Source organism: Heloderma suspectum, chromosome 2, assembly GCF_057233095.1.
Source record: "Heloderma suspectum isolate Gila_16-S chromosome 2, 16-S_ref, whole genome shotgun sequence".
Taxonomy (NCBI): Eukaryota; Metazoa; Chordata; class Lepidosauria; order Squamata; family Helodermatidae; genus Heloderma; species Heloderma suspectum.
The window spans coordinates 339,216,008-339,348,024 of NC_139459.1; the positions used below are offsets into that span (position 1 = coordinate 339,216,008).

General features: G+C 46.4%; 2 protein-coding genes across 2 annotated transcripts; one reads left to right on the forward strand and one right to left on the reverse strand.

Annotated features, from left to right (window-relative positions):
- The first annotated feature begins 34,593 nt into the window (after nt 1-34,593).
- Nucleotides 34,594-107,435, forward strand: GABBR1 (gamma-aminobutyric acid type B receptor subunit 1). Its single transcript, XM_084829846.1, has 22 exons — nt 34,594-34,741; nt 38,919-39,122; nt 41,777-41,965; nt 45,274-45,306; nt 58,712-58,872; nt 64,404-64,538; nt 65,018-65,188; nt 69,344-69,445; nt 76,340-76,405; nt 78,986-79,177; nt 80,707-80,949; nt 82,863-82,926; nt 83,323-83,400; nt 84,657-84,807; nt 85,769-85,901; nt 93,141-93,257; nt 97,035-97,142; nt 101,970-102,063; nt 103,132-103,259; nt 104,084-104,212; nt 104,410-104,553; nt 105,443-107,435. The coding sequence occupies exons 1-22, from the start codon at nt 34,594-34,596 to the stop codon at nt 105,680-105,682; spliced, it is 3,030 nt and encodes a 1,009-aa protein (XP_084685972.1). The 3' UTR covers nt 105,683-107,435.
- A 1,542-nt stretch (nt 107,436-108,977) lies between these two features.
- Nucleotides 108,978-117,800, reverse strand: RNF225 (ring finger protein 225). The gene is made up of 3 exons (XM_084832525.1): nt 117,726-117,800; nt 116,384-116,566; nt 108,978-112,062 (listed from the first exon to the last, which is right to left on the reverse strand). Exon 3 carries the CDS (start codon nt 111,929-111,931, stop codon nt 111,245-111,247), a length of 687 nt encoding a protein of 228 aa, XP_084688651.1. The 5' UTR covers nt 111,932-112,062; nt 116,384-116,566; nt 117,726-117,800; the 3' UTR covers nt 108,978-111,244.
- Between the last annotated feature and the right edge of the window lie 14,217 nt (nt 117,801-132,017).

Here is a 132,017-nt window from a genome sequence, read left to right on the forward strand (position 1 = left end):
AAAGAAGGCAATTTATCAAGGCAAAGAATATGGCAAAACAAATGAACTTACAATATTACTTAAAATATCCTGCTACACTTTGTATTGTGTCTGAAGGGCAGATGAAGAGGTTTTTAAATCATGAAATGGCAAGGCTTGGCTCAGCGTAAAAATGCGTGAGAATTCTGTTACAACTCCATGAACTGGAATCTTTAAACAAGCTTTGTTAACTGTTTGTGCTTAGTCTATATGACTCAGGCTAATTCAGAAGATAAATTATTATATATTTTTGGTTTATTCTCTTTTCTCTTTTATTTTTTCTTGCTTTTCTTTATATTTTTTATTTTAAAATAGATAATATATCTAGTATAAAATTTAGTACTGATGGTTGAAGGTTTATATTAAATTTTATTATTATATAATATATATATATTTCTTTTTTATTATTATTATTATCATTATTATCATCATCACTACTACTACTACTACTACTATAGGCTTTTAGGAATGAATTGTAGACTTGTTTCCTTGATATAAGATTGATGATATGATATAGAAATGTAAGTTGTTTATTAAACTGTAAGATTGTTAAGTTTATAGATATAGTTTTTAAAATAGAATGGCATTGGAGGCCGGGGGTGTTGGAGTTTAAACTTAATTTTTTAAGGGGGAGGGAGAGGGAGAGGGGGAAGGAAGGGGAGGGGAGGGATTTTTAAAAAAATTTCTTCACTTCCTTTCCTCCTCCCTTTCCCCCCTTTTCTCTTTTTTCTTTCTCTCTTTTTTCTTCTCTCTTTGTTATTGTGCTGTCCTTATCACAATATTGTATTGTTGGGAAATTGAAGTATTGATTAGGTTGGTGGTGATTTTGGTATTGTTCATTTCATTTATAAATATATATATATATATATATATATTAAAAAACACAAACATTTACACATGCAAACTTATATGCATATATGCAGATTTAGAAATCATGATTATATTTTAAATAGAAATACAGTACATCTCTCCATAGTGTGAAGACTGTGACCAGGTGACCTGTGGGCCCTGCACAGACTGCTGTTCAGGTGCTGTTGATGGGCAGCTTCAAGGCCCAGCTCTTCCTTCTGATGGTTCTTTATCTTTATGCTGGACTTGAACTAGACAGCCCTTCAAAATAGAGGACAGTCCTCTGGCAGCCCTTCAAAGAGAGGACTGTCCTCTGTAAAAAAGGACACATGGCCACCTAACAAGTCAAGCCTTTCACCTCTCCTTCCTCCTGGACACACAAGGGGAGGAAATCTAAAGCTTAAAGTCATGGTTTCTGAGAAACCACAGTTTCCTGTTTGATCTTGAGTTGATATCCTGGTTTGTTGACTAACTATGGTTTGTGCAAACCATTGTGTTCTCTACTCAGACAAAATGGGAAACTCGTTTGTTCCAAATCACAACCGATTGTTTTACATTTCTTCCCCTCATGTGCAAAGGATGAAGAGGATGGGGGGGGGGGTACAATTCTAAGGTTCACTATGGCTTGTGCACATAATGGCAAACCATGTTTTGTCATTCTGTCTTAATTGGCTCAGAGTCTTATAACTGAAAATGGATACATATGTAAAGCAAACTTAGCTCAAACTATGATAGTGGGCAAGCCAAAGGAGCATCCATTTCATACGGTTTTTCAGCCTGTGATCCCAGCTCCACCAGGACTTTGGTGTAATAGTTTAGAGCAGCCTTCCCCAACATGGTAACTTCCTAATGTGTGGGAACTACAGCTACATAAGAATATAAGAGCCATGCCAGATCAGACCAAGGGTGCTTCCAGACAGAGGGCTTCTAGTGCCAGAACCAGAAAGCATTGTGCAGCTATTCCACTTTGTTTGCTTTAATGGATTTTCCGTAGTAAGAAAAAAGACTGGAAAAATGGTGGAAACAAACAGGAGGGTTACACATTGGAAGACGTCATAATCTGGATCCCTCATAAAATTCTGTGAGTGAGGCAAGGTGATGAAAGCCTCATGTGGAAGCACCCCAAAGCCTTTTCTAGTTCATCATTCTGTTCAAACAGTGGTCAACCAGATGCCCTGGGTAAGCCCACATCAGGACATGAGCACAAAAGCACCCCCCCAGTCATATTCCCCAGCAACCGGTGTTACTGCCTCTGATACTGGAGGTAGCATATAGCCATCATGACTAGTAACCACTGATTATCCTCCATGACTTTGTCTTTAAAACCATTTTAAAACCCTTTAAAAACCATCCCATTTGGCAGCCATCACTATACCTTGTGGCAGTGAATTCCATAATGTAACCATGTGCTGTATGAAGCCCTAACTTCTTTTTATCTGTTTTGACTCTCCCACCATTCAGCTTCATGGGATGACCCCAAGTTCTAGTATGATGATAGACAGAGAAAAATGTCTCCCTATCCACTTTCTCCACACCTTGAATAATTTTATACACTTCTATCAGGTCCCCCATTACTCGTCTTTTCCCTAAGTCAAGAAGCCCTAAATGCTGTAACTTTTCCCCATAGGGGAGTTGCCCCATCACCCTGATCACTCTAATTGCTCTTATTCTGCACCTTTTCCAGCTGTACAATATCGTTTTTGAGTGCCAGTGACCAGAACTGGACTTCCATAATCTGCAGCCAGCATGGCCAATGGAATATGGGTGTCGTAGTCCAACATATCTGGTGGGCACCAGGTTGGGGAAGGCTGGTTAAGAGTGCCAGACTAGGACTGGGGAGACCTGCGGGGTGTCTCCACAACAACAGAAGGAGAAGTGAATGGTGGCTTACCCAGATTTTTCAAGGCACTGGCTTTGGTCTGCCCAGGGTTCCACGAATGAGTGCACCGCACCATTCTAAGTTGCTTCACTAGAACATACTTCCAGGTGGGGGGTGGGGTTGGTGTGAATGTCATCAGACTGGCAGGGGCTGCTCAACCAATAAGAGAAGCTCCCCCCCCCCCGCTCCGGGCTCTACCCCCCTGTCTCCTTCCCCTGAAGCTCCCATAATGCAAAGCAGCGAAGCTTTGCATTAATTACTTCTGTAAAGCAACAAAGGAAGTAGTAAAGAAATGCAGCATCAATATTTAGGGAACAAGCCTCATTGACCGCAATGGGAGTTACTTCTGAGAAGACACCTGCTTTCCCAACCTATGCCCGATTCTGCCTTTTAAAAAATTTATTTTCCTTTAAAACTGTGTTAGCAAGCGCTACCCCCCATCTCACTATCTCAGTATCTCACTGTCGAGCAGTTGCCAGCAATTCCTATATCCCCTAACTCGCTATCTCATTATCGCACTATTTATTTATTTATTTATTTATTTTATTTCTATACCGCCCAATAGCCGAAGCTCTCTGGGCGGTTCACAAAAATTAAAACCAAACACACAATAAAACTATTTAAAATATATAGAATATTAAAACCACAATATAACAATACAACCATAATAAAATCTAGCAGCAGTGCAGGAGTTTAAAATACAGATTTAAAACAGCAAAGATACAAATTTAGAAAGCTAAAATGCCTGGGAAAATAAAAAGGTCTTCACCTGGCGCCGAAAGGAATAGAATCATAGAATAGTAGGGTTGGAAGGGGCCTACAAGGCCATCGAGTCCAACCCCCTGCTCAATGCAGGAATCCAAGTCAGAGCATCCCTGACAAATGGCTGTCCAGCCTCGTCTTGAAGGCCTCCAGTGTGGGAGAGCCCACCACCTCCCCAGGTAATTGGTTCCATTGTCGTATTGCTCTTACAGTCAGGAAGTTTTTCCTGATGTTCAGCCGGAATCTGGCTTCCTGTCACTTGAGCCCATTATTCCGTGTCCTGCACTCTGGGATGATCAAGAAGAGATCCTGGCCTTCTTCTCTGTGACAACCTTTCAAGTACTTGAAGAGTGCTATCATCTCTCCCCTCAGTCTTCTCTTCTCAAGGCTAAACATGCCCAGTTCTTTCAGTCTCTCTTCATAGGGCTTTGTTTCCAGTCCCCTGATCATCTTTGTTGCCCTCCTCTGAACCCTCTCCAGTTTGTCTGCATCCTTCTTCAAGTGTGGTGCCCAGAACTGGACACAGTACTCCAGATGAGGCCTAACCAGTGCTGAGTAGAGGGGAACTAGTACTTCCCGGGATTTGGAAGCGATGCTTCTATGAATGCAGCCCAAACTAGCATTTGCCTTTTTTGCAGCCACATCCCATTGTTGGCTCATATTCAGCTTGTGATCGACAACAATTCCAAGATCCTTCTCGCTTGTAGTGTGGTTGAGCCACGTATCCCCCATCTTGTAACTGTGCATGTGGTTTCTTTTTCCTAGGTGCAGAACTTGGCATTTGTCCCTATTAAATGTCATTCTGTTGTTTTCTGCCCAGCGCTCCAGTCTATCCAGATCACTTTGAATTTTGTTTCTGTCTTCCAAAGTATTAGCTATCCCTCCCAATTTTGTGTCATCTGCAAATTTGATCAGCATTCCCTGCACCTCCTCCTCCAAGTCATTAATAAAAATGTTGAAGAGCCCTGGGCCCAGGGCTGAGCCCTGCGGTACCCCACTCGTTACCTCTCCCCAGTTTGAGAAGGTCCCATTGATAAGCACTCTTTGAGTCCGATTCTGTAGCCAACTGGGGATCCATCGGATCGTTGTTTCATCTAGCCCACTTTGAGCTAGTTTGCTCATCAGGATATCATGGGGCACTTTGTCGAAAGCTTTGCTGAAGTCGAGGTATATGATGTCTACAGCATTCCCACGGTCTACAAGGGAGGTTACTTGATCAAAAAATGAGATCAGATTTGTCTGTCAGGACTTGTTTTTGACAAATCCATGTTGGCTTCGAGTAATCACGGCATTGTTGTCAAGGTGCTTCCAGATGGATTGCTTTATCATCTGCTCCAGAATTCTCCCAGGGATTGATGTCAGACTGACTGGTCTGTAGTTCCCAGGTTCCTCCTTTTTACCCTTTTTGAAGATAGGGACAACATTAGCCCTCCAGTCCTCTGGCACTTCCCCCGTCCTCCATGATTTCTCAAAGAGAATAGACAGCGGTTCTGAGAGTTCTTCTGCCAGTTCCTTTATGACTCTAGGATGCAGTTCATCTGGCCCTGGAGATTTGAACTCATTCAAAGTAATGAGGTGTTCCTTGACCATATGCCTGTCGATCTCAAGCTGCAATCCTGCCCCTTCAGCCTGTACTTCGCCTTTGCCAGTGGGGTCATAGACCCTCTTTTGGGAGAAGACTGAGCCAAAGTAGGAATTGAGCACCTCTGCCTTTTCTTTGTCATCTGTTATCATTTTGCCATCCTTATTTAATAGCTGAACAACCATTTCTTTCCTCTGCCTTTTACTATGCACGTAGCTGAAGAACGCCTTTTTGTTGTTTTTAACATCCCTTGCTAACCTCAGCTCATTCTCAGCTTTAGCCTTCCTGACGCCATCCCTGCAATTCTGTGCTATCTGCCTGTACTCTTCCTTTGTTACTTGGCCTTCTTTCCACTTCCTATATGTGTCCTTTTTTGTTTTCAGGTCATCCCTAAGCTTTTTGTGAAGCCACATTGGCTTCTTCTGTTGTCTTCCACTTTTTCTTCTTGTTGGAATTGCTTGTGATTGTGCATTGAGAATTTCCTTTTTTAAAAGCTCCCACCCATCTTGGACTCCTTTTCTCTCTAGCATTGCTTGCCATGGGACCTTACTGATCATTGTTCTGAGTTTATGAAAATCAGCTTTCCTAAAATCCAAGGTACGCGTTTGACTACACTCAGCTTTTGCTTCCCTTAGAACCAAGAACTCAAGTACAACATGGTCGCTTTCCCCCAGAGTTCCTGTAACTGCTACTTTATCCACTAAGTCATCTCTGTTGGTTAGGATCAAGTCAAGGATAGCCGATCCTCTAGTTCCTTCCTCTACTTTCTGTAGGAGGAAGTTATCCGCCACACAAGTCAGGAATTTCCTGGAGGGGCCATGTTTTGCAGAATTTGTCTCCCAACAAATATCGGGGAAATTGAAGTCCCCAGTACAATGTAGGCGCCAGGTGAACCTCACTAGGGAGCTCATTCCAGAGCCGGGGTGCCACAGCAGAAAAAGCCCTCCTCCTAGTAGCCACCCGCCTCACTTCCTTTGGCAGGGGCTCACGGAGAAGGGCCGCTGATGATGATCTTAAGGCAATTAATTAATTATTATTGAGCAATAGTGAGATAGTAGTGAGATAGTGACTTAGGGGGTATAGGAATTGCTGGCAAATGCATGACAGTGAGATAGGAGGTGTAGGTACTGCTGAGAAAAGTGCTATTTCGCTTTAATTCTTTACTTCTTAAAAGAAGTTAGAGGCTGCTCAGAGCACACCTATACTTTCTGGGGATGGCTACTAGAGTTTAGTTGCAGGCAAGGTGAAGTAAATGCCATGAGGTAGCTCAGAACTCTGATGGCCAGCTGTGAAATGGTGGAAACACTGGGGAAACACCCCTTGACTGGGTCACAGCCAGATGAAAGACTCTCCTGGGCAGGGAAATCAGGCCAGAGTAAATGTGGAGGGTGCTGCATGCCACAACCAAAGTGCAGTCAAGCCTAATTAAGGAAAATAATCGGACTAAAAGTAGTCTCAGAAGAACCATTTTTTTGGCACAAAACTCCAAGGTGGCCATGACGTCATGTGCCCGGAATGACCTCCAAACACAGCAACCTCGCAGTAAATTGCTTGTGGAGACATCCCCCTGGTTTCAAATCCCTATTTAGCTCACTGCCTGAACTTGGACTAGTCATCATTTTTTCATTCATTTCATTCATTTATTATATTTCTATACAGCCCCGTAACCTAAGCTCTCTGGGTAGTTTACAAAAATTAAAAACCATTAAAATACTTTATATAAAATATAAAACCATTCATGTAATAACATAGAACAAATAACATACCACAACAACAACATATACCTAAAACCATCTCAGCCTATCCTACCTTGCCAGATTGTTGTATAAATAAAACGGGGAAGAAAGCCATCTTTGCTGCCCTGAGATCCTTGAAGGAAGTGTGGGATAGAAATTTAATGGATAACCTCTCTGACTGCATTTCATCTAGGTCTTGGGCAAGAGTTTTTCTCAGCACTGAGCTGGAAACTGGATCTGGGACCTTTTGATATGAAAAGGGTGTGTTCGCAGTAGAGGCTGGTGGCTCTGATGTGTGTGTGTGGGGGGGAGATTCAGTGAGAGCCAGTCAGAACTCTAAAGGAGCTACCCAAGGTGCTTCCACACCTCAGATAGCTCCTTTAGGGTTTTGACTGAAACCTGGACCAGATTCACCGCCCAACCGACATCAGAGCCACCAGCCTCCACTGTGAACTGTGGCTTCTCCTTGTTCTGGTAAAGGAGTTATAAAGTATTAACTTTAAAGTATTAACAGCCATTTCCAGCTGAAACTTGTGGGAATTCAAAAGTGCTTATTTTCTTTCACCAGATTATGCCCTGAATTTTGAGTTTAGTCATCATTTTGGAATATTGATGGTTATATTTTAGATACTTTTGTTGTTCCCCTTCATGGATCACTGCCTTGTTGTGGCGAAGGGGCTTGCGTAACTCAGTGAAGCCATAAGCTATGCCGTGCAGGGCCACCCAAGACGGACAGGTCATGGCAGAGAGTTCTGACAAAATGTGGTCCACTGGAGAAGGAAATGGCAACCCACTCCAGTATTCTTGCCAAGAAAACCCCATGGAACGTATCACAAGGCTAAAAGAGATGACACCGGAAGATGAGCCCCTCAGGTCGGAAGGTGTCCAATATGCTACTGGGGAAGAGCAGAGGGTATTTCCAAGTAGCGCCAGAAAGAGTGAAGCGGCTGGGCCAAAGCCGAAAGGACACTCAGCTGTGGATGTGTCTGGTGGTGAAAAGAAAATCCGATGCTGTAAAGAACAATATTGTTTAGGAACCTGGAATGTCAGATCAATGAATCAAGGTAAGCTGGAGGTGGTCAAACATGAGATGGCAAGATTGAACATCGACATCTTGGGAATCAGCGAACTAAAATGGACAGGCATGGGCGAATTTAATTCAGGTGACCATCATATCTACTATTGTGGGCAAGAATCCCTTAGAAGAAATGGAGTAGCACTCATAGTCAACAAAAGGGTGGGAAAAGCAGTACTGGGGTACAATCTTAAAAATGATAGAATGATCTCAGTACGAATCCAAGGCAAACCATTCAACATTACAGTAATTCAAGTCTATGCCCCAACCACTGAGGCCGAAGAAGCTGAGGTTGATCGGTTCTATGAAGACCTACAACACCTTCTAGAACTAACACCAAAAGAAGATGTCCTCTTCATCATAGGGGATTGGAATGCTAAAGTAGGAAGTCAAGAAATCACCAGGATAACAGGCAGGCATGGCCTTGGTGTACAAAATGAAGCAGGACAAAAGCTAATAGAGTTTTGCCAAGAGAACATGCTGATCATAGCAAACACTCTTTTCCAACAGCACAAGAGGCGACTCTACACATGGACGTCACCAGATGGTCAATATCGAAATCAGATTGATTATGTCCTTTGCAACCAAAGATGGAGAAGCTCCATACAGTCAGTAAAAACAAGACCTGGAGCTGACTGTGGCTCAGATCATGAGCTGCTTCTTGCAAAATTTCGGCTTAAATTGAAGAACGTCGGGAAAACCACTAAACCGTTCAGGTATGACCTAAATCATATCCCTGATGAATATACAGTGGAGGTGAGGAATAGATTTCAGGGATTAGACCTGATAGACAGAGTGCCTGAGGAACTATGGACGGAGGTCCGTAACATTGTTCAGGAGGCAGCAACTCAATCCATCCCAAAGAAAAAGAAATGCAAGAAAGCCAAGTGGCTGTCTGATGAGGCTTTACAAGTAGCTGAGGAAAGAAGGGAAGCGAAAAGCAAGGGAGAAAGGGGAAGATATACCCAACTGAATGCAGAGTTCCAGAGAATAGCAAGGAGAGACAAGAAGGCCTTCTTAAATGAACAATGCAAAGAAATCGAGGAAAACAACAGAATGGGAAAGACTAGAGATCTCTTCAAGAAAAGTGGAGATCTCAAGGGAACGTTTTGTGCAAAGACGGGCATGATAAAGGACAAAGAAGGCAGGGACCTAACAGAAGCAGATGAGATTAAGAAGAGGTGGCAAGAATACACAGAAGAACTATACAGGAAAGATCTGAATGTCCCTGATAGCCATGATAGTGCGGTCACTGAACTTGAGCCGGACATCCTAGAGAGTGAAGTCAAGTGGGCCTTAGGAAGCATTAGTAACAACAAAGCTAGCGGAGATGACAGTATTCCAGCCGAGCTATTTAAAATCCTAAAAGATGATGCTGTTAAAGTGCTGCATTCAATATGCCAACAAATCTGGAACACTCAACAGTGGCCACAAGACTGGAAAAGGTCAGTTTACATTCCAATTCCAAAGAAGGGCAACGCCAAAGAGTGTTCAAACTACCGCACAATTGCGCTCATTTCACATGCCAGCAAGGTGATGCTCAAAATCCTACAAGCTAGGCTTCAGCAGTATGCGAACCGAGAACTACCGGAAGTACAAGCTGGGTTTCGAAGAGGCAGAGGAACTAGAGATCAAATCGCCAACATTCGCTGCATCATGGAGAAAGCAAGAGAATTCCAGAAAAACGTCTATTTCTGCTTCATTGACTACACTAAAGCCTTTGATTGTGTGGATCACAACAAACTGTGGCAAATTCTGAAAGTGATGGGAGTACCAGACCACCTTACCTGTCTCCTGAGAAACCTGTACGAGGGTCAAGAAGCAACAGTAAGAACCAGACATGGAACAACCGATTGGTTCAAAATTGGGAAAGGAGTACGACAAGGCTGCATATTGTCACCCTGCTTATTTAACTTATATGCAGAGTACATCATGAGAAATGCCGGGTTGGATGAATCAGAGGTCGGAATTAAGATTGCTGGGAGAATTATCAACAACCTCCGATATGCAGACGATACCACCCTAATGGCAGAAAGCGAAGAGGATCTCAAGAGCCTCTTGTTGAGGGTGAAAGAGGAGAGTGCAAAAGCTGGTTTGAAACTCAACATTAAAAAAACTAAGATCATGGCATCTGGCCCCATCACTTCCTGGCATATAGAAGGGGAAGAAATGGAAGCAGTGACAGATTTTACTTTCTTGGGCTCCAAGATCACCGCAGACGGTGACTGTAGCCATGAAATTAAAAGACGCTTGCTCCTTGGGAGGAAAGCTATGGCCAACCTAGACAGCATAGTAAGAAGCAGAGACATCACCTTGCCGACAAAGGTCCGTCTAATCAAAGCTATGGTTTTGCCAGTAGTAATGTATGGCTGTGAGAGCTGGACTATAAGGAAGGCTGAGCGCCGAAGAATTGATGCTTTCGAACTGTGGTGCTGGAGAAGACTCTTACGAGTCCCCTGGACTGCAAGGAGGTCAAATCAGTCCATCCTAAAGGAAATCAACCCTGAGTGCTCATTGGAAGGACAGATAATGAAGCTGAAGCTTCAATATTTTGGCCACCTAATGCGAAGAGAAAACTCCCTGGAAAAGACCCTGATGCTGGGAAAGACTGAAGGCAAAAGGAGAAGGGGACGGCAGAGGATGAGATGGCTAGATAGCATCATGGATGCAATGAATATGAACTTGAGCACGCTCCGGGAGAGAGCGCAGGACAGGAAGGCCTGGCGTGCTATGGTCCATGGGGTCACGAAGAGTCGGACACGACTGAACGACTGAACAACAACAACAACAACAACTTTTGTTGTTGTTTTTTAGTCATTAAGTCATGTCCGACTCCTCGTGACCCCATGGACCACAGCACGCCAGGCCCTCCTGTCCTCCACTCTCTCCCGGAGTGTGCCCAAGTTCATATTCACTGCATCGGTGATGCTATCTAGCCATCTCATCCTCTGCCATCCCCTTCTCCTTTTGCCTTCAATCTTTCCCAGCATCAGGGACTTTTCCAGGGAGTTTTCTCTTTGCATTAGGTGGGCAAAATATTTGATCTTCAGCTTCAGTATCTGTCCTTCCAATGAGCAGTCAGGGTTGATTTCCTTTAGGATTGACTGATTTGACCTCTTTGCAGTCCATCGGACTCGTAAGAGTCTTCTACAGCACCACAGTTCGAAAGCATCAATTCTTCGGCGCTCAGCCTTTCTTATAGTCCAGTTCTCACAGCCATACGTTGCTACTGGGAAAACCATAGCTTTGATTATACGAACGTTTGTCGGCAAGGTGATGTCTCTGCTTCTTACTAAGGTGGCAGTTTTGCCATCTGTGTCAATAAAGCTCCAGATTGCCCACATTCAACTGCTCTTTATCCCTGAATTCCAGAAGATGCAATTTAGTGTGCAATCCTATGCATGTTTACTCAGAAATAACTCCTACTATGTTCAGTAGAGCTTACTGCTAGGTTAAGTGTGGGTAGGATTGCAGTCTAAGGCTGCCACCGTATACACATTTACCTGGCAGTAAGCCCCATTGAACTTAATGGGACTTACTTCTGAGTAGACATGCATAGGATTGCAGTGTAAGAGACTTTTAAGATATTCTTTATTAGTTTTTTAAAAAATCATCCTGCTTCACCTTGAATAAAAGTATTTTAATTATGATTACTATATTGCACTTGCTTGTTTTCAGTATTTTAAAAGCATTCTAGAAGTTCAATTATTTTGTTGTTTATTCGGTCAGTCGCTTCCGACTCTTCGTGACTTCATGGACCAGCCCACGCCAGAGCTTCCTGTCGGCCGTCGCCACCCCCAGCTCCCCCAAGGTCGAGTCCGTCACCTCCAGAATATCATCCATCCATCTTGCCCTTGGTCGGCCCCTCTTCCTTTTGCCTTCCACTTTCCCTAGCATCAGCATCTTCTCCAGGGTATCCTGTCTTCTCATTATGTGGCCAAAGTACTTCAGTTTTGCCTTTAAGATCATTCCCATTGCTCAAATAACAGGGTGTCCCTTCTCAGATCCAGCTAGGAAGATGCACATGACTGGAGCAGGAGTCCATAGGAGATTCCAGGCAGAGGGCCTCCAGTGCTACCAACATTGGTGTGGCCATTCTGCCTTTTCCTCCTTAATGGATGTTTTTTGTGGAAAGAAAAAGGACGGAAGCAGCAGTGGGAAAACGTGGGAGGGTTACAAGTGGAAGATAACAAAGTCTGCCCCCCCCCCCGAAAAAAATCAGCTTTGAGGCAGGCCAGTTGCACAATAAAGGCTTGTTCGGAAGCACCCCATGTGTGTATCACTTGCTGGATCACAAACCATGAGCATAAATCAGAAGGTGCATCCAAATGTCTGTCAGACTGCACATCTGGTCTGAGTGCAGATGCTGTCTGTTCTCACTGTATTACTTTCAAGGGGATTGTATCCACATCCGGGGCTAGGCATCGTTGGGCACTTGCTGGGGGCCTGCATCCCAGCAGGGTACCCCTGGCAACAGCCCCCTGGACTTGCTCCTCCTCTTCACCATGGCAACCTGCTTTTTCTCCTGCCTCTCACTCTGGCCCAGGCAACAGTGGTGGTGAGAAGGAGGGGCAGGAGATGCCTCTGCCTGCTCACCCCCTGACTCTCTGCCTGTCAAGCAAGCAAGTGGTAGCAACGAGGAGAACGAGGAGGAGGAGGAGGAGGAGGAGCAAGAGCTGCTGGTGACAGTGGCAATGAGAGGGTTGACTCACTGAGGGAGGGGGCCCATTGCAGAGCCTTTGCCCAAGGGCCCTCAAAACCTGGAGCTGGCAGTGTCCACGTCTACATTCTTGCACAGCTAGTCAAGGTTTAAATACCCTTTTAAATCACAACTAGACTTGGATTGAGGCAAACCTCCTTCATTCCTCCCTTCGTCCCTTCCGGAACCCTGGGCATTCTGGGGACGCTCTACCTAACTTACAATGGGTGCTGTGATTACTGTGCCTAGACTCCAGGGTCTGACTGGGGGCAGTGCAGTCACAGCATTCATCATCAGGGTTGAGGGGTGAGGCCGTGAGGGCACATATGAGTAGGGCCGGCCCTACCATTAGACAGCCACCGGCAGTGAAGTGTTGGGAGGCAGAGCTGCATGTGCCATGTGGCCTGCCCTGCTGCCCTCAGGTGCTGTGGAGGATACTGGCCCATTGCCAGTGTGGAAGTAAGATTCAGCTGCCAGTCTGGCTGGCTTCTGTATGTGGTATAGCAGGGAGGAGGGATCCTGTCCTTCCTCCTCAGGCGGCAAAATGTCTTGGGCCAGCCCTGCGTTCAAGTTCAAGTTACTCTCCCTCCAATAGTGTTGCTCTCCTAGCTGGGGCAGGAGGGCAAAACTGGACTGACACAAGCATTTAACTATGGCCTGGACCAGCAATCGGCCCACTACAAGTGCTGAAAAACCAGGCATGCCTGTTAAAACCTAGCCATGTGCAGCAATCCTACCCCATGACCACTGGAGGGGAGCAGAAGCAAGGAATAAGAAAAGCAACGATACGATTAATAGGAACATCCACTAGAAGGCAACAATTCTCTTCTCCTTGCTCTCTCCGATTCCACGTGCTCCCATGCCTTTTAATTTCCAGACTGTGCTCAATAGCAAAATAATAATGTATCTGCGTCATGCTTGTTTCTTCTCATGCCTCTCTGTTGTTTCATTGAATGTAATATCTTTAGAAGCAATGACGCGACTGGGGAGAGAGCAGTCTTCATTCCTGGCCACGGACAAGAGTCTGAATTCACCCTGGGTTCGCCTAACACAGATAGTGTATGTGGTCCTAGCCCTCTCTGTTTGCATCACCTCTGTCCTTGCGCTGTCAGTCAACTGCCATATAAATAGTCTCTGCCTGTGCTCTTAGAAGCAGCTGTGCACAGCCTTGGTTTGGAGTTAGCATGTGGGAGCAAACTGCAGCGCCATCTTCTTCCCAATGCTTGGAGAGAGTGAGAGAAGCTATTCCGTCGTAACACACACAGGGAATCTGGAAGGCCATGTTCTCCAAGTGCCTCCTGTTGATTTAGCCCTGGAATGTATTCACCACACTCTCCAACAATTCACAGAGGGAAATAGGGACACACTTGTAACAGTCCTGTTATCAAATCAAAGATCACTGCCTGAGGCCTTCCCTAGTCATCATGATACTGTAATGCAGGCATAAGCAACAAGGGGCACAGGTATGCCCTTGAAAACATTTCTTGGCATCCACAGAAGTGCTCCATTCCTCCCACTTTAAAAAAAACTTATAACATTTCCTTACTGGCAGCTGGGATCGCTTCAAAGCAAAATGAGGGCCTCCAGCTGCTGCCATCTTCATTTCCTATGGATCTCTCTTTGCCGCATATGGGGCTCAGAGAGATTGTCAGGGAACTAAGATGGTGGGTGGCAGCTTTTCTCTGCAGCATGCCCAACCACCAAGAAAAAAAGGGAGAAAAGAAAAAAGGGACTCTTGTCACTTCTGACTGATAAGCCATGCCTCCCATGGCACCCATTTTGTGATGGTGCCCAGGACAGTTTCTCAAATTGCCAAATGTGCCCTCAGGCCCAAAAATGTTTCCTACCCCTGTTGTAATGAGATTGGGGGTTGAGATGGATGACCTCTAGTTCTCTCCAACTCATTGGTTCTATAGTTGTAAGGTTGGAGACTGGACAACAGAAGGAGTGTTAAGTGGTCGGACCTGCCAAACAGGTTTGGCTTGTCAAGTAAAACAGTGGCCAAATACCCTTCATTTTGCTAAGGAGATTTCTTTATGGAGTTGGACTGCTCCGGAAGGAGAGGGCCTTTTGGGAGCCAGAGCTTCACTTCCCGGTCCCTGCACAGGAGGTGATGTCATCGAGTCTTCTGCAAGAAACAGCAAGTTTAGCTTTTGAGGCAGATGGAGCAGCAGCTGGGGTGAGAAACTCAGGCAAGATCAGGTTGGAGGTGAGAGAACTTAGTGCAGCTTTCCCCAACCTGGTGCCCTCCAAATGTGTTGGCTAGGGGATGCTGGGAGTTGTAGTCCAACACATCTGGAGGGCACCAGGTTGGGGAAGTCTGGCTTTGTTGGAGCCCAAGAGGCTCCAACGGAAGCACCTTGGATAGATCCTTTAGCGTTCTGACTGGTTCTTACTGAAACCCGGAACGGATTCACTGCCCCACTGACATCAGAGCCTCCAGCCTCCAATGCATAAATGCATTATCACAAAAATGCTATTAGCACCTCATTCCAAGGAAACAGCGCTTCTGGGTAACACTTGCACCCCTACAGTTCTCTTGCACTCCCCCCCTGCCCCCGACTCCGGAGAATTGGGGCATGAGGGTGTTACAGTACACTGCTGAAAGTTCTGCTCCACCTGTGTAGTCACTCAGTATATGGAAGCCCAGCCTCTTTTACAGCCCAATCCTTTCTCTGGTTTGTTTACTCAGAAGCAAGCCCCATTGAGTTCAGTGGGACTTACTGGCAAATAATTGTGGCTCGGATTGCAGCCTGCAATGGTCAGTCCTTGTGGACAGCACTTTTTTCTTACTCTGCTTCATGGGCCAAACAAATGACATGCAAATATGTATATTAAAACCCCAACATCTACTTCTTTTAGGAAAAAGCAGCTTTTGGGAGGGGGCCGTTTTCAGTGAACTTGCAGGGAGGTATAGGTACTGCATTTTTCTACTGCAACTCTACCCCCATAAGTGATCCCCCACCCCGCTTTTCTGCTGAAATTCTGCTCCCTTCTTTATGTTATCAAGAGAGCAAGGAATATATAGGTATGAAGAGTTGACTGATAATAACAGATGATTAGCACACAGAAATATTAAGAGAAAAATGAATGGTGTGTAAGCTCTCCTTGGCTTGATACTTCCCATTTAGACTGTATTTGGGCTTAGGGTGGCCATTTATGAATCATCAAAAGAGAGGGAATGCATCACCCCAAAGAAGAGGACAGTGATTTGCATAACATTTGAATGTGCTAACTGATATGCATACATGCAAATTTAGACATTGTTATTATACTTTATAATAACATGGGGCCGCGGTGGCTTAGTGGTTAAGACGCTGAACTGCAGACTGGAAGGTCGGCAGGTCAGCAGTTCGAGACCCGAGTGCTGCGTGACGGAATGAGCTCCCGTCTTCAGTCCCAGCTTCTGCCAACCTAGCAGTTCGAAAGCAAGAAACTGCAAGTAGATAAATAGGTACTGCTTCGGCGGGAAAGGTAACAGCGTTCCGTGCACCTCGGTGTTCAGTCATGCCGGCCACATGACCACGGAAGCGTCTTCGTACAGCGCTGGCTCTTCGGCTTAGAAATGGAGATGAGCACCACACCCTAGAGTCGGACACAACTGGTTGGGGACACCTTTACCTTTTTTTTTAAAATTATACTTTAAATAGAAATACTGTGGAAGACTCTGACCTGTGTACCTCCTGTTCAGCCTGTTCTCCAAGTGGTGTTGGTGGGCAACTTCAAGGCCCCGACACTCTCTTCTTAGGGTTCTTTATCTTTGGACAGGACACCCTTTCAAATAGAAGACACCTTCAAATAGAGGACGGTGCTCTGTAAAAGAGGACACCTGACCACCCTACCATCCTGCTTTGAAAGTCTAACCACGTTTGAGAAAATGTGCGCTGGTGAAAGCATACATGTTTTGTCAAAGATGTATTCATTTCTCTTTGCAAATTTGAACAAGTACAAGAATATATGGTGAAATGAGCTTGAAGTGATGGAGGTAACAGACAGGATCCAGAAAAATACAAGCAGAATTTGCCTTCCTGCTGCAGCCCCTTCTAGCCCCCCAGCCCCCAAAGCTGGGATATAGCCGAGGGGACTGCAGATAGAGGAGGGAATAGATGGGAATCGGAGAGGTCCACTTCTGGAGGCTGGAAATGCCTTCTGCTTTCGCACAGGGCTCTTTGGATCTCGCCCAGTATCCCTGTGCACGTATGGCAATATCTCTGGAAATCTGTATACTGAGTTTCATTGAAGACAGATATAAGAGGAAACTGCTTCACAATGATATTGAGATGGTACAGTATCCTACACATCAAATCTGGCCCTCTGGGGTTCCCAATCCGGCCAACTGGTGTTCCCCCAAAGGTCCTGCCCCTTTCTTCCAACCCCACCCACTTTCCCCCAAACATCCAATAGATTGGTGGTTTCCTGGCTTTCATGCAGTTTTCCCCCATTCTAAAAGGTTGAAATGCCTCCCCTAAGGCTTAGTTACTGGCAGGAAGAGCTTCACCCTACAATATGCTGGCATTTTTGGTTTTATGCCCCTGTCCCTTTTGCCTTTGGCTTCACCCACCACTGGAAGGTGGACCTTGAGAACTTCTCCAAAATGGAATTCAGCCCTCAGGCTGAAAGAGATTCTACACTCCTGCCATACATAGTAGGTATGTTATATAGGAATTATAATTCCAAGTGCTGGAAATGTAAACAAAAAAAACACATGCATACACAAGATTTATTTCATTTATGATGGAGATGCCCAACTGGGGACATCTCTGTCATAAGTACTAGGGGAAAGTAAATAATTGTAATAATTCTTGGATATGACTTACAGTTAGAGTGTCTGTTTTTTTAATGTACAATAAAGACAGTGTTTATGTTCTAGAGACAAAGAATTGGTCTCTTTTATGGTAACAGCTGCCATGATTGTGTGTGCCAGACATTGGAGACAATAATTTTTTTTTAGCTGTTCTGGGGTGGATAAATAAAGCATGGGATGATGTCCGCATGGTAAAATTAACAAATCATTATTCGAGTAGATGAAAAAGAGTTATATAGACTTGGCCATTCTTTTTTATTTTTGATAATATTTACCAGCTGTATGCTATTGTTGTATACAATTTCAATATGCTATGACATTAACATGAAAGGAAGTTGAAAATTATTGTTAATTTTAAAAAGCAAGGACGGACGGACGGATGGACAGAAGGAAGGAAGGAAGGAAGGAAGGAAGGAAGGAAGGAAGGAAATAATCTTCCAATGCTACCTTTTGCAAAAAGAAGTAGCTGGTGAGGTTTTCCTATACATGTCAGTATGTGATATGTCATTGAGCCATGTGTCAGCTGTCAAAAGGTTAACTCTTTTAGAAAGATGCCAACCCAGTAAATGTGGGATGTTGCCCATATTATAAGGAGGGTTGTGTGCAGAGCTGGCATCAAGGGTACGTCTGGTTGGGCACCTGACAAGGGCGCACACTCCAGCAGGGGCCCACTGACAAGAGCCCCCTGGACTTGCTCCTCCTCACCATGGCAACCTGCTTGTTCCCTTGCCTCTCGCTCTGGCCCAAAAAACGGAAGTAGTGAGAAGAGGGAGCAGTAGATGCCCCTGCCTACTTGCTCTTTGGCTCCCTGCCTGTCAAGCAAGCAAGAAGTAGCAGTGAGGAGAAAGAGGAGGAGGAGTAATGGCAGTTGGAGACAATGGCGATGAGAAGGTAGACTCACTGAGGGAGGGGGCCCATTGAGGATGCCTTGCTCAAGAGCCCTCAAAAACCTGAAGGTGGCACTTGCTGTGTGTATCTTGTCCTTCCACCATCTCACTGGATATGCACAAACTTTGATATCGGGCACAATGGTCTGCATCCAGATAAATTGTTATTGTTTTCACACAGCAATGCCTTAGCACTTAAGGTTGTGGAAACAGTACCACACCTTTCATTGTACACATAAGGCTCCATGCCCAATCCACAGCATCATCAGTTTAAAAGGTAACTGCTGAGGAACATTCCTGCCTGAGACCTTGGGAAAGCTATTAGCAGCCAGAGTTGAAAATGCTGGGCTAGACAGACTAATGCAGGAGTAGGCAACCCAGTGCCCCTCCTTGTTTTGGAATACAACTCCCATAATTCCTAACCATTGGCTGGGGCTGATGGGAGTCATAGTCCAAAACATCTGGAGTGCGCCAGGTTGCCTACCCCTCTGTAGGGAGAGTGCCAACAAATCAGTCTGGGAGTTCTCCTATGGAGGCGAAGGTGGTGTCAGTAGCCAGGAGTTCTTTTGCTGGTTTGACAGATACAGCCTGATCTAGAGAAGGCAGACCAAGCCTCAGTGACACCTGCATTGGCTACATCCATGCTAGATTGCTGTAATGCGCTCTATGTGGGACTGCCCTTGAAGGTGGTTCGGAAACTGCAGTTGGTGCACAATGTGGTGTGAGACATTTAGATCATATTACACAAATTCTATATCATTCTCATTGGCTGCCTATTTGTTTCTGGGCCCAGTTTAAGGTGCTTGTTTTGACCTTTAAAGCCCAAAATGGTTTGGGACCAGGTTATCTGAGGGACTGGTCTTCCTGCACACATATGAGCCAGCAGGAGTGTTAAGATCAGGGTCTGAGGCCCTGCTTTCTGGCCCGCCAGTAAGAGCAGTGAAATTGGCAGGTACCAGAGACAAGGCCTTCTCACGGATGGCCCCACACTATTGGAACTCCCTCTCCATGGAGGGACATTTGGTTTTGTCACTGCTGGTTTTTAATTGAACTCTGAAGGAGTTTCAGTCCACATTTGATTAATATACTGTGCTTGGAATTTCTTTCTTTAAAGCTGTTGCTTGTTTTAATTAACAGTCATCATAATTTGTTGTATTTATTGGATAGTGCTGATGGTATTTTTGTAATGTTTTGTAGGTATCTCAAGTCTTTTTCTGTAAGACACCTTGTGGGGACATTGTGCTCTGAAAAGTGGGTTTGAAATTCGTGAATTAAATAACGTGGGAACCTTAGACCAATTGGGGTTCCCAGTCACAAGGAACAGCCCCACATATGCTACAGCTGCATTTGTGTAGGGCAGCCTTCCCCAGCATGGCCAATGGCTGGGAATTATGGGAGTTGGAGTCCAACACATCTGGAAGAGTACCAGGTTGGGGAAGGCTGCCTTGTTCCTTATACTCCTAGTATAAGGGAGATGCATATGTTTCTAGGCCTGAAAGCGGATGAGCGGTAAAATCTCAAGAGGGCTGGGGAGGCTTAGCAAGATACTCAGTGGCCAGAGGATAAGGCTCCAGTGCTGTGCATAGGTCTGTTTTCTCATCTTCAAATTAATTTACCTTATATCGAGTCATGCCATTGGTGCATCTAGCTCAGTAGGGCCTGTTCTGATTGGCAGTGGTGCATTATTATCTTGGACAGAGATCCTTGAGAGCCAGACCCACTGCTTGAGCTTCCTTTCCCTGAATATATACCAGGGATGAAAACCTGGGGGAACCTGTGGCATGCAGTGCATATGCTGTGGGCCTTCGGAACTAGCAGGAGGAGAATCAATTACACAAACTGGCCAATGTATGCAAATGTGCTTCATTTGCATAATTCAAGCTGTCTCCTTCACATATCCTCTTCACATTGTGCAAAATGTGGATTACCTTGGTGTAGAATTATATATATATAATAATATATGTATTAATATATGTAATAATAACGTGTGTGTGTGTGTGTGTGTGTGTGTGTGTAACAACAGAGTATTTTTTAAAATATATTTTTGAGCTAAACGTTTTGGCTTCCGCCCTCGTCTGTAGCTGTGCTGTTAAACGGATACCAGGAGTGGCAGTTTGGAATGCCTGGAGATGAAAATTCCTTAGAAGAAAAAACAGAGGAATGAGTGGCATAATGCCTATGAATTGTCCTCCAGATCAGGGCCGTTGTGACTAAGAGTTCCGAGTCTGTAGATCCAGAAGTTTTCCTTTTTGTCAAACGCATTGGTGTCTTCTGTTTGTTCTGTTGGAAGCAAGTGTAAATCAGAGAGACAGAGTTCACACAGCTCATTACGCCCACTACTTCTGTGGTAGACAATGAAATGCAGACAGACATGACTGTACTGCAATATATATACAATCACTCTCTTCCTGTCCTCAGATGCTGCTTCTCCTAGTGCTGAGCTTGCTGGGAATACCACAGCCTGGGGATGGGACGTTCCACCTGAACATCACGGAAGGTAAGACTCTCCCTTCCCCTCCTTGCCTCCACACATCTGGCCTTCGAGCTCCTGGTCTGGACCTCTCAATTTCCTGCAGCCGATACATAAATGAAGATTACCTGAAAGGTTGCGCCTCCTACCTAGCATAAGATAGGTTTTCCAGTGTACATCGCACATTGAATGCCTGTTCGAAGAAGCATTCATATTATGGGTCTCTGTCTCTGACATTATTAATCATTCGTTGTTATTTATTAAGCACTGCAGCCAAAAAATTGGCTGGCTAGTCCCAGTCCATGTGTGAAATTGCCTCAGATTCCTTTCGCCTGTGCCAGGTTAGGCAACCTGGTGCCCCTGGACTACAGCTCCCATCAGCCCTAGTCATCATGGGCAGTGGTCAGACCAGGGATGATGGGAGTTGCTGGCCAAAACATGTGGTAAGCTTCAGGTTGCCTACCTGTGCCCTATGCCTTTTCCTCAAGGCTCCTTCACTCACCCAAACCTTTCTCCAAGTCCAGAGCCTGGTATGAGGGCCTCTGGCAAAGGGCTATCCAGTACCTTCCCAGTCCAATGCAGCCTCCCTCACCCCAACAGGATAACTGCAGGTGGCACTGCAGCAAGCAACAGAAGCCCTGCTGTGATCTCAGGTGGACACCTGTGAGCTGCTCACCATTTTGACCTTCCCACAGTGCCCCAACATAGTGTCACTCTGGAGCACCGTGGGAATGTGAAAATGGTGGCTTCCTACTTTTCTGCTGCTGCCATGCTGTAAATTTGAGCCAAACTGTTGGTGCAATAGTGAATGGGAGGACCCTACTCAAGTGCTGCCTTACCATGCCAAGTGCTGCCATCCATCCTGCTTCCATGAAGTTCCTGTTTCTCTGTCCACTGTCTGCTCTGTTCGTTCATCTCTGTATACACTGCAGCATAATTTTCTTACCTTTCTAGGACCTCTTCCCCATCTCCCGTCTACTTCCTCCCTGCCCCAAGCCACACCTGTCCCTAAGGCCTATGTGTAGTTTACCCCAGCCAAACTGACAACTTTCTTTTCCATCAGTTTCTGAGCTACAAACATCTTAACAGCTTTGTTCCCTGAGTAGCTGGAACATTCATGAACATTTCGTGCCATCACAGCAGCTTATCCAGTCAGTGCCATAGTCTTTTTTTTTCTTAGAGCTCCATTGACAAATCAACAAATGGCTTACATACAAACTAAGAAGGCTGCACATTAATTGTTGGCCTTTATAGCATTGCATGGGTCCAGTAATAGATACCCTCTTGATCTACACATAACCATAAGAGTTCAGATGACTGCCATGGTGACAGCACAATCCTATACATGTTTACTTGGAAGTAAGGCTCACTATGTTCAATGGTCTGTACTCACTTGTAAGTCTGTATAGGAGTACAACCTGATCTATCTAGCTGGTGTTACAGTAAAAATGAAAGGCAAATTATTTCCCATCTTTGACCACCCATCAGATTGGAGCCGTATAGACTGGGCCCCACTTTAGTTGCCTTACATCACAAGCCTACACATGTCTACTCAGAAGTAAGTCTCATTACATATCCTCATGGAGGATAAGGCTGCACTCCTAGACCCTCTTACTAGGGAGTAAACCCCCCTGAACTCAGTGGGACTTACTTATCAGTAGACATGTATGGGATTGAAGCACGATAAAGGATTTTCATCACAGTACATGTGTTAATAGGCTTTCCTGATGCCAAGACGTTTGTGTTGCCAGCCACAACTGCACTGTGAATGAGCACTGTTAAAAATGTAACTGTCACTATCACTTTCTGCATTTCCTTTCCTTCTGACCTCACTGTTTCCAATTCTTCCTCCCATACTGCATATAAACCTGACGCTCTCCATAGTACTGCATGCACGGTGGTGTAGTGGAGCTAGGGGATGCAGGGATGACCCATTTTTATTAGCAGGGACACTGACATCATCTGCCACCCCCCCCCCCAGGGTTCCCTGCTTCCTCTGAGCTTAGCTGCAGTCCTCACAGTAGCTGGGGGTGGGGATGAATTTTCCCAGCAACAAAATATTGTCCCTTGTTGTAATATTGTTTTGGGTGGCTTGGTCTTGAATGGGCAATTAACAAAATCCCTTTACAAAAATCCTGCTCCTGGTGGAGAAGAAAAGTGCTCAGACTGGTTTGTTGATATGGATCAACATAGCTGCCTGAATTTTTGGACTCCCTTTGGGTGCGTGGCTATGGAGACTGTCTTGAGGAGCACCTGCACTTCAAAATGTACCACTACACCACTGTCCATGCATCCAATGAAGTGGGCTACAACCAGTGAAAGTTTATGCCAGAATAATGGCACAATCCTATGCATGTTTAGACAGAAAAAAGTTCTACAACTCCCAGCGTGCTCTAGCCAGCCATGCTGGTTCGGGCACACTGGGAGTTGGACAACTTTTTTCTCTCTAAACACGCATAGGGTGGCATCCTAAATGTGTTAGTATTTAAAGAGTCACAAGGCTCTTTGTTGTTTATATTGCCTCCAGTATCAGAGGCAGTATGCCTATGAATACCAGTTCCTAGGGTACATGAGCAGGAGGGTGCTATTGCATCTTTGTCCTGCTTGTGGGCTTCCCAAGAGGCATGTGGTTGGCCATGCTGGCAAACAGAATACTGGACTAGTTCGGCTTTGGGTTTGATCCAGCATAGCTCTCCTTATGTTCTTATTATAAGTGGGTATAGGATTCCAATGTAAGTTTCTATGCAAGTTACTTCTCCTCTAAGACAATAGTTATTTTGTTATGGGGTCTGTAGTTATTTAGTCTGCTGTTGGTTTTGACACATGCATGCACATAACACCACGTGTTGCTTCTGTATTCCTTTTCATGACCAGAAATTGGAGCATTTTTGGACTGAAGTTGCTGATGAGGGAAGTTGGCTAGTCTAGGCGGTGATTATATTTAGAATGGGTTTTTCATGTGGGTTTATCTTTTCAACATCTGATGTGTTTATGATGGAAAGCAAGTTTGTAAAAACCTGCTGCTGAATACTCTTTTAGTCGCCATATACAAGAATATTTATGAGAACTGAGCAATGAGGGAAACCGCCTAGTGCTGCAGCTGTTACTGTTACCCACTTCTGAAATGGTGTGGAGAAGAAGGTTGGGTAGCTGTTGTGTAGCAGAGAAACCTAGGTTCAAATTCTACCTCAGGCGTGAACTGAAACACACACATGAGTTAAGCACCTGTGTGAGTTTAGCAACAAAGTTAAAAAGCCAGGGCAGTCAACCCTTCCCCATCTTCCGCTAGTTAAGAACTCAGTTTTTCAGGTAAACAGCCAAAAAATAACAATAAAAAACAGCTGTGAAGGTAGACAGCCAGCAGGACTATGGGAGTTATCCAGTTTATTACACTGACTATCACATTTATGACTGTCTGCCTGCTGGACAGAAGTTTGAGGTGGGATAGTGGGGTTGGCATAATTAGTTTCTGGCCCTCAGACAACAAATTTGTTCCCTTGGAGCCAAGGTTGCTGACTTCGAGAAGCTGAGAGACGCACAGAGGTTTGTGGATGAGGCCTTTGGGGATGTGACAGCAGTGTCCAGGGTGGACAGGTGCCTAACCATGCCTACCCTTGACGGCATCCGTGAGAGCGCTCCAGTCCCAGGGTGATGCTTGCTGTGTAGTCATGGAGAAGGAGGATCTTGGAGAAGGAGGGAAATGATTACTTAGAAGGGACCCATTCTTTGGGGAATGAATAAGTATCCTCTCGCTCCAGGGATATGCCTCCAGGGAACTCGTGGTAGCGGGAGATTTGATCATTAGAGGCATAGTCAGCTTTGTTTGTGACAGGTGTGTAGACCGCATGGTGAATTGCCTGCCTGGTGCAAAGGTTGTGGATATCACACGTCATCTAGATGGCCTGGTAGATAGTGCTGGTGTGTGGAGTCAGTAGTTGTGCATGTTAGCACCAAACCACACTTAGGTTGCTAAGCAGAGGTTGAACGCCAAGACCACCAAGGTAGGCTTCCTAGGAAATGCTGCCTGTTTCACATACAGAGCCAGCTAGACAGGAGAAGCTGAGGGGTCTCAATGCATGGGTGAGATGACTGTAGGGAGGAGGAGTTTAAATTTGTTAGGCACTGAGGAATGTTTTGGGACAAACTGGGCCTATGCAAGAGGTTGGACTCCATTTGAACCAGGATAGAACCAGACTGCTGGCGCTTAAGATAAAAAACAGTGACAGACAAGTTTTTAAACTGTACCCTGGGGGAAGGCCAGTTCGGTTCAGGTTGAAACATACTTAAGGGATGTGTCAGATTTATCTCTTTCTGGCTTAGCTCATTGGCAAAGAATAGGATCTGTTTTTCACCTGCTCTGGAATCCTCCTGTTGCAATCTTTTCTTGAGGCTTTTCAAGTTTCTCTGCCTTTTCTACCTTGTCAACTTAACAGCATGATCAAATAAACAGCAAAGGATTTCATTGGGGGAAAATTTCAAGTAGTGTGAGAAACCCCCCTCCAAACTTGACTTTCATTAGCTGAAATTTTGTTTGGAGAGGGAAAGAAGTCCATTTCATTTTTTTCAAACAGCCAATTTGCTTATGAATATACATCTCTTAAAAGTCAATCTTTTCAAAGTTTAAAGATTTAGAGTTTATTTTTAGCTCTAGTAATCAACGGGCGTTTAAAAAAGAAAAGAAAAAAGAAAGCTGAGACACACAGTCAGAGCCTGACAAGACACAAATGAGCTAAACTGGAGCACTTTATTTATTTATTTAAAATATTTTTAGGCCGCCCTTCATCCTCATGGATACCAGGGTGGTGTACAATAGGGACAACTTTATTTATTTATTTATTTATTTACTCACTCACTCACTCACTCACTTTAAAAGCTTATATCCCACCTGTTTCCCTGAAAGTGAACTCAAGGGGGCAGACAAAATTGGCAAAATTTAAAACAATCATCCCTATTTAAAGCAAGATTTAATAATCAAAATTTAAAATAAAATAACCGAAATACATCAAATTAAGCACCCAATAAGACAATACAGCAAAACTTTCATAATAAAACTGTTTAGAGGAAGTTAAAACTATAGAGCAGACTAATTATAACCACATGTAAAATGCCTGGGCAAGTAAAAAGTTTTGAATTGATGCTAAAGGGATTGTAATATTGGCACCAGCTGTACCTCTATGGAGAGGATGTTCCACAACCAGGGTGTCACTGCAGAAAAGGCTCTCTCCCTTGTTGCCATGTAACATACTTCTAATGAGTGTACACAGAGAAGAGCCTCAACTGAAAGTTGTTGTACTATATAGTATAAATGATCTCTACAAATGATCTATAATCTATAAAAGGTTGGGTTACAGTACCCTCTAGAGTTGCACCAAGATATAGAACCCGGAGAGCAGATGAAGAAGTGGGGCAATGCAGATAAGGCCTGGCTTAGTTTTCACAGGCTCCCATTCAGTTCTGTGGAATTGAATTTGTTTCTTCAGTCTCGACTAGCACATAGTTTTAAGGAAGCAGATCTAAAGGCATATGCTCTGAGAACTTTGCTGAAGCTGAGCAGGTCTGTTTCTGCTCAGTGCCTGGATGAGAGTCTGCCTGTGAACCTAATGTATTCTGCTTGAGTGTCTTGGAGAAAAGGTTGGCTAGATAAATTTAGCCCTCAGTGTCCTGAAGTGCAGTAGTGGGCAGGATGTAGATCTCCAGATGTTTGGGACTTCAACTCCCAGCATTTCTGACCATTGGCCATGCTGGCAGGGGCTTCTGGGAGTTGAAGTCCCAAACATCTGGAGATCTACATCCTGCCCAACCCTGTTTAAGTGTTTTTTTTTCATTTTCCCCCATAGAAGGGTGTGGTTGCAATTAATTTTAAAGGGTGGGGGAGCAAAACACTATCCACTATCCACAACCTTGTGGCTCTCCTGGGCAGTAAGTGACCCTGCATCCACTGACAAGAACCCCATGGGGTGAAGGCCTGGCCAATCATAATGGCAGGCACTTCACTGGTAACAATAGTGATAATAAGCATTTGATCCAACCCCATCAACTTCACCAGGAGTAAATGCAAGCACTCTGCCTTCCTTGGGACCCTGACCTAGCAAACATATTGGGGAGCTTTGCACTGTGAGGATGCTGAACTGTCTTGCCCCTTTCAGTTTCCTGGCAACTCAAGATTGCAATGGCTGATCACTCTTGCTCTCTTCTCAAGTCCAAGTCAGAGCCAAATACTGATTGCTGAGCTGACCCACATAAGAACTGGAGTCCTGCTTGAAATGCTGCCCTGTTCAGAGGTAAAGGCAGGAAGGGGTGACAGGAAAGAGAGGCAACTTGCTAGGTATGTGGCTCGAGTTGTACAAAACCACCTCCTCCTCTGGTGCCAGATTTAATGCCATGGCAAATGTACATCTGGGATCACCAGTGGGGAAAAAGTAGGAGGAGAAGGTTGTCCAGAGGAGAAGCAGTGAGTGGGGGAAGGGTTAAGTACCCTATCTACCACTTCTCTAGTTTAAGATCATACCCTCTCGCAGCTGTTGATTAGGTGCACAGTAGAGATTTGAGTTCCCAGACCTAGGCCTGGTGCCGATCATCTGGTTCAGCCCCAAGTTCCTTTTTTTTATTTGGCCAAGGGAAAAAATAAAGAAAAAAGCTTGAAGTTTGTTGATCTGCAGGTTGAAACGAGGCTGGGGCTAAGCTGGTGTGATACCCCTGATTTATTCTTCTCACTCAGTCCAAAGCGCCAGTTTGTTCTTTAATCATACTGAGAGATTGGATTTGATAAGGTCATATGTTCGCCTCAGATTCCACATGGTACCAATTTAAGGTTTGGTTCAGGAGGCCAGATGGAGTCAAAAGCTTTTCAGAACTCAATGAAGTGGGCAACAATAGCAGAAATCTGTGCTTCCTCTTTTACATTTTTTTGGTGTGCGAATAAATGTCTTTAATGAATACGAAAAAAATGTGGTTGGTGGTTTGCTGCTTCTTTGTCTGGAAATGAAACTGACTTGAATGCCTGTTAATTACATGGCAATTTTCTTTGTTGAGGAGGCTGCTGAGCACTTTGCCTTCATTACGGCTAACATAATTATCAGATGCTGGGGACAAACAATCAGGGACAGCGATCTCCATCATGCCCTATTTTTTAGCTTCCCAGGGGCATTTGGCTGCCCACCATTGTGAACAAAATGCTAAGAGTAGATGGGCCTGTAATCTGATCCAGCACAGCAGTCCTTATGTTCTTAATGTTACGACCTGTGGAGAATGTATATCTTTATTTTGCTAAATTTCTAGGTCATCCCAACCCTAGGGCTTTTAATAAGACCAAAGGATTCAATTAAATAATTTAAAAAGTGCCAGTCACCCTGATCCACTCAGCGACCATACATCTGATTAAGCTGATTTCCACACATATATCCTACCCAAACTGGATGAGGAATGGAACTAGGGGACCATGTGTCCTACTTTACAGAGGACGGTCCTGTATTGGAAGGGCTGTCAGTCCTCTGTTTGAAAGTGTCCTATATTTGAAGAGCTGTCCAGTCCAAGTCCAGTTTAAGGATTAAAAATAAAGAACCATGAGAAGGGAGAGCAGGAAGGGACCTGGAAGTTGCCCATCAACAGTTCGCTGCCTGGACAGCAGACTGAGCAGGCTCACAGGTCAGCTGGTCAGTCGCATAAATGGCCAGCTTGAATGGAAGGTGCAGAAGGCTGCCATGTGCATGATCCCCCAGCCCAAAACATCAGCTGGGGATGGGAGCCACAGGGAGCCATGGTCAAATACTCTTACTAGTGCCAAGCACCTGCTCAGGATGCAGAGCAGGGGGGTGGCTCACTACTGCACCGCTGATCAGCTCTACCGCACAGCTCACTACCGCACAGCTGATCAGCATGTGCATGTGGAGCTGGGCTGAGCCCAATAAATCACATAGCCCTTAACATGATAGAGGTACCATTAAAATGATCCCAGATCCCTGCCTGTTCCAAGACAGCCAAGAGAAGAAGATCATAAGATAGTCCTGGAAAATGGTCCAGCTCAGACTTTGGTGACGTTTCAGGAAAGATAACTTCCATCGCTGTGGTATGAGCTTAATGCACAATTAATACATGGTCAAGAGGGAGGACACAGCTGATCTTGGAAGTTTGTGATGGAACACAGGGGAAGAGGCAGCCTTTAGGGCATGATCTGGAGTTACCTGCCAAAGGGTAAAAATCCAGTGTATGTCCCATTTATAGGAGACCCATTGAAATGAATGGGACTTAAGTTAGTCATGACTAACTTAAGTCCCATTTATTTCAATGGGTCTATTCCAAGTAGGACTTATGTTGGGTTTTACCCAATGCTACCTTGCTCCAGCTAACTTGGTTTCAGTCTGGTCAGTGTTTGGATGAGAGACTCAGTTGGAACTCTATGTACATCACTTTGATTTCCATGATGGCTTGAAGAAAGGCAGGATATTGATGATATGATGATGATGATGAAGAAGAAGAAGAAGAATATCAATATCTTGTCTTTCTTCAAGCCATCATGGAAATCAAGATGATGTAATAATAATGATGGTGATGATGATGTATTTATTCTTTATATAGTGCCTAAAAACCTCTGGGGCCTGGATCCAAACTTTTTGGGGCTTCATAGGTCAAAATTAGGGCAATCTGTATCCAACTGAGAAAATTCTGGGGATGTTTCCTGAAGAAAGAAGAGGCATATGTTTTCTAAATTTTGCTAGAAATCAGGTTAGAATATTCATAATCCAGGTGGCACTTCTGGCAATTTTTCTATGGCTAATGTTTTCTCAAGTTGAATAAAATTCAGGGGGAGAGAAATAGGCTTCAGAGATGGTTACTGCACTGGCTGCTCCAACTGGTCCACTGGTCCCTGCCCACCCCCACCATTTAGCTTAAGGGTGCAAACCTATGCATATTTAAACAAAAAAAAGTCCTACAATTCCCAGCATTCCCCGCCAACCATGCTGGCTGGGGAATGCTGGGAGCTGTAGGACCTTCTTCTGTCTAAACATGCATAGGATTGCATCCTAAGTAGCTCTAGGGTAGGGATGGACAAATCTATAAATTTTGGTTTCTCTGTTTCTCATTTTTCCAACCTTACCTTCAGTTCATTCCAAACTTTGGGGAGTTTTTAAAAAAATGTATGAATATTTGTGTGTATTTTTGTGTGCATTTCTCTTGATACATGCACGTCTGTATGAAAGTTTGCCTAATATACCCATTTTTTGCCAGCTATTTTCCTAATATAACGCATGTTTAGGATTATTTTCACTAACATAACCATTTTTGTGTGCATTTCCCCCTAACAGACATGCTGTTGTACACATTTTGTGATTGGAGAGCTCTACTGCAAAATTCAGAGAAGCATACATTTCGAAGGATAATTGAGTTTTGGTTCACGTATTCGTTTGAAAGTGTGAGACAAATTCTTGCCCCAATCCTACTGTAGGGCAGCCCTTTTCCCAGTAGCCCCTCACGATTATTTTGTGCCCCTTCCTAAGGTCACATGAGGCCGGCCAGCTCAGTTCCCAGCTCTGACAAGACCTGAAGTCAGGAACGGCTTCCCAGGAATACCACCAACTACCGCTTTTGCCTGCCCAGATGAATTCCAAGATGCCATAATATGGTGACAAATCACCATCTGCTAATCGCCACGCTGCCACTCAAGGCACAGCTTCACAGGCCAGTTGAACAGTTGGCAGTCCTATTAAGAAAGCGTTTCTACATAAATCCCAGCACATTGTGAGCACAAGAATAAATCTCTCTGGGAGGTATTGATGGTAATCAGTAGCTCATTGTTCCTCCCAAATCATTCCTTTTAATTTATATAATGTGCCCATGAAAAAAGTCAGTCCCCGATAGATATTTTCGCAATTATATGTTTTACAATAATTGCTTGATTTGCATGCATGGTTCAGGTTTCCTCCTGCGTTTACATTATGATTAGCACACCTGTTTCCTTCTCCTTTAAGTCTGGCTCAAAGCACAAAGGAAAACTAGATGTGGGGAAGGAAGGCACAGAGAAGAATTCCCATCTCCCTTAGCACCCATCCAAGAGAGGCCTACTTCATGTTTTAAACCAACCGTGGCTATGCTGGCTGAGGATGATCGGGGTTGTAGTCCATCATATTTGGAAGGCACAAGGTTGGGGAAGGCTTCATGGCAGCAGACTGGTGGCATGCTTTGCAGCGGTCAGTTCCATAGGCTTCACAGGAATGTATATGGGATGACACAGAGCAAGATTCATTCTGTTATGCATCCATGTGCGTGCGCAGGCACACATCACCTCTCCTTCCTTCTTGCATTCTGTCATGTGGCTCCCAGAGCCTGGAATCTTCTTTACCACTCTGTTCATTAACTCACCTCCTTCAAGTCATTCCATATTACTATTACTCATTGCCAACCCGCCTGCCAAGACCTCAGCCAAGCTCAGTGATACAATTAGGCAATTTTAGACTCTGGACTTAAGACTCTTATTGGTTGGGGGTGGTGTGGGGGGCTCTTTAGATGGTAATCAGTGGAGGCTGGTGGCTCTGATTTCAATGGAGCTGTGGAGCTGTTCTGGGTTTCAGTCAGAACTAGCCAGAACTCTAAAGGAGCTATCCAAAGTGGGCTCTGCACCTTGGATAGCTCCTTTAGAGTTCTGGCCGGTTCTGACTAAAATCCAGAATGGATTCACAGCCCCACCGAAAAAGAGGCCAGCAGCCTCCACTGATAGTAATGTATGTTATTTTACTGTTTTCAAAATATGGCAAGCGATACCTGCTACAATTGTAGGCCCTCCTGCTCATTCTGCTGAGTGGGGCACATTTGCTCCAGATTCCTCCCCTGGTGGCATCACTGACCAAACATCAGCCATTTTGAGAAAATAACTCCTTTCTCTTCCACAGTACAACAAAAACTGCTTCTAGCTGATTGGACAAGGTTTCCATGACGTGAGGAAACTGCTCCAGTACCAAAGTCTTCATAACCCTGGAAAAATAGGCCCCTGTAACATGCCCACAATGTTTTCATAAGTCCCTAACCCTACAGACATAAGTCCCTAACCCTACAGACCTTAGGAGGTGAGTCATGAAACCTTTCTTTCAAATATGATTGGTTCAGTGAAGGCTGGTGGCTCCAATGTCAGTGGGGTGGTGAATTCACTTCAGGTTTCAGTCAGAACAAGTCAGAACTCTGAAGGATTCACCACCCCACTGACATTGGAGCCACGAGGGTCCACTGGATTAGTTAAGTACTCTTGCTGAGGGAAGAGAAATGACTCCTTGCCAATGAAAAGGCATGAACAGAAGAATTGTATCACTCATGCCAGTTTTTGGAGATATGGTGAGAATCAACTAATATCTCCGGAGGGTCCCCATGAGAAGCCAAAAAAGAAGACTTCTGGATAACTCACCATCTACATTGGCTTAAACCTTTGAAACTACCTCAGTAACTTGGCTTCTTCTGTTTTGAATTCACTATCCCCTGTTTTAATAAATTTGCTTTATTAGGTTAACAGCATCACCGTGTCCAGTGATTAATTACAGCTCTGCTTCCCTCCTGCCTGATAATAATACCTGCTTCTGTAACAAAACGTTTCATACCATCCTACTTGCAGGCTCCCCCACCCCCACCCCAGTTCATTGCAAATCCTTGCCTGGCCTCTTCCCTCTCCTGCAAAGTTAACAATCCTCCAAAATAACAAAAAAACAAAACAAAACCCACCCTTCTGGACAGAGAAAATGTGCAGTCTTAGTAGCACTGAGGGTGGTGCACTTTGGACTCTCGTCTCTTATCCTCACAGTAAGGTAGCTACGACCAGGGTTTTCCAAATCTCCAGCAGCTGAGCACCTTTTTTTTTTGCTGAATAAAAATTGGAGCCACCCTTTCTCTCCAACCCCTGAAATAGATTTACTTGTAATGTAAAAAAAATAACACGCTCGGTCTTTCTGCATGAACCGCAGAATATGGAACTACCATGAGCAGATGCAGTCACAGGGCTGTCCCTAGCATTAGATAGAGTGAGGTGGCTGCCTCAGGCAGCCGGTGCTGTGGGACAGGAAGCAGCAGCAGGGCCTTGGAGGACTATGCTCTGTGCCCATAAAACTGCCCAAAGCTAGCCTGCTGCTCTCAGGTGCAGAGGCCTGAACGTCCCTCACCAGTGTTGAAGTAAGGTTCAGGTGCCATCTTGTTCTTCACCTCAGGCAGCAAAATGTCTCGGGCTGACCCTGGACAGTCTGCTACTGAAACCCAGTTTTCTGGGGCACCATAGCAGGACAGGGTTGTTGCTTCCATGTAGGGATATATGAGAAATCTATTTCAGTTCATTTTTGTTCAGGATTTACCCCTTTCGCACCTTCTGGACTGAACACAGACTCAGATGCAATCTGCGGGCCACATTTCTGAGCTTCCAGTGTGACCAGACAAATGCATTTGATGGCATGCATACATTTGAAAAATGTGCATGAAAATGCAAACTTTTGAAAATTGCACACAAATACACTTTGATCAATGAGAGAATAATGTATGTTTCAAAGATGCGCACAATTGATGCGCACATTTGGAAAAATACGCACGAAAATATGCACAGATTTTCACGCGAAAAGGAAAAAAGAAACCCCGTAATCTGATATGGACTTGAGTCAGAATGAGCTTCAAGATGGAATTCAGAGAACTCCGGTGAGCTTGAATTTTGCTGATTCACACATCCCTACTTCCACGCCCTGCTTGTGGACTTCCCAGAAGCATCTGGTTCTCCACTATGGACACCAGGATGCCGGTCTGAATGAGTCTTTTGTTCTGACCCAGCAGGGCTCCTCTTGCATTCTCTGTTTTGAATGGGACTCCTGAACTTGGGAGTGGTAAGCCCAGAGCAGTGACTTGTGCAAAGACAGACAAGCCCAGAGCAGTGACTTGTGCAAAGATAGACCAGGCAGCTTCATTAGAATGGCAGGGAATATTGCTGCAGCTTTGCATCAGGATTACTCACCATCAGGTGAGGTCACCCACTTTGGAGAGGGGCTGTGGGCTCACAGGGAGCCTTTACTTGTATTCTGTTTAATTTCTCATGGCACGTGAGCTGTTCTTTCATGGCATGCTCCAACTAATGATGCCCGGGTTTTGTGAACTCTGTCCCATGTGTGTTTTGTGGATTGTGCAGTGTCATTCATTCTGGCGTCCGCTCACAATTTCAATTTTTTCCCGTTATGCGGAAAAATACACAGATAATTCCTCAAGAGGGTTTGCAATAATTTACATAATTTGCGTTAGTACATAACAGTTAGCGTATTGTCCCCATTCCATTCAACTTTTTCCTGCATATATTTTCCAGGATGGTATAGTCTCAGCAGAAACCTGCGTATTTCCGTACGAATAAATTTGTGTACATTTCGGGAAAGTAAAAAAGAGATCCAAAAGTCCACAGACTCCATGCAGCCTCAGGGGGCCAGTCCACAGCAGATTCTGCAGGTCAGATTCTTAGAAATCCAAACGCATTTTAGCCCATCTTGAATTTCTCCAGCATCCCTAGCTCCAATGCATAGTTGGCAAACTACTGCTTTTAAGGCAGAGAGGGAATGATGGGCGTAGCAGGGTTGCCCAGGTGATGCCACAGCTGAGTAAGGATTTGATCCCAGGTCTTCCCAGTTCAAATAAGACATTCTATCCACTACACCAGGGATAGGCAACATGATGCCGATGGGCACCAGTGTGGCCCGTGGGCATCACTTTTTTTTGGTGCCTGCCAAGGTGCCCTACTTTTCTCACTTAAATTTTTTTTGGCAATTTCTTACTGGCAGCTAGGATTGCTTCAGAACAAAGTGAGGGCCTCCAGCTGCTGCCATCTTAATTTTCCATGAATGCCTCTGAGCCACACGTGGGGCTCAGCAACATTCTTAGGAAATGAAGACGGTGGGTGGCTACAGGCCAAGGATTTCTTCCACAGTGTGCCCAACCACCAAGAGAAGAAGGGGAAAAAGAAAAAGACACTCCTGTCACATCTATCTGGTAAGCCGGTAAGCCAAAGAGATGGGGGATGAGTTGGCTGGCGGAGGTGGGGACGGGGTGGTGAGAAAAAGGATTGGCCTTCTGTGAAATAGGTTTCTGCTGATGCTGAAAACTGTGGCTTCAATGAGTTACTTAGTGTGTTGCGGCTCAGACCCCCACCTCTGCTGCGTGTACTCAGACTCTGGGGCAGGTTACTTGTCCTTCGTGACTAGCCATGCCTCCCATGGCAGCCATTTCATGGTGGTGCCCTGGACGGTTTCTCAAATTACCAAATGTGCCCATAGGCCTAAATAAGGTTTCCTACCCTACAACTATACCATCCTTATCTCTTCTCCCATGTCATATCCTCTTTCTTCTGTTCCCATCAAATGCAATGCAAATGCACTCCTGCTTTCATGATGCCTCCCTCTCCCTACCCTTCTCTCTATATGGAGCATATATAATAATTTGTTATATTTATCCAGTAGCAACTTGTGGGCATCTATGCATGTGGGGAGCTACCATCTGTCTGGTGCATCTGCCCATGTGGTGAGGAGAACTGCACCACACCTTTGCTTCCCTAGATCCCTAATTGGTTGGGAGCGTATGATAAAATTCTCTCCAGGTGGGCCGACGCTATGGATGAACAGCACCCTGTGTGGTTGCACACTCAGCGTGGCAATTTAACTTTTGGGAAATGGTCCTCCAGACTGACCATCTGTTGATGACGTTTGGTGACCTACATGGAGTATCTACATAAAAGAGGCTATGTGACCCATGAGCCAAGATCCCAAAAGCTCCTTTGCCACATATACATACTTGTTTACACTTTCCTGAATTACCTAGAGGAGTGGTGGACTCCCCCTTGCTGGAGGGCTTCAAGTTGAGGCTGGACAGCTATCTGTTGGGGATGCTCTGGTTCTGGGTTTCCTGCATCAAGCAAGAGGGCGGGGGGCACATTGGACTAGACACAGTGGGGGCTGGTGGCTCCAATTTCAGGGGGGCTGTAAATCCATTCTGGGTTTCAGTCAGAACCAGGCAGAACTCTAAAACATCTATCCAAGGTGCTAAGCCTAATTTGAAGGTAGGCTTCAGCACCCTGGATAGCCCCTTTAGAGTTCTACATGGTTCTGACTGAAACCCAGAATGGATTCACAGCCCCACCAAAATCAGAGCCTCCACTGATCAGATGGCCTACAAAGACCCCTCCACATCTTTGATTCTATGAATTAGCCCATTGTTTTGCTTCTGGTGACAACCTTTCCTCCTAGGGTGGCTACTAAGAAGGGGGTCTTTTCTGTTGTGGCATCCCAATTGTGGTACGAGCTCCCCAGAGAGGCTTGCCTGGAGCCTACGTTGTGCTATTTTCAGCACCAGGTGAAGACCGTTTTTTAAAATTTTCCCAGGCATTCTAGTCTTTCAGTTCTGTTGTTTTAGATCTGATACTGTACTTTAAATCTTTGCACTGGTACAAGTTTTGTTTTGCTTTTTATCTTGATTTTATACCCTAGGTTTAAACTGTTAAACTTTGATATTATTTTTTATCGTATTGTATTTTATAGCTTTAACTATTACATTACTATACAGTGGTATAGTAATGTAATAAAAAATAAATAAAAAAAATAGGACAGATGCCATTCCCAAAATGCTCCTAGATTTCAGAACTGGCTTGTCAGATGGTGGGGTAGAGGAGCAGGAGGTTGCTTTCAGAAGGAGGGGCTTTGAAAGTCACTTCACCCATGAAATCCCTTAAATGAGGGGTGTTAAACCTCTCCCAGCCTGAGAGCCGAATTCAGTTTTGGAGAAGTGCTCAGGGGCCGCATTCCAGGGGTGGGTGGGGCAGAAAGCAAATAGGGAGTGCCCCAAATCCCTCAAACCCCAGCATATTGTAGCTTAAAGCTCTTATGGCCAATAAGAGCTTTAGGAGAGGCATTTCATCCTTTTAGAATGGGGAAAAACTGCACAAAAGCCGGGAAGCCGCCAAATGATGGGTGGTCAGGGGGAAATAGTGTGGGGCCACGGGAAGGGGCATGGCCATCTGGGGAACCTCAGAGGGCCAGATTTGGCCCACAGCCTGAGGTGCTTTTAATTCTACCATTAACAAGAGCTTTGAGAGCCAGTATGGTGCAGTGGCTGGAGCAGCATTCCTTGACCTTGTTCCCTCCAGATGTGTTGGAGTGCAACTCCCATCATCCCCATTGGCCATGCTGGCTGGGAATGGTAGGAGTTGTAGTCCAACACATCTAGAGGGCAGCAGGTTGGAAAAACCTGTTTTTACAGTGTTGGACTAGGACTGGGGAGACTCGAGTTCAAATTCCTCCTTAGCTATGGAGCTCACTGGGTTACCTTGGGCAACCCTTATGAAAAATGTACTATATATTTTACAGTCAGGTGAGATCATTATTAGGATCAACCAAACTGTCACCAAATAGTGAGAACTATTCATCAGGCTAGATGTTGAATAAAGCAGAGTTGGGGTAGAGGGAATTGGGGAGGGGGGCAAAAACCTGGCATGAAGTTGAAGCTGCAGACTCTGCGTGTAGTCTCAGCACACTTCCAGACCAGGCTTTTATTGTGCGTTCGACCTGCCTCAAACACAGAATTTTCACAGCAGGCAAACATCATCTTCTCCTGTTTGTAACCTTCCTGTGTTTTCCCACTACGTTTTCCATCTTTGTTTCTTTCCACAAAAAATCTGCTAAGGAGGGAAAGACGGAATAGCTGCACAATGCCTTTGGACTGGTAGCATTTAGGAGCCCTCTGTCTGGAAGTAGTCTCCATCTTAGGATGGGGTGTGGGAAGAGATAGATTTAGGGCGCAATCCTATGCATGATTAGGCAGAAAAAAGTGCTACAATTCCCAGCATTTCCCGGTCAGGATGCTGGGAGCTGTAGGACTTTTTCTGTTTAAACATGCATAGGATTGTACCCTTAATTAGATTAGCCTCTACTAGGTGCTATGTAGGTTTCAGGTTGCACTTAGGGATGACTCAAGGACTGCTGGGACAAAGAAATGTGCAATGGTTGATCCCTCGTTTTTGAAAACATAGAATCACTTTATCGTGTTCATGCTGATGGCAGCTCACAGGGTAATAGCTAAAAGTTGGAAAACTGCAGATCTTCTAACACTGAAGTCTTCATACATGGAGCTGTGGCAAATAGCCATAGAAGAAAAATTGATGTACCAGCAGAAATTAGCTAAAGGCAATATCAACATATCTGATTTTTAAAAATGAAATATGGCATTATTTTATTTTATATATAAATTAGGGACATATGCTGCAATATTTCTCAAAGCCTTTCCTTGGAGAACAGAAAAGAGAATAAATATTATTTGTTAATATGAAGAACTATAAAGAAAAACTCCAAGCACTCAATGAATTCCATCTATATTTTTATAAAGTAAAGGGGGGAACATTAAGGTTGCAATCCTATACATAGTTTCCTCGAGAGTAAATCCCACTAAATTCAATGGGGCTTTCTTCTACATAGACATGTATAAGATTGCGCTGTAAATGTACTACCCTCTCAATAACTGGATTTAAATTTGATGTATTGCCTTTGCATTAGGAAAATTAATAAAACATTGTAATAAACATGTGTATATGTATATGTATATGTATATGTATATGTATATATGCATGCCATTACCTATTTTACAGCTCTTAAGACTGCCCTTTGATATGGGGAGATTAGTTGACCTGAAATGCATCAGGGACCTTCTTGGATTATTTTAGATTATGTGGACATATATTAAAGGAGTATTTATTTATTTTACCAGTCCTTCTCCACACATACACACACTTTTATTTAACTTCACAAAAGCCTTGTGAAGTAGCGTAGGCTGAAAGAGAAAGGGAGCAATCGGCTTTAGGTCACCTTGGGTGCAATCCTATGCATGTTTAGGCAGAAAAAAGTCCTACAACTCCCAGCATTCCCCAACTAGCATGGGAGCTGTAGGGCTTTTTTCTGTCTAAACAAGCATAGGATGGCGCTTCAGTAAGTTTTGTGGCCGAATGTGGATTTGAACCCAAGTCTCTCTAGTCAAAATCCAAAACCCAAACCACTGCAACATACTAGCTCTCATGATGTCAGCCGCTTTTAAATTAGTTTTTTCAAGGCACTGTTGTTTCTGACATGCACTGTTCTACACCTTTCCTTTATCTTGCCTCCCTCTCCTTCTCGCCCTCCCGATCCAGGCTGCAAGCTCATCTTCCCTCCTTGGGATGGTGGCATCCGCTACCGAGGCTTGACCCGGGAACAGGTGAAGACCGCCCACTTCCTGCCCTTTGACTATGAGATCGAATACGTCTGCCGCCCTGAACGTGAGATTGTGGGGCCCAAAGTGCGCAAGTGCCTGCCCAACGGCACCTGGACGGACAGTGATGTGGAGAGCCGCTGCTGTGAGTCCCATGGGTGTGGGATAGAGGAGGCATTATGTTGCAGCTCACTTGTGCACCTGTGAAGGCAGTGAGGTGGGCGAGTGCACAAGAGAAGGCCTTTTCTGCAGTGGCCCTATACCTCTGGAATAACTTGCCATCGGGTCCGCCAGGCCCTGTCATTGAGGGCTTTTAAGAAGGCCCTGACTTGTTTACTCTGGCCTTCCTCTGATCATGTTCTATCAGACTGGGTTATAGCTGCAGTTGTGTTGTAGGTTCTGTCTTATGCTGGTGTTTGCTGTTTTGTAGAACTTTTGCTGCTTTGGGTTGGACTCGTTGGTCTTATAGGTCCCGTCCAACCCTGCTGTTCTGATTCTATGACCTCATCGGTGTTTTATGATTAATTTTATTATAATCATGTTATTGTTGTACTCCATCTTGGGAGGGCTCCTGACCTGAAAGACAGCCTGTAAATATTTTAAATACATTAAACAAACAAACAAACAAACTCCCACACGTTGGACCAAAAGAAGCTCGTGGGTGAGAAGGACCTCAGGGTGCAAGCAAGGACAGTGCTTTAGGGGGACTGTATCGCACAAGGTGCTAAAGAGATCTCATGTCTGGCTCCACGGTGACTAGATGGGGTGGGACTGACAGCTTGGAAAAACATCTTATGACATTAGGAGCTTAGGTTGCCCTCTGCTTTGGACAGAACAAGTGTGCCTTTAGTAGAGGTGTGCTCGACCCCCAGATTCAACTCGGACCTCGATTCGGTGCTTCGGAAAACAGCTCAGTTCTGCTGAGACTGATTTGGAGGCTGTCCACTTTGACTTGGATATCGAACCTGAGCTGAGATTCAGAAATCTAATGCTTCGTTCCTCCACTTGACTATCATGGGAAATTAAAAAACCAGCTATAACATTTTTTCTCTTTGTCAGAATTGGATGATATTTATAGGAGGGGATTTTGCCTGCCACATATCAGAAAAATGGGTGCAGGGGTTTCTGTACTACACACCTTTATATTTTGATTTTTTTAAAATCAGGGAGCCAGTGTAGTGTAGTGGTGAGAGTGACAGACTGGGAGCCGGGAGATCCGGGTTCTAGTCCCCACTTGGCCATGGAAGCTCACTGGGTGACTTTGGGCCAGTCACAGACTCTCAGCCCAACCTACCTCACAGGGTTGTTGTTGTGAGGATACAACGGTGAGGAGGAGGATAATGTAAGCCGCCTTGAGTTCCTTGCAAGAGGGAGAAAGGCGGGGTATAAATGCAATAAATAAATAAATAAATAAATAAAGGGAACTGCAAATAAAATTTTTATTTTTTGGCAGAATTACATGAAACTCGCAGGGATAGTTGCCCTTTCTTAGGGGTCAAGTCTGCCAAGTTTCTGATGAATATGACAGGGGGGTTTGTGCAAGAGGGTATTTTAAAGAGGCCATGCCTATACCCTTAGGTTCTTTGCAAACCAGTGTTCTGAAAATGACAGGCAGCCATGCGGTGTCCCTAAGTAAGAAGCCTGCAAAGTTTCAGAAGGATAGGTGCAGTGACTCATGCGGAGGGGAGCCCTTGGTTTTTTGGAGATGGGGAAGTTCCCTTTTGGAGATGGGGAAGTTCGCTTCCTGTTCCCTTTCTGCCTGGTTCTGGGAGCAATTTGTATGAAAATGTCACACACCATAGAGATGGCCCCAGGCAACAAAGTTTCAGAAGGATAGCTGGAGGGACTAGGGAGTTATGATGATTGAAAACCAGTTTAAGTCTTTTTTTTCAGAATGAAGCATGGAAGAAGGTGCTAGAAGAACAGCCATCTCATGGTCCCATTCTTGCCCTCCCCAAAAGCACAGTGATTACAGCCCCTGGTAAAATGTGCCCTAGGATAGAAGGTGGACCTGTCAGTCATTCAATTGCACTCCTTCCCTCCCCCACTCCTCCCACTCATCAGTGTTAGAGAAACTGAACTGAAAGATGCTGTTTGGAACTGACACAGAATATCTGAATTTCCGTGCATGAAATGGTAATGGAGCTTCATTCTGGCCTGGCTTCAGTTCTGGTGGCTTCGGAGGGAAGCCTGCTTCACCTCAAGAAGCACCAGAAATGGTCCAGATGGTTCAATTCTGCTCGGACTTCATCCAAATCCAATCTACATCATCCTTTTAATGATTTTTAGCTGCTGTTTTTATCTGCTCACTCTGCTGGGTTTTGTAAAAAAAATCCTTGTGGCCTTATTATTGCTTTTTAAGTCATTTGTATTATATCATAGTTTATTGTGAGGGCACTCACATCAAGAGATGGAGGCATAACTCTTATGAACCAAAGGTGAGGAACGTTTTTTGGCCTGAGGGCTAGTTTCCTGGAGCCTGCATGCTAGCATTGGATGTGGCCACTCCACTCATACCCCCCCATTCATTCATGCTCACAGCCAAAGCCAAGGGGCATACCTTGGGGGCCACTGCTTCAAGGCACTTCAGGTTATGCTGGTGGGGATGATGGGAGTTGTAGTCCATCCCAACTGGGGGGCACGGAGTTGGGAAAGGCTGGGCTACAAGCAGAGGGCAGGAATGCTGCAGAAATTACCTGCAGAGCAAAATAGCTCTAGATGTCATAAATTACAGTGCCAAGCATGCAGCAGTATTGGGTTATATTTCTGAAATGAATGCCTCTCTCCTTCCCCTTGCAGTACGCACCTGTCCCAAGATGCACCTGAGCCTGGAGAATGGGCAAGTACATGTCCGGGCAATTGAGCGGGTGCCTGTTGAGGGCACCTGGGTGGAGTATCGCTGCAACCCTGGCTTTCACCTAGTGGGTAGCCCCCGTAGCAACTGCACCAAGGTGGGCCGCTGGAGCTCTGCCAAGCCTGTCTGCGAATGTAAGTCACAAGGCAGGAATGCAGAGGTGGGGAAGCCGGATGGAGGGCTATATTAGGAGTGGAAAGTTCTCACTCAGGGTGGTGGGATCTTTTTTGAGAAGTAGAGGTGCAGATCGGTGACTTCAGCAGAGGATTGCAGGAGAAAGCTCATATTTCTGCACCTTGGATAGCTCCGTTAGAGTTCTGACTGGTTCTGACTGAAACCCAGAGCAGATTCACTACCCCACGGACACCGGAGCCACCAGCCTCCATGGGGTATAGGGATTTAGATTGACATCGCAACCATCATATGTGATGCTCTTTTGCCTGTTCTAGCTTTTCTCTGTCTCTGTCTTCCTTCTGCTGAGAGTGTAAAGAGCAAAGGGGCATTTCTATTGTGGGTGGGTGGGAGGGAAGCCTCGTCCTTTTTCCACTCTGTAGTTCCCTGGATTGTGCGAAGAAGCTAGTGGGCAAAGTGTGTAGGAGTAACACAGGGGCAACAACAGCCAGGCTCAAAGCTAGTATAGTGTTGTGCCATCAGTGGCGGAATGCCCATGGATCAGAGGGGTATGGCATGTGGAGTGATTGTGTCCTCCCCTGTGCCGCCCACGTCTCACCCACAACTCTGCCCCATTTTAGCTGATGTATTGGCTGGCATATCTGCCATGGCATCAGCCTGTCTGGCATTCTGTTAGCATAGTGGGCCCAGCTTCTTCTGCATCCTAGATCCCACCCACCCACACCAGCCAGGAGAACTGTGAACTTGGGTATAGGATTGCGTCCTTATATATTTAAATAGTTTAGATCCTGCCATTTTCAGAGCATCAATTCAAAGTGGTTTCCATAAGAGCACATCACAAAATAAGTAAAAGGGCGGGGGGAGATACAATATAAAATTACAACTGAATCAATTGACATCAAATAAAACATCAGTGATGGAGGTAAACATCACTAAAATAACAAAGCTGAGAGAACAATCAATTAAAAGTCTTCAGGAACAGTTATGTCTTTCCCAGACATCTGAAACATAAAGAAGGGTGGGGAACCTTTTTTTGGCTGAGGGCAACACGCAAACACAGAGATTCCGCCCAGCACTGCAATTAATCTTGCAAAAAGCCTTCCTTTGGCTTCAGTGGAAGGTTTTATTGCAAGCCTAATTGCAGCATGTGGGATGTGTGATTTTTTTTGGGGGGGTTGCAGCACACAGGGAAAGGAGCATTAACTGTTCCCTCCCCAGTTGCGACCCCACATGAATCTCCCTCCCCCATGCTGCAGTTAGCCTTGAAAAAAGCCTTCCCATTGATGTCAGTGGAAAGTGTTTTTTTAAAACCTGATTATTGTGGGGTGAGGAGGAGAGCAAAGCCACGGGTCAGATAGGAAGGCATCATGGGCCACATCCAGTCCATGGGACAGAAATTCCCCAGCCCTGGAATACAACGTTGTGCCTGATGGACCTCTGTGGTAGGGCATTCCACAGAGTAGGCATCACTGCTGAAAAGGCCCTGCTCCTAATGGCGACCTGCCAAATCTCATTCAGTGGGGATACCTAGAAAAGCCTCAGGTGTTGAATGGAGCTTGTAGGGAGGAACACATGGAAGAAAGTAGTCCTTAATGCACCAGAGCCAAAATAGCTTCCAAAAAATAAGCAAGCGTCAACCTAACTTGCAGTCTAACTAATAAAATTTTTCCCTTACCAATTGAAATAGGGCCTTGACTGATGAACCCAGTAAAGTTCATAGGAATGCGACCCTGGAGCTATGTGACCCTGTTGATTCTCCTGGACCTCTCAGTGGCTTTCGATACCATCAACCATGGTATCCTTCTGGATAGGTTGCCTGGGTTGGGAGTTGGAGGCACTGCACCACGGTGGCTCCACTCCTACTTGGATGGCCGATTCCAGAAGGTGGTGCTGGGAGATTATTGCTCTGCGCCATGGCAACTACGCCATGCGGTTCCACAGGGCTCTATTTTATCCCCCATACTGTTTTACATCTACATGAAACCGCTGGGAGAGGTTATCCGGAGGTGTGGGCTGAGGTGCCATCAATATGCAGATGACACCCAGCTCTACCTCTCTTTCTCATCAAACCCAGGTGAGGCAGTGGCTGTTCTGAATCAGTGCCTGGGCACGGTAATGGACTGGATGAGGGCCTATAAACTGAAACTCAATCCAGACAAGACGGAGGTACTGTCTGCCTGGCTAGGTGATATTAAACCTGTTTTGGAGGGGGTTGCACTCCCTCTAAAGGATCAGGTTCATAGTTTGGGGGTGCTCTTGGACCCAGAACTGTCACTTGAGGCACAGGTGAACTCAGTGGCACGGAGCACTTTTTATCAGCTTAGGCTGGTATATCAACTATGCCCTTATCTGGACAGAGATAGCCTAGCTACAGTGATCCATGCTCTGATTACTTCTTGTCTGGATTACTGCAATGCATTATACATGGGACTGCCTTTGAAAACGGTCCGGAATCTTCAGCTAGTCCAAAACAGCAAGACTGTTAACAGGGACTGGCCAATGAGCTTATATAATGCCAGTACTTTTCCAGCTGCACTGGCTGCCAGTCCATTTCCAGGCCTGGTTCAAAGTGCTGGTATTAACATTCAAAGCCCTTAACGGCTTGGGGCCAGGTTATCTGAAGGATTGCCTCCTCCCATATGTGCCTGCCCAGACCTTAAGATCATCCTCAGCGGTCCTTCTCCGTGAGCCCCTGCCAAAGGAAGTGAGGCGGGTGGCTATTTGGAGGAGGGCCTTTTCTGCTGTGGCACCCCAGCTGTGGAATGAGCTCCCTAGCGAGGTTCGCCTGGCACCAACATTGTATTCCTTCTGGCACCAGGTGAAGACCTTTTCATTTTCCCAGGCATTTTAGCTTTCTAGTCTTTTAGCTTTGCTGTTTTAAATCTGTATTTTAAATCTCTGCATTGCTGCTAGGTTTTATTCTGGTTTTATTGTTATATTCTGGTTTTAATGCTTTTATATTTTACATTGATTACCTTGTACTTTTGGGGTTTAATTTTTGTAAACCGCTCAGAGAGCTTTGGCTATTGGGCAGTACAGAAATAAATAAATACATACATACACACATTTCAGAGGATACTCTACTGATAAAATCAATTAAGGCTTGTGGTCCTAGAGGTTTTTAATCAAATTAGTGGTTGCGTTAACAGAACTATGAGGTATTCCCCCCCACCCCTACCCCCTGCAATTAGATCTGGCATAGAAAAGAGCATGTCCTTGTAGCACACAATATTCTGTTTGGGGGAGGTGAGAATATCTGCCCCCATCTTTCTTGGGTCTTATCACTTTCTCTCCCTGCTCCCTCCTGTAGTGTGGCGTCCTCCCATTTCCAGGTCCGGGTCAGGTGAGTTGCTTTCTAATTGTTCTTCATCCTGGCTCTCCCATGTCTGCTAATCTGTCTCACCGCCATCCCTCCACCTTGCTAAAACTTGGGCTTGTCTCTTGTATAGTCTTCTTTGTGACACATGCAGGGCGGTGGGGTCTCCCATCCAGCCAATCAGCTCCAGCTGATCCTAAGGGACCCGATAGCTGACAGGATGTTGATCCTTTCTGGGATCCTGACCCCAGTAGCTGGACTCATTCTCTGGCTCAAGGCTCTACCAGCATGTGAAAAATACTTGTGTGAGCATCACGAGAGAACATACAGATCTGACATTCCTCTCTAATCCCAGACTGGCTTATATGCCGAGGCTAGAATGACATGCAGCTCATAGCCTTTCTGGGGCCAGGCTGGACTGGCAGATTAGTACAGTGGCAGAGGTGACAGTCAAGATGGAGGTGTGGGCAGGTAGGCATCCTAGGAAGAAGAAGATGGGAGCTACAACTTGCTTCTCTTTTTCTAGGGTTAAGGTTGGCCACTGTTCCAGTTAACATTCACAGAAGAAAATAGAGTCAGTGGGGAAAAAATGTGATTAATAGCCTGCCTCTTAATAAGGAATTGATCACACCCAAAAGAATCTGCTTAATGTCAAAACTCCAGATATGTGCTTGTGTGTTTGTTTGTGTTTGTGTGTGTTTGTGTGTGTGTAGGCAGGGAAGAATTATTGAAGGAAGTGTAAATTATCACATCCACCCAGAAGAATCAGGCAGTAAAGCTTTTCCTGGACTTCTCCACTTCAGGTTGTGAGTGCAAGGGATGCATTTTGAATGCTCTTTCACGGGTTGGGCATACAACCCTTGTGCATAGAAATACACTATGTCAGGAAGAATACTAGGCTAAATCCTTCTCCTTGATATGCTACTTTTCTACATGCAGGGAGGTGTGTGTGTATGTGTGTGTGTGTGTGAGAGAGAGAGAGAGAGAGAGAGAGAGAGAGAGAGAGAAGCAGTATCAGATATATAACATCATACATGCCATTGGCTATGGTGTCTGAGGATGATGGGAGTTGTAGTCTAACACATCTGGAAGGCACTGGGTTGGGGAAGACTTGTCCTGATAATCTTCATTCCAGTCTAGAACTAGACTAAACTCTATGTACAGTTGGGCCACTGAGTCTGTTGTTGAATGAGAGGGCTCAGTCCAGGAACATGAAAAACACAGTGGACATTACCTCTTCTGAGCACACACAGTGCCTTTCCCTCACAGCTGAGTAAATAACCATCAGTCCTCAGATGTCAAGGATGCTGGGTTTAGGGTTTAAGGAGCATGACCTCCATTTGATCTATAAACTTCCTCCAAGGAGCTGAGGGGTCTCTCCCGCCTGTTTTATCCCCACAACAATCCTGTGAGGCACACTTGGCTGAAAGAGAGTGACTGACGCAGAGTCACCTAGTTAGGTTCACGGCTGAGTGGGGATTTGAATCCGGGTCTCCCCATTCCCAGTCCAACATTCTAACCAATGCACTACACTAGCTCTTGTACATACACACACAAGCCTTGGCATCTCTTTTTAAATTATGCGTAGCTGTTCATAACGTTCTGGCTCTCCTTATTTTTAAATGTATTTGGGGGGTGGGTGAACGGGCAGAATCAATTTCCTGCTGTTACTCAAGTTGTAAATAGCACAATGGATAAAACCTTTATTTCTGTGCCCCCCACCTCCACCCCATATTCAAGTAACGTTTCTATACCCACCTGGTCTCTTTGGGTTGCAGCATTCACAGGAAGAGTCACCCACATTCTTTCTATGTACGTTTGATGCATCTCAACTGTTGCTTTTCAAGGGCAGTGTCCATTTTTCTAAATGTGGGACACACCTGCCCAGAATTCTTGATCAGTGGTGTTTTTTGGTGCAGCATCACTTATGTGGTCAGAGCCTCCATCAGGTCCCATTTGCATGCACACTTTGTCTCTCAGTCAAGTCGGCACCTTGTTGCAGGGATGCCACTCCCTCTGTTTTTCCCTCTGGGTCATTTTTTATGCTGTCAAGAAGAGTGAGATCAGCTCTTTGCTCAACCCACAGATTGGAAGCTCTTTGGTTTGGGCCTCGGATGTTGTACTGTTTGTGTATCTCCCCTCTGTTGCCAGGAACTGGCTTGGGAGACAACAAATTGCACTTCTTCTCACTGTGAGTCATCGCCTGGATGGCCTTGGGAAGACTGGGGACATAGGTATCTGCCTTATACCAGGTCAGACTATTTGTCATCCAGCTCAGTTTTGTCTACCCTGACTGGTAGAGGCTCTCCAGTAGGGCCGGCATTAAAGGTAGGCATGGTCAGGCACCTGCCAAGGGCCCACACCCCAGCAGGGGCCCACTGGCAAGAGTCCCCTCGACTTGCTCCTCCTCTTCATCACTGCAACCTGCTTGTTCCCCTGCCTCTCGCTCTGGCCCAGACAACGGAGATGGTGAGAAGGAGGAGCGGCAGATGCCACGGCTTACTTGCTCCCTAAGCAAGCAAGTGGCAGTAATGATGAGAAAGAGGAGGAGGAGCAAGAGTGCCTGATGACAATGGCAGTGAGAAGGCAGACCCCCTGACAGAGGGGGCCCATGGAGGGTGTCTTGCTCAAGGGCTCTCAAAAACCTGGAGCTGCTCTTCCAGGCCCCATGCAGAGTTTCTTCCTGTCACCTGCTACCTAATACTTCTAACTCTGGGGTCGGCAACACATGGCCTATGGGCTACATGTGCCCACCTGCCTTCTTTGAGGCCCCCACTGCCCCCCCACCAGAATTTGGCAACATGATGGCAGTGGCAAAAAACAGCATTTTGCTGCTGAAATGTGGAAGTGCAGCAGCAGCTCCCCCAAAAGTGCACAGTGCACTAGGTTTTCAAGCAAAATCACACTCCTGGAAGCCTCCCAGGAGCCCAATTTTACTTGAAAACAAGGTGCATGTCTTGTTTTCAAGGGAAATTGCAGCTTTTTTGGCTGCTACCATGCTGCTGAATTTTGGTGGCAAAATCAGCAGTGTGGCAGTAAGGAAGGGTATGGCCCCCGGCAGGTTCAGAGACCAGAAATTGGCCCCTGGACCTGCTGAACATGCCCACTTTTGTTCTCACTGGAGATGCCAATGACTGAACCTGGGGCCTTCCTTCCTTCTGCATGCAAAGCAGGTGCTCTTCACCGAGCTATGGGCCCTCCTGCGAGATTGCTGTCCACCAGCATCTTAGTAAGGATCTCTTAATCAGATCCACAGGGAGGGTGCCCAAGCGTTGCCTTCTCACACCCCACTGCCCCTAGGGCTAATCAAGCTCTTTTGGGTTGGAGTGATTTCTAATCTTCTTCCCCTCCAACTCTGTTGCTTCCTGCCATCCTGTCAGGCAACCTTGGGAAGCTCTGAATCTGAGATCTGGGATTCTGTCCACAAGTTCGGAACTAGAAGTCATCGTACTGAAGTGCAGGCCTGTATATGTTCTGCACAAGCAGAGGACAAAACACACATATACACTATAGGACAGTCTTCCCCAACCTAGCTACGTTGGTTGCGGGATGCTGGGAGCACATCTGGGGGGCACCAGATTGGGGAAGGCTGCCATAGGATGTGCTAATGGATGTGGAATTCAGCTTCTTGAGAGTCTCAGTTTTGTTGTTGTTTTAACGCAAGGCTGTGGCCTTTATGGCTGTGAAGATAGATACAAAAGTGTGTCAACAAGGTCTAGTGAAATGGACATCAGCATCAACCTCGTGAGGACCACTGGTGCATCTAGCTCAGTATTGCCTACACACTGACCGGCAACAGCTCTCCGGGGTTTCAGACAGGTGTCTTTCCCAGTCATACCTGGAGATGCTGGAAATTGAACCTGGGATTTGATGTGGAAAGCATATACTCTACCACTGAACTACAGCCCTCGTCTTACAGCCCGTAATATTCTCTTCCATACAGAGATAAGGACCAGTATCTATATTTATATTTTATAGGTTCTAGCTTTGGCCTTTGGTTCATACTATTGATTGCTTCTACCATGCATCAGACAGATTCTTTTTATCCTGTCTCATTTGTTCCATCAACTGCTCTTCAAGATAAACCCTCTTTTCTTCCTGTTCACTCCTTCCTTCCTTCCTTCCTTCCTTTCTTTGTCTTTCTTTCTTTCTTTCTTTCTTTCTTTCTTTCTTTTTCTTTCTTTCTTTCTTTCTTTCTTTGAATCTGGAGATGCTTGAATCCTCCTACAATAAAGAATGTTGCATGGAGAAAATCCAGTAACTTCCCCAGCCAGTAATACTCTCTTCTATACAGCGATTAGGGCCAGTTTCTACATTCATGTTTTATAGGTTCTAGCTTTGGCCTTTAGTTCATATTATTCCAATTGCTTCTACCATGCATCAGACAGATTCTTTTTATCCTGTCTCATTTGTTCCATCAACTGCTCTTTGAGATAAACCCTCTTTTCTTCCTGTTCACTTCTTTCTTTCTTTCTTTCTTTCTTTCTTTCTTTCTTTCTTTCTTTTCTTTCTTTCTTTCTTTGAATCTGGAGATGCTTGAATCCTCCTGCAATAAAGAATGTTGCATGGAGAAAATCCAGTAACTTCCCCAGCCAGTAATACTCTCTTCTATGCAGCGATTAGGGCCAGTTTCTACATTCATATTTTATAGGTTCTAGCTTTGGCCTTTGGTTCATACTATTGATTGCTTCTACCATGCATCAGACAGATTCTTTTTATCCTGTCTCATTTGTTCCATCAACTGTTCTTTGAGATAAAGCCTTTTTTCCTGTTCAGATCTCTCCTTCCTTCCTTCCTTCCTTCCTTCCTTCCTTCCTTCCTTCCATCTTTCCTTCCTCTTTCTTTCTTTCTTTCTTTCTTTGAATCTAGGGGCACTTGAATCCTCCTGCCATAAAGAATGTTGAATGGGGAAAAGCCAGTAAGCCAAAACAACAAGAAACATTTGCATTTATATAGAAAAGTTCATGTGTTCAGAGTGCTTCTTGTAAGACAGGCTAGTATTTTTTATTCCCATCTTGCAGATGGTGAGACTGAGGCTCAGAGGATAAGGGCTTGCCTGAGCCACCTGCGGAGTTAATGGGGAAGGCGAAAGTCTAACCAGGGACTTACTGGCTTATAGTTTAAGAAACAAATCAAGCAAATATTTGCTCCTAGTCATGCACCCTCCACCAAGAGGGTGACCCATCAATAGGTAAACAGTGCTGTAGGCTGGTCACAAATTGAATGCTGCCATGTGCGGCGTAACCAATTCCAGCCACATAGGGCAAAGCAATCATATAGAGAGAGATAGTCACCTATCCACATTGTACGTCTGTTTTCAAATGTTAACGATCACTTGGGAAATGGAGGGTGAAGGCTGTGTGCCAGTCTGGATTATTTTAGCTCTATACTTTCCACAGTACAAAAGGTTTCAACATGACTTTCAGGATTACATGCAGCCCCTCCACTAGCCTACTGGGTTGAGGCCAATAAGAGGAAGTTTCTAATTGTTCCACATCCACACTGCTCACAATGTTCCACATCCACACTGCCAGAAATCTAGTTTCCCTGTTCTGTTTAAAATAATAAATACCCCCAGGAAATACCTTTTTCCCCGCAGAAGAGCTCTGGAAATTTTAACAAAGCAGGAGGAACAAAGCAGAAAGGAACTAAATAGGATCCCTCAGGGGCGAGGTAGGGGTATTGTTAGGGCCCTGATGGTCTGGAATTCCTGAACTTAAATGCAAGTATATGAGGAAGAGTTATCAATGCTAGATGTCCACTACAGGTATCTGTAGTATAAGTGGGTTGCATTGTACTGCATTACTCTCAAGCCTTTAGTTCTCCATCCATTGCGTTAGCATAGAAAGGGGAAACATAACTGGGAGGTATGGCTGCTTCTTGCAAAATTTCGGCTTAAATTGAAGAACGTAGGGAAAACCACTAAACCATTCAGGTATGACCTAAATCATATCCCTTATGAATATACAGTGGAGGTGAGGAATAGATTTCAGGGATTAGACCTGATAGACAGAGTGCCTGAGGAACTATGGACGGAGGTCCGTAACATTGTTCAGGAGGCAGCAACTCAATCCATCCCAAAGAAAAAGAAATGCAAGAAAGCCAAGTGGCTGTCTGATGAGGCTTTACAAGTAGCTGAGGAAAGAAGGGAAGCGAAAAGCAAGGGAGAAAGGGGAAGATATATCCAACTGAATGCAGAGTTCCAGAGAATCGCAAGGAGAGACAAGAAGGCCTTCTTAAATGAACAATGCAAAGAAATCGAGGAAAACAACAGAATGGGAAAGACTAGAGATCTCTTCAAGAAAATTGGAGATCTCAAGGGAACGTTTTGTGCAAAGACGGGCATGATAAAGGACAAAGAAGGCAGGGACCTAACAGAAGCAGATGAGATTAAGAAGAGGTGGAAAGAATACACAGAAGAACTACACAGGAAAAATCTTAATGTCCCTGATAGCCATGATAGTGCGGTCACTGAACTTGAGCCGGACATCCTTGAGAGTGAAGTCAAGTGGGCCTTAGGAAGCATTAGTAACAACAAAGCTAGCGGAGATGACAGTCTTCCAGCTGAGATATTTAAAATCCTAAAAGATGATGCTGTTAAAGTACTGCATTCAATATGCCAACAAATTTGGAACACTCAACAATGGCCGCAAGACTGGAACAGGTCAGTTTACATCCCAGTTCCAAAGAAGGGCAATGCCAAAGAGTGTTCAAACTACCGCACAATTGCGCTCATTTCACATGCCAGCAAGGTGATGCTCAAAATCCTACAAGCTAGGCTTCAGCAGTATGCGAACCGAGAACTACCGGAAGTACAAGCGGGGTTTCAAAGAGGCAGAGGAACTAGAGATCAAATCGCCAACATTCGCTGCATCATGGAGAAAGCAAGAGAATTCCAGAAAAATGTCTATTTCTGCTTCATTGACTACGCTAAAGCCTTTGATTGTGTGGATCACAACAAACTGTGGCAAATTCTTAAAGTGATGGGAGTACCAGACCACCTTACCTGTCTCCTGAGAAACCTGTACGAGGGTCAAGAAGCAACAGTAAGAACCAGACATGGAACAACTGAGTGGTTCAAAATTGGGAAAGGAGTACGACAAGGCTGCATATTGTCACCCTGCTTATTTAACTTATATGCAGAGTACATCATGAGAAATGCCGGGTTGGATGAATCAGAGGTCGGAATTAAGATTGCTGGGAGAATTATCAACAACCTCCGATATGCAGACGATACCACCCTAATGGCAGAAAGCGAAGAGGATCTAAAGAGCCTCTTGTTGAGGGTGAAAGAGGAGAGTGCAAAAGATGGTTTGAAACTCAACATTAAGAAAACTAAGATCATGGCATCTGGCCCTATCACTTCCTGGCATATAGAAGGGGAAGAAATGGAAGCAGTGACAGATTTTACTTTCTTGGGCTCCAAGATCATCGCAGACAGTGACTGTAGCCATGAAATTAAAAGACGCTTGCTCCTTGGGAGGAAAGCTATGGCAAACCTAGACAGCATAGTAAGAAGCAGAGACATCACCTTGCCGACAAAGGTCCGTCTAATCAAAGCTATGGTTTTCCCAGTAGTAATGTATGGCTGTGAGAACTGGACTATAAGGAAGGCTGAGCGCCGAAGAATTGATGCTTTCGAACTGTGGTGCTGGAGAAGACTCTTACGAATTCCCTGGACTGCAAGGAGGTCAAATCAGTCCATCCTAAAGGAAATCAACCCTGAGTGCTCATTGGAAGGACAGATACTGAAGCTGAAGCTCCAATATTTTGGCCACCTAATGCGAAGAGAAAACTCCCTGGAAAAGACCCTGATGCTGGGAAAGACTGAAGGCAAAAGGAGAAGGGGACGGCAGAGGATGAGATGGCTAGATAGCATCACCGATGCAATGAATATGAACTTGAGCACACTCCGGGAGAGAGCGCAGGACAGGAAGGCCTGGCGTGCTATGGTCCATGGGTTCACGAAGAGTCGGACACGACTGAACGACTGAACAACAACAACAACAACAACAAATGCAGTTGAAACCACAGGTATAAAAAGATCTTTTACGAAAAGGAAGTGGATGACTTGGGCTGTAGAAGACTGGGTTCAAATCCCCATTCAGCCATGCAGCTCAGTGGGTGTCTTTGAGGAAGGCACTATCTCTCAGCTCATTCTACCTCATCGTTAAGATAAATCGGGACAATTACATATATATGCCATTCTGGGCTCCTTAGGGGAAGAATCAGCAACAAATGTAATAAATACACAGTGCATTTTTCCATTTAGCCTTTACAACACTTCTTGTATGCACCATCACGGAGGGAAAATAAGCCACCCCGAAACCCTGGAACAAGCCACCCTAGAACACGGTGACTTATTTTCCCTCCATGACCATGCGAACCCTGTCTTTGAGTTTTTCTAATAATTGGCCTCCCCACCATTGATATAACTAGCAAACATTACAACTGGGGTGGGCAGAAGGTAGATCTCCAGATGTTTTGGACTTCAACTCCCAGAAGCCCCTGCCAGCATGGCTATTGGTCGGGAATACTGGGAGTCAAAGTCCAAAACAACTGGAGATCTACTTTCTGCCCACCTCTGCATTTTAACGAACAAACTCCACTAGGCAGCTACAGCAGCGTTTACCCTCACAGGAGCCATACTTTTCAGGGTGAGGTAGACCTTCCCTAAAGAGACACAAATCATTGCTAGAGAAGATTTTAGCTGCCTTCTTGCCCCCTTCCTACAGTTTCTAGTGCATGCCTTAACTAGGCCAGAAAGCAACCAGATGACCTCCTGTTCCCCATCAGCATGTGCCCATCCACTTAGTGACATCAGAGTGCTGAAACTAACCACTGAGGTAAGCTCTTGTTTTTCATGGGCTATTTGCCTCTCTTGAATCCTTCCCTTGAGATGTTAAAGCACATCATGGGTCACAAGACTGCTTTTTGCTGGGATTTGTCATCATCAGTTAGGAATGAGTAAGCACCCCTTTGTTTTATTGTACTTGTTGTGGACTGGGCTGAACAGTTGCCTCTCCTCTCCCAATATGCACTGGCACACACCATAGGAGTCTTTTGAAGGGCACAATTTTGAGAAACCGGGGCTTCCTAAGGGGTGGCAACCCAAACACCATACCTTTAAATTACCCAGTTGCTGCTGGAGATTACGTAGCTGCTCCTTCCACCCATTCCCTCTCCAGTTCTTTTGGGCCTGTAGTTTAGTACCCACTCCTCACCTACCATGATGAGCAAGATGGGCTACATAGTGGGAGGGAGGGGAAATGGACCTCAGAACCAGAGGGAACAAGCAGGAGGAGCTGTGGGTGCCTCATTTACCACAGTGTTTGGGCATTTAAAAGCATACCCCTGGTGTCTAGGTTGCAAGATGGCAACCCTAAAGGTAAGAAAGAATTGGGTATAAGTGGGAGGTCCCACTTGCTTCATCTGCTTCCACCACCAGCAGCTTGAGGCCTATTGGAGAAGGGATGGAAGGGGGCAAGGCAACAGCCTTCCTCAAACAGCTGTCCTCCAGATGTTTTGGACCATCACTCCCATCAGCCCTAGCCAGTATGGCCAATGGTCAGAGATTATGGGAGGCGTAGTTCAGTAACATCTGGAGGGCACTTGGTCGGGGAAGGCTGGAGTAGAATAGCCTAGGCCAGGGATGGGCAACTTGTGGCCCTCTAGATGTTTTGCCTACAACTCCCATCATCCCTCACCAGTGGCTATGCTGGCTAGGGCTGATGGGAGTTCTAGGCCAAAAGGTGCCCACTCCTGAACTAGGCCATGCAATTGTTTCTGGGCCCAAATCTGGAGACAGTCGGAGTGTGTTGTTGGTTGCCTAGCAGCCATCACGTTGCATCTCCTTTCTGCCCCAAAAACCTGCCCTCAGAATGGCCTGTTGCTGAGGACTCAGATGCCTCCTTTTGAATGATAGGGGTGGTAGCATGGCACACTGTAGTTTCTGGCCTGGGGTGTTTAGGTAAGTATTCTAGAGGGACATCTTAAAGCATTATACTAGGCCCCCAAATGTCCATTGGTAGCTGCCATGCTTGTACCTATCTAGTTGGAACAGTAGGGCCACTGTGGCTTAGTGGTTAAGACGCTGAACTGCAGACTGGAAGGTCGGCAGGTCAGCAGTTCGAGACCCGAGTGCTGTGTGACGGAGTGAGCTCCCGTCTTCAGTCCCAGCTCCTGCCAACCTAGCAGTTCGAAAGCAAGAAATTGCAAGTAGATAAATAGGTACCGCCTCGGCGGGAAAGGTAACAGCGTTCCGTGCGCCTCGGTGTTCAGTCATGCCGGCCACATGACCACGGAAGCATCTTCGGACAGCGCTGGCTCTTCAGCTTAGAAACGGGGATGAGCACCACACCCTAGAGTCGGACACGACTGGTTGGGGACACCTTTACCTTTTTTAGTTGGAACAGTATACCCGTTATCTGCTTCTCCTATGTGTATGTGAGAGAAGCATGCTACTGTGTCATTCTGGGAGGATGACCTATTCACAGCTTTGGTAGGAGAGTGCTGTCTAATAGGGTGGATAATATGAGCTACTGTTCCCCACTTCTCAAGAGACAGGAGGAGGATCTTATCCTTTCAAGCCAGAAGCCCGTGAGAGTCCAAACCCCTAGTTTCCATATCAAGCTCTGGAAGATGAGTAGGGCCTTGAGGGTTGTAGCAGGTGGATTTGAGGGACCAAAATTGCTGGGCTGCTAATTTCTGCCTCCACATTTCTTTTTCTTTTGCTTGCCCTTCACTCTCACTGAGCCTCAGTTTCCTTGCAGGGGTGAATGCTAGAGAGTGGCTGGTGAAAGTGCATTGATCTGCAGGGAAGCTCTTTATTCCTTTCTTTGTTTCCGTTCCTTTCCCAGCCACCTCCGCATGTGTCTGTGCCAGGAAAATGTCAGCAACCAGCAGGGAGGGGAGCTAGTGACATACACCACCTCCTCCCCATTTCCCAGAGCTGGGAAAAGAGCCGAGGACTTCACAGTGCCCCCCCCCCCAGCACATGTACCATCATTCTAATCAGCTGGGCTCCCCTTCTAGCAAATCCAGGAATCCTGGCTCCCAGTACTTCTGTTCTAGGCCAGAAATCCACACATAGACACACTCTCTCTCCCAGAACAGGGAACAGAACTGATGTACTTCAAAGTCACTGCATTTAGCTCATGTTCATATTGGCCTCCTTTATCTGCTTCTAAAATCATGTAAGAGAAGAGTTTCTTCTGGTCAGCTAGAAGTTAGAGGCATGAGGTACACACTAGATCAGGGGAGGGCAACTTGTGGCCCTCCAGCTGTTTTAGCCTACACCGCCCATCAGCCCTAGCCAGCATAGCCGATGGTGAGGGGTCAGGGGGAGTTGTAGGCCAAAACACATGGAGGTCACAAGTTGCCCATCCATGCCCTAGCAGGAGCTCCCTCTGCATACAGGGTTGGGATACCTTTGTCCCTGTTGTGATGAGTGTGAACCCCTAGCCTTTGTTAGCCATTTCCATTGCTGCTTTGTCTCAGCGCTCTCCGTTCCTCTCAGAAGGTGGCCATGCTTTTCCCTCAGTGTCAATGTTTTGATAAGTCCCATCTGTCTTTTCTCCCCATACCTGCTCTGCACTCTTGTCTCCCTCCTTCTTCCATCTGTCTTCCTGTACTGCATGCCTCCATAAAGCTTCTCCCATCTCCCCATCTCTGATTCTCCTCTTGCTTTGCCTCCCTTCATCAGCCTTTTCTTCACCCTTCCTTCTCACCTCACTTCCATCACTCTCCCCACTCTGCATCCCCACATTAGCTCCCTTTCAGTTTCTCCTCATCTGTCTCCATCAGCCCACCCAGCTCTGTCTCTGTTTCTCTATCTTTCCCCATGCTTGCTGCCTCCACCACCCCATTCCCCCAGGCTTCACCACTAGCTTTCTCCATCCTTCCTTCCCTCCATCCCTATTTCTCTTTTCTCTATCCTTCCTTCTCTGCCCATGCCTCTGTCTCTTGAGTTCTTTCTCCATCCTGTAGGCCTTTTCCACAGGCCTCCATTTATCTCCCACCCACTAGCTCTTTACACTAACCTTTTCTCCAACCCCCAGGTCTTCTAATTTCCCACCCTTTAATATTCCACTCCCTCTTTGATCACTCGCCCACCTTTCTCTACCTTTCTTATCATCTGCTTCTTTCTCTCCATCCTTCCCTGACTTTTCATCCTCCAGGCCTCTATCACCTCTTCTCCCATGCCTCCGTCTTATACCAGCCATTTCCCTCTGTTTCTGCCTGCCTGCCTCTCCTACCCCTCCATCTCTTCCCCTTTCTGCTGACTCTATCTTACCCCATCGCCTCATCCCCTGTCTTTCTTCCTCGCAATATCTGATCCCTCCATCCTTTCTCCATTTCTCATTACGATGTGGTCTCTTCCCATCCATCCACCCCTCTTTTCTCCATCATCACTGGCTCTTCACCCCTAATCTCCTCCTTCCACATACATCCTTCCATTCCCCTCCCCACTTAAGTCCAATCTCTCTGTTCCTCCTTCTCCATACATCTCCCAAGTTCTCCATCACTGCTTTCCCTCCCTCTTTCTCCGTCATCCCTGGTTGTCTCCCACTTGTCCCGCTCTTCCCTTTTCTCGTCCACCCATGCACATTGCTTAGTCTCTTTCCCACCCCACCGTCCTTCTCCGTTCTGTTCCCCATCCCCTCCTTTGTCTTCCTCTTCTCCACATCTCCTCGGTTCTCCACCACCCTGGCCTCTCATTACTCCATCATCCCCAGCTGCCTCCACACCTCCATTCCCCATCCCTCCGTCTTCCTTTGCCTCCGCCCTTTCCCATTCTCCATCACCTCCTTGCTCTGTCGTGCTCCGAGTTTCTGTCCAATCTCCATCGGCTCCCTCCCTCCCGCTGCCCCCTCCATCATCCCGGGAGGCGCCCCTCTTCCCTGGCCTTCCCCATCCCTCCCTCCCCGCACCTTCTCCACAGGGTTCCATTTCTCCCCTTTCCCCATCCCTCCCTCCCGCCTTTCCCCATCATCGCCTCCATCGCCTTCCTTGTCCGTCCCCACCTCCCTCCGTCCCTCCCGCCGCCCCGAGGTGGCGCGGCGGTGGGCTCATTGCGATTCCCCCCGCGCCCTGGACGACGGCGTTCCGCGCCGGCTCCGCGCTGACATCAGCTCCCCCCCGCTCCCCCCCGCTCCTCCTTTTGGCTGGCTGGCTCGCCCGCCCGCTCGCTCGCTCGCTCGCTCACTGCAGCACCGACGCCGGGCAGCGCCATGGCGGAGCCGGCGCTGGCGCCCTCGCCGTCGCCACCGCTCAGTGCCGCCGCCGCGCGCCCCCGCCGCCGCCTGCGCCGCCCCTGACCTGCGGCCGGCCACCGCCATGGCCTTGCCCGGCCCGCGCCCCGCCGGGGGTCCCCAGGCGGCCTTGCTGGTGCTCACGGGCTGGCTCTTGCTCTCTCCCCCGCTGGGCGCAGGCAAGAAGAGGCTGCACATCGGGGCGCTCTTCCCCATGACCGGCGGCTGGCCGGGGGGCCAAGCCTGCCTGCCCTCCGCCCAGATGGCCCTGGAGGACGTCAACAGCCGCAGGGACATCCTGCCCGACTACGAGCTGCGCCTCGACCACCGCGACAGCGAGGTGAGAGGATCCCCGCCTTCCCTCCACTTCTCCGCTGCCGGCCCGGCCCGGCCCGGCCCGGCCCGCCCAGGTGGGGACGGGTGGGCGAACGGGGTGGGGAGGCAGAGGCTCCAAGCTCTTCCACCGCCCTTGTTGGCACTGGGGGCTGTGAAGGTTGGGGGGAACACGGGGGGGCATCATCTGCGGCGTTTTGGTGCGAAGTTGGGCTGAGCTGAGCCCAGCCGGGTGGATGCTGAGTCCCGTGGCCAAGTACAGCAAAGTGAGCCCTGGGCGCAGCAGGACGGCCGGACCCGCAGGAACGTTTTGGATGTTGCTGGTGTACATCCAGCCCCCAATACAGGGACGCAACATCAGTGGATGTAGAGGCCAGCCTGCTCAGAGAGAAAGCTGTCAAAGGGGGGGGGGGTGTTGATCCTTTCAACTAGGATGCCCATGGGAGGAGGAGAGATGGAGAGATGGAAAGATGCAGAGGGAAGGGGGACTTTGGCAGAGTGTGGGGGGGCACGGCGGGGTGAAGGGTCACTTGTCAAGGTAACATGGATGCAAGACATCATCTGTGAGGGGTGAGGAAAATGCTTGAGCTAGGTTAATGGCAAAGGGCTCCAAGCTGAAAGGCAGTGGGGGAGCTTAAAGGTCCCTCCCCTGTCACCTTGCTGGCGTTTTGGACCAGAGCATCCCTTGGCAGAGCCCTTTGCAACCCCATTGCTTGTCAGGACAGCAAGACAGTATCCAAGAGGTTTGGGGAAATGGCTAATGCCAAAGGGCTACAAGGTGAATGGGGGGTGGGGAGCTTGGTGTGGTGCCACATAGACTCCTGAGGGGACTTTGGGAAAGAATGTGAGAGGCAGAGGCAAAGGGCTCTGATGGGATGCTCTGGCCCAGCATAGCAGCAAGGTGAAAGGGAGGGGGAAAGGGTCACGTGAAGGATGCAAGGGAAGCAGTAACAGTGGTGGATATGGTGGGAGAAGAGTTTGGGGAGCATAATCAGAAATGGACCTGTTAGGAAGGGGCGTGCAGGGACACTGCTGGGGTGGGCGTGTGAGAGGAAGAATCACATTGAGGCTTCCAGATGCACAAGGGAGTGACACACACAAGGGTGGACGGGCAGAGGGACACTTGTGGAGATGTGCTGGTTATGGGAACACATGTGAGGAGGAGGAGCCAGGGCAGGGGGAGTATTTAGGATCAGTCCTCAATTAAGAGAATGGAAGAATGTGCATGCAAGGATAGTAGCTGGAGTGGTGCTATATGGGGTTGGGGAGTATAGTTTTTGAGACCACTACTAAGACTGTGGATGCTAATAGGATTTAAAGACCTGTAGGCCCTATTATCTGTTGGCAATGTGGAAGTGAGTGATACTACAGACTGGGAGTGAGTGATACTATGGCAGTTTTAGTGGGAAGCTTGTCTCTAGGGCTGGGGGTCCTAAATGAGAGGACATGATGCCTAGGGGTGAGATGAGGTGGCATCACTGGTGATGAAACATGAGGTGGATGGTCACCACTAGCACCACCAGCCTGTGTGGGCAGCCATTGCTGGAGCCATGAACTGGACTGAAGATTGTTTCTAGGCTTGTAGACTTGGGTGGCCATTGATGAAAGTTCCAGTTCCCTAAGAGGGAAAACCAGAGAGTCTCAGCCCTTATGATGGCAGCTCTTTCTCTCCTCAGGGTACCTTTTGAGCAAGTCACCGACTCCTTGGGCAAGAAAGCCTCTTGGATATGTGTGGGGCAGGGGCTGAAGCACAGCCCATATGAGATGTAGTTAGAGGGGTGTGCAAAATGAGAAGGTAATGCAGCATCAGAAGCAAGCTGTACAGGGCCTCTAACCTGGCCAGGTCCTGCTGAAACTGAGAACATGTTCTAGAGTGCAAATATGTCCAACTGCAAATACAGTTGCACAACAGTGAGCCCCTAAGCCAGATCTGAGCCTTCAGAACTGGTCAAGCTTGTCACTCCCCAATTGTTTTATTTGTTAATTTATATACAGTGATATTCTAAATTGTGGCCCACACAAGAGGAACTGTGTTATTTAGGTTAAAAAGTAATGGGGCAGCAGGGGGAATGTAAAATAACGAGTAAAAAAAGTGACCAAAGTTCTGTCAAACCATTTTACAGATGAACGGTGTGGCATTTGTACAGCCAAATTTTGTCACACGCTATTTCATCCTTTTTGCATTTTCCCCTTGCATACTCATGCCTTCTAATTCATCCTGCCTGTTGTGCATTTGTGCGTGCTTTTGTATCATCTCTTACAACATCTTTTGTGCCTTTTTCATGCACTAAACCTGTTTGCCTTCCAATATATGTATTCCTACCTGTTGACAACTCATCCAGTCTACTGAGCTCTCCTTCAGCCCTTCACACCTCTGTTTTTATGTTCATCGGGATAGTTCCAGACTCAAGAGTATCAGCTGACTCCATGTTGTGGCCAAGCATCAAAATGTGCCAGGGGTCTTGATGCTTTCCCCTCTCGGTCGCGTGTGCCTGTGGATTGGTTACATTGCCCTGGACATGTTCTGGAGTAAAGGTGGCCCCCAGGCTATACGCATGCATGATTTCCAAGAATAACCATATTTCAGTACACTCGAGTTGTGGCCCATGTTTTGCTGCAACAGCCTGCTCCACAGCCCCTTGTACTGATTCTGACATATCAAATCCGGTTCCATGCCCAGTCCTTCACATCTCCACTCCCACAAACACACATGCCCTCCCACTCTCTGTCTGGCTGTCCCCACACTCAACAGTACAGGCCTTCCATATTCCCAGCTCCCCAGGGCTGTATGCATCAACCCTCACCAGTGCCTGTATCCAAACCATCACAGCAGCATCCTCATCCTTCTGTTTATCCACAAAACGAAGTCTGTCGTTTCCCCATCTGTCCTGCCCTGTTCTCAGCCATGATTTCCATAAACATGTAATGTATTTCTGTCCAACTCCACACAGCCTTTAGCAGGGATAGACTGTAGTTCAGTATGACAGAGCACCTACTTTGCATGCAGAAAGTCCCAGGTTCAATCCCCGGCATCTCCAGATAGACCTGGAAAAACTCCTGCCTGAAACCCTGGATATCCATTGCTGCCAGTCAGTGTCAACAGTACTGGGCTAGATGGACCTATGGTCTGACTCAGTATGTGCCTGTATTTTACCTTTTCCTGATTGCATCCACGCATCCACTCCTCTGTCCCTCAACCTGTCTGTTCATCTGTCCCTTCTCCCACACATGCATACCCCCCCGCCTGCCATGCTTATTCTTTTTTCCCTCTCCCCCTCTTGCTGCCACCCTGTGCTTCCCAGTCAACCCCCCCACCCCGCGTTCCCTTTGTTCCCTCCCTATTGAAGCCCCTGACAGGTTGCCGTGGCAGCGCCTGCCGATGGGGTTGCTATGGAAACTGATCCTCTTTCCTGGGGCTGCGATGCCCTGAATAATTCATCATCCCCTTGCGGTGGCGGCGGCGCACAGCCAGGAGCAGGGTGGGGTGGGGGTGGAGAAGTACCCGGTGGGATGGCTAGCACATTTGTCCAGAGAGAGACACAGCAGGGCCGGAGTCAGACGGGAGTGTGGAGGTGGGGAACAGCTACACAGAGAGGCAGAAAGGCATTTGTTGCATCTTCAGTACCTTGGAAGGGGTGGAGGGTAAATTGTCCACTGTATTGGCACCAGCACCCCCTTGCACTGTTTGGAGAGCCATCAGATCACCTGTTCTATGCTCAGGGCTGCCTTCTGCTTTATCCTCTGTACCATTCCTCCCCAACCTGGCACAGTCCAGATGTGTTGGACTATAACTCCCATCATCCCCACCTAGCACAGACCATGGCAGATGGGGTGGTGGGAGTCGTAGCCCAAAGGTTCTGGAGGGCGCTGTGTTGGGGAACTCTGCCCTGCAGTATCATCCTCAGAATGGGGTTATTAGACCACAGGGGAGGTTCATCTCCCCTTCTGCCTTGCTGGTGGGGGAGTGCGTGCATGAGCATTCAGGCTGGCCAAATACTGGGGAAAAGAGTGCTGGGCTAGGCTGACACCTTTGGTCATCCTTAACGACCCCCTGTGTTTGCTCTTTCCCAAGTTTCTTTCTGCCTACTGGCAACAAAGAAGGTGACCGAAGCAGCCTAACAGGAGACCTAAGAGAGGAGGAGCCAAATCCATCAAAGCCCCAGGTGCCCAGCTCCTGTTCAGGCCTTGTCCAAGATCCAGCTTTATCTTTTCTTTTGTAAAGAGCATTCCAAGGGATCATTCTGCCCCCCCCCCCAAATCCTAGCTCTACACCCCTGTTGCTCAGGGCAGAACAGGTTGGCTTGTCTATAGACTGGTGTTTTTGAAAGAGCCTCCCCCACTCCTTCACATCAGATCCAAGGACTGTGGTCCACTAATATTGGCCTCATTCCTCAGGCAACTGGGGCCTCTCCAGGTACATGATTTTGTGTGTTTTTTATGGGGTAGAGTAGTGGTCCATTTGAGAGTAGGAAGCTCATCTGCACTTGGCTCTTGCTGCTCATCTCATCAGCCTTAGGCAGGAAACACAGGAAACTCCCTCATCCAGAGTCAGACCCGTGGTCCATCTAGCTCAGGACTGTCTTCATTGACTGTCAGTGGTTGTCCAGAGTTTCGAAGAGGAGTCTTTTCCAGCCCTATCTGGAGATGCTGGGGGTTGAACCTGGGTCACAAAGAAGAAAAATGGGTTCTCAGTGTGCAAAAATCAATTTATGATAGGTAGCCCAACATGTTTCAGCCTTTTTCTTATTTTTAGGCCTCCTTCAGGGAGTAGAGAAAAAAGTCTGCAGAATTTTTTCACAGCAAAAGATTGTCTCTGTGTCAATCTACTGGTGACTCAGAAGACTGACACAGGAGACAAACTTTTGCTGTGAAAAATTCTGCAGACCTTTTTCTCTACCCCTGAAGAAGGCCTAAAAATAAGAAAATAAATAAGAAAAAGGCTGAAACGCTTTGGGCTTCCTATCATAGATTTATTTTTGCATCCTGAGAACCCATTTCTCTTCTTTGTGATCTACTTTCGATGCTCACCTCCTTCTGTTTCCCAGATTGAACCTGGGACCTTGTGCATGCAGAGTCTGTGCTCCACCACTGAGCGACAGCCCTTCATGCCTTTTCCCTCTCTGTTCACCAGCTACCTCCTTCAGACCCATTTTACCAGCAAAGCCTCTTTCACCCCACCGTACATCATCCTGCCTGAATGTCCATGGCTATCTGATTCTTCCCCATCCCATCTCCACTATTAATTTGTCAAGCACTAGCCTTTCATGCCTGCTCCTATCCACTTCCTAGTTTGCAGGTCCTTTGGGCAGGGACCACATCTCTGTACAGTGATGTACATCGCTGTGTTATGTACATTGCCTAGTGTACAATTTGGCTGGAAAATAAATGGCTGATTGGGAGCAGCTGCCTCAACCCCATTTCCCCTTGACTGCTGGTTTTGCTTTGAATTCTGAATTCAGCCAGGAGCATGTGCAGGTTAGGGACACAGTGCCATCTTTGTGACGGGATTTGTCTTCTCTCCATCACACCCACTCACAGTGTGAACCTGGTGTGGCCACCAAATTCCTCTACGAGCTTCTCTACAATGATCCCATCAAGATCATCCTTATGCCGGGCTGCAGCAGCGTTTCCACCCTGGTGGCTGAGGCTGCACGCATGTGGAATCTCATTGTGGTGAGCGCCTTTTACATCATGTGTTTGCTGTGCATAGTGATGGTGGGCATTATAGGGCAATTTGGTCTTAAATTGAACCAGGGTTCAGCCCAGCAACCTCTTTTGCAGCCCTGAAATATCTGAAGATAGTGCCTCTGAGCATGTGCAGAGTACATTTCTCTCAACACTGAGTTAACATGGTCCCCTGTCTCCCCACACATCTGAAATTGGGGGATAGGGTTTTCAAATAAACCTTCCAGAAAACCACAGTGTCTCAACTGCAGCATCTCTAGAAATCAGGGTGGGGGTGGGGAGGTGGAGCAGGCTCTTATATTTAAGGGTGGGAGCAGAATGTCTTTAGTGTCGCCGATCCAGATTTGTGAGCGTGTGTGAATGAATAGTGGGTGAGGAGCAGGTGGGAAATCTTGATCCCAAGGTCACCATTGGCGTCTCAGCCTTTTTCTTGCTCAGCCATGCCTCTGTTTTCTGCTTCCTTCCAGCTGTCCTACGGCTCCAGCTCTCCGGCGCTGTCCAACCGCCAGCGTTTCCCTACCTTCTTCCGCACACACCCTTCGGCCACACTGCACAACCCCACCCGTGTGCAGCTGTTCAAGAAGTGGAGCTGGACCAAGATTGCCACCATACAGCAGACCACAGAGGTGTTCACCTCGGTATGGAGCCCCAACCCTGAGCTGAAAGCACAACCATAATGTTTCAGACATTCTGTAACTTCCAGCAGGTCCCAGAGCACTGACCCCCAGACCCAACTCTGACTATAAGTGAGGGTGCCAGTCCTAACTCAGGAGCGGTTCACAAAGCTGAAAAATTGTCCTTGCAGTCTTTGTCTATAAAAGCCAGCCCCCAAAGTTCCATTGATTCTAATGCTGAACAAGGACAGGGCTGCTTTCCAAGGGGTTCCCATTAAGCTCTATGGTACCACAAAAATGGGCTGCAGTCTGTGACACAGTTAACAAACCAATCTACCTTATATTGTTGGTCCAGCTCACCCCAAGAGCTTATTTTGACTGGCAGTGGTTCTCCATGGTTTCAGGCAGAGGTTTTCCCCATCACCTGCTACCTGATGGTTTTAAGTGAAGATGCCGGGGATTGAACCTGGGACCTTCTGCATGTTCTGCCTCTGAGCAGCGGCCCTTCTCTTATACAGAGGGCTAAACCTGCCCCATGCCCCAGATATTGGAGTCCCGAAGCAGACATGGGCACCTTGTGGCCCTCCAGATGTGGTTGGCCTACAACTCCCATCATCCTTCACCATTGGCTATGCTGAAAGGGCTGACGAGAGTTGTTGGCCAAAACATCTGAAAGACCACAAGTTGTCCATCTCTGCCCCAAGGGAAGGAAACAGGTTTAGTCCTGACAGCTATACTGCCTTTGAGTGCAAACTGTAACTTTTTTTCCTATATAAGTGAATGGATGCTATTCATTCCTTTGGGGAAAGTAAAGTACGGTCCTTGGAGACATAGCTGCAGTGAAAGTAAAATCTTCCTTTCACCCGCTGGAAGTGTTGGGTGGACAGAGAGACACCTGATGCACATACAGTGGTTTATGAAATATACTAGCTCCCCCTCCATAAACACCCCAGCCTCTATAAAAAATGGCATTCTGCTAGTCACTAGTAAAGATTAACATTATCACTTCATTTCAGGGCATGCTTTCATGGTCATTTGGTTGAGTAGCTGATTTAAGCCCCTTCTCCAAATAACAGAATCTGCTCGGAACATGATGTCTGGCATAGCCTTCAACTTCCTGAGAATCTCAATACTGAACTGTTTCACAAAAGAGAAAAACAAAACAAAAGTATAATATCTCAAGTTGCTAGACCTCATGTTTCAGAGAAAAAGTTGCAATGGGCAAGCGGTGTTTCCTAAAGTCTGAGAAGAGAAAGGTGACCTTGAAGGAACTTCTAGTGGACAGGAAAGGGTTTACCAGTATGCATTTGCTCCCATTCCCTGCTCTACTCCTTACTGTTGTCCCTGTCCCTTTTCTTACTCTAATTCAACGTGCTGATATCTCCTCTCCTTCCTTGCTCTTTATCACCTGAATCCATATCAGAATGTTTCAAACCTGTGTGAGCCCAAATCTGTCTCACTGAATAAATTATGAATGCTAATTGATTCCATTTGTGTGCACTCTTTTGATTTGGAGATTTGAGTTTTCCCAGTATGTACATAGTTTTAAGACATTATTTGTCTACCTGAACAGATTCTGTGAATCTCCAAACTTCAGTAGGCTATCAAAGTATCCCTCTTTCACAGCATCAAGACCCTATCCCAGAAACTGAACTCACAACCTTAAGGTTAACCTTGTTCTCCATGATCAACCTAACCCTAAAACGCAATCCAAATTTAATGCCCTCTGTATAATCTTAATCCTCATTTGGGGACATGACATTACCTTCAGCTTTAACAATCGCCCCTTTGTCCTACACACAGGTGGACAACTTAAAATCCATGGGTTGTCCATGGTGCCTGAGCCTTCAGAATACTTGTTAGAATCTTGGAGTTTTCAGCTTTCTTTCGAAATAAGTTTCTAGTCCTTATCATGACTATGATATAACTGAAAATATTATACTTGATGAGTACGAACAATCATTACTGATTATATTTATTATGCGGACTGCCAATGTATATGGTGCTTTTGTCTCTGCCCCAGGGAACGTATAATCTGAACTTAGATAGCTGAGGGGAGAAGGAAGGGATGGGATAGAGAAGGTAATGGTAACAAGATAACGGGAGAAGGGAACAGAAGAAGAGGCACCAATGTCTCTAGACTGTGCTGACAGAAAGTATATTTCTGGCCCCTTTTTTCCTACTGAATCTTAATAAATGTCATGTAAGATCTCAACTGAACGCTATTTCTCTCGAAGACGCCCTAAGAAGAATTACTGCTTCAAGTTTCAGACAAGGAAAATTGCACGAAGGGCTCCGAGAAAGAAGTGGAGCATTCCCACCAGCTGTGTTCCAGTGTCCATCACATTTATGCAAATGTTACGCAAATGATGCAATTTTTGTCTGAACTGTGACAGGCAAATGGGCTGGAGCCTTTCTTGCCTCATTGTGGTACATTTCCCCTGGCTCCCTTAGAGCTGAGCAATTCTCCTTCTGCTGAAGCCTGTTCTCAGTCCTCAACCAGCGCTAATTAGAAAATTTGTGTGGCCACAGTTGATAAATGCAGAGTATAGCTGCTGACAGAAACATGTCATGGTTCTTGCTGAATTGTGAGAATCTTAATTTTATTTATATACTTATGTGTGTACGTCTGTGTGTGTGTGTGTGCGCGCGCGCGCATGCACAACATAGGGTTAGGCACCTTTAGTTCCAAAGTAACTAAAGGTGCCTAACCATTCATGTTAAAAAAAACAGTTGAAAAACTGGCCATTTTATTTTGCAGGAGAAGCGGCTGCAGGACTCCAATCTGAACATACTTGTTAACCTGGATTGGGACCCTTTGGCCATTGGTTTCAATGGACTTGTAACTAATGACCTTAAGGGTGCTTACGTTTGTGTTAGGTTATGACCCAGTGTGAGGGAGGGACGGCTGGGCACGACTTGAACCTCAGTAAGGGGAAATGGCATCTTCACATTCAACTTTTCCTCCATAGACTCCTATCTCTCTTTCATTGGATCATTACAGAACTTCTTCCTCCTTGAGCTCCTGCTTCCTCTGTCTTTTATAGGTAGCTCCCCAGCCATGCTTGTTTCCTGATTTGTTCATGAGTAGGCCTTTGCCTAACAAGCAGGCTATTACTCAGGGGAGTAAATAGCACCATTAGGAGCGAAAATTGCTGCTTCTTTTTTGCGGGGGGGGGGGGGAGAAGGGATTCTTAGTAAGAAAGCAGCGCAGGAAAGAAAGGGTTAAAAACCCTCCCGCCCCACGGAAGCCCTGACTGGATTGGGGGGTGAGGTTGCTGTTTCTAAAAAAAAAAATGTGAGAGCGACAGAGAAGCCACTTGTAAGCAAGTGCTTCAAAAGGTGTGCTTAACATAACATGTAGTTTGATGGTAAGATAAACCAAATTCTGTGACCCAATCGTCATCTATATTTTGCTTATTTTGAACAGTTTAGGGCACAATCCTATGGAGCCTCTGGGCTCGGAGGCTTACGGCTATCCAATGCAGAGCGGGAGGAGCAGTGGAGGTGATTTTTACCTCCGCACTCCTCCCACTGTGCATGTTAGCTAGATGGGCTTTTCCGCCCATTTACCTGGGGCTCTGTGGAGCAGGAGGGAACGAGGTTGGGGAGGCCTGGGCTTACTTTGTGAGCCAGCCTCCCCAGTTCCCTCCACCCCCACTGGCATGCCCCTTTCCATCCTTTCTGCAGTTACAGTGCCGTTCTCCCTGCACCGGCTGCAAGAAGGAGAGGGAGGGGTCAGGGAGCTCACATTCTGAGGTCAGAGTGCTGCCTCCAACCTCAGATCCAGGAATATGGCCCCCCAGACTCTGTCTAGGGGCCATAAGATTCCTTCTTTGGTTTGATTTTGCTTCCCACAGCAAGAGGCAAGGGGTTATGCAGAGCCCTTTCCAGTAAAACAAAAAGTTTCTGAGATTTTACCAGGTATTCCCCAACAGCCATAGTGGCTAGAAGCTTGATAAAAATGTAAAACCTGAGCTTCTCAAGAAACTGTGTTTTCTTCTGGATACCAAATGCTATGCTTTTGCAGTGAGGTTGTAGAAGCACAGAATACATGCATTACTGGATGTTTTAAAACCCTTAACTATCCCCTTAATTCAGTAGTACTCTTTAAGCTGAAGCATTGCCCCCAAGCCCTATTTCTTTGTTGTCACAATGCCTCCTTCTGTATTCCCACAGACTTTGGATGATCTAGAGGAGCGTGTCAAAGAAGCTGGCATTGAGATCACTTTCCGCCAGAGCTTCTTCTCTGACCCCGCTGTGCCTGTCAAGAATCTCAAGGTGACAGAAGTGTGCTTGGCTGTGAATGGTTGAGGGTTGTGTGCGCCACCTGCAGCTTTAGGTGTAACATCCCGTAGAGACCGTCTTCTCCCTTGTGATGATTACAGTCTCTAGGACCTACCTTCCAAGTTATACTATCTCTGCATCAGGTTCAGAAGCAAGGGCACAAAAAGAGGTGTTTGTGTGCTGACCCCTCCCAATTGCATAGGAAGCTACTTTATATACCAAGTCAGACAATTTGCCATCTAGCCCACTACGTCTTCCTCAACTGGCAGCAGCTCTCAATGTCCCCAGTAGAATCTTTCCCATTACCTGGAGATGCCAGGGATTGAACTTGGGACTTTCCACATATGAAGCATGAGCTCTGCCCAGCTCTAAATTGAGTCCTGGCTCTTTGCTAAGTAAATACAGGGATGTGTACTGTAGTGTAGTAAATTTGGCAGGAAAATGGTCAAGCAGCGTTTTACCAGACACAGGGTTTTTTCCAGAGCAAGGTCTGAGCTGCAGTCAAGGTCAAAAGCCAGGAGAACAATCAAGTAAAATCTCTTTGGGATGGCATGATGTCTTGGAGGTTCCTTGGAGAGTCTTTATGTTGTCGTTGTTGTTATTGTAATATTAAACATATGCATTGCTTTCCACTGCAGGAAGCAGCCCTGAAGCAACTTACACACACAAATGCAAAAATCCATAATTAATATAACAGAAAAAAGCAACCAATATAAACCGTCGTCAGCACATTAATACAAATAAAAATAAGCAACATAAAAACATAATCTAAAAACAATACAATATGAAAAGTGTTCATCCACAATACACAATATCATCCCTCCCGCCCACTCACAGCCTAGAATGAACACCACAAAGTAGCCCACAACAGCTGGCCCATAACTAATGTCCAAATGGCTAGGAAAATCAGAAAAGGCATTTCACTCCCATAATACACTTTTCTTTTTTTGGAATTCAAAACATGGCTGCCTGTATGATATGCTAATGGAAAACATTTGCGTAGTGCAGAAAAGATGACCATGTCAGCTTAGCCCTCTCCTTCCTCTGGCATTCCAGGGGTTACTTGAAAAAACAGATTGAAGGGTGTCTAGTTACTCCAGCTACTTTATCAGGAATAAATCCCCCCTAAAATACAAACAGAAATCATAGTTACCACCACTTACTGGGTAAAAGAGCAGTGAAGCTCATGCATTATGCCAGAGGGCTAGTTACTTTGGTTGAGAGATCTAAAGTCAGGGCCAGAAATATTGGAACAAGGATAACTGTTTTGGCAGTTGGCCTCTGTACACCACCACACTGAAGTTGAAAGGAAACACACCCAGATGGGAGCGAAGTCAGGACTTTCAGCTGTAATTCAAGGGTTTGACAAAGGTGGGGCACTAACCATTCAGGAAGTACAGCCAGTGGCATACACACACACCCATCGTTGGTGGCTCATAAGTAATGGAACGAATGGCTGACAAGCAGCTGCATGGCCAGGTGTGGCCTGTTTCCTGGGTACCCCATGACCAATCAAGCAGATAAAAGGCCTGGAGGTGGTTCTGAGTGTTACATTTGCATTTGGTAGCTGTTCACTGGAACTCCCAACATGAGGTCCAAAGAGGTGTCCATGCGAGTGAAGGAGGCCATCATTAGGCTGAGGAAACAAAATAAACCCATCAGAGAAATAGCAAAAACAGTGGGAGTGGCCAATACAACAGTTTGGGACATCCTGAAAAAGAAGGAATTAACTGGCAAGCTCAGCAACAGCAAAAGGCCTGGCAGACCATGGAAGACAACTAAAGTGGATGACCGCAGAATTCTGCTCATGGTGAAGAGGAACCCTTTCACAACATCTAGCCAAGCCAAGAATGCTCTTGAGGAGGTAGGCATGTTATTGTCAACATCTACAGTCAAGAGATGGCTTTATGAATGTAAATACGGAGGCTTCACAGCAACGTGCAAACCACTGGTAACACTCAAGAAGAGACAGGCCAGATTAGCCTTTGCAAGCAAACACCTAAAAAAGCCTGCCCAGTTCTGGAATAAGATTCTTTGGACTGATGAAACCAAGATTAATTTGTACCAGAATGATGGGAAGAGAAAAGTATGGAGAAGGAAAGGAACAGCTCATGACCCAAAGCATACCACATCATCTGCCAAACATGGTGGAGGCAGTGTTATGGCATGGGCATGTATGGCTGCCAATGGAACCGGGTCACTGGTGTTTATTGATGACCTGACTGCTGATAGAAGCAGCAGGATGAATTCTGAAGTATATAGGGCTATACTTTCTGCTCAGATTCAGCCGAATGCTGCCAAACTGATAGGACGCCGCTTCATATTGCAGATGGATAATGACCCAAAACACAGCAAAAGCTACCCAAGAGTTTCTGAATGCAACGAAGTGGGATGTTCTTCAATGGCCAAGTCAGTCACATGATCTCAACCCAATAGAGCATGCTTTTCACTTACTGAAGACAAGACTGAAGGCAGAACGACCCACAAACAAGCAGCAGCTGAAGGCAGCTGCAGTAAAGGCCTGGCAAAGCATCTCGAGGGGGGAAACGCAGCATTTGGTCATGTCCATGGGTTCCAGACTTCAGGCAGTCATTGACTGCAAAGGATTTTGATCCAGGTATTAAAGGTGATCCTTCAGTTTGAAATGATGTTGGTTTGTTCCATTACTTATGGGCCACCAACGATGGGTGTGTGTGCATGCCACTGACTGTACTTCCTGAATGGTTATTGCCCCACCTTTGTCAAACCCTTGAATTACAGCTGAAAGTCCTGACTTCGCTCCCATCTGGGTGTGTTTCCTTTCAACTTCAATGTGGTGGTGTACAGAGGTCAACTGCCAAAACGGGTATCCTTGTTCCAATATTTCTGGCTCTGACTGTATCTGGGATTCTGAGTGAAACTCTGCCAGCTTCCGATCTCTAACCACTCAAGCCCCCTAGAGGGTTAGCGTATGCTTTCTTAGTAACTTGGCTGTGAGGGGCAAGGTGAGATCTGGGGTGAGATAAGTTTAATTAGAATTCATAGATCAGAACACACAGGTTTATTTAAGCAATTAACATACACGGAGTACACACAAATGCAGTGAAGGAAATAAAAAGGACAAAATCGCTCTGGCTTCTAGATGATATCATAGGCAGGGAGACCGAAGCTTACCCAGCTACAGATGCATAGTAAAAGGCAGCAGTTTTTAGTCAAACAGTGAAGTCTGTCTCTGCTGCCTTGGCAGAAGATACAGCGTGGAATCCAGAGGTTGTCGTTTCTGCTGACTTCAGACTCCTAATAAAAGGCTATGTATTCATAGGAAACGCAGCTGTGAAACTGATGCGAGGGCCCATAGAAATGGAGACAAGCTGGCCCATTCATCTACAGCCTTACAGAGGCTTATATGTAACTCTGATGACATAGCACATAATAGTTCTAACTCTCTGCAATAGCTGGTCCTTGGAGTTCAGAGTTTAGCCACTCGAGGCTGGGGATGTGTTGGTGAAGTTTTGCAAGAGTTTTTCCGTTTCTCTGAGCTTTTGAGGCATTTCTAAATATGGTGCATATGTATATGTAGAGGACAGCTGCCCACAAATGTGTCAAGCCCCCTTTGTGAGATATTTGCATGAAGGGGGTATCACACAGAAGGGGCAACAGGACTGCACCTCTGGCCCCATCCCTAATGACATGCGACTCTCCAGGCCTGCCTCCCGCCATCCACACACTGGGGATGGATGTCTGTAGAGGGGAAGCCAATCCATTTAGGCTTCTCTGCAATCAGCAACCTCCATCATGCAGGGTTCCTAATTGGCGTAGGCTTCCCCTATGCAGGCATCCACGTGCAACACTTGGATGATGTGGGTGAGGTGGTGGGCCAGGGAAAACCCGGTGTTGAGGCAGTGCTAGCAGCACTACCCCTGCACATGTCACATGTGTGGTGTTGCATGAGCAGCTTAAGGCTTTAGGGGCTTTGTGTGGGTCTGTTGAAGTTTTGTCCCTGTGGCCCAGTTTATATGTTGCCATCTGACAGCACAACCTAGCATGTTTGCTTGAAAGTAAGCTCCAATTCAAAGGGCAGATTTTAACTCCTAAAGCTCTAAAAGTCTGGGGCCAGGTTCTTTGAAGGGCCACCTGTACCCACATGACTGACTGCGCCCATGACTTGAGATTGGTGTCAGAGGCTTTGTTCACTGGCCCCCCATAAGATCAATTTGATGGGCAAGGCTTTCTCAATAGTGGTCTCTAATCTGTGGAGCTCCCTCCCAAGAAATGCACAGCTGGCCCCTTCACTCATGTTGTTCAAGAAGGCTTTGGAGACCTATTTATGCCAAGTGATGCAATTGTATTGTACATGCAGCTGATTCATTTCTTGTGCTGCTGGCTGAATCATATTTTAAAGTATTGTTTATCTTTGGATTTTTGGAATTTTAAAGTCTTCGTATGATGTATCATTGGGATTTCATGTTTATATTGTTGTCCGTGGCCTTGAGGGGACTTTCTCCAGGAAGGTGGCCTATAAATATGTAAGGTAAACAAACAAATAATTCAGTGGGGCTTACTCCCAAGTGAGTGTGCATAGGATTGCCTCCTTAATGAGGGATCAGCTGTGATCCATTGCCCTACATCCTGGCGGCCTCTGCTAACCCCTGTAAAAGGGAGCCAGGCTCCACCTCTGTCTGCAGCCAGTATCCAAGCAGCAGCGGATGGAGAAGTCAGCTTTCAGCACTTGCCTGGTCTGTCTTGCCCTGTGTTCCCAGCCAGGAAAGATCGGCAGGTGCCACTGCCACACACCCGCTGCGGGCCTTGCTGTCTGCTGAGAAAAAGAGGCAGCCGCTGAAATTCAGTGCCTGGCTTGTTCTGGTGGCAGCTGCCGTGCCCTGAACTGACAGATGGGCAGATCCCCGTCCTCCTGACAGCTTCTGCTCCAGGGAGAGCTGATGCCACCAGAATGAATGAGCCAGATACTGCAGCTACATACATACATACATACATACATACATACATACATATATATATATATATATATGCAGGGCACATTTGCAACAAGTGTCCAGCAGCAGCACTCAGAATACAACTCGCTTTCATCCATGTGAGAGTATCTGCATTCATTCCTGCGGGCCAAAATAAGAGCTTCATGCGGGGACGTCGTCCAGGTGGTGCAAAACCTGCCTCTCGCTGCAGGCGCTGTGCCATCGGCTCCCCACTGATCAGGACCCTGTGGGTCTGGGGCACATAGGCGTTGTGCCCCTCTCCCCACAGGGGAACAGCCATAGCAGCTGGCATTTTCTATGTTAATAATCGCAACATCAGAAAACCAGGCTCGGCATGGTTTATTAATCATTAATAGAACAGCATTACAGATTCATCGGCACTAGCGCTGCAAAAAAAAAACAAGAGGCAGTGTGCATATCTCCCCAAGTGCCTCGTCTCCTTCAGGCGTGCAGAATTCATAGCTGGGCTCTTCTGACAACAATATGTGCCAATCTGATTAGCTGCAGGTTCAGGACAAACAAAAGCAAGTACTTCTTTAGCACAATTAGGAATTCACTACCACAGTATATGTTGACTGACACCACTAGCTTAGGTGGCTTTTTAAAAGGTTCAGACAAATTCAAATTAGGCACAATATCTAAATGGAATTTCCGTAATTGGAGGGAGTATACCTCGATCTGACTGGAACATGGAATGGGCATCACATTCAGGATCTGCTTGTGAGCTTCCAGAGGTATCCAAGAATTGCCTCCGTTGGAAACATAATGCTGGTTCAGATTGACCCTTTGTCTGATTGAACAAGGCAGTTCTTGCATCCTCCTGAACCTGGTGCCCTCCAGATGGGTTGGACTACAATTCCCATTGTCCTTAGCTAGCATGGCCATTGATCCAGCAAGGCAATTCTTGTAGCCTTCCTCAATTCTTTTAGCCTTCCCTGTGCTGGCTGGGAATTATGGGACTTGTACCCCAACCCAACTGGAGGACACCAGGCTGCATGGTTTTGTTTCTGCAATCTATGAGAAATTCCTTTGCCATATTTTTTCCCACTTGTTAGGTCATTACATTGCTGTGGTGTCAAGGAATCAATATATTAGCAGGTGTTTATGTTTATCAGTGTATGGATCAACATAATGGAAGAGAAGCAAGGAATTCTGGGAGCCACGTTAAGTATAGCCTGTTCTCCCTAGAAACACATTTCTATTTACACATTCAGGCCAATAGAAAGCAGAAAACATGTTGTCAATGGAACAGCTTTGTAACCATTTATGCATTTAGATACATTCCAGGTTTATAGCATGCAGGTGTGATACCTCCTGCCCCCAGTATGTATGGAAACAGATTGATAGTAGCATGGCTTGCATGTAAGAAACCTGACTATAAGTACACTCAAGCATGTATGCTTGTGGTATACCCTAGGAAACATCTCTTATTTTTTTTTGGTAGATGGGTAGTGATTTAAGTTTTGCAGCTGGGTTATGGGATGGTCACTCACTGATGTTTCATGTAATCTAAGCCGGCAAGTGTGTGCATTTGGGAATGTGTGGGAGAGAACAGATGTGGGGATACATGCCCATGCACTTTTCAGGGGGTTGGGAGGGAGAGCATTTGTGTGTTTTCACTGTATGTGGTACAGAAGTGAGTCTGATTAAGCAGCTCTCTAGCCTCTATATGGTAGTAATGATATTGATATATATATATATATATATATATATATATATATATATATATATATATATGGGACAGTAAGAGGAAGAGGACAGTAAGAGGCTATAAATTTAAACAGGTGTGCATTTCAGAAACGTGTGTATGTGCGCTCGGTAAACTACATGCTCACACATCTGTGATTAATATTTGATTGTACTTGTCTCTGTGGGAATGTCTTCTGGCCATCTGATCCCATTTCCCTCCCTACAGCGCCAGGATGCGCGCATCATCGTTGGGCTCTTTTATGAGACTGAGGCACGAAAGGTCTTCTGTGAGGTGGGTGCTCAGAGGTGGAGTTTCCTCTGGGAGTACCAGAGACTGCAGGGAGAGTGCTGTCTTAATTCCATCCCATCAGTGGCCCTAGAGGGCATGGCAGGCATGATGATGCTACTAGAATGGCTCCCCTGCTGGCAAGTCCTTCTCTAGGGTTGCCATCCATACCTAGCTCAGTTGTCCTCTAGCACTTAGTACGTGTCAGAGGCCCCTAGTCCTCACACACACACACACACACACACACACAGAGCAGCGTGAAAGCCCATTTCCCAGTGGTGTGATCCCACACTGCTGGGATCGGTGTGTGTGTGTGTGTGTGTGAGAATGAAACTGCCTTGTGGGTGGGGCCGATAGTGCAGTCCTTTCCTACTTGGTAATCCTCCCCACAGGGTGCAAATCAAATGAGAAAGAGAGATGATTGGCCCTGTCCACATGGTTATTTAATGCTCATACATTCAGCAAAAGTGTGGGGTCTTACGATCATGAAAGGGCCTCCACACTACATTGTGTTTGTGGGAGGGGGGCTTATGTCAGAGAAGGTAAGCAATGGACAGAGGTTGAATCAGTGGAGGCTGGTGGCTCTGATTTCGGTGGGGCTTTGAATCCACTCTGAGTTTTGGTCAGAACCAGCCAGAACTGTAAAGAGGCTATCCAAGGTATTAAACCTACTTTAGGGGTGAGGTGCAGTACTTTGGATAGCTCTTTCAGAGTTCTGGCTAGTTCTGACCGAAATCCAGAATGTATTCACAGCCCCACTGAAATCAGAGCCACCAACCTCCACTGGGTTGAATGTATGAACAGAGGCGATGGTGTTATGAAGAATATAAATGTGTATTGAGAAGGGGGAGAGATAGCTAGGGAGCAGGGATAGTAGATAAGGTGTGGACAGGGAAGTCAGATAGATGGGTGAGTTTGCATGAAATAATGTATAAATGGAAGCGTGTGTACAGTGTGCAAGGATGGCCTTCTGTGGAGTAGAGGAAGGCAGAGGGGATCACAGATTTTTCATTTAAAGTCGGAGTGGGAGACAAAAGCTCACAAAAGGAGCAAGTGTACAACCAGTGTGGCATGGAAAAGGTTAAGCCTCAAGGGCCTAACTATGCCCTGCATGCAAATGTACAGTCAGGGCCAGAAATATTGGAACAAGGATAACTGTTTTGGCAGTTGGCCTCTGTACACCACCGCATAGAAGTTGACAGGAAACATGCCCAGATGGGAGCGAAGTCAGGACTTGCAGCTGTAATTCAAGGGGTTTGACAAAAGTGGGGCACTAACCATTCAGGAAGTACAGCCAGTGGCATACACACACACCCATCGTTGGTGGCTCATAAGTAATGGAACGAATGGCTGACAAGGAGCTGCATGGCCAGGTGGGGCCTGTTTCCTGGGTACCCCATGACCAATCAAGCAGATAAAAGGCCTGGAGGTGGTTCTGAGTGTTACATTTGCATTTGGTAGCTGTTCACTGGAACCCCCAACATGAGGTCCAAAGAGGTGTCCATGTGAGTGAAGGAGGCCATCATTAGGCTGAAGAAACAACATAAACCCATCAGAGAGATAGCAAAAACTGTGGGAGTGGCCAACACAACAGTTTGGGACATCCTGAAAAAGAAGGAATTAACTGGCAAGCTCAGCAACAGCAAAAGGCCTGGCAGACCATGGAAGACAACTAAAGTGGATGACCGCAGAATTCTGCTCATGGTGAAGAGGAACCCTTTCACAACATCTAGCCAGGTCAAGAACACTCTTGAGGAGGTAGGCATGTCATTGTCAACATCTACAGTCAAGCATGCTTTTCATGCTTTTCACTTACTGAAGACAAGACTGAAGGCAGAAAGACCCACAAACAAGCAGCAGCTGAAGGCAGCTGCAGTGAAGGCCTGGCAAAGCATCTCAAGGGAGGAAACTCAGCTTTGGGTCATGTCCATGGTTCCAGACTTCAGGCAGTCATTGACTGCAAAGGATTTTGATCCAGGTATTAAAGGCAATCCTTCAGTTTGAAATTATGTTGGTTTGTTCCATTACTTATGAGCCACCAACGACGGGTGTGTGTGTATGCCACTGGCTGTACTTCCTGAGTGGTTAATTTCCCACTTTTGTCAACCCCCTTGAATTACAGCTGAAAGTCCTGACTTCGCTCCCATCTGGGTGTGTTTCCTTTCAACTTCAATGTGGTGGTGTACGGAGGCCACCTGCCAAAACAGTTATCCTTGTTCCAATATTTCTGGCCCTGACTGTAGGTAACAAAACCCTGCAGAGAGAGAGAGAATGATGACAAACAGGTTTGGGAAGGGGCAATTTGGACAGTGGGGAGTGGGGGGGGTGTGTCCAAAAACATCACTGAAATAAATGGAAGTTTGGTGATTTATATAGCTAGAGAAGTATATGTGTACTGGGGTCTGAGGGGAGTAACAGACTAGTATATGCTAAGGAACAACATGTGGGATGGGAGACCAGATATGCAGTAGAAGAATCTATAGCTGAACAGAGTATGAATCTAAGGACAGAGAGGCAGGCACACCAGCTGGCTTGCCCTATTTGTTGGTTAACCTTCTTTTTCCTCTTTTCTGGCACTGGGGACAGGTATACAAGGAGCGCTTGTTTGGGAAGAAATACGTGTGGTTCCTGATTGGCTGGTATGCTGATAACTGGTTCCGCATCAAGGATGCGAATATTAACTGCACGGAGGAGGAGATGAGGGAGGCAGTGGAGGGGCACATCACCACGGAGATTGTCATGTTGAATCCAGAGAACACCCGGAGCATCTCCAATATGGTGAGGAAGAGCCACAAAGGGCAAAGGACTTAGGAACACTGGACAGAGAGAGAGCTTGTCAGGCCTTGCAGACCTGTCTGGAAGTCATACTCTCTGGTTTGGAAACCTTCACGCTCCAGGCTGGTTGTACTTGCTTGGCGATAACGGAAATGCACTCTGCTTGTGTATTGTTGCGTTTCCCTAGGGCAAAAGGGGCCACTGCATGGTCATTTGGGAAGCCGCTTTCTCTTAATATTTGCACCAGCTGCACTGGTTGCCCTGTTGCCTCCCAGCCCGATTCAAGTTGCTGGTTTTAACCTTGTATGACCTGGGGCCTTCATACCCCTCCGTATGAGCCCACTCACCAGTTGAGGTCTAGCCAGCAGGCCATATTGCCCGTGCCATCTTTGCAGCAAGTTTGGACTGTGATGGCCAGGAATTGCACTATTACAGTAATTACACTTGTGGATCCAAATGTAGTCACACTTAGAGTAGACCAAATGAAATGAGTGGGACGTCCGTTTCTCATGATTGATTTCAATAGGTCTACTCAAAGTATGACTAAGTCTAGATCCAACACATACACACCTTGTCATACTTATGGAACCTCCTTCCTAAGAGTTGAGAAAACCTACCTCTCTGATAGCATTTTAAGGAGGTGCAAAAGACACCTTTTCTGTCAGGATTTGGGTTGACTAGTTATTTATGAATTTATTCAGCTTCATTCAAAAGGGGGTTTCAGGGCAGTATGCACACAAATCAAACATTCAGTACAATAAAAGAGGCATAAAAACTATTTCAGTCTGCTAAAATTTAAATTTAAAATGCTTGGGCAAATGAAAAGGCTTTAACGGAGTGCTGAAAGGAGTACCAAGTTGGTGGCTGGCATACATCCTGTGGGAGGGTATTCCAGATATTGAACATCCAAATATTGACAGTGTTGTTTTCTGTGGCTCTTTTTATGCATTTGTTTATGTTATGTTAATACTGTATTGTTGGCTTTTAAGTAGTATTTTTGTTGTAATGTAGACCTCTTTGAACCTCTTAGAAAAATGTTATATAAATATGTTAATTAACAAAAATTCAGGTTTATTAAATATAAAGACAACAAAAATTAAAGAACACCAACAACAAAACACCTTACTTCTGAAGGAATTTCGTATTGCAGATCTTTTTCCTTTTTTTAAAATGTAAACTTTGGTTTACATTTACCGGGAGAGTGCGCAGGACAGGAAGGCCTGGCGTGCTATGGTCCATGGGGTCACGAAGAGTCGGACACGACTGAATGACTGAACAACAAAACTTTGGTTCCTAGGCATTCAGTTTTATAACGGAATACAATACATCTTTCAGATGAACTTATTCTCACAGTTTGATAGTAAGGTTTTTGTGTCCTGTTGTTTATCTGAGAATGTTACTGTTGCTCCATAAACGCAGAAAAATAAAATCCTAATTTGAAAACACTGATAAAGAAGAATACATTCTCTATCAGCCTTACTAATAATTTCTGCGTAAGGACAGAATTCTACTTTTTCTTTTCCCTGCTCCAGACATCACAAGAGTTCATTGATAAGCTGACGAAGCGAGTGGAAAAGACCCCAGAAGAGACAGGGGGCTTCCAGGAGGCCCCACTAGCCTATGATGCCATCTGGGCGCTGGCTCTCGCACTCAATAAGACCTCCGCTGAGCTGGTGAAGAAGGGGCTGAGGCTTGAAGACTTCAATTACAACAACCGGACCATTACAGACGAAATCTACCGGGCGCTCAATTCTTCGGCCTTTGAGGGAGTCTCGGTGAGTGGCCCTGAGTTTAGTCTCCTGAGCATATTCTGTAGTATACAAGTTACCCGCCGTTTAGCTGCAGGCGGGTCTGTTAATATTCTGTGCCAAAGAGCCTACTTCTGTAAAGTATGTAATTATGCAAAACATGCTTATTTTGCTTCAAATGGATGATTTTGCATTCCCATTCCAAACCTGCTATTTGGACTTTTGCAGACCATGTGGTGGGGGGAGGGCGGGGGGAGCTTTCAAGAAGCACCACTGTTGTGGCAGGAAAGGAGAGATGGGCAAACAAATATCAGAATAAGCTAGATGGGAAGGAAAGGGTTATAGGAGGCCATAGATGAGCGCAAGGATGGGGCCTAGCACCTCTGCAGACACTCCCCAAGACGACATGGGAACTGATCTAAGTCAGAAGGGGAGGGGGAAGTGGAAGGAGCTTGTCAAGGCGTCAAGGTTGCAGGAGGGGGCGCCCTGCGAGGATATCCGTGGCACAGAGGGTGAAGCCCAGCTGTGGTCTAATCAGTTGGATGATAGCCTGGCTGGGCTGTCCCCTGAACCCTTGAGAACACAGGCTCCTGATGAAGAGGGGTAGGGGGTAGGAATAAGAGACCCCAGAGTCAGATGAAAAGGGAGGAGCAACACAGGGTAGATGTGAGGATGAGATGGCTAGATAGCATCACGGATGCAATGAATATGAACTTGAGCACGCTCCGGGAGAGAGTGCAGGACAGGAAGGCCTGGCGTGCTATGGTCCATGGGGTCACGAAGAGTCGGACACGACTGAACGACTGAACAACAACAACAACACAGGGTAATGAGGCGGGCCAAGAGACTTGCAGCAAGGAAGGTGACCCCGTGGAAAGACCCACCTTGAGGGCGGGGCTTGGTGGGTCACTCAGTCTGAGAAGTGGGGTCTGTAGCAGTTTAGTAGCAAGTCTCATGCATGGTGTTTTAAGAGCGGAGGACAGGAAGGCCTGGCGTGCTATGGTCCATGGGGTCACGAAGAAGAGTAACAACAACAAAATTACCTGAAGTCTCCTTTATTATGCAAAGCCTGCTAGAAAAGCTTCTTGTCAATTGCTGCATAAGGATACTGAGTGTAGCCTGAAACAAGGCCTGTTTGTTTGTATTTTGCATAATAAAAGTTATGCTAACAAAAGCTTGACTAACATAATAAAAGCTTGACTAACAAAGGAAACCAGGGGCTGGGCACCTGACAATGAGGGATAACTATTCCAAGCAGGGCACAAAAACTGTACTTGTTCTGCCTATGGCCACAGGATCTTTTGGCTGCGATTGCTTGTACATTTTCAGATGTGTCCTCATAACAATGATGGCTAGAACTTTGAATGCCTTAAAAAAAAACAACCCTGAGGTTTTCAGGAACCTAAATGCTACCACAAAACTGAGACTCAGGACCACAATATTGCATGAGTGAGTGGAATTGTGGAACACAGTATGATCAAGCTGACCACAGCTTTCCAACTTCAGATCTTACCATTGTAAAGCCAATGAGCCAGTGTGGTGCAGTGGTTAGCGTGTTGGGCTGGGACTCTGGAGATCTGAGTTCTAGCCTTGACTCAGACATGAAGCTCAGTGGGTGACTTTGGACCAGCCACTGACTCTCAGCCTCACCTACATGACAGGGTTGTGGAGAAGAGAAGGACCACATGAACCACCTTGGGTTCATTGCAGAAGGAAAAAAGGCAGGATATAAATGTAATAATAAGTAATATTTCACACATGCTCTCCAGAAACTCCTTTCTACAAGAGTTAAACAGCTGTTCTTCTCTTATCTCCTGTTAGAATTGGGTGCTCTTGCACAAATAGCACCACAGGGAGACTGGAGGATCTAGACCTTACTGCTCACCTGTGTGGCTGAATCTTGGGGACACTGTATTAATACACTTCCCTTCTCTCACCAGGGACATGTGGTATTTGATGCCAGTGGCTCTCGGATGGCCTGGACTCTCATCGAGCAGCTTCAGGGTGAGCAAGAGTCACCATTGTGCTGGGTTTGTGTCATCTTGGGTGGTCTGGAGCTATTTTCTCTTCTGTCACTTTTCTGCAAGGCAGCTGTTCTCTGTAGCATATTGTGGTTTGGATGGTGTACAATGATCTATAGGGGTCTAGTTGGATGGATGACAACTATTTGATTCTTTGAGACCATGGCACACAATACCCACCCTGTACCATGCATAATATTTTTCCTGACCTTCAAATTATCCATTGCCTCAGCCTAGAACTATTTTATTATTGAATCTGATTAGTTATCAGTTCCAGTACTTAAATAGCTTGAAAACCAGTCCTTTAGTAGTTCATTTCATCTTCCCACACAACCCAGTGCTTGAATCTACTGTCTGAAATGCCTCCCTCTGCCAACAGATGGCATCTATAAGAAGATCGGGTATTATGACAGCACCAAGGATAACCTCTCCTGGTACAATAATGAAAAATGGATCGGTAAGAGACCGAGGGATCTCCTTTTTCACAGTGTGCAGATGAGAATCAGATCTCCATGGGGACTGAAAACATTTTAAGAGCTTGGGGATATAGAAGTAGTAGATTGTCTTTTAGACTGTAAGCCTGTGAGCAGGACCTGTTGTTTTTTTCAATTTTTGTACAGTGCCTAATCATGTTTAGATGCTTTGTTAGTAGCAGCAGCAGTAGCTAACAGAAGTTTTTAGTCCATTGAACCAACTCAGGTCCTAGATAGGTCCAGTAATATGATTCTCATTTTGACTGCAAGAGGTCATGGGTTCAGTTCCCAGACAAGCCCATGCAACTGATGGAAGAGGGACCAGACTTGTAAGGGGACGGGCCGTAGCTCTGCAGTAAGAGCACATGCTTTACATGCAGAAGGGCTCTAATATCTCCAGGTAGGGGAAAGATCTGTGACTAAAACTCTGGAGAAGAGCTTCTGCCAGTTAGTGTGTTGAAAATACAAAGCTAGGTGGACCAATGCCACCGTAAAAATATATGGTAAAAACAAATTAAGAACTGGACCTCCAAATACATGTTTGGGCTAAAGGTGGACCCCAGATCTGAAAAGGTTGAAGACTCTTGGTTTAGAGGACTCATTTTTGAGGGACATAGGTGTTCTTATCTCAGTCCTAGACAGTCTGGGAGGAGCTCTGTAGACATGGGCAGTGCCTCACCTCAAGGATGTCTCATCGAAGCAAACAGTAGAATACTTTACAGTGATACGCAGAGGAGCACAATCCAAGGAAAGGAAAAGGGTACTTAGGGGTCCCATGGGTAGAGAATGTGGGAGGCATGCTAAGGAGGGTCCCCTTTCCACTGCTCCATACGTGTCGAGGTTAATTTCCATGAGCATTTTTAATATGGCCAGACACTTCCACACGTTGTTGTCTTTAGGCATGGTGGCTGCCATTTGTGTGAATGTTACAAGTCGACTCCCAGTATGTGCCAAGGCTGCTGCTCCATACACCATGGAAAACATGGCTTGGGTCAGGAGGAAGCAGTGAGCATTGGTTGTGCCATTCTGGCCAATCAGTACACAGAGCTATCCATGTGCAAGGTGGCCTCACTGTGACAAAATGAGTGATGTTATTCAGTCCTCCATCTTCCAGGGTTGCAGGGGGGCAGATAGAACCATGTGCATCCAAGAAAAGTGACAGTTTACATGGATCTTACTGGTGGAAAGGAATATGAGATGACTAGGCCCCTGTGTCTCTCTTCTCCCCCATATCCTGCAGGGGGTGTCCCACCAGCTGACTACACAAAAGTCATCATCACTTTCCGGTACCTCTCTCAGAAGCTCTTCATTTCTGTTTCGGTGCTCTCCAGTGTGGGCATCCTACTGGCCATCATCTGCTTGGCCTTCAATATCTACAACGGGCACGTCAGGTGGGTGATGCTCAACCCCACATGGCCACTCTGCTGTAGAGAGAAAGGCTGTAGCTCAGTGGCAGAGCAGATGCTTTCTGTGCAAATGGTCCCAGGTTCAATCCCTGGCATCTCCAGGCAGGGCTGGGAAAGACTCTCATCTGAAACCCCAGAGAGCCACTGCCACTCAGTGTAGACCAGGGGTAGGGAACTTGTGGCCCTTCAGAAGCTGTTAGACTCCAGCACCCATCAGCTCCAGCCAGCATGGCCAATAGTCAGGGTTGATGGGCATTTTAGTCCAACAACATATGGAGGGCCACAGGTTCCCCGCTCCTGATGTAGACAATGCTCAGTTAGATGGACTTTATATAAGAGACTAAGGGCACAATCCTATGCATGTTTAGACAGGAAAAAGGCCTATGACTCCCAGCATTCCCCAGCCAGCCTGTCTAGACACGCATAAGATTGCACCCTAAGTCTCAAGATGTAAAAACTAGAGTTTATTCTTCAAAGTAGCCCTAGTTTTCGCATCTTGAGATTTAGTAGCCCTACTTCGAAGAATAAAACTCTAGTTTTCACATCTTGAGACTTAGTCTCTGCTTTTCTTCAGATGATTTTGGCTATTCTCCAGTTTTGTCTAACCCTGACTTGGTATAAGACAGCTTCCTATGTTTCTCCTTTGACTGCTGCTGACTCGTCCCATACCTTTCTCTGGGATACCTTGGGGCTTCACCTTCTCCTTGCCTTCGGTCCCTGCCCTTTATTCAAGGGCCAGACCAGCCTTTTCTCTGTGTCTCATGGACTGCGTGGTCACAGTTTTCCCTCTTCCTGATGCCACCACAGCACTTGAGCTGCAGTGTCTGGACCAGGTACCTTAATCTCTTGTTGCCAGTAGCCTGGGGATAGAGGGCAGCTGGGTCTGGACCTTTTAAGATACAACCCCCCCTACTTTGGGTCTCTGACAGCTTCCATCCCTTCACAGATACATCCAGAACTCACAGCCGTACCTCAACAACATGACAGCAGTGGGTTGCGCGCTGGCACAGGCGGCTGTCTTCCCACTCGGGCTGGATGGCCTTCACATCAGCAAGGACCTCTTCCCCTTTGTTTGCCAGGTACATTTGGGCCCCTCTAGGGCAAGCATTGTGGAGCGTCCTGTGATTGAACATAGACCTTATGTCTAGGTTCACACACACAGGGCTGGTTTCCAGTTTCAGTAGATCCTTTTCTTTCTTCCCCCAGGTCAGAGGTCTTTAAGCAGATGGCTGGGCAGCCAGCCATCTGCTGGGGATACTGTAGCTCTGGGTTTCCTGCCTTGAGCAGGGGGGCTGGACTAGATAGCTTACAAAGCCTCCCACAGCTCTGTGATTCCATGTCAGAAGTGAAAGCTGCCCATAGAAATCAATGGAGAAAACCAATGATTTGAAAGTAGCCAGTGGAGGCTGGTGGCTCCAATTTTGGTGGGGCTATGAATCCATTCTGGCTTTCAACCAGAACCAGCCAGAACTCTAAGGGAGTTATTGAAGGTTCTGAACCTATTTTGGGGATGGGGTCCAGCACCTGGGATAGCTCCTTTAGAGTTTTGACTGGTTCTGACTGAAACCCAGAATGGATGCACAGTCCCACTGGAATTGGAGCCATCAGCCTCCACTGAAAGTAGCTGTGATCAGGCACCAGTGACTTCACACACACATGCACACACCAAAAGCTTGTTTTAATCTAGTTTTATTTATGACTGTAAGCTGCCCTGAATGCTCTTTTTCTTGGTAGAAAAGCGGGGTACAAATCAAATCAAATAAATACATAAATAGCAAAGGGTAGCAATAAAGTCCCCTCCAAATGTTTTGAACTTCAACTCCCATCAGCACCAGCCAGCATGGCCAATGGTCAGGAATCCTGGGACTTGTAGTCCAGAGCATCTGGAGGGCACCAGATTGGGGAGGCTGGACTATAGTTATGTTTTTGTGGGAAATGTGTGTGTATTTTTTTTAAAGCTTTTAAACATTTAAAAGTGCAAAATGTCTTATACAAGGTTTGTGCATGCAAGCACTTGATTTGGGCTAGAAAGGGGCACAAGGGAGCAATTGAAGGAGATTGTCCTTTGCTTCAACCTGGTGTTTTGTTAGGAGGTTTTTAGGTTGGGAATCTAAGCTAGACTCAGTCCTACTCGAGACATTCCATATTAAAGTGGAGTACATTACAGGGCTGTTATAAACCACTTTCCCTCTCTTTTAGCACACTCCTCCAACCCATTAGATGGAGATATTATTTATGGTTTCAGGCAATGAAAAATCTTAATTAACTACCGATACTTCGATAATCTACGTGATGTTGGTCTGTGCTGTTGTATTTTACCAATAAAGACAAGTAGGTGGCAGTCTTAAACCCTTCATTAGGGAATTGGATTAGCTATCAATTTCAGCCCCATCTGATAATCTGGAGATCATGATGCAGGTTGGTTGTGATACCCCTCCCATACAACCTGCAATAGGAACGCTGTACTACATACCAGGTTGTTGTATGCTACTCTCTCAACCTCAGCACAACTCCAGCTTACATCACAGGAACAGCATTGTAGGATTGTTGTATGCCACTTACTCAACCTGTTCCACAATCTGCAGTATTAACAGTGGTCTATATTGTATGCTTTCAGACACAGCACCTCCAGCCTGTAATATAGGAATATTGGGCAGTATTCGCATTGGGATTGGAATTGGTAGGGCTCTTTTTAAAATGCTTTAAAAACTAAAAACAAAACAAATCATTTTTTAAAAGACCTCAAATGAAATAAGACTAGAGTTACGAAAAGCATGAACTCTGTTTTGTTTTGAAGGGTGGACACACTGCTGTCCCATCTCAGTTATGGTAAAATCTTGCATTTCTCCATTGATTTCTATGGGCAGCTCTCACTTTCACCCCAAGAGGACATTTCAGAATGACTTCTATATGAACCCAGTAATTGCCTATTCAGACAATAGTATGTGTCATTTTGTTTTATTTTTATATCTCTCTGTGGTATTGGAGCCAGATGAGAGGGTGCTCTGGCCTGCAAATTCAGTGCAGTAGAGAATTACTTAGCATAAGTTTACTGACCACTGTTCCTCACCCATAGGATGAGGAAAGAGCCAAAACTGAGTGAGAGAGAGAGAGAGAGAGAGAGAGAGAGAGACAGGCTTGAGGTTGAGGGGAAAGTGAGAAGATTGGGAAGGTGGGAATAAGCCTGCATTTGTGAAACAAAATAGATTTTATGGCATAACAATCCAACAGGCCTGGCCAATTTCATATGAGGAAACAGTGGAGGCTGGTAGCTCCGATGTCAGTGGGGTGGGGAATCCACTCCAGGTTTCAAGCAGAACCAGGGGCATTGTTTGGGAAGCTCACCTGGGCATGGGCCCCAGATCTGTGTTGAGCTGTGCCCTGGAACTTTTGAGCTGTCCTAATTGCCTTTTTTTTTTTTTTTACATTTTCCCATTGACTTGCATTGGACAACAAAAACGGCCATAACGTTTTGGGTTTATATGATAAATACTTGAAATTTGGTGGCTTGGTAGCCCCTATGCAGCTGAGTGAATATACCAAATTTCAGGCAGCTAGGTCCAGTGGGTTTTGTGTTAATCACAGGTAAAATTTGCTATTTTCAAGAAAATGTGTCAAAGTAAAGAGCTATAATTTTTTTGTGCTTACACATAAATTCATGGAATTTGGAGACCTGGCCTGACTGAACCTACCAAATTTCAGACAGTCAGGTCTAGTGGCTTTTGCGTTAGCCATGCGTAAAGTTTCCTTTTCTCAAAGTCTAAAACAAAAAGTAAAAACTGTCAAGCTACCCAGGGGATTAGAGAACCTAATCAGAAGGTGTTTAACATGACCATTAGGAGGTCACTAACCCTAATCTCTGGTGTAGGTTTTTTTTTGAGGTGCAAAAAACCTCTCTCCCCCTACTTTTCTGCTCTTACATGCCCACTGTTGGGAACTTGCCCGCAATGAAATTTTGAAGAGGGAGAAGGAAGGGAAGAAAGAGCTCCATGTGAAATACTGGTATTTCACACAGCATCTGATTTTACTGCCCCAAAATGGAACCTTTGACTTCTGCAGAAGTTTAGTAGCTTCAGTACAGCAAAGGATCCAATCAGCCTCCACAAACGTCTTTCTCCCCCTCCACTTTAATTTCTCCTAAATAGCTGTAGGACTCAAATAATCCCAAAGGGAGGGTTAGGACTATGTGGCGTCATGATCGAGAAACTGCTGGAGCTTTTAAATAGGTTCTACAGTTTTAGAAAAGCTCGAAAAAGCCCTCAGCCACCTCACCTCATTAAGTTCATTTAACTACATACAATCCTTACAAACCCTCCACAGCCTTCTAAATTCCTCTGAAGTACTACCTCTCTGAAAGGAGCCACTTGGCTTAGGAATTCTCTTTACCCCGCACCCCCGTGCACATTTCCAATCACCATTCTTCTTTTCTCCCCTCCCCTCCCCTCCCCTCCCCTCCCCTCCTCTTTCTTTCTTTCTTTCTTTCTTTCTTTCTTTCTTTCTTTCTTTCTTTTCTTTATTCCACCCAGAGCATATCTTGGGAATTCTTAAAGAGAATTCTCTTTGGTGAGCAAGAGAGGTGCTGAACTGTATTTGACTTTATACAAACAGACAAGAGGGTTGGTTTTTCTCCTTCTCCTCACTCCAGCCTTTGAGAAAAGTGGGTTCGCATGGCTGCAGAGAAACAAATCTGGGGCTGCTTTGTTTGTCAGTTGCCATTATCCAGCAATAGGAAGAGCTGTAGCTCAGTGGCAGAGGACGTGCTTGGCATGCAGAAAGTCCCAGGTTCAATCCCCAGCATCTCCAGGTAGGGCTAGGAAAGAATCTTGCCTGAAACCCTGGAGAGCTGCTGCTGCCAGTCAGTGTCGACAATACTGGGCTAGATGGACCCAGGGTTTGACTCAGTATAAGACAGCTTCCTATGACCACAAAGCTTTAATAAAAATAGTTTTTGGTTTGTTTTTTAAGTGGAGGGGAGATAAATACTGCTCATTTATACAAGCCCATGTATGCCTACTCAGAAGTCCATTATGGTTAATGAGGCTTTCTCTCAGGAAAGTGCATAGGATTCCAGCACAAGTTACTTTTGCAGGGAGCTTTGCACCTTGACGTTCTGCATGTTTACTCAGAAATAAGTCCTGAGTTGTGAGCATGGTACTGCAAGCTTAATACAGTGCCTACCCAATTCCGTCTAATGAATTGACTACCCTTTCAGCTCAGTCCTATGCATGTTTTGTCATTTGTGGGTTGGGGGAGGGGTTGCATGAACTCTAGCTTCAGTGGTGAGGAAAGGCACTTAGTACATGCTCAGAGTTTCTCCATAACGTAGCCCTAGTTTTGAAAACAGACTCATTGGCTGAATCCTGGTGAAGTTTTGGCACAAATGAAGTTATATACAATGAAGAAGATACAATGAGAGCTTGGGCATAACAAGGAGGAGGTAGAGAGGAGTTGCACAAAAGAAGACATGTTTTTATGAAGAGTTGCTGGAGGATGGTAGGATAGGAGGGATGGTTGCGTGAAGTGGAATAGAATTGGAAGGGGAGAATGTAAGTGCTCAGTGGTGAAAGAAAAACATTCTGCACACGTTCAGAGGCACTCTCTATTTAAGAACATAAGAACCGTGCTGCATCAGACCAAGGTCCATCTAGTCCAGCATTCTGTTCACACAGTGCCCATAGGAAACCCACAAGCAGGACATGAGTGCAATAACACCTTCCCACCCATGTTCCCCTGCTGCTAACATTGGTGAAATGTAAATAAATTCTAGTAATTCTAAATTTGCATGCATGTATATCCTTCGGAAACTTTGCAGGTTTCTTGCCTTGGAGACACCTCTAATGAACTGTGCATTTTCATACAGATTTACCCAAAAACTGTTGGGGAAGGGGTGAATGGAAGGGAAAGCAAATCACTCCCTCCCCCAAATTGGACAACTCCCCTTCCACATGAACTTGCTGCACCTATCTTTCTGAAACTTTGCTGGTTTCTTACCTAGGGACAACTCTAGTCTGTCTGTAATTTTCAGAACAATGGTCTACAAGGAACATAGGGAGATAAGTATGTCCTCTTTTGGAGACCTCAAAATGTCAAGGCCACCCTTGCACAAAAACCTGTGTGGGTATCATTCTGAAATCTGGCAGACATGATCTGCTCTAATGGGGCAATGAATCCTGAAATTTTTATCCACTTCTTCAAAGTAATAAAAATGTTATTGGCAGTTCCCTTTAAAAGAAAATCAAAATATAAACCCTGCACCTCTTTTTTTCTGACAATGGGCAGGTGTAATCTACTTCTAGGGGGCTACTATGCCTGAAATTATCATCCAGTTCTGACCAAGAGAAAAAAGTTACTTTTTTCCCCTAATTTCCCATGGTAGTCAACAGGAAGCATAAAGACTCATTTTTCCAAACATTGGCTCAGGTTTGGTGCTGAGCTGAAGTGGTCTGACTACAAATTGGCCTGAGCAGAAGCAGGCTGTTTTCCAAAATGCTGAATTGAGGTCTGAGTTGAAGTGGGGTGGGGGGTCAGTGCACACTTCTTATGTATGTATGTATGTATGTATGTATGTAATCTATACACACAAGCACACTGCATGCACACACCACACATATACACACACACACATATTAGATGTGCACTTAGGCTTGGATATATGCATGCACAAATTTTTGTTATGGGACTGTGCTCCAGATCTTTTAAGAACCTAGCAATGCCCCTGGTCAGAACCAATCAGAACTCTAAAGGAGCTATACAAGGAAGCACCTTGCATAGCTCCTTTAGAGTTCTGACAGAAACCCAGACAAGATTCACCACCCTACTGACATTGGAACCACCAGCCTCCACTGTAAGGAAGGGGGATTTGACACACAGCATGGAAAATGAAGGTGGCACCTGAACTCTCTTCCCCCACCCCCCGACATGCACACACACTACTTGGTCCCAGTCATTTTCTTCCTAGTAGGTGTTACTTCTGGTCTCAGAACACCACTTGAAGAAAACAGGTGGAGCAAAGCAGTTTCAGGGATTCTATAAGATGGGATTTCTGTATTTAGCATGATCATGGATCAGCGGGTAATATATCCCATGCCATTTCCCCAGCACAAAGTGCTGCCATGGGTTACAGGTTCATCCTGGTATGGGCCCACAGAGAATTTAAAAAGGAATCTGAGATCAGGCATGTCTTTTTGTCTTCTACTTTAAAGATTCAAGCAATCTCTACATTTGATATGAGTGCATTAAACATACACAATTACATAGTTCTGCAAGCAAAACACATTTCAAAAGCCTTTTAAAGTTAATTTGTAGGAGCATGCCCATCTTAAAGATCTTATCCAATGACATTTCTGAGCTTGTAGGAAAAAGGAGCAGAGAAACCAAGATGAAGGCCAATGTTAACGTCCCCAAGTCCTGGTGCTCTGGCTTTCATATTTATATGATTTCTTATTAGCGGCTTACATGATGCTTCTCCAAATGGAAATTTAGAGCAGGCCTTCTTAACAATATGATATTATTTTTCCAAAATTCCCAGCTATGATTTGGAGTAATAAATTTACTTCATAGTTTTGTCAGCAAAATTTCCCTTAAGTTCTCCAAATTGGATGCTACCTAGTACTCTTCTGTAAGTTTAGTGTTTAATTTGAACTATTTTTCATTTCTGTTTACTTCTCACAATACATCATGTCATCTTTGCTTATTTACATCATAAGCAACCATATGAACAACAGTACAGTAAGCAGTTATCCTTCCTTCTTTCTTGTCTAATGTATATTTTTCCTGACTTGCTTTTCTCTGACTTGCTTTTCCTGACTGTAGGTAGGAAACTTTTCTTTTCTCACATTTCTGTAACAATAGCAGGCTCCTAGATCAGTGAAAAGTTCAGTGAAAAGTCACAGCATGTCAGCCTGAATGCTTCTGTTCGAATCAAACTGATTCAAACTTAATAGAGGAATACATCTTAATATTTTGTGCCTTTGTTTGTTTTATAAAAGTTACAAATTTATGAGAGAGGTATGTGGAAGGCCAATATTTCCTAGGATAAATATTTGCAAGGTAGCCTATTATTCAGATTGGTGTAGGAGTCTTGCCAAAGGCTTAGAGGGCAAAGACTTCTGGGGCAAATATTTGTCACAAAGGGCTCAGTGTTTTAAAGCCATCACCACCACACACGCTTACCTCCAAACCCTTTATATAATACTGGTGGCAACTTGGCTCTAATTATTGTATTTATTTAAAGTATGGTTTTCCCAGTTCTAAGGCATGCTGGGGGAAATATGGCAGCAGATGAGGTGGTCTTACTATGCTTTTGGCTCCTCCTACAGGCTCGGCTTTGGCTCCTGGGCCTGGGTTTTAGCTTGGGCTATGGCAGTATGTTCACCAAGATCTGGTGGGTGCATACTGTTTTCACCAAGAAGGAAGAGAAGAAAGAACGACGCAAGGTGAGGTGTTTTGTCTGTTTACCATGCTGTCTGTAACAGTTTGTATAGGGAGAAGAATTGGAGGTACTGTCTTTCTTTCTTTTGAATAGTATTTATAAAACACTTAAAGGCCCAGTTCACACATCACAACAACCCAGGATTGTTTTTTTAGACCCTGGGTTGTGAACAAGTGAGAACTCCTGCTGCTAACGGGAGCAGCTAAACAACCCAGAGACGCTGTATCCCTGGGTGGTTTGTCATGATATGTGAACCAGGAATTCTTGCTTGTCTCTCCTCGGACACCTTATCCCATACCTTATGGGATATCCCTTCATTGTTTAGCTGCTCCTGTTCACAACGGGAGTGACCGGGCAGTGTGCAGTAGCACACTTGCATGTTCATAACAACCCAGGGTTAAAAAAATATGTGTGAACTGGGCCAAAGTGTGCTTGCTGCTGCACAGAGATAGAAATGGCAGCATTGTCTCAAGGAGGCTTTCACAATTCTAGATGGGTACTTTGGGGATGTTCACAAGATTATAATATTCTATTCCAGAGAACATTAATCTCAGATCACCAGCACTTCCTTGTTCCACTCTGTAAATAGCTAATGCAAATTAGAGTTTCTTACTCCACCAGAACTTTTGTCTTTCATATCTGGCGGGTGCGTCTGTAGGTTAAAGAGTTTTGAGTGAAAGGTGGTTCATGAAATATAGCAGATCTCAGGTGTTACTTTACCTTTAGATCCAATCATCTAGAGGTTCAGGGAGTGGTGGGCACACATTTCCTCTGGGGAGGGAGCTTGTGCTCTTGGACTCAAACCCATGGCTCAGAGAAGGCCTGAATAAAGTTACACCAGCTCTTAAGAGTGTGAACCACAGATAGCTCATTCAGAATATAAAATGTCTATATGATGTGAATTGATATGGACTTCTTGATGCTTATCAGATGCCCTCTTGTATGGTTAAAGGTTATCATTCTGTTTATGGGGCTCTTCCAGTCACATTTTAATCCAGGCATGGGTGACTTTGGAAGTTCTGGAGGCCACTTTTGGCCCTCTGGACCTCCCCACATTATTTACTTATTTACTTACTTACTTACTTACTTACTTACTTACTTATTACATTTCTATACCGCCCAATAGCCAAAGCTCTCTGGCTGGTTTACAAAGATTAAAAACATTAAATATACAGTATACAGATTTTAAAAAACAATTACATAAAAAACACACGAACGGACAAAAGACACAAAAGAACAACTTAGGAGGGTAGATATTTTTTTTAACTCATTCTATGTTTTCTTTTAACAAATGTGTTGATGTATTCCTGTGGTAATAGGTTTCTTTCATTCTGGATCAGCATATTTGGAAATCTTTTCATAACCACTCATGTGGATTTGAAATAGTCTCCTCATGCTTCTAGGCTGTGCTTAAACTATGGAGGGAAAGGTAGAGGGGCTCTTAATGAAATTCACAATGCCCACCCCTACGGCCACCACCCAGTTTTAGTAAAATCGTGTTCTCCCCACCCCACAGCCTTCCAAAAACAGCAAGTAAGTGAGCCATCACAAAAGATAGGGAGGCCAGATCCTCTGCCCCAATCCCTGTAGTTCAAGCATTGTGTCAAGGCACCCTGTCACAATACAATTTAGAATGGATTTGATCCCCTTCATGTACACATTGGTTTAAATCAGCCTTTCCCAACCCGGTGCCCTCCAGATGTTTTGGATTAAAGCTCCCATCATTCCTGCCCTTTGGCCATGCTGACTGAGGCTGGTGGGAGTTGTAGGCCAAAACATTTGGAGCGCGTCAGGTTTGGGAAGGCTAGTTTAAATGGTGGCAAAGTGGCTTTTTGAGGGGAAGTAGATCAGTGGTAGAGTCCTACCTAGGCATAGATCCTTTCTCAAAGTTGTATCTGACACGATCTGAAGACAACAGAGAGACAGAGACTATTTTCAAACTTTCTCATAATACGCAAACTCCAGATCATCCCACAAAATGGATTAGCGGTAGTTCAAGGTAGGCAAAAGAAAGTACTTATTCATACAATGCATAGTGAACTTATGGAATGCATGGCCATAAGATGTGGTGGCTGCCACTGGCTGGGATAAATTTCATGGAGGATGGGTCTGCCTGCAGCTATATTAGCCGTAACAACTAAGGGGAACCTCCATCTCCAGTGGCAGCCCATCTCTGAATACCAAATGCTGGGGGAAAGCAACAGGAGAAAGGGCTATTGCTTTCATACCTGGCTTGTGCACTTCCCAGGGACATCTGGCTGGCCACTGTGGTAATCACCTGATCCCATAACTACCTGTCCATGCACTGAAGCGATCCACAGAGGTTCTCCTTGAAGTACCCCCAGCATCTGAAATGAGATAGGTGACAATCAGGGGGCAAGGGCAGCGGAGAGAGACAGACGCTATCGGGGAAGGAAAGTAAGCCACCATGGCTTATTTTCCTGACCTGCACATGCTGACTACGTGCCACCGAATTACCATAATTACATAATTGTTGTATTGTCCAAACCCGGCGAGGGCAGGCAGTGGGTGGGTTTACAAACCACCCTGGAACCCATGGCTTGTTCTAGGGTTGCAGGGTGGTTTGTAAGCCACCCCCTCCTCCCGCCCTTGCCAGGTATACCCAGCAAGTGTAATTATGGTAATTTAGCAGCATGTAACCAGCATACTCAGGTCAGGAAAATAAGCCACGGTGGCTTATTTTCCTTTCCCGATTGTGCAAACCTGCTCAGAGACTTCATGGTTATGGCACTCCACTTTTGGAATTGCCTCTCAAAGCTGCTTTGTGCCATTTTGTAGTAGAAACATTGGGTACAAACAAACAAATAAAAAAGGGAAGCTTGCCTGATGCCTACACTATTACATCCTTTGGCACTAGGCAAAGACCATTTCTCTTTTTAATTCTTCCAGGCCTTTAAAATCTTTTAATTGATCAAACACTCCTTGAATTTGCTGTTTTGTTATTGGTTTTGCTTGATTGTTTTATGATGATGTGTTTATATTTTTTAAATGTGCTGGGAACTGTGCCATTGAAGGTGCCGTACTTAAATCCCTTCAAGAACCAACCAACCAACTTGGACCGTCCTTCAGAACAGCTGTGCAATGCTACCTCTCTTACTTTCTTCCAATCCCTCCCCAAAGCCCACCTTCTCTATGAATCCTTTGGCACAACTCCCTCATTTCCACACCCTACAGCAGGGGTGGGAAATTTGTGGCCCTCCAGACGTTTTGGAACTCTCTTCCACGTACAAAGTCTGAAACAGCCTTTCCTAACCCAGTGCACTCCAAATGTTTTGGACCACAACTCCCATCATCCCTCACCATTGGATATGCTGGCCAGGGCCGAGGGTAGTTGTAGTCCACCAACAACTGGAGGGCCACACGTTCCAGTAACACAGCTCATAACTATGGGCCAATCACAAGTAACTGAAACAGTGGCATATTCCCTCCCTGTTCATGTCTGCCTCCGCCCTTCCTTTGTTGTTTCCCCTATGTGGAATTTTAGACTGTAAGCTCCTTGGGGCGGGGACATGTCCACTTGTACCCTGTAAAGCACTTGAACAGGCAAACAACTGTAAAGCACCATACACACTTATGTTTATATATTTCTATATAAATATATAGTAACAATAATACTAAGCAAACCAGATGCTGGGCCAGATGGGCCTTCTGATCTAGCAAGACTGCTTGAATGCCTGGTGTTCTAGGGTCTGTTCTAGGAGGCCCCTTTGAGCGGGCTCCATCCTCAGTCCCTCACATTCTCTTTCCTCTTTTCTTCCAGACCCTGGAACCCTGGAAGCTCTATGCCACCGTTGGGTTGCTCGTTGGGCTTGACTTTGTCATCTTGGCCATCTGGCAAATAGTCAACCCGCTGAAGCGCACCACTGAGGTAAAGCATTTGTGCGGGGCAGATGTGGGCAGCCTTTAAAGACCCTGGAGTTTGATCCAATTGAGCTATTTTCCCAAAGACAAGATAGTCTGTATTAATTTGTGGGCTTCATTTGTGACATGGCTAAACTGCGGAATCCTTTGTCAGTATAAGGTGTAAGTAGGTTCTAGAACAGTCTTCCGCAAACTGGTGCCCTCCAGGTGATTTGACCTACAACTCCCAACATCCCTGACCATTGGCCATTCTGGCTGGGGCCAATGGGAGTTGAAGTCCAAAACGTTTGGTTGTCACCAGGTTGGGGAAGCCTGTCCTAGATTATTTGAAGCACTCATGAAGAGGAACACCACTGAGCATACACAGAGTGCCTCTCTGTCTACCACTGAACAACTGCAGCCCATCCACAGATATTTAGGGTTACGGAACGGGGGGTGCTTCCAGACAAGGCTTTTATTGTGCAACTGTCCTGTCTCATTCACAGGATTGGTGGGCTGGGGGTTGTTGTCCAAATGTGGTTGTCTTCCATTTGTAGCCCTCCATCTTTCCCCACTGCTTCATCCATCTTTTTTCTTACCAGAAAAAATCTGTTAAAGAAGAAAAGATGGAATAACTTCAGAGTGTCTTTTGTTTGGTAGCCCTAGCAGCCCTCCCAAACCTAACCCCACTCCACGCTGTTCCTTCTTCCTTTCAACCATCATCCCTGCAGTCTCCTATAAACTTACCATCTCCTCCCCACATCTCCACTTTTCTCCACGCTCTCTCCTGCCTCTTCTCTGATGTAATTGCTCTGTCTCCCCGACCCATGCATGGTTCACAGCAAGGCTTCCCTGCCACCAGCACACTGCAGTAGAAGATGTTTGCACGAGGCTCAGCTTAATCAGCTTTCCTGCAATGTAAACCTGTTGCTTCATGTTCCGTCTACTCGGTCACTAAACCCACTGCCCCTCCGCACTACGCAAACGCCTCCTCGCAGCCTTTGGCAGGTCATGTATCCTGACACGAGACGATCCACATGTGGGAGTCCCATATGGAGCTCTCTTCCACGGAGAAATTCTGGAACAGCCTTCCCCAACCTGGTGCACGCCAAATGTTTTGGATCAGAACTCCCAGCGTTCCTGAACGTTGGCCATGCTGGCTGGGGCTGATGGAACTTGAACTCCAAAATATCTGGAGGGCACCAGCATGTGAGGAATGACTCTCAGATCCTCAACCTGGAGGTCGGATGCTGGTCTTCTGCCAATCCATCGCCATTCCTTATAGCAGGGGTGGGCCCTCCAGATGTTTTGGCCTACTCATCCCTCACCATTGGGTATGCTGGTTAGGGCTTATGAGGGTTTTAAGCCAAAAATCTGAGGGCCACAAGTTGCTCACTTTTGCTCCATAGGCAGACCATCTGGAAACCTGGGAGTCTCCCAGTGGTTTATTCCCACCTTCTGAAATTCTTAAAGGGAAACCCCTTCCAGCCAGTTAGCCTTACACGACACTACAGGGTAGCCTGTAGGTGGTCTTTCTCAAAGGAATGAGTACAGGAAACCCACTTCCAAAATCCAGATTGGCATCTTAGGTTTGAAACAGATGAGACCCAGCAAATCCTTCATCAGTTCAATCCCACCTTCAACTGTAGCCTGATGGGATCTGAGCTAGTGGTGACCAACTAGGAAAGAGATCTTGGGGTTGTGATGGACAGTTCAGTGAAAACATCAACCCAGTGTGCAGCTGCTGTAAAAAAGGCAAACTCCATATTAGGCATAATTAGAAACGGAATTGAGAATAAAACTGCCACTATACAAATATATGGTGGAGCCACACTTGGAATACTGTGTCCAGTTCTGGTCACCACACCTAAAAAAAGATATTGTAGAGCTGGGAAAAGAGCAGAAAGGGGCAACTAAAATGATCAAGGGGCTGGAGCATCTCCACTATGAGAGAAAGTTGCAACAGCTGGGATTGTTTAGCTTGGAAAAAAAGAGGGTAAGGGGAGACATGATAAAGGTCTACAAAATTATGCATGGTGTGGAGAATGTGGATAGGGAGACATTTTTTTCCTTCTCTCAAAATACTAGAACCCGGGGTCATCCCATGAAACTGATTGGTGGGAGATTCAGGACAGATAAGGGGAAGGATTTCTTTGCACATTGAGCTATGGAATTCGCTACCACAGCTATGGAATTTAAGCTATGGAATTCGCTACCACAGGAAGTAGTGATGGCCACCAGTTTGGATGGCTTTAAAAGGAGGTTGGACAAATTCCTGGAGGAAGAGGCTATCAATGGCTACTAGTCTTGATGGCTATGTGCTACCTCCAGTACCAGAGGCAGTTGCTGGGGAGCATGAGTGGGAGGGTGCTGTTGTGCTCATGCCCTGCTTGTGGGTCCCTGGTCGACAGCTGGTTGGCCACTGCGTGAACAGAATGCTGGACTAGATGGACCCTGTTCTGATCCAGCATGGTTCTTCTTATGTTCTTAGTTATCCTAATGGTTCCCTTTTCCCAGTTAGAGCAGCTGTCTTTTTTCCCCATCCAGGTCTAATAACAGCTTTAGGGGGTGATTTAGATCAGGGAAACATTCTAGCAGGAAAAGTTTAACATCCCTCTCCCACTGCCACATTAACAACTCACCCAGTAGAGGGAAAATCAGGATGCTCGATCACACAAGATGATCAAGGCTATTACAACTCTGGTAACTTAGTACTAGTGTTGTAAACAATGTTTAGGAATATCACCCTGACTAAGCATCACAAGAAATTATTTGTAATGGTTATAACTGATATGGTGCAATAAAGACTCCTTGAACGAAGCTCACCAATGATTAAACACTGTCTGTCAAAGGCTGAGATTTATGAGCTTCCTGATTATTTAACAGGCAGTGTTTTGCAAGCTTTCATATTTACAGTTATAAACACTGAGCAATCACTTCCCAAGTGCCTGCAGCCTCTTCCTCAAATCACTTTAGTGTCTTGACCTTTTATTATCCTAATACAGTCTTTCCCAACCTTGTGCCCCCCAAATGTTTTGGACATCAGCTCCGATCAGTGCCCTCCTGCATGGCCAAGAATGCTGGGAGTTGTAGTCCAAAACATCTGCAGAGCATCAGGTTGGGGAAGCCTGTCCTAATAGCTTTGCTCTAAATCCTCTTCAGGTTGTCTTTGTCCTGCTTGAATCATGGTCCGCAATAGAGGTTTAACAGGTTGAGTAAAGCCATACTGCCGTTGCTTGGATTTGGGGCAGGTCTCTAGTACAAATGGGGAAAACAGTCATGGGATCCTTTCTCCCTTTCACAAAGCATCTTGGGAATTGTAGTTCTGGGAAAGGGCTGGGGCTCCCCCCTCACAAAAATATCTTCCTTGGCATTCCTTGGAGCACTTTTCCCCAACCTGGCCCCCTCCAGATGTTGTTGGACTGCAGCCAATGGCCTACTGGCTAGGGATGATGGGAACTGTAGCCTGACTGCTTCTGGAAGGCACCAGGTTGGAGAAAGCTGCCAAAGACCCCATCTGCATGAGCCATTTACTCCAGGGCTGCTGCGATCCGAGGACCTTTGGGACATACGACACAGTCGCCACTTCGTAGCCTAACTGTGGTTTTCACAGGGAAAATGCAGATTTCCACAGAGGTGTTTTGCTGCGATTTTTTAGCTTGCTGCAGGTTTACCGTGGTTGCTGAGCTGTCTGCCCCTTCCTCGAACTGACTTTGCAGTTTGCGGTGGGCATGGGGTAGGCGTGCTTAGTGATTGCGTCACTGTATGACGCCTTTTCACTCCTTCCTGTTCCTCCCTGTTCCTTTGCAGCTGCGCAGGAACATAGAGGTATCCATTTTTGGAATGATGGGTAGGCATGTACCTCTCACATGGGCACGCCCCTTCGCATGTGTGGACCATCGCGAGAGTTACCATGCCATACAGTTGTCATGGTAATGAAGGAGCAGACTACCTACGTCTTACCAAAGAGGAACGGACAGACACATAAGAAGCCCTAAAATACAAAACAGCCGCTAAAACCCGAAGTGTCACACCCCCACCCTCATGGGGCTGCGCAGCTCCGCGTTTAAATATAATGGTAAAAAAAGAGAGCAGCACGACTGCCGCAGTTTACTTTGCTTTAATGGCCACGTGTCAGGGCATAGAGGATTCTTTGGTTGGAGAAGTCCACAGTCGCACGTGTAACACAGCAGAAGCTAATCACAGCTGCAATGCTGCACAGTTACGACGGAGCGAACATTGAAAGTGGTGCCACGTAGATGGCCCCTTAGAGCAAGTCATGGCCGTTAAACTGGTGTGAAACTGGTTGGTTTGTAGCAAAAATTTTCACAGCATTGCTGAGGGCCAAACTGCACATGGCAGCTGTGGGACTGTGTCTTTGAACGTGTCCCCCCCCCCCATGGTTGTGTGTGCAGCAGGGTGTGCAGGTGTGTGCAATTTCAGGTATAAAAGGAGTATGTGAGTGAGTGAATGGTGTTCAATCCTCCTGCCGCCTTACTGAACATGGTGGCAAGGTTATTTTCCCCTCAGCAGGGCTTTTGATACTGGCTGGGAGAAAAACACTGGAACAGGGAGGTGGCAGAGAGGGGGAGCATGTAGTGCGCCTCTACCTGCCTCCACATGCCCCTTTTGTACTGTCAGCCACAGTTCCACCCGCCCCTGCTTTGCATGTGCTTTGGGTAGGCGTGTGGCTGCTGCCTTCAGGTGTACTTTGGCCCTTATGCAAACCTCAGAAATGTTGGCACTGTGACCTATTGTTAACTCATGTTCAGTCTGTTAACTGCTTTGGCTATTAAATCCTTCTCAGCGATGCAGCTGCCTAGCCTGTGATCCTTCCTCTCTCTCCAACCTGCAGGAATTCACCAAAGAGGAGCCCAAAAGTGACATTGACGTGCTGATCCTACCCAAACTGGAGCATTGCAGTTCCGAAAAGATGAACACTTGGCTGGGTGAGCCTCTCCGGGAAAGCTGAGAGAGTCCGGATTTGTCCAAGAATCCGCACACCCCTCCCCACACTTGCCAGTGCTTGTCGTTGATTGATTGATTATTAACATTTATATGCAACCTTATCTGATAGAAAGCCATCAAGGTAGTGTACAACAATTTAAAACAATAAAACAAGAACAGTATAAACAATATAAACAAGAACAGTAAAAACATTAAAACTACAAATTTTAAATGGGTAAATTGAAAAGATGTATCTTTATTCCCTTTCTAAAGGCCAAGAGAGTGGGGGCCAATCGTAATTTTTGAAGGAGCACATTCTATAGTTTGGAGGCTACGCAGGAGAAAGCCCTTTCACGCATATCCGACAAATGGGCCTCTCTGTGGGTCATGGTGCCCTCCAAAGGACCTCTCCTACAGATGTTAATACCTGAGCATGTTCATAGGAAGACAGGCAGCCCCTTAGACAGCCAGGTTCTAAGCCACCTAGAGCTTTAAAGGTTAAAGCTTTTAAAGCCCTTGAGCCTGGAAAGCAATTGACAACCAGTGCAGGTTTTTCAGGACAGGTGTAATGTGGTCCTGATACTGTGCACCACTTAGCAGCCTAGCTGCCGTATTTTTCACTAGAGGATGCTTCTGGATGCTCTTCAGGGATAGAATGTGTTGCAAGAGGCTGAATGGGATGTAACCCTGTGATGTTCCTGTCCTCCAGTAACCCTGCTTCCCCCATGCCAATCCTACTATAGGCCAAAAGAGCTCAGCTCACTTTCCTATACTGCACGCATCTTTCCCTCTTCTCTCCAAGCTGGTGCCCTGCAGCACCATTCCTATTTTGTGGCTTCTTCCCAGCCACCGTCAATCTTCCTCTTGGACATACATCTTCTGTCTCTTCAAGGACTTGACTATAGAAAAGTGAGGTATCAAATAAATAGTAAACCAAGCACAGCCTTCTGCCACCTCTCCTCTCCAATGTCCTTCCTGAACCCCAACATTCTTCCTTCCTCCTGGTCTCTTCCACCACCACCACCACCACCCCTGCACCCAGTTACACCTCCTTCTCTCCCTGGCCACAGGTATATTCTATGGCTTCAAGGGACTGCTGCTGCTTCTGGGCATCTTCCTTGCCTATGAAACTAAGGGTGTCTCCACAGAGAAGATCAATGACCACCGAGCCGTGGGCATGGCGATCTACAACGTGGCTGTGAGTAGCTCACCCCGGATGCATTTGGACCAAACAACTGGCTTGGACATCTCATGATACATTGACTGAACTAGGTGGGCTGGCAATAAGAGAGAAAGAGAGAGAACTGAATCTGATCCGTGGTAATGAGAATTCCGTCCTCCTGACTCCAGGACCTTCAGGGAGAAGAGCCAAAGTTTTGCCCAACTTTCCTGCATGTAGATGGTTGCTACTAGATGTGTGGACCAGTGGGGATCAGAGCAGGGCATGTGCTGTGCAAACTGTAGGTTCCAGTTTGATGCTACATCAGTGAGCCCAGTCCTTCATGAAACCACTCTGGCTGCATGTGCATCAGCGAGACCAGTCCTTCATGAAACCCCTCTGTGGATTTCACCTTGGTTTTGGCCACTCCTGCATCACACTGGCTGCATGCTCACTCTCCTTAGGTGGGCGTTTGCCTCCCACATCCAGCCTCCACTTTGTGGATGGAGATGCTTATTCTGTGTCAGGGAGGATCATTTGGTCTTGAACATCTGGGGTCAAATCGGTCATGATCCATATGTGGCCGTGGATAAGTTGCTGTCTCTTAGCCTTGGTTCTCAGCATACAGTATTGCAGTGATAACAACCTGATTTTGTGGGGTATTGTTGGTTGCCTGAGATAAAGGCCATTATCTGTCATGAGTCACAGGGACAGGGTGGACTATAAAACCTAATTTGCAGTACATAGCATTGTCTCTCCTGTCCACCCTCCTTCCTGACAGCTGCTACATGGTAGGAGTCACAGTGTGAGGCTTCTGGACTGCTGCAAGCTCCCTCACCCGTTTGGATCTCTGCTTATTGCAGGTGCTGTGTCTCATCACTGCCCCTGTCACCATGATCCTTAGCAGCCAACAGGATGCAGCCTTCGCTTTTGCCTCACTCGCCATCGTCTTCTCCTCGTACATCACCCTGGTGGTGCTGTTTGTGCCCAAGGTAAGCCCCCCCCCAGCCCTGGAATTTCTCCAGCCCACCCACCTCCCACTTTCGCAGCTGGGCAGTGGGGCTGCCAAGGAAGCAAGGCACTTCGGGGGCAGCATCAGAATTCTCCCATCGGGCTGCCGGGCTCTGGGTTTCCCGTACGGCGAGCTGTGGAAGTACGGCTGAGCACTGGGGGTGGCTGCTGCTTTCAGATGCGGCGCCTCATCACCCGGGGAGAGTGGCAGTCAGAGCAGCAGGACACCATGAAGACCGGCTCCTCCACCAACAACAACGAGGAAGAGAAATCGCGGATGCTGGAGAAGGAGAACCGGGAGCTCGAGAAGATCATCGCAGAGGTAAAGGGGTGTGGAGGGTTGGTTTAGGGGTGTGGTGGACAGCAGTGATGCTGACGCTTGACCGCCCCTGAGCCCTGCCTGGCTCGCATTTCCTGTAGTTCGTGGTTGGCCCTTTGTCTTCTACATTTAATCTTTGTACGTTTCCTGTACATCCAAATAAAGGGTAAGAGGATGAGGGTGTTTTATAAAAACAAAAATTGAACTTGAATGAGTGCACGGTATAGTGCTCTTCCTAAATTATGGGTGCAGAACATCAGGCCCAGGGCCCCAATCCAGCCCTCCTAGGGTCCCAATCCAGCCGCACTGGGATCCCATTCTGGCCCTCCAGATTTCCCCGGATGGCCATGCCCCCTTCTGGCTCCGCCCCCTTTCCCCCAGCCACTGATGGTTTGGTGCTTTCCTGGCTTTTGCGCGTTTTTCCCCCCATTCTAAAAGGTTGAAATGCCTCTCCTGTGGTTCAGTTACTGGTAGCGAGAGCTTTAGGCTAAAATATGCTGGTATTTTAGGTATATTTGGCCCTGCCCCTTTGCCTTAGCCCTGCCCACCAGTGGAAAGCAGCCCCCCAAGCTTCTCCAAAATGGAATTCAGCCCTTGGGCAGAAAGGGGTTCGACACTCCTGGCCTAAATATTTGCTTCGCCTATATTATTTCAGTAATCCACATAACAACCCTATAAGGTAGGACTCATTCTGAGGCTGGTCAAGAGAACAGATCTTGTTTTGGTTGCCAGGCCACCACAGGGCTGGCTATCTACTCCATCTGTGGATGTGTTTGCAGAGGAGGCAGCAGTCTGTGGCAGGGCAGCACTGCCCTTCCCCTCCCTGTTTGATCTGGGCTGTGGGGATTTTCCACGTCTGCCTCACTGCGCACCCCCCCTTTGTCCCTGACAGAAGGAAGAGCGTGTCTCCGAGCTCCAGCAACAGCTCAAAGAGCGGCAGCAGCTGCGCTCGCGGCGGCGCTCCTCCAACTGCGACAACCACTTCAACAACTCGGCCTCCGCCTCTGCTGCCACCGGCCCCAACCTCTACCAGCCCAGCCTGCCGCTTGTCCGCTGCCTCGTGGCCGAACAGGCCGACAAGCTGGGGCGCAACAACTGTGACGGAAGCCGCGTTCACCTGCTCTACAAGTGACGGACCTCACGGACACTGCCGAGGGGGAGGGCCGCGGCACACCTGTGTAGCCTGGGGATGGGGGGGCAGAGGCTTCTGAAGGGGCTGGCGGGGCGGGACAGTGTACAGGCAGCTGGGGAGCTTGTTTTTAATCATAACCTCTAGTCTTTGTAAAATACCTTTGTGTCTGTCCTCCCGCCTGCCCCTGGAACCTGGAATCCAGGTGCCAACTCTATGGAGACTTTATTTTAGAGGTAGAGAGGGTCACAGGGATCTCCTCCTTTCTCCTTCCCAACACACACACACCTGGCTCCTGTTCAAGTGTTACAGTCTGGGAAGGGGGTAGTTGGAACTGTGGCTGTCCGTCAGGCGGAAGGCCTCTGTGGTTTTATGTGTGTACACGTCAGAGAGGAAGGAGACAGATGAAGACGATGAGCAACTGCCTCTTGCAGTTTCTGCTCCTGTGCTCTTATCTAGATACAGATACTGGCAGACTGTGACATACAGCCATGCCAAGTCTGTGTAGAGTTGGGCTGAGGCATAGCAGTTGTACTGAGTTACCAACAGTCATATCGTAGTTCACACAAATGGATCCTTTCTTCTTATTTTCCGCAAGCCTCTTCCTTCCTGCTGCAGCCTGGTTGTCTGGAACAAGTGGGCACCGTAGCTCGAAGGCAGCCGGCCTGCATAAATAGCATTTAAAAGCAATCCATTTGACCCATGGACCAAGCCAGTCTGTAGCGCAGTCATGCTGTCGTGCACAGTTGGGTCTCCTAAGCACTTTCGTATGAATGAGCCTGTAACATGTTACCCCAAACAGTTCAGTTAGACTGGAGTGAACTGATTTTGTACATTCGTTGTCGAACGAGGCTTCTGATCCAATTCTGATAGCCAGTGCAAGTGACCACAACCAGCCACACATGCACGCACACTCATTGCCCGCCTGGTCGTGCCTATAGCCGCATTGTAGATGTTGACCTCCCACAATACTTCTGGGATGGAACTACACCTAGGTCATCTGCATGTCAAGTTGAACAGTGATGCACAGGGATGATGGGGGTGAGGCTTAAAATTAGTTTGTAGAGGGGGGAAAGACAGGCCTGTACATTCTCAGCTGCGGAGTACGATGGGTAGATATGGCCCTCTTATCGAGACATACAAGGCACTTCCAGAGATGGGAAAAAGCAGAAACATGACCAGGTTGGCTCACTTTAGAGATGGGGATTAGCCACAGAGGGGCGGAGCACCGTGACTTTCCCTTGTACCAGAAGTTCTTAGGAAAACAACATTCCTAAGAAAACTGGGTGGGCAGAGGCACTTCAAGCGGCTCAAGCTTGAGAGCCATTCTTAAAGCAACATCTGCTCTTCCTCAGAAGGCTCACCCTCCTGCATGGCACTACCGAGTCATGGGAAAAGGTCATGCTTGCCAGGAGTGCCCTCATCTCTCCCCCCACACGCAAGGAATGTAGGGAGTTGGAGCCACAGTTGAAGACAAGAGCTGGGCAGGATGCTGATGAACATTAGGAAATGGGGGCCAGCAGCTACCTTACGACCAGCCCTGGGCCTGCCACAGTGGTGTGTGCACATGTGTGTATGCATTGTGCATGCATGTGCCCGTGCCACTTTCTCCCCACATGTTTCCATTTTGAGCACTTTATTGTCCCAGCAGATGTAAGGAGTAAATGGGTGCTGCCCAGGGGGGAGGGGAAGCCCAGATGCCTGCCAGACGTTCCCATCCGGCATACAGATGTTCTTCAGTAAATGATACAACATGAAGCTTGGACTCTCGAGTCATCTGTGAATTAGATGCTTTCATTAACTTGCACCCCGTCTTTCTGGTCTTGCACCAGCTGTGATCAGGGCACACACTTCACTTTCATATGATGGGGGTGAGGGTGGGGATCATAAGAAGTTCATGAACAAAGCATTGCTCTTGCCCTGTGCTTCCTCCACGCTCATACATACAAGCTGATAATTCACTGCCTTACAATCCCATGAATGTCTATTCAGGAATATGTCTCATTGAGATGGATGGGATTTAGTCCCAGATAAGTGCATATATAAGATTGCAGCCTTACTTATTTTGGGGGGGGGGGGAAGAGAAATGGCCCTTGAATGTGCAAAACCACTCTGGGGATTGAGGGTGGGGAGGTTTCTTGGTGACATTCCAGGTGCCAGCCAGCTGGCACTGCGCACAGCTGGTTTCTCCTGCAAACCTCGTTCTTTTCAGAGCTCAGCGCTGGAGAGGGGGTTTCCAAATTGGCCCCACTACTCTTAAAAACAATGTACCTGACTTCAGCCTAAACTGAGTTGCCAGCAATTGAACAGAGGTCTTGAAAATATGCACAGTATAGGCTTTGTCACTGAGCCTTACTGCAGCAGGGTTGATGGCCCAGAATTATGGAATGGCATGAGAGCCCAGAGATGATAGACTAAAGACAGAAGAAGTCTATTATGAGATACACAGTTAATCTCCGCACAGGAAAAGGTAATGTGTAAAATGACTATGTAGTCTGGAAACCAAGAGGGACACTGAGCTAATCAGGCCCTGATCGTTGTGGAAAAGGGCTGGGGCAGGGGGAGGAATGTAGAAAAGCTGCAGTGATGAAAGGGGATTATAGGGCAGGAAGGAGCAGCAGTGAGGGCTATATACCATGAGGCCCAGTGCACCTGGCCATACATCCAATGCTGTTGACCCCTTCATCTGTCCTTTGCATAGGAGCTCTCCATATAGCTAGCATTCTGCCCAGTCACCCCCATACAGGACTGCACATTTATAAATACATACAAGAATCCCACTACGTGACTTCTGCTCTAACCCTCTAGAGCAGCCCTCCCTAAGCAAGTGCCCTCCAGATGGGTTGGACTTCAACTCCTATCATCCCCAGCCAGCATAGCCAATGGTCAGGGATGCTGGGGGCTGTAGTCCAAAACATCTGGAGGGATCAGGTTGGGGAAGGCTGCTTTAGAGCAGAGGTCAGCAGAAGGCAGATGGCTACTGTTAGAATGATAGTGGTAGTTCTCAAAGAGGCTTTCCCTCCTTCCCATCTAAAATGGGCTGTTAGAATTCCTGATCCGTGGTAACTCAGATTTGATTTGGTCATATGCACATTACCCTAGGGCATGGCTCAGTGGACTCAGTAATTGGTGCTGGCACCCTGCCCCCACCCCCAACCATCACTGTGCCTCTGGTTCCTACATCTCAGTGGGCCTAGATTTGTGATTGTCACCTTTTAAAATCAAATGTATCCCCACCTGTTTGGGATTTTTTGTGATGTTGCAGGATTTTTATTTTTTTAAAAAATGCAAACCCATTCTGGAAAAATATTTATTTGGGGGAAAGACAGAGGGGAAGAGAAAGACAAAAACAAGATATTTGGGGAATCTCTTCATTCAGTCCCATCAGTAGCAATGATAGACACTCGACAGTAAGGAGATTGTCTATCATTTAATCAGGTTTCAGGTGTCTATGGCAAGGGTGAGTCAGTGAATATCAGTTTGATCAGCTCATGGAAAGCCATAAGGAGAGAAAAATAAACACACCCTCATTTCAGAGCAAGTCCTCAACATATTCCTCAGAAATCCACCGCATTCACTTGGAATAGATTTCTTTTATGTTTACGGTTATGTGAAATGTGACATGCCAGGCTCAGAAGGCAGAGTTGAGGCTCAGAAGTGGCAATGAGGCAGCTCTGGCGAACAACTGAAAATGAGGTGCTACTGATTTGGGGGCCAGTAGGGATGAGGCCATGTCATCTCTTGTACAGCTATGTAGAGGGGGCAACCAAGACCCCAAACAAAAACAAAAAGCAATTCCCGGAGCACTAGATTTGAGGGATGCAAAATCTGGTTGGCAATTTCATTTTTGTTTTTTAACTGGCCCCTGCTGCTGTACCTTTACAGCCATTTGATCTGTATGAATTGGCAGCTGATCATTTTTATCTACAGGCTTTTCACTTTACCAGCTGATTTCTGCATTTTAGACTGCTTTTAAAGGTGCAAGAACAAGCCAGGCTGGTCTTTGTTTCCAGCCAGTTGGCAAGTCTAGTCCAGTAACAGCTATGGCTTTTTGCTGGAGATAGAAAGCCCAAGCCCAAACCACATTGCCCTTGCTGATGCATTCGGTTGCTGTCTCCCCACTGTCCTCTGCCCCCAAGCAGGGACCTCAGGCCTTTAATAGGTATATGGTAGGTGAAGCCCTCTCTCCAATCACTGGGTGTTAGGCAAAGGTTGGCTATTTGAATTTCTGCCCTCCATGCTGCTGTTCAAAACACAGAGGCTACCAGGGAAAAAAGGCAGCAACCCTGCTAGCAAGTGCAAGTAGAAGAGCCCAGGGAGCCTCTGTGGGCCAAGTCTGGCCTGTAGACTGGAGGTTCTGCACCCCTGCTCCAAACCTAGCTGGAGTTAAAAGGACCCAAGCTGACCTCACATGTAAGCTCCCATCCTTGTCCCTAGTAATTAAGCTTGGGAAACTCAAGGCCTGGGATTGGGACTCAACATTGGCCTGATCTCAGGCTCAACACCAGCAGTTCGCATCACCAGGATGCTGGTCCCCCAAGCCCCCGTTGACCTCTTGAAGTGCATGAGCAGTGACAGGAGCAAGCAGCAGCTTCCGCTTGCCTTGCCCTCTCCCTGGCAGCACCACGGACCGGGCCCAGAGGGAGAGGGCAAGTGAAGCGGCAACCACAGCAGAGAGGTCTGGCTACTCAGGGAAGGGGTGTTCTGCCACAGGTACCCCCAAAACCTGAAGCCAATGCTGCCTGGTCCACACACGAAGTAGAATAAATTGGTAAACTCGACTGTACAATGTCAGACCCCAGGTGGGAGGTGCCACTTTCAAGGACTTTCCCATGTATCAAGCTTTCTGCCAGTAAAAAAAAAACCAAGCCCATCAAGGAGAAATAATCTGGCTGTAGCCCATTTCCTGCTCTGCTAGATTTCTGATTGCAAGGAGGGTTTTGTTTTTACATACAGAAGCACTCAAAAATTTAAACCTGCCCCCTGTCTGAAATTATATACATCAGCCTTCCCAAACCTGGTGCCCCTTGAATGTTTGGACTACACCTCCCAGCATTCCTGACCATTGGCCATGCTGGCTGGGGCTGATGGAAGTTGAAGTCTGAAACATTTGGAGGGCACCAGGCTGGGGAAGCCTGATATACATTCTACTTCGGTAAGCCTCTGCCGTCTCATTCTGCTGCAGTGTGCAGACCAATCCAGGACTGCCGGAGAACCGGTATTTTACCCATGCATTGAGAAGATGCGCCCCACTCTCATTTCACCACCCTGCTTCCTCCGAGTGCAATTGGGTGATAAAGGAGGAGCTAGTCCATGGGATATCCTCTAGGGGAGAGAGGCACCTCCTGTGGTCGTTCAAGCAGCAACTCTCTGGTAAAGTGCTAGTGCAACCACTGCCTCCACAGATAAAGTTGAGTCAGCCAGAGCCAGGTGAGTTCAGTTCTTTGCTCGCCCCAGCAGCCTGTGGCGGAATGAAGCAAGGTGGTCTCTGTGCATTCAGAGTCTGCAATGGCACAACAAACGGAAAGGCAGGAAACGCCCCTTTCCTCCTCCCTCTTATTAGTCCTATGGGAAGGCGACGTTCACTGGGTAGGACCGGTTTCCCTCAGACAACAAGCTGTGATTTCCTGGGGAAGGCCCTCCTCCTCCCATGGAAATATACATGGAGGGCATCAAAAAGATGAAAATGCCACAGATAATTAACCCAATGGTAACCAGGAGGGCTATTGCCAGGGCCACGTAGAACGGCCAGCCGGAGAACATGCGGCCTGCTCCTTGGGGTGCGGGCCTCCCGACATCTACGCTCAGGCTGACGGTGTCGAGGGGGGGCCCTGGCTTGGGCCCGACTCGAGCGGCGCCACCCTTGTTCCCACCAGGCAGGTAGAGCAGTCCCCGGCGGCGGTCGAAACGCACCGAGCCGGGGGGAGCAGGCATGGAGGAGAGCTGCTCCAGCAAGTCACTGCGGGTGGGAAGGCCTGGCAGCCCCTTGCGGGAAGGCAAGGCACTGAGCGCCCGGCAGACCGGGCAGGTGACTGTGTTGACATCCTCGGAGGAGACGTTGATGCGCGCCAGACACTCCAGGCAGAAAATGTGGCCGCAGTTCAGTTCCTTCGGCACTCGGAAGAGCCGGTTGTATGGGGTGAAGCAGATCACGCAGTCGAGGGCGCCGGGATCGGCGCTTGCCCCGTCCTCCTTGCAGTCCGGTTGCTGGGATGAAGGCTCAGGCTGGAAGCTTACATTATGGTGGGCCATGGCTGCCCCGATCCCCGTGCTGAGCCCAGAGATGGACAGACAAAGGGCTGAGGGCCGTGGCGTCTTGCGTCAGCAGGCGGCATCTCCACTCAGTTGCCCAGGAGAAACAGGCTGGGCCTGTGTTGACATTTCTGGGAAGGGGAGAGAGAGAGAGGCCAAATATTTACCCCAAATGATAAGGTAAGAGCACAGCCACAGTGGTACAGGAAGCCACCACCTGCAGGTGGATGCAAAGGGAGGGACGCTACTGCATCTGGATAAAAGGTTAGGAAATCCAGGCAGGTGGAGGAATGCAGTTTCAAACCACAGCCATTCTTTCTCTCGCACATGCAAAGCACCTCCGTTTCCAACTATAGCCATTCTCTCTCTCACACGCGCGCACACACGAATACAGTTTTTTTCACAAGAGTTTATGCCTGCCACTGTCAAGAGTTTGAATTCACAATTATTTGTTCCATTAACCCCAAAACTTGTTGTCACTGTTCAGGCAACAGACAATGTATCTGTGATGATGGAATGTGCAGGGAGCAGCTGAGACAAGGATTGCCCTACCATGAAGCCATTGTTCCATTATCCCAGCCTTCCCAACCTGGTTCCCTCCAGATGAGTTGGACTACAACTCCCGTAAATCCCCCAGCCAACATGGCTGGTTGGGAGATGCTGAGAGTTGTAGTCCAACACATCTGGAGGACACAAGGCTGGGGAAGGTTGCTGTATCCCGTTCCCTAGCCTTCTCAGTCATCTGGATACCTAAACCCTGTGGAAGACTCAGCTTTCTCCTACCAGAAATTTCTCTTCCCTAGTAGAAGGAATATTCAAGCAGGGGGCATCTCCTGCAGGGCTCACATAGATGCATAAGGTATGCAAAGGCCAGACTGGTGGTATAAGGATCTAGAAAAAAGAAACTGTGTTCCTCCAAATTCTTCCCAGCCTGCTAAGGAAAAATTAGAAGGGAAAACTGAAAAGAAACCATTCCATCAAATATTTTCTTTTTCGCTGAATATCTGATTTCCCAGTTTTTCTGCAAGTGCGATGAAAGAACAAAGCAAGAAGTTACTTGGTTGACAAGTATTTAGAAACTACCGGAAGCAAGCTTTCAAGTTACACAGAACTCTTCTTTCAAACAAAGGCATTCAGAACAAAAGCCATGTCAGATATTCAGACTGATGTTCACCTGGCTGAAAGCAGATGTTAATGTTCCAGCCCTTGCAACGTGCTTCACACTTGCGCTGTTGATGCTGTGACATTCACAGATGGACTCAGGCAGGAAAGGGGTGCAAGCTTTGGATGCACAGCAAGCTTGCACATCTTTCCTGCCTGTGCACATTCTCCTTCAGACACTGCAACAGCAGCATGAGGCACTTGCGCATTCAGATGGCTGCAGAGGCTGTAATGTCCAAAGTCAGTCTAGAACTCTTTAGAACAAAGAAGCAAAAGACAATTATGTTAAGGTAGAACTAAGTAAACTGGATTACAAACAGCCTTGCTTTATGCATAACCTCCAGGGACTGTGGTAAAACAACAACAGCAAGATATGCTTATTTAGTTTAACTTACTGATTCTCTTATAAGAGTCCCTTGAACCCAGGTTGATGCTGGAAATAGAAAGCTGCCTTACAGACTAGCAGCATTAAGCCATATTTCTCTCTCCAACACCAGTTTGTGGTCAGAGGACACAAAAGAGTTCAACGGACTCTTATCAGGGAGTCAGGAAGTTAAAACAGGCATCTGTAGCTGTAAGAAAATGTCATGACTATTATTTCATTATTACTGAGCCCAAAGGATTTAACCAACTTTTATATTGACTGTCAAATAAGTAATGCAAATATTTGTGTTTTGCCCAAAATGTCATTCTCCCCCCACACCTTTTTCTTTGATATTTCTGAAATCTTTTCATCGCTAGCCAGCATGCCTAAATCCTCCCCATCACACTTCTCCACCTTCCCAGCTCAGCAGAGCTTCTTCTACCCCCCCCCCCCAATCATTGCTTTGCTATTTCAACACTCACCATCACTTAAGGAGGTCTTGTGTGCTGGAATAAAGGACACCTATAGTACCCTACATAATTTTTTTCTCAAATTATGGACGATCCCCTTAAAAATCAGAAACATTCGATAAATTAACAGACTTCTGGTAAAACTCTAGGTGGCTGAGTGAGTAGTGGAAGAAAAAACAAAAACCCCTTGTGCCTTTAACAAAAGCCTGATCTGTACAAATCAGTAGGTGATGCCTTTCACAGAAAGGAGATAAGTGTTATCACCTGCTAAGGTCTGCATGACAAGCTACTGTTAAAGGCACAACAGCAGGGCCTGATTTTCAAAGCTTTGGCAGCTCTAATTCAAGTATATATAGTCCATGCCCTCTGTTTGGGGGTCTTGAATTTCCATAGCCAAAGAATCCCAAATCCCAGTACCAGCATTGTTTTAAAATAACATTCCTTCCTGCCCTTCATCCCAGGAGTTCATTTTAGCCTCACAACAACCATGTAAGACTTCTACAGGGGTAGCCCATATTAGTCTGTGTTGCAACATGCCAACAACCCTGCAAGGTGGGCTAAGGCTGCAAACAGTGAATGATTTAGGCCGCAATCCTATGCACACTTGTCTGGGAGTAAATATCATTGAAAACATTCTATGACTGTTATCTTTCATTTAATTATTACCATCATCAAATGTGTGAGATAGTTTAAGCTGAGATGGGGAATTACCTGAGGCCACCGTTTGTGACTGAGGAGGGATTCAGACTTCAGGTTTCTTCCAGGCAAGCTAACTACTGTCTACTACACCATACTGACATCCAGGGGGGTGGGGGTAGGGGACCACAGCTCAGTGGCAGAACAATGCTTTGCATGTCAGAGGCACCAGGTTCAGTTACTGGTGGTTCCAGTGTAAAGGATCATGTGCCAGGAGTTGGAAAAGACCAATGCCAATATGACCCTGGAGACATATAAGGCTGTGAAAAATTTAGGCCGGGGGAGGGAACTTACGGACCCCTTGATGTTGAACTACAAATTCCATCATCCCTGACCAGCAAAGTCTGTGTCAAAGTCTGGCTGGGGCTGATGAGAGCTGGAGCGCAAGAACACCTGGAAGGCTCCAGTCTGGGGAGGTTGGCTATCAGAGGCACTGTCCCCTGTGACAGCTGGAGTATATGTACAGTCTGTACTGCTATTTCTCTCTTGCTCATCCCGTTATCTGCAGCATCAGATGGGGTGCAAACACAGCCTGAGCACATGCAGACTGAACCGCAGAATCCTGACACGTTGTTGGGTGGAGGGTGGCTCTTTTGGCTTGCTGCTTCTTAGCAGACAGCTGTGTTTCCTCTCCCTCTGGCCACCGCTGGGAGCATTCTGGAAAGGCTTCCAAATCAGAATATGACTCCTGCATTGGTCCTTTGGTAGCCCTGCTCAAGCGAAGCTGTTTGCAGACGGCTGATAAGCGCTTGGAAGTTTCCACGGCAGAAGCGGCTTGCACTGCCCAAGAGGCAAACTGCTCTTCAGCTTCTGTTTTACAGTTTAGACGGAGAAGTCTTCAGAGAAACCTCTCTCTCTTCAGCGGTTCCTTCTGTTATTTCCATTAAAAGTACACCAGGGATTGCTAATAGTCCCTGGACCACAGGGGAACTGCAGAATCTGAGAGGTTCAGGAACTGGAAGCCAAGACAGGGGATGACCTTTTAACTCCACGAGGCTTCACTGTGGAGTTAAAGGATCGCCCCCTATTTCCAGATCCAATGTGTTACCCTCTAGAACAGGGGTGGGCAACTTGTGGCCCTCCAGATGTGTTGGCCTACAATCCCATGATCCCTCTCCATTGACTAGGCTGTATAAGGCTGAATACAGGCATGCATGCTGACATATCTCTTTGGAGGCATTAGAAACTGTTCCCTATGCTGAGTGAAATACTCCCCTCCCCTAACTACCCACAGCGCTTGGAGACCCATTCTAATGTTTAAGCACTTAGCAGAAATTGCCTTCAGAGGTTTTCCTGCAACCATGAGGACTAGAAACACCTTTCTTTCTTTTTTAAAAAAAGGGAGATCTTCAGCATTTGGTCATTGCGTTCTGCCCTCCAAGGGGCAGCTTGAAACCTGACATCTCATAATCATGTGCCTGTGTATTGGCCATGTAATATACTAACACGCCCCCTGGACCATCTCTGGACCAGCGATGAGAGAGCCCATGCACAGATGGAATCCACCGAGTGCATCATCAGTAGGAGTTTCGCCAATTTGTGGCCCAGCAGGAAATTAGGACACAGGCAATGCTTGCTTTCCCTTGATTTTGCCCCATCAAGCTCCATATGCGCCCACATCCCAAGAAAGCCAGCCAGCCCCATCTGGGAAGACAACCTGGTTTTCACCCTCACTGCCAGCCAGCCTCTGAACTCCTGCCCAGCTACCTGAGGCCCAGACGCAGCTCCCAGGCCCTCCCCTCCTGCCTTGCCAAGTCTCACCTGATCTGGAGAGGCAGAGGTTTCTGCGCGCTCTGGGATCTCGAGCCAGCTCCAGCTGCCTGCCGGGTTCACTTCTGGCAGTATCGTCCGTGCTCTGAGCGCTTTTGGGCTCTCTTCTGCAGCGGCCTCTGGCCTCCCGTTGCCGTGTGCTTGTAGCCACTCCCTGCCACTGGAATCTGCCCCCTGGAGAGAATGTATTCCTAGGTCACACCCTCCCTCAGGGCTCCAGCTGCTGTGGGGCGAGGCAGGGGTGGCTGAGCCGGTGCCGCCACATTCTCTCCTGGAGGCTGTTTGGGAGGAACTGGCCAGCCCTGAAGCCTTCGTCAGAGTTCCCAGAGCCCCGCTTTCTGAGCCACACGCCCATTGTGGCCCACAGATATCACCTCTCCCACACCAGAGACTCCTTCAGCCCCACTTTGCAGTAAAATTGGCCTTACAGTTTGCCCCCCTTCAAATACAAGCCCTTCACCAGATGCAAGTAAGTAGACTTATTTTATTCCTTCAAACCATGGGTACATAGAGCAAGAGCCAGCCATCTCAGGGGAGCCATTACCCCCCCCCCAGATTCCCATTAAATAATTTCAGAAACCATCACTTGCCACATAGCATATTTTTGTTTACATTTAAATACCACATATCTGTAGGCTGATTACAATGTGTTATAAATCTCCCTCCCAAATACTATAATTTTCTAACACTTTTCAGAGGGACAAGATCTGTGTGTATGGGAGGAGCATATGGGGGAAATGAACCCTATAGGGAGAATGGCAATGGGTTGCACCAGGTGACCTCTCCAGACCCAGGAGTTCTTGAAACTGTACCCACTAGCAAATCTGCTAGTTCTAGTGAATACCAAAGCATTAAAGGTGATAATCTAGCAGTCAAATATAAAATATATTTCATGAAAAGATACAGCTTCAGGGCCAAACCTGTGTCTAGCAGCTATGGGTGTTTGTTTTTGTTTGATTTTTACTTTAGAGTAAGTGCAGAGGCCACAATCCAGATCTTAAAAGCCTCCCTACACCCCGTGCTAGAGTCCTGATCTTGATTCGGGCCTCTGCACTAGACACTGATGTAATGTCTCTTTTGGCCTCAGCAGCAAACCCTAGAAAACAAATGTCAGTCATGAGGAAACAGGTACAGCTAGTGTTAAACATGGTCAGCTGGGTGCTATGTAGGACACAGGCTCATCAGTAAACTCTCCAAGTGGGATCCACATATGGCACAGAGTGGGGTAGGCATTGTTGGGCACTTGCAGAGGGCCCACACCCCAGCAGGGGCCCACTGACAAGAGCCCCCTGGACTTGCTCCTCCGCTTCACCCTTGCAACCTGCTTGTTTACCTGCCTCTCATTCTGGCCCAGGCGACGGTGGTGGTGAGAAGGAGGATGGGCACATGCCGCCGCCTACTCACTCCCCACCCGGCAAGCGAGGAGGAAGAGGAAGTTGCAGCAGAGATGAGAAAAAGGAGGAGCAAAGGCAGCTGGTGACAATGGCGGTGAGGAGGGAGACTCACTGAGGGAGGAGACCACTGAGGGTGACTATTAAAGACATAGGTGCCCATTGAGGGTGACCTGATGGTGCATTTTAGTCAGCACAAAATAGTAAAACCAATCATTCCATAAATAACCACAAGTAGCTTCATTCACAGAAATGTATTTCATTTATTACATGATATAATAGTATCAAATGAAATTGTAGACCAATAGCCAAACAAACATGTCAAGCATCCAAGGGTTTGTCAGGCACTCCAGTGCCTTTGAACTCATCAAGTGTGTGGAGGCAGGTTTACTTCTTATTGAGCAACCGAGTAGAAGAGCACCTCATTTCTCTACGTAAAGGGTGTAGAGTCCTAAAAAAAAAGTACGATCACCAGTGGGACCTGCAATACAATATTGTACTGTATCCCCCACCCCCTAAGAGGAGCCCCTGTTCAGGGCTCCCCTAATCTGGAAGAGGGGAGATGTGCAGTGCTCCTACAAAGGCCTCTCCAAGGGTGGGGCATGTGTGTCATGAGCTTAGAAGAGTAAAATGATACCCTTTTTAAAACTCCCTCACCCTGCCTCCCCTGGCCTTGCCTGTTGTGCCATGTAGTACTGCTAGAGAATTGCCAGCTGCAAAGCTGCATTAAAGTTTCTTCTCCCTATTTTTATGCTTGTTTCATCTTGCTCTTGGTTTTATTGTATAAAATTGATTTGAGCAATTTGAACGTTTAAAAAAACCCTGTGTTTTATGTATTATATGTGTGTTTTACATATTATGTGAACTTTTTTGTAAGATGCTTTGAGTTTATATAATTAAGAAAAGGAGGGTATAATTTTTAAAGAAATAAATAAGCCTGAGCATTTTAGAGCCATATAGAGGGGCAGGGGTTGGTGGTCCCTAGTCCTGGAGAGTGGGAAGCTGAGAAGAGCCCCTTTTCCTTTCCCCTCCTTTTGAAAAATCCCATTATAGTGTAGGGGGAATTTTTAAACTTCACGACATATACCCCCCCCTCCAGTCCTTATTCCCCAACTTACTTACTATATAAGCTGTTTGGTGCATGAACAAGTCAAGTCCCTCACTTCCCTTTGCCCTCCATTTTCCTTCCACCCCGTTTAACTGACCCCCTAACATTCTGTGTCTCAGCTGCTCTCAACCATAGACTGAATTGATAGACTCAACCTAGGGATGTTCAGACAAACCCATCACTCATTTAAAGTGCATACGAGGGGGCCACATCCGCTGAGGGCTCCCCCGCCATGCACCTGTTGCTATGTCCCCAGTGCACTGGGCAACCATGACAAGGGGCCCTATGTGCAAACTAATGTATGACTGTCACACTCCCCCATGTGAGAGGGGATCCTGGGCTAGTCACATTGAGGCATTCTACAAATGTATGTTCAGTGGAGGCTGGTGGTTCTGATGTCAGTGGGGTGGTGAATCTGCTCCGGGTTTCAGTCAGAACTGTAAAGGAGTTGACACTGGAGCCACCAGCCTCCACTCCATATGTTCCCTCCCCACGATTACCAAATACATAACCGGCACGGGTGGGACCTACATGCCTGCACAGCTCCCAGCCCCCCACATGTCTTTAATGGGTAAGGGGGTTCAGCTGTACCCTCCTACAGTCTTCCCTGAATTCTGGTTCCTTACACCTCTCTCTTTATAAGCTCAACTGTCACCCACTGTTTGTAAGCCTGGAAGCTCAGGTCCCTGTCAAGCCACTTGCGGGTCTTTTTCTTTTAATTTATAAACATCTCTAGTTCTGTATATGTAAGGGGTATCCGCCACTCCCCCAGTATGTAGCAATCACCACTTCTCTTGCTTCCTTATTTCCCCTGTTTGACTTCCATACTGATAGGCACTCGAACACTCGCATTTGGTAATAAGAGGAATTATTTTCCTGAAAAGCTGAACATTCAGTAGGAGGACCTGGAACATCCCTGAGGCTGGGCCACTTGGCCTCTCCATGCCTCCTGGCCACAGCCGTTATGTGGGGGAGGGATTCATTTCTCAGACCAACATCTGCAGCAGCACACATGACAGTTTAACTTCCTGCAGCCTTGTGTGGTCCCTATTCAGGTCAGACTGGCCTAACCAGCCTACACCTCCCTTAGCTGCCACAACCAGATCTGAACTGCCTTTGCCAGAACTGAACTCGGAGGAGATGCTGGGGTGGGAGGGGGATGATGCCCCAAGACTAAAGGAGCTCCCCCTCACTTTGGCTCTCCTTGCTTTGCAGGAGAACCCCCAACTGATCCTCCACACCAGGGGTGCCCACCAGAGAAATAGATGCAAAAGTGGAAGAACCGGGCACCTATGTCTTTAATAGTGTAGAACAGGAGTAGGCAACCTGGTGCCCACCGGATGTTTCAGACTGCAACTCCCATCAGCCCCAGCCAGCATGGTCAACAGTCACCAAAATTCCTGTTAAAGGTCTTCCTTTGCATCTGGTCTGTGACAGTGCCCTACCCAGAGATCACGCCTTGGCTTCGCCCACCGGCTCGGTTTTCTCTGTCACAAAGCTGTCACCCTCTGGCAACAAGAAACTTTCCTCCTAGAGCAGCCTTCGCTCAGATGCTGCGTCTTGATGACTTACCAGAAGCAATGATGAAGGCAGACTACCACCTGCTGGCATTGGTTGGGCAATGTCTTTTTCTTTCTTTTTTTATTTACAGCAACTTCTGTTGGCAAAGAAAGTGTGTCAGCGTGCGCATTACACAGCTTTGGGGCTTTCCCCTTGCAATTATTCCAATCAGTTCTTGGCTGTCCTACATCCATACGATGACATCACCAGGTGAAAACCTTTTTATTTTCCCAGGCATTTTAGTTTTTCAGTTCTGTATTAAATCTGGTACTGTATTTTAAATCTTTGCACTGCTGCTAGGTTCTGTTTGGTTATTATTTTTATTTTATACTGTAGTTTTAAACTTTTATATTGTATTTTATCATGTTGTATTTTATGGTTTTCATTGTTAACTGGCCAGAGAGCTTCGGCTATTGGCAGTATAGAAATGTAATAAATAAAATAAAGTACTGAACTGAACTGCACTGCACTCTTTAATCCAGTGTGCCATGAGGTTGTTTGGGGAGAGCGGTCCATCAGAGCATTTGAGTTTAAAAGCCATGTTTTTAGCAATCACTAGTATAGTTAAAATCACCTTCCTGCCTCTCCACCGTAACAAGCTGTATCAATCACGTTCATAACAGTGGAGCAAGAGAATGGGTACAGGCCTAAGATGTAATGATGGGCTCCGATGAAAGCTGGGAAGCTTGGAAATCATTGAATAGATTGCGCATGGGCGCAACAAGATCTAGAGATACTTTGAATAAATGGGGCTATCCGGAGATCTCTGCCCTATGCGACTGCAGAGACTTGCAGACAACAACACATATGTATACTTGCCCTTTGTGCCCAGACCAATGCACACATGAGGACCTTATGCTAGTGCGACAGAACGCAATTAATGTTGCTAGCTTTGGGGCAAGAGTTGTCTAATTTTTATATATTTTAGCTTCTACATTTCATACTTTAAACGTGATGTGTTATAGTATGTTTTTAATTGTGATGCTTCTGGCACGAATAAATAAAATAAATCTTACCAAAAACAAAACACCCCACCACCATCAGCTTTATATTATTTTAAATTATTTTTTGACTGGCTCCAAAAACTATTTATAGTCAAGGGAGCTGTGAAGAGAGGGTGCAGTGTTTAATTTTTTAATGAGAGGTGCTGGCAATTCTAGCCTGTGTGGCAGCCCTGCCATCTGCCCCAGAAGGAAGAGCTGCTTCTTAATTCTAAATGAATTGTGAAAGGCTGCAGTTATGAGAAAGGAACTCTGCATGTACTCACAGGTACTTTTATTATATAAACACTTTCTTTAAAGAAGGGCATGGCCAACCCCCCCCCCCCCCGCCGCCCAAATGGTGATGAACATGGAGGTTAAGGGTGCAATCCTTGCATGTTTAGACAGAAAAAAGTCCTACAACTCCCAGCATTCCCCTGGCTGGAGCATGCTGGGACTTGTTTCCTGCATTGAACGGGGGGTTGGACTTGATGGCCTTGTAGGCCCCTTCCAACCCTACTATTCTATGATTCTATGTAGGACTTTTTTCTGTCTAAACATGCATAGGATTTCACCATAAGGCTATCGATAGCCACCAGCCATGATGGCTCCATGATAACAGGCAGCATACCTTTCAATACAGCTACTGGAGAACAGGAGTGGGAGGATGCTACTGCACTCATGCCCTGCTCATGGCCTTCCTATAGGCATCTGGCTGGCCACAGAGCGCCGGACTAAATAGGCCTTTGGCCTGACTTAAGCACAGCTCTTCTTAAGTAAGAGGAGACCTGCTGGTTGAGGCCATGTTAATCCTTCAGCCAGATGCTAAAGGGGTACGGCTACAAAAGCGGAGGGGCTAGGCGAACGGTTCCTCCCAGGGGCTTTGTTGCACTTAACACTACACTCATGTGCAAATATTTAAAAGCACAATTGAGAAAACATATGTTTGCATATAAGGAGCTGCTTTAACTTATCCACGAGAGCTCCATCTGTAGAGTAAGATCTTGATTGACAGCAGCTCCCCAAGGCCCAGGGCTGGCTCTCTCATTAGGCAGAGAAAGGCGGCCACTTCAGGCAACAGGTGCTGGGCAGCAGCAGCAAGAGTTTGGAGGGCACAGCCGTGTGCACCATGCAGCCTGCCCCCCCCCCCCCCACCGCTAGTTTGCTGCCCTGAGGTGGGGTGGAGGATGCCATCCTGTCTGCAGCACTGAAGCAGGATTCAGCCACCAGTCCAGGGGGCTTTCTTCTCTCATGGAATGGGGGTGGTGCCTTGTCCTTCCTCACAGGCTGCAAAATGTCTCGGTCCAACCCAGGCAGGTTCACAAACTGAGCTCTTTCCAAGCACCCCTACACGGTGTCTTTTTAACCGAAATTATTCATGGAGGCCACCGTGACCACGAGAGGGAAGCAGGGAAGAAAGTTTCCCAGACCTTTTGGTCAACAGGATGCTGCTGACCTTGGGGTAAGCCTGCTTGCCTGGTATGCGGTCATGGCTTGTTCCAAACGGCATGGGAAGCGGCATGCAGCAAGACAGGTGGGACCTGCCCCACAAGCTATTGGCAGCGTTGACTGGGGCAAACTGCTCAGTTTTCCATCATTTTTCATTTTGGCTGGCTGACAGTGGCTTTACCCGGACAATGGAGTCACAACACATCCTCATGCAGAGCTGTAGATTTACACACCCAGTGGCCCTCCAGATGTTGTTGGACCACAACTCCCACTATCTTTCATTGGCCATGCTTGCTGGGCCTGATGGGAGTAGTCCAGCACCTGGAGGGCCACTGGTTTCCCATCCCTGATCTAACCTCTTTCAAAAAGCTATTTACATTGGTGGCCATTTTCACCTAAAGTGACAAAAGAGGACATACAATAAAGCAGCCTTGTTATCTCCATAGCCATGTTGCAATTATCTCTTAGTTATATGGAACTTCCATGTACTGAAGAAGTATACCTCTGCACAGTATAAGCTGGAGACAAACGGGAAGGGCTATTCAACTTGTATTCTGCTTGCGAGCACCCAGCTTATAGGGTTGACCCCTTTCGGAAACAGTACAGTGGATTATGTGAACCTTTGTCTGATCTAGCATGGCAATCCTTACATTCATACCTTTCCATCTATGTTAGTCAAGAGTTGTGTAATTGACTGGGCTATCATAGCAAAATCTTTGTAGGAAACAAATCACTTATGTAGACACAGGAAGTGGACTAAAAAAAAAAACTTTTAAAGTAGTTGGAATACTCTCCACCAGGGGCATTGTTGGTGAAGGGCTCACCTGGGCATGGGCCTGGATCTCCTGAGCTGTGCCCTGGATCTTTTGAGCTGCCCTAATTGCCTTTTTAAATATTTTCCCATGGACTTGCATTGGGAAACAGAAACAGCTATAACTTTTTTATTTTGCATGATAAATAAATGGAATTTAGAGACATGGTAGCTCCCATGGAGCAGATTGAGTCTGCCAAATTTCAGACTGTTATGTCGAGTGGCTTTTGTGCTAGTCACAGGTAAAATTTGCTTTTTCAAGAAAATGTCAAAGCAAAGAGCTATAATTTGTTGTGCTTCCAAATAAGTGCATGGAATTTGGGGACCTGGCAGTGCCTATGGAGCTGACTGAATCTGCCAAATTTCAGACAGGCCCAGTGGCTTTTGTGCTAGCCACACATCAAGTTTCCTTTTCTCAAAGACTAAAACAAAAAGTAAAAATTGTCAAGCCACAAAGGGGATTAGAGATCCTAATCAGAAGGTATTTAAAGTGACCATTAGGAGGTCACTATCTCTAATCTCTGGTGTAGGTTTTTTTGAAGTGCAAATAGTACTTTCCTTTTGTCTGTCCTGAATCTGCCACTATTCAGCTTCACTGGATGACCTGAGGCTCCTCATTAAAGGGAAAAAAAGTTAAACATCTCTTTGGCTGAGGTACACATTACCTGGGAAAAAGTCACACTGAACTCAGCTTATTTATTGCACTGCTTCACTTTCACTACTCCATATAATTTTATAAACATCCCCCGTTATTTGCCTTCCTTCTAAATTAAATAGCCCAAACATTGAAGTCTTTCCTTATAAAGTAGTGATTGCACCCCACTCTCAATCACCCCACTATGATTGGCGACTGCTAGGTTAAAAGTTCAGCCCTACTGACTGCTAGATGTCACTTGCCAAGGCTCAGTTCCCCCCTCCCATCTCCTCCTCCCTAATCTTAAGGAAATTGTTACATTTCCCAAACAGGCTGTTAGGGTTTCAGAGTAATCCAAAGCAATCTGAAGCGATCTGGACTGATCTGACCCACTCCAGACCTGCTTTGGATCCAGACCAATTTGGTCCGACTCACCATGCTTCAGTTCGGAATTTGGATCCGGATCCGAAGCAGTGCACAGCCCTACTTAATACAAGCCTGCTTCCTCCCTCTGAGCTCAGTAGCCTTGCTGTTACTAGGAGGCCTTAGGACTCGCTCCCTTGGCAGACCAATAGGGACTCTAGCGTGATTGCACCAGCCTTTTAAACTAGAGGGGAGACTGCAACCTTTCCTTCCACAGTCTGTTTATTGTTTTTTCTCTCTCCCCCCTACTTTTCTGCTCTTATATGCCCACTGTTGGGAGCTTGCTTGCAATGAAATTTTGAGGAGGGAGAAGGAAGGGAAGAAAGAGCTCCATGTGAAATACACACAGTATTTGGTGGGTCACACAGCATCTGATTTTACTGCCCCAAACCGGAACCTTTGGTTTCTGCAGAAGTTCAGTGGTGTCAGGGTGGAAATTGAGCCAATAGAGCCCCAGAGCAGTTCTGATTCTGAGGAGGAACAGCAATCCGTGGGAGAGGAGCTCACTCATCTCTCACAAGCAGAGCAGCTGGCAGAGATTCCTCCTGCCAGCATTCCTGGGATAGATAGTGACCCTGGCAGTGAGAGAGTGCTGGAGGGGGGCTTGCTGGACACTCGGCGCAAATGCAGGGAGCGACGGCAGATGGAGGGTGCGGAAAGGAGGCATAAACAACGGTCACGTCCCGAGGACTTAAGGGAAAGAGGGAGGATCTCTCCCTAGCCCATAAGTTCAGGGTCTTCCGGTGATTCTCCTTCAAACGGGGACCAACTGCCTTACCTGGAGCTTAGGCTACTCAGCTATCTTTCCCCAGTGCTGTTCCTTGCTTTGTCGCTAGCTATGATTCTGAAAGAGTCATATAGTAACAAAGGAATAAAGTCTCGGAAAAAATTCCTCGTCGTCTGTGTCCTGAGTTGGCTATTGGTGGGTAGTGCAAGAGGCAGCTAGGGCGCTCCTGACAAGTAGCTTCAGTACAGCAAAAGATCCAATCAGCCTCCACAAACGTCTTTCTCCCCCTCCACTTTAATTTCTCCTAAATAGCTGTAGGACTCAAATTATTCCAAAAGGAGGGTTAGGACTATGTGGCATCATGATCAAGGAACTGTTGGGGCTTTTAAATAGGTTCTAGTTTTTAAAAAGCTAGAAAAAGCCCTCAGCCACCTCACCTCATAAAGTTCATTAGGTACATTCATTAAGTACATTCAATCCTTACAAACCTTCCACAGCCTCCTAAATTCCTCTGAAGTACCACTTCTCTGAAAGGAACCACTTGGCTTAAGGAATTCTCTCTAGCCCCCTCCCCCCTGCTTTTCCAATCACTGTTCATCTTTTCTTCTTCCCTCTCCTCCCCTCGCCTGTTCTTTCTTTCTCTTCTTTATTCCAGAGCATATCTTGAGGAATTCTTAAAGAGAAGTCCCTTCATTGGGCAAGAGAAGTTCAGACAAACACACAAGAGGGTTTGTTTTTCTCCTTCTCCGCACTCAAGTCCTTCAGAAAAGTGGGTTCACATGGTTGCAGAGAAACAAATCTGGGGCTGCTTTGTTTGTCAGTTGCCATTATCCAGCAATAGGAAGGGCTGTAGCTCAGTGGTGGAGCACATGCTTGGCATGCAGAAGGTCCCAGGTTCAATCCCCAGCATCTCCAGATAGGGTGGGGAAAGAATCCTGCCTGAAACCCTGGAGAGCTGCTGCCAGCCAGTCAGTGTCGACAATACTGGGCTAGATGGACCCAGGGTTTGACTCAGTATAAGACAGCTTTCTATGACCACAGAGCTTTAATAAAAATAGTTTTTGGTTTGATTTTTAAGTGGAGGGGAGATAAATACTGCTCATTTATACAAGCCCATGTATGCCTACTCAGAAGCCCATTATGGTTAATGAGGCTTTCCCTCTGGAAAGTGCACAGGATTCCAGCACAAGTTACTTTTGCAGGGAGGTTTGCTTAGAAACAAGTCCTGGGTTGTGAGCCTGGTACTGCAAGCTTAATTCAGTATTTATCCAATTCCAATCTAATGAATTGACTACCATTTCCACTCAGTCCTATGCATGTTTTGTCATTTGTGTGGTTTTTAATTTTATTTTGCATGAACTCTAGCTTCAGTGATAAGGGAAATGCACTTAGTACATGCTCAGAGTTTCTCCATAACTTAGCCCTAGTTTTGAAAACAGACTCATTGGCTGAATCTTCATGAAGTCTTGGCACAAATGAAGTTATGGGGAGGAAGATACAATGAGAGTTTGTGCATAACAAAAAGAAAAAAGAAGACATGTTTTTTATGAAGAGTTGCTGGAGGAATGGTTGCATGGAGGGGAATAGAATTGTTAGGGAGAGAATGTGCGCAGTGGTGAAAGAAAAGCATTCTGTATATGCTGAGAGGCACTCTATATTTAAGAACATAAGAGACATATTGCATCAGACCAAGGTCCATTTAGTCCAGCATTCGGTTCACACAGTGGCCAACTAGATGCCCACAGGAAACCCACAAGCAGGACATGAGTGCAATAGCACCTTTCCACCCATGTTCCCCGGCTGCTAACACTGGTGAAATGTAAATAAATTCTAGTAATTCTACATTTGCATGCATGTATATCCTTCAGAAACTATGCAGGTTTCTTGCCTGGGGGACACCTCTAATGACCTGAGCATTTTCATACAAATGTACCCAAAAACTATTGAGGGGTGGTGGTTGAAGGGAATGCAAAGCACTCCCTCCCCCAAATTGGTGAACTCCCTTTCCACATGAACTGCTGTACCCATCCTTCTGAAACTTTGCTGGTTTCTTACTTAGGGACACCTCTAGGCTGTCTGCAATTTTCAGATATCTACACACACGCAAGCACACACCACACACACATATAGACACGCAAGCGCGCGCGCACACACACACACACACACACACACATATATATTTTAGAGGTGCTCTTAGACTCAGACATATGTACATATGGGCCTGTGCCCCAGATCTTTTAAGAGCTCAGCAATGCCCCTGCTCTCCATTTTGGGGGTGAAAATCACAGCCTGGCAGAGTACACACTGGTCTTTCAAAAACATTCAAAATCATTTTAGTGCTACTACTTAAAGCACTGTTTGTGTATCTGCGCAGGGGTGAATTGTGAGATGTACCTTCTAACGGGTTTCAAACAAAGCATTTTTTTAGAACATGCTTTACAGAAGAGGTAGGCTGTGCTTGGATGCAGTTCAAATCCCAAGTCTGTGGTGTGTATGTATGACTGAAGTCTGCAACTCGGCAACTCGTGCACATAACGAACACACAAATATCGGCGAATACCATCTCTAAACGGGAATGGAAAGATCTCCACAGACTAGAGAACTTGCAGCAAGGTGGGTGGCATTCCAAGCTCACATTCCAAGCACAAAGGTACAAGTGCACACACAAGAACATCTCGCTAGCTGAAGGTAAACAGAGGAGGTAACCTGACCCCTTCCGCTACTGCAGGTGAGTGGGTGATGACAACCAGCTCTGGGGAGCAGCAACTCTTCCACAATACCTTAAGGAAGGTCACTGTGCCTTTGCAAGCTGCAGATGTGGTCCACGTGTCTGCACTGGGGAGGGTAGACAGCCACTGCTCAAATCCCACGTCAACCATGAACTCACTGGTCATCCTGCGTAGGTTGTTCCATCGATATGCCATGATCTGATGCAGCAACCTTTGCTAAAGCTAAGCGGGTTTGGGAGGGAAACTGGTGGCCCAAAGAGTGCCACCTTGAGTTCCATGATGGAAGACTGGCAGGAAATTAAATAAATATACTTTGCAAAAGATCTTGCCCATTCATTATCTGTAAAGCCAAAACTTTCACCATGGGGGATGACGGGAGAATCAGAGACAGCAAGGTGGAAGTAGAGAAGCATTCATAACCCCTTTCTAGTTTTTTTTTCATAGAAACTATGAATTTAACGCCTTTAAAGTGAAGACTTAATTAATGATTATATGGGTATGATTTAAATTGTAATCTCCTCAGGAAAAAGCTATTTCAATAAGTTACTTTATAAGGTACCATGTACTGTATCTGTATACAGTCAGGGCCAAAAATATTGGATCAAGGATAACTGTTTTGGCAGTTGGCCTCTGTACACCACCACATTGAAGTTGAAAGGAAACACACCCAGACGGGAGCAAAGTCAGGACTTTCAGCTGTAATTCAAGGGGGTTGAAAAAAGTGGGGCACTAACCATTCCGGAAGTACAGTCAGTGGCATGCACACACACCCATCATTGGAACAAACCAACATCATTTCAAACTGAAGGATCGCCTTTAATACCTGGATGAAAATCCTTTGCAGTCAATGACTGTCTGAAGTCTGGAACCCATGGACATGACCCAAAGCTGAGTTTCCTCTCTCGAGATGCTTTGCCAGGCCTTTACTGCAGCTGCCTTCAGCTGCTTCTTGTTTGTGGGTCGTTCTGCCTTCAGTCTTGTCTTCAGTAAGTGAAAAGCATGCTCTGTTGGGTTGAGATCACGTGACTGACTTGGCCATTGAAGAACATCCCACTTCTTTGCCTGGAGAAACCCTTGGGTAGCTTTTGCTGTATGTTTTGGGTCATTATCCATCTGCAATATGAAGCGGCATCCGATCAGTTTGGCAGCATTCGGCTGAATCTGAGCAGGAAGTATAGACCTATACACTTCAGAATTCATCCTGCTGCTTTTATCAGCAGTCAGGTCATCAATAAATACAGTGACCCGGTTCCATTGGCAGCCATACATGCCCATGCCATAACACTGCCTCCACCATGTCTGGCAAATGATGTGGTATGCTTTGGATCATGAGCTGTTCCTTTCCTTCTCCATACTTTTCTCTTCCCATCATTCTGGTACAAGTTAATCTTAGTTTCATCAGTCCAAAGAATCTTATTCCAGAACTGGGCAGGCTTTTTTAGGTTTTTGCTGGCAAAGGCTAATCTGGCCTGTCTGTTCTTGAGCGTTACCCGTGGTTCGCACCTTGTTGTGAAGCCTCTGTATTTACATTAATAAAGCCGTCTCTTGACTGTAGATGTTGACAGTGACATGCCTACCTCCTCAAGAGCGTTCTTGACCTGGCTAGATGTTGTGAAAGGGCTTCCTCTTCACCATGAGCAGAATTCTGCGGTCAGCCACTTTAGTTGTCTTCCATGGTCTGCCAGGCCTTTTGCTGTTGCTGAGCTTGACAGTTCCAAACTGTTGTGTTGGCCACTCCCACTGTTTTTGCTATCTCTCTGATGGGTTTATTTTGTTTCCTCAGCCTAATGATGGCCTCCTTCACTCGCATGGACACCTCTTTGGACCTCATGTTGGGAGTTCCAGTGAACAGCTACCAAATGCAAATGTAACACTCAGAACCACCTCCAGGCCCTTTATCAACTTGATTGGTCATGGGGTGCCCAGGAAACAGACCACACCAGGCCATGCAGCTGCTTGCCAGCCATTTGTTTCATTACTTATGAGCCCCCAGTGATGGGGGGGGTGTATGCCACTGGCTGTCCTTCCTGAATAGTTAGTGCCCCACTTTTGTCAAACCCCTTGAATTACAGCTGAAAGTCCTGACTTCGCTCCCATCTGGGTGTGTTTCCTTTCAACTTCAATGTGGTGGTGTACAGAGGCCAACTGCCCAAACAGTTATCCTTGTTCCAATATTTCTGGCCCTGACCGTAGTACCATGCTGTAAGTCCTATTCCCAGCTATACTTGATTTTAACAATCTCAGCAAATATCCAAGGACTACTGTTCTCCTCGGATGCGTATACCCTTAGTGGTACAATCTACATAAATACAAACCAGGCTTAGAGGGTTACCTATGCAGACTTGGTAAATTTAACCTGAGAAGGAACTTAAATCATGCCCGATTCAATTGATGCCGTTTTTACTGTTAGAAGATAGGCTGCCTAAGGTGCCATACAATTCTTGCTTCTGTCATTGGAACAGCCATATGGGGGAATCTTCCTGATTATTTGATTGCACTGGGCCTTTACATAAAGTGTAATTTGGATCACAGCCTTTTACGTTTATTACCTTCTGTTACACAATGCTGTAAAGGACAACTACGGCCATTACATTTAACTGCCTATGAAAGATGAACAAATTATAGCCTAAGATCAGATACTACCTGACTCATACCTCCATTTGGCTTAAATGAGAGGCCTTTAATTCAGTAGCAGCAGGTCTAAACTACTGCAAGGTGGCTGTATGACTTGGCCTCTAGCCATGTTCCAACAACCATTCAAAAACCGGGTAAGCAAAGGCCCTGGGAAGTCTCCTCAGCTATGACTGACTGGCTCTTAACATTGTAAAGTGCAGTCAAATCTTAAGCACCATTGCATCATAATTGATCATTCAGTTTCACTCTTAGGCAAAGCAGGAATTCAAATTCACTTGTGTCATGGGTTAAAGAAAAGTAACCTAGCATGCAATACTGACCCTGCAATGTTACATTAAATAGGCCTGCAGGCCACAGCAAAAGTTTTAATAGTGTGTGCTGGGCTGTTTTAAACTGCCATTTCAAATATATTTCAACAGAACCTATGTTTTATAGTTGTTTTTATGCAAGCTGCCTTGGGAAATTTTTGCCCTAAAAGGCAGCCTAGAAATACCTAAGCACACACATTTGCATTCTCACACAAGCAAATGCATTCTATGATGAACTATGCACTAACCCTGCCCTCCTTAACCTGGTGCCCTCCAGATTAACACTACAATTCCCATCATCACTAGCCAGCATGGCCATTGGTGAGGCTGCACTAATAGATCACCCTAGAAGAGCTCCTTGCCAGCACCATACTGGGAGATGGTCCATCTCAACCGAGTAAGGCACTACTTGGAAGGGGATACCATCCGTTTCTGCTGCTGCTGCTTTCTGTAAGTAAGGTCAGCCCCCGTTAGTACTTGGATGGGAGACCGCCTGGGAATCAGGCATCCTGCACTGAGCATGGGGTTGGATGTGATAGTTTTGTAGGCCCCTTCCAACCCTATGGTTCTCTGGTTCTCAAGGAAAACCATACCAAAGCCTCAATATGGCTGCAAAAGGTATTCATAATGCACTCAAACATCTAAAGAGCTCAGCTGGAAATGTTCAGTGAAAAAATCGTATGCGTATTTCTCCCTTGCCAACCTACCTGATCACGGAGGTCATCGGAGGGCATGCTCCTGGTGGTTCCACATGGACCTATGGCCCAACCACCCAGAGAAGAGCCTTCAGTGTGGTGGCTCCCTTGTTATGGAACTCCCTGCTTCTGGAGGTCAGGCAGGCGCCAACTCTGGATTGTTTTTGGCGCCTCCT

What these genes read in the sequence shown, in the direction of transcription:
- RNF225 (XM_084832525.1), bottom strand. Translation starts at nt 111,931, where the DNA reads ATGGCCCACCATAATGTAAGCTTCCAGCCTGAGCCTTCATCCCAGCAA.
- GABBR1 (XM_084829846.1), top strand. Translation starts at nt 34,594, where the DNA reads ATGCCTCTGAGCCACACGTGGGGCTCAGCAACATTCTTAGGAAATGAA. An exon ending in TCGACCACCGCGACAGCGAG is followed by an intron (nt 58,873 to 64,403) that starts GTGAGAGGATCC and finishes ACCCACTCACAG; the next exon opens with TGTGAACCTGGTGTGGCCAC. An exon ending in AAAGATGAACACTTGGCTGG is followed by an intron (nt 102,064 to 103,131) that starts GTGAGCCTCTCC and finishes CCCTGGCCACAG; the next exon opens with GTATATTCTATGGCTTCAAG.